This window comes from Lepidochelys kempii, chromosome 22 (genome assembly GCF_965140265.1).
Source record: "Lepidochelys kempii isolate rLepKem1 chromosome 22, rLepKem1.hap2, whole genome shotgun sequence".
Lineage (NCBI taxonomy): Eukaryota > Metazoa > Chordata > Testudines > Cheloniidae > Lepidochelys > Lepidochelys kempii.
Genome location: NC_133277.1, coordinates 13,484,465 through 13,606,360, shown reverse-complemented (window position 1 = coordinate 13,606,360; position 121,896 = coordinate 13,484,465). Strand labels below are relative to the sequence as shown.

Genomic DNA, 121,896 nt, shown 5'->3' with positions numbered 1-121,896 from the left:
GACACGCGGAAAAGAGCTGACATGCTAACACCCTAACCTACCTGGGAGAGAAGACACAGAAACTGGCCCTGACTCACATACAAGGAAAGACACAAAAAAGCGGACACATGCGAATGCCCTGATGTGCACACAGGAGCCAACACAGGCTAACATGCACTAACATGCATACAAGAGAAGATCCTAACACACTTAGTCTTGCATACAAGAGAAAACACGTGACACTCGGTCATGCATTCGTGAGCTGATAACACAGACATGCCCTGGTGAGCATACAGATGAGGCACACAAACGTGCCCTGACGGGCATACAACATGCTAACACGCTTTGATGAATGTCCAAGAACCCAAACATATGATCACGTCCTGACACGCGTTCCGGAGCAGACATGCTAACAAGCTGACGAACAGTTAAGAGCCCATTTATTGAGGGAGGTCATATACACGGTGAGAGCGACGTCTGGGTGGCATGAAAGCAGGGTGGTCCCTGCTCCTAGCACAGATGAGGTTGGGTGACTTAGCTGGCAAACCTGCCGCCTGTCAACCCAGCTCCTGCTCCACGTCCCAGCCGCGGCCCTATGCAGGGTGTGCTTGGAGCAGGTCCAGCGGGTACTGGAGTCAGGCCACATGTGGTGTCTGCTTGTCAAATGGCAGCGCTCAGTGGGAGCAGGGTCCAGTCCATTATAACCGGGTCCACCTGGAGCTCCCACGTTGGCTTCAATGGGGTTTCTCTGTATCCCCATGGGTGTAAGTGGGAAGAAGATCCAGCCAGATCCTCAGCCGGCGTACAGTCTTGAAGCTCCGTAGAGGAGCTGTGTGATTTACAGCAGCTGAGGGTCTGGGTCTGTTCATTGAAAGCCCCTGAAGAGCCCTGTTTTTGCTCAGAGCAGGGAGGGTGCAGCCCCAGCAATGTGCCGGGAGTTCAGTGCCCATGGCCCACCCAGCCCTTGGAATCTCTGCTGAGATGCGGCGAGTGAGCCCCACAGACACTGGGGGGTTTGTGCCGCGGATGCTGCCCAGTCCTGCTGGGATGCAGCGCTCACACCACAGGGAATATGCTTCAATACTAAATGGCTATGGGCAGTGACATACAATAACCATGCCCTTGCGTCTACATTGCACAGACAGCGCGTGCCTCAGGGAGCCAGGAGATGGGCTGGGGTGAGACCTCCCAAACTTCATGCACCAGTGATAATAGGAACACTTAGCTCTTATGCAGTACTAACTAATGAATCCTCACAGCGCCCTCCCCGCCCCCCGGGGTAGGGAAGCATCATTATCCCCACTGTACGCATTAGTGGGAAGCGTTAATGGTGAAGAACCCACCATGCTTAGGCCACTGGACCCTGATGCCTCTTGGGGGTCCCTCCCCAGGGGACGTGATGGGGTTTGGGCTGTGCGCCGCGGGGACGGCACTTCTCAATCGCTCCCCCCGCCCCGGGCAGCTCGGGTCTCAGGCGAAGACAGCTGAGTTCTGCCAGTAGGTGTACACCAGGAAGCCGGTGAAGGTGCTGTCCGTCTTGATGCTGGAGTAGAAGCCGAAGTAGTCACCCACCCCGACCTGAACCCACACCTCGTCCTCCGGCTCCAGGCGCACCAGGGCGCCGCCTGACAGTGACGTGGGCTTGGGCCAGTTGCCGTAGAACTGGAAGAAGGAGGCCACCGAATGGCCGTTCTTCATGATGTCAAACTGCAGGCTGGTGCGGTACACGGTGGCGTGGACAGCGAAGTAGTAGACGCCGGGGATCTCACAGGTGAACTTGCCCGTGTCCGCGTCATAGTGGCCCTGCTCATTGATCAGCACCACGTCGAAGCGGATGGGCTGGTCCGCCAGGGGTGGGCTGCGTGACTCCGAGCGCTTGGCGGTGAAGGCTGAGCGGGGAGCCACCGCGCACTCCCCCTGAGCCCCCTTCTCCCCAGTCAGACCATTCATGCCGGGGCTGCCGCTGTCCCCTCGGGGACCTGGGACTCCTGAGGGCGAGGAGAGAGAACATTACAGGGGGCAGGAGAGAAGCCCAGTGCACTGGAGCCAATAATAACCAGCCAGCCCATCCATCTCTGGATCTAATCCGTGATACACCCATCACCATGGGATCTGTGCCCCTGGTTGCATGTCATGGATACCAAACAGAGCAGACAGGACCTACTCCCCCCTCACATCAACTACATGGCATCTTATTTATTCCCCCTCAAAGGATAAAGACTGAGACCCAGGGACTTTGCACCTGGTGCTTAGCCCCTTTGGATCTATCTGGTTGGCTGGTTAACCCAACTGCTCTAGTGCAGTAGCCATGGGTCTACCACTGGATCCTCCTTCATGGGGAGCAGGGCTCCAGTTCCAGGTGCATTCCCCAGCAGGGAGGTCTCCTTACCGGGTTGCCCGATCTCTCCCTTTTCTCCCTGCGTCCCGGCCACTCCGTCCCGGCCGTCACGTCCATCTCTGCCTGGAAGACCCTGGCTTCCATGGCTGCCGGGCGTGCCTGGGATGCCGGGCTGCCCAGAGCACAGGCTTGGGATCTTGTTGTCCTCAATCTGGATGGAACTGGCGATCAGCCCGAAGAGGAAGAGGAGCTGCTTCATCTCAGCTGCCGTGGAGGGGCTGGGAGCAGAGTGAACCATTATGTCTCTAGCAGGCTGAGAGGTGGAGGCCCTGGCTTGACAGCTCTGATTAGGGTCTGTGGGCTGTAGGTTCCCCTCACTCCACAGCAATGCTCCGACTGAGCTTGGGTACCAGAGACGCTGGACACTGGACTTGATGAACCAGCGATCCGGACCACAAGGGAGGTATGGGATACTGGCCTGGGTAGGCCACGAGCCCAGTCAGTCCAGTCCAATCTGCCCCTCACCAGGGTATCTGGGAACTATGGCATGAGAGGAGGGAGGACAATGGGCTAAATGGGCCAGGTGTGTGTGCTGGGCTGGAAGGGGTATGTGTGTGTGTGTGAGTTGTGTGGATAGTGTTCTATGAGCTATGCAGTGGGTAGGTGCATGGTGGGTTGTGAGCTGGATTGAGCGGTGTGTATGTGGTGAGCTGTGGGCTGGGTGTGTGGTTGTGGGCTGTGTGTCATGGGTTGTGAGCTGTGGGTCGTGTGGGTGGCTGTGGGCTGTGTGTCATGGGTTGTGAACATGGGGCGTGTGGGTAGTTGTGAGATGTGGGTGGCTGTGGGCTGTGTGTGTCATGGGTTGTGAGCGTAGGGTGTGTGGGTGATTGTGAGCTGTGGGGTGTGTGAGTGGTCGTGGGCTGTGGGGTGGATGGGTGCTTGTGGGCTGTATGTGTCATGGGTTGTGAGCTGTGGGGTGTGTGGGTGGTTGTGGGCTGTGTGTGTCACTGGTTGTGAGCTGTGGGGGTTGTGGGCTGTGTGTGTCATGGGTTGTGAGCTGTGGGGTGTGTGAGTGGTTGTGGGCTGTGTCTGTCACTTGTGAGCTGTAGGGCGTGTGGGTGGTTGTGAGCTGTGGCTTACGTGAGTGGTTGTGGGATGTGGGGTGTGTGGGTGGTTGGGGGCTCTGTGTGTCATGGGCTGTGGGGTGTGTGGCTGGTTGTGGGCTGTGTGTCATGGGTTGTGAGTGTGGGGTGTGTGGGTGGTTATGCGCTGTGGGGTGTCTGGGTGGTTGTGGGCTATGTGAGTCATGGGTTGTGGGCTGTGGGGTGTGTGAGTGGTTGTGGGATGTGTGTGTCATGGGTTGTGAATGTGAAGTGTGTGGGTGGTTGTGAGCTGTGGGGTGTGTGGTTGGTAGTGGGCTGTGTGTGTCCTGGGTTGTGAGTGTGGGGTGTGTGGTTGGTAGTGGGCTGTGTGTGTCCTGGGTTGTGAGTGTGGGGTGTGTGGTTGGTAGTGGGCTGTGTGTGTCCTGGGTTGTGAGTGTGGGGTGTGTGGTTGGTAGTGGGCTGTGTGTGTCCTGGGTTGTGAGTGTGGGGTGTGTGGTTGGTAGTGGGCTGTGTGTGTCCTGGGTTGTGAGTGTGGGGTGTGTGGTTGGTAGTGGGCTGTGTGTGTCCTGGGTTGTGAGTGTGGGGTGTGTGGTTGGTAGTGGGCTGTGTGTGTCCTGGGTTGTGAGTGTGGGGTGTGTGGTTGGTAGTGGGCTGTGTGTGTCCTGGGTTGTGAGTGTGGGGTGTGTGGTTGGTAGTGGGCTGTGTGTGTCCTGGGTTGTGAGTGTGGGGTGTGTGGTTGGTAGTGGGCTGTGTGTGTCCTGGGTTGTGAGTGTGGGGTGTGTGGTTGGTAGTGGGCTGTGTGTGTCCTGGGTTGTGAGTGTGGGGTGTGTGGGTGGTAGTGGGCTGTGTGTGTCCTGGGTTGTGAGTGTGGGGTGTGTGGGTGGTTGTGGGCTGTGGTCAAGGATCCTGTCTCTATTTCCTGCCCTCTAGGGCAGGGGTTCTCAACGTTTTCCTTTCTGAGCCCCCTCACCCCCCGTACAACATGCTATACAAACTCCCTGGCCCAGCTGTGCTGACGGTGACTCGCACGCTCCTAACTCTCCCTTCACACGGGGCGTGAGGCCAGGACCCTTCCAGACCCTCGAAAAAAACCAGAAACTGGGCTTGTTTTTGGCTTAATTGGCTTGTGAGTTGCTTGTTGGCTAGTTTTTGGCTTGTAGCTTATTGCTTGTTGTAGCTTGTTGCTTCTTTTTTTTGATAGGCTCCCGGCAAGCAGGGGCAAGGAGGGGAGAGAGCCAGGGGTGCACAGTGGGCCCACCACAGTCCCTGACTCACACCGGGGGGATGGGGGGATCTAGAGTGTTGGGGTTCTTAGGGATTGGCTTGTTTTGGCCTTGTTTTGAAATGGGCTTAGCTTGATTTTTGGCTTATTGTGAAAGTCGGGGTGCTTATTTACAGCATGAAAGTTGGCAACTGTGGTCCCTTCCCGGCTCCACGGTGCATTACCCAGGGGCTTCAGCACCGCACCCAGAAGCAGGGTAGCACCTCTCCCCGCCCCCCAAAGCTGTGGAGTGTGGGGACACCCTCCCAGCTTCTGCAGCATTACCACCCTCCCAGCGGATCCAGAATCCAGCCCTTCCCCCTGCCTGCAAGGCTAGTATTCCCCTCGCTCCCCCAAGCAGGGCTGCTATCCAACTCACTTCAGCATTGGCTTCCCCTGCATTGCCACATACAGGCCTCTCCCCAGCCTGGCTCGGAGCACCCGGGTAAGCAGGGATCCACTGGGGAGCAGGTCTCTCCCCTTCTGGACTCCTACAGGCCACTTTCTCCAAATAAAAGGGAAAGAAGGAAAACAGAGCCTGCCGCTGGAATGTGTCATGACTGGAGTTGGGACCCAGCCGAGCTCCCGGGCCTGGCCGAGTTGCTAAGGGAAATCCCATGGCCCGTCTGGCCGCATAGCTACACCATCAACTTTGTTAGGAGCAGCTGGAGCTGGTTAGCTTTACTTACTGTGTATCCTGGCTCTCTTGCTGCGCCGGCTTTGCGTCCCCTTGTCCTGTGAGCTCTTCCTGACCACTTCAGCTCCGAGGAAAGGCTGTCTCTCTCCCGCACCCCTTCCCCTCCTTGTGTCTCTCCTCCCAAACTCCAAAGGAAATCAGTGACTTTCAGAGCCAAGAGCTACAAGAGGAGGGGAAAAAAATTCCAGTGTCGGAAATGCTGTCACCAGTGGGAGGAGGGCAGGAGAGACAGAACCACAGACCTGACTCGAAAAACCCCTTGACTTAACACATCACCCTGCAGGAGCTGCTGAGGGAAAGAGGCAGAGAAAGAAAAGGAGAGAGGGGAATGGCAGAACAGGGAAAGACAGGAAAAGTGAGAGGAGGGTGAAGGAGGTGGCTCACATCCTCTAGTTCACCCAAGTAGCCATGAATATGTCAGCTCCCCCATTCTGGAAGCATCAGGCCAGTCTTTGTGCTGTGGGGAGTGCTGCCATACCAGAAACCGGCTGGTTCATTTTTGTGGTGCTTTCTCTGGGCGGAGCGGAGCCCAGTGACAGGGCTGGGGAAGGAGGGGGAATGCGAAACAAGCCAAAAACCGGCCTCTTGGAGGGGAGCACTGGGGTGTCTGGGCCAGGCAGGTGTTTTGTGGAAGGTCTTGGAGGAGGAGAGGCTGTGGGTGTGGCAGGTGGGAGCAAAGACCAAAGGGTGTGAGGGCTCCCGCAATTCAGTCCTGCTTAGGGACATCATGAGACACGAACTAAACCACACACCCACGGACGGGACACACTCCACGCACCGATCGTTACTGTACACGTCACACACGCGAGCAGCAAAGACCACATGGCATGCACTACCCACAGACTATCCACAGATGCACCTCTAAAGCCACGGACCACACGCACAGACCCACTAACGCTGAGCCACGCACCCATCAGCACAACACACAAACGTGCATGCGGGGGTCACACCCTCGCTGGCACAACACGCAAACACTCTCCCCTACTAATGTGAAACACCGGCCAAAGCCTTGTGGTTCCAGAGGCCGCGTGAGACCTTTTACTTGGCCTGGGCTCACATTTCTCTCCGTCAGCTCCCCAGGTCGCTGCAGGTTTCTCCTTGGACAGCAGGCGAGCCGGACGGACAGCAGCAACACTGGGAGCCCAGCAAGGTCCCTGATCGCTTCCACAGGCTGGAGTTTTCTGCCGGGAGGCTGGCTATAAAGCCCTCGTGCTCCCCTTCGCCCAGGGCCTGGGGCTCCCAAGCTCCAGGGTATGCTGAGCTCTGGGAGCTGGGGCTGAGCGTCAGCAGGAGTCGGTGCGGCTGATCTGTGAGTGCCCGCAATCCCAGGGAATAGGCCACGGCCAGCTCTGCAGATGGATACAGAGACGCAATGCTGCCAGCAGGCCGGGAACATGGAGGAAACCACCAGGGCAGCCAGTATAGGTGTGAGTGAAGCTCTCTCTCCCCCATCGCTGGAGCACGGGACACAGTGCCTGAGGCAGGCCTTTGAAACGCTTATTTAACTCATTTCAGCTCTGAGCGGAGCCCAAGCGGCTCTCGCCCCAGCTCTGCCTGCCATGGGGTTGGGGGAAGAGGTTCTCCGGCCAAGGAGAATTCCCTGGGGAAGCAGCCAGCCAAAGACCTGTGTGCCCAATGGGTTTGTGTCCCCATCACTGAAAAGCCTGGCTCACCCCTAGCAGAAATTAATGACAGCGAGACTCTGTCCTGGTCTATTGCTTTCAGCCGTACACTGATCCTCACAACCCTACTGGGAGGCAGGTCAGCTTCAGCATCCTCATTTTACAGGTGGGGAAACAGAGGCAGGGGACAGTCACGTGGTTTCTCCAGACAGTCTGCAGCGGAGCTGGGAATAGACCCCTGAAGTCCCAGTCCCGCTCTAACTGCTCGGTCACACTGCCTCCTTTTGGCAATTGTAGCAGAGGCTAAGAATTGAATGGGCCACTCTCAGAGCTAGAGACAGACCCTCCAGATAGAGAAAACACACAACTGGGCATTGGGCTGAAACAGTCCATCTGCCTGATTTCCTAACACCAGTAACAATTCCTCCACTGCCCCCCAGAAGTAGATAGAGTGAAAAATTCTCTCTCCCCCTCCTGTGGACATGTGCAGCAGGTTTTACTCTGGTGGGCTTGTTTTTTTTACAAAAAGTGGCTTAAATATTTTGAGAGTTGCGGATTGCAGGGGTTTGGGGCTTGTTTCCTTTGGAGGGTGCTTACTCGGGCTTTTTTGCAATAGGTGACTTCAACACAAGGCTATAGTTTAAAAGTGGTTGTAGGCATGATGAGCAGTTTCAGGGTGATACAGTTCCTTAGAATTTGAGAATCCTCCTATCCCCGCTCCCGTTCAATGAAGAAAACACACCCAAACACATGAACTTAGTGGCCCGCCCCTTGACACATCCTATGTTTGAATTTTTTGTCCCACACCAGGATATGCTCCAGCGATTCAACACGGGAATGTACCACACTGATGCAACAGAGAGCACGGAGGATGGAAAGAGTGAGAATGACCTTTTTAAATCATGGAAGTGCACACACGTATTATTTTAATATTTTTAATGTGTAACTTAATGTGTGCAACAAAACTAGAACTGCAAAGGATGGAATTTGTAGAAACACCCCCCACGGTCCTCCCTCTGAACCGGGCAGGGCTTCTTTGGAAAGGCTGTGCTGCTTCTTATCTCTCCTGAGACTTGGCAACAAGGCGTTATTGCAATATGCAAAGGCAGAATGAGGTTGTGAGCTGTAATGTAGCACAGGGGGTGCAGTCACGTCTCGGTGCCAGGGGTGCCTGGGAGCTGTGCACCAGTGGGGGGAGGATGCGGTCTCGTCTTGGTGCCAGGAGTTCCTGGGAGCTGTGCACCAGCGGGTGGAGGGCGTGGTCACGTCTCGGTGCCAGGGGTTCCTGGGAGCTGTGCACCAGTGGGGGGAGGGTGTGGTCACGTCATGGTGTCTGGGAGCTGTGCACGAGCGGGGGGAGGGTGTGGTCACATCTTGGTGCCAGGGGTTCCTGGGATCTGTGCACCAGTGGGGGGAGGGCGCAGTCACGTCTCGGTGCCAGGGGTTCCTGGGAGCTGTGCACCAGTGGGGGGAAGGCGCGGTCACGTCTCGGTGCCAGGGGTTCCTGGAAACTGTGCACCAGCAGGGGGAGGGTGTGGTCACGTCTTGGTGCCTGGGAGCTGTGCACAAGCGGGGGGAGGGTGTGGTCACATCTTGGTGCCAGGGGTTCCTGGGAGCTGTGTACAAGCAGGGGGAAAGTTTGGTCACATCTTGGTGCCAGGAGTTCCTGGGAGCTGTGCATGAGTGGGGGGAAGGCGCGGTCACGTCTCGGTGCCAGGGGTGCCTGGGAGCTGTGCACCAGTGGGGGGAGGATGCGGTCTCGTCTTGGTGCCAGGGGTTCCTGGGATCTGTGTACCAGTGGGGGGAGGATACGGTCACGTCTCGGTGCCAGGGGTTCCTGGGAGCTGTGCACCAGCAGGGGGAGGGCGCGGTCACGTCTCGGTGCCAGGGTTTCCTGGGAGCTGTGTACCAGTGGGGGGAGGGTGTGGTCACGTCTCGGTGCCAGGGGTTCCTGGGAGCTGTGCACGAGTGTGGGGAAGGCGCGGTCACGTCTCGGTGCCAGGGGTTCCTGGGAGCTGTGCACGAGTGTGGGGAAGGCGCGGTCACGTCTCGGTGCCAGGGGTTCCTAGGAGCTGTGTACCAGTGGGGGGAGGGTGTGGTCACGTCTTGGTGCCTGGGATCTGTGCACCAGCGGGGGGAGGGTGTGGTCACATCTTGGTGTCAGGGGTTCCTGGGAGCTGTGCACGAGCAGGGGGAAAGTTTGGTCACATCTTGGTGCCAGGAGTTCCTGGGAGCTGTGCACGAGTGGGGGTAAGGCGCGGTCACGTCTCGGTGCCAGGGGTTCCTGGGAGCTGTGCACCAGTGGGGGGAGGGTGTGGTCACATCTTGGTGCCAGGGGTTCCTGGAAACTGTGCACCAGTGGGGGGAGGGTGTGGTCACGTCTCGGTGCCAGGGGTTCCTGGGAGCTGTGCACCAGCGGGGGGAGGGTGTGGTCACGTCTTGGTGCCTGGGAGCTGTGCACCAGTGGGGGGAGGGTGTGGTCACGTCTCGGTGCCAGGGGTTCCTGGGAGCTGTGCACCAGTGGGGGGAGGGCGCGGTCACGTCTGGGTGCCAGGGGTTCCCAGGTGCTGTGCTTTAGCAGAGGGAAGCCCTGCTCTGAGCCTATGGAGAGAGAGCCCCTCTGTGCCCTTCCCAGCGGACATCCCAGGCCTGGTGGGTGGCTCTACCAGCATTTGAGATCACAGGGGTGGTGTTCAGCCAGCTGCACTGGCCTGCGGATCCTCCCAGTGGATGGGAAAACAGGATGTTGTCTTTGGTCAGGAGAAGCTTGTTTGTGGCTTTAAGGCACAGCCAACCTTAGTGGAGTGGTCAGGAGTCAGGCCAGGAGTCCAAACCCAGCTGGCAGCTCCAGCTACGGCCTGCCCCTGCTCCAGAGCAGAATCCACCTTCCCCTTCTTCGGGAGTGGAGCCCCTCCCACCCTCTCCCCAGTTCTTCCCACCCTCTCCAGCGTGGGGAGGGGTTCAGTATTTACAGCTGAGGGAGAATACCCCCACTTTGCTCTGGGTGAGATGGGCCCAGACTGATGCACAGCCAGGAACCCCGTACCCACTCACCCCTGAAATGGGAGGGCTTCGGATAACAAAGGGGCCTAGATCCTATCTCCTTGGCTTTTGGATCTCCCAAACAACACCCCACCCCCCACAGCCCAGCCCAGCCCAGCCCTGTTATGAGCCCGACCAAATTCCCGGCCATGAAAAATGCATCATGGACTGTGATATCTGGTCTTTTATGTGCTTTTACCCTGTACCATACAGATTTCAGGGCGGGAGACCAGCGTTTCTCAAATTGGGGGTCCTGACCCAAAAGGGAGTTGCGGGGTATTGTCACCTTACTTCTGCACTGCCCCCAGCGCTGGCCGGCCGGAGAGCGGCAGCTGTTGGGGGGAGCCCAGCTCTGAAGGCAGCGGCAGCATGTACCAGCCCAGGCCACCCTGACTTCTGCGCTGCTGATGGCAGCGGCTCTGTCTTCAGCGCTGGGCTCTCAGCCACCAGCTGCCCCTCTCCGGCTGCCCAGCGCGAAGGCAGAGCCGCCGCCAGCAGCAGTGCAGAAGTAAGGGTAGCAGTCCTGCAACCCCCCCCCAATAACCTTGTGACACCCCCCCCCTTTTTGGGTCAGAGCCCTACAATTACAACACCGTGACATTTCAGATTTAAATAGCTGAAATCATGAAATTTACGATTTTTAAAATCCTATGACGGTGAAATTGACCAAAATGGACTGTGAATTTGGTGGAGCCCTGGCTATGAGCCCTGTCTGCTTCAGAGAGACAAGGGCTCCTGCTCTCACTCCCCAGCTCCTTGTCCAAGGACCCCTTAGGTCTCGGTTCCCAGTGACCCCTTCCAGTGATTCCGCCCAGCCCAGGCATATTCCAGTGCTTAGAGCAGGGGATTCATACATGGGCTTCCCCTGGGTTCTGCTCCTGGCCTTGCCCCTGACCTGCAGGCAAATAATTTCCCCTCTCGGTGCCTCAGTTTCCCCAGTGCTGACCTGGGGGTAATATTGACCTGCCCCCCCAGGAGAGTGTGAAGCCAAATTATTATTTGAAAGGTTGTAGTTGCAAAATGCTGCAGCTGTTTATTAGACACACAGAGTCGTGCCAAGGGCATTGGAGCCCACGCTGCTGTTCTGGCCAGCGCCCTGGGCACTGCCAGCCAAGTCAAGTGGAATACAGTGCACTGGGCCTTGCCTTAGCCTGCAGGTCTGCGTGGTGAGCTGATTAACTCTTTACCCTGTGTACAAGTGGCATTCGGGTAAGGTGGAAAGACAGCTGTCCGGTGCCAGAACTGGGCCAAGGAACTGAAGTGTGCCAATGGGTGCTATGTCTTAAGCTGCCGTGGCATTGGGGAAGCAGCCCTCCAGCCCCCTGCTGCCCAGATGAGATGTCAAGTTAGAGGCTCGGGCACAGGAAGGTTTGTAAAACGAAGTGTGATGCTGGGGTAGGTGCCATTTCTTAAGGTGTTTTTTGTCATTCGTCTATCTAGGTACTTCTATGGCCCCTGCCATCACAACAGGGCCCCATGTAGCTATGCTTTTATCCTTACAACCCCCTGGTTGTTAGGGAAGTAGCATTGTCTCCATTTTACAGATGGGGAAACTGAGTCAAAAATTTGTTTTTTCTTTTTCCTCGGTCATGCAGGGGGTGTAGGACGGGGTGTATCGGAGGATGTGATGGGTGAGAAGGCACGAGCCGGCGGACCCTTTGACCCCACTGCAGGACTGGGGAGATGGGGCCAGGCGTTGCCGAAGTGCTGTGACTATGCAGTGTGGAGACCCCAGCAGCCATTCACTCGCATTCTGGGCACTTAGGGCCAGCCCTGGTGGCTCCCACAGGGGACTGTTATGGGGGATACCATGGGGAGTTATGAGGGATACCATGGGGAGTTATGGGGCAGCAGGCTCCCAGTCTCAGGGTGGGTGGTTTCTTCTCCAGCACCTTTATTTGGGGGTCCTGGGCCCCACAGGCTCTCCCCATGTCCTCAGGTCCCTGAAGGGAAACGCGTTGGAAGGGGAGGGCATAGCTCAGAGAAGAGTTCGAGTATCCACCCACCCCAAAGCCAGACAGGTCGCGTCTCTGGCCTGGCTGGGGCGGGAAGAGCCACCCCACCCTTCCACTCGCTGGGCCCCACCTTCCCCTCACGGCTTGAAGCACTCCACGGGGTCGTTGGAGTCAGGGAGGACATTGCAGTTGATGGGCCAGAGGATGCTGAGGAGGCTGAGGGCCTGCTGGCAGCGCTGCTCTGCCGTCAGGCACACGGAGCGGCAGGGCTGCAGGACGCCCCCGTCCGGCGTGCACTTGGGCACGAAGAGGCTGCAGATCAGCAGGCGCAGGTGCTGGTAGCAGGAGAGCCCCATCAGGGTCTGCAGGGAGAGAGGGAGGCAGTGAGCACCACAAGGCCTGGGGTACTGGTGGGGGCGGCTTCCCCGTTTATGGGTGCATTACCCCCTGGGCACTCTACACTGCTGGCACCTGATGTCCCCACCTTCCACCCAAAGCAAATTCTCCACCCAGCCTGCTTGCTTCCCACTGGGTTTCCCTTCCCGCCCAGCTGACACCCCCCGGCCGGGCAGCACAGTCTCCCCCATGGCCCCCTGTGCTGGGCTCACCTTGTAGTCTCGGAGCATGGTGGCTGCTTCCTGCTGGTCTGGGATGGTCAGCCAGATGTTGGGGAAGGAGGTGGTGTTGTAGCTGAGACCCAAGCACACCTCCACTTGGATCTGCTGGCAGGAGGACTCTGCAGGGGAGAGGGCAGGTGATACAGGTGGCAGCTCTGAGCTGGGGGGGTGCGCTGGCTAGGACGTGCAAAGAACGTTTGCAGGGCCCATGGGCTCCAAAATCTGGATCCTAGCCCAGCAGGTGCCTCAGAGTTGGTGGTCACATTAGTGTGTAAGGACAGAGGTTCCCTGGGTGCAGAGCTGAGGCCTACCAAACTCATTCCACCTGTGACCTGAACCGGCTGAGGGAAACTGGAGGATAAAGTCCCCCCACCCCATAAGCCAAGTGTTGGTCATTGTAGGAGCTTGGTTGGGCTAGGGGTTGTCACTCACCAAAGGAGGGGGGTGAGACACTAGTGCAGTTGAATTCATCGCTCCCATCCGGGCAGTCATGCCAGCCATCACACACCGACTCCCGCGCCTGGCACTCCCCGTTTCTGCAGGAGAACTCCAAGGGGCTGCATGTTTCTTGGCAGATGAGAGAGAAAGATGTTGGAATGAGCGGGTACTCGTCTGAGTACAGCGATGGGGCCTACATGCTATGGGCTGCAGTGTAACTATAGTCACCATGGTGACCCCGTGCTTGCAGACCCAACCGGACACACACGAGCAGTCAGCAACTGTAATTACAATGGGAAGCGGTGCCCAACTCCAGTGTAACTACAATGTAACCATGGTCACTGGATCACAGACCCAACTGGACAGCGCTATCATACCGTGACTAGAGCGAGTGTCCACGGGCCAGGATAGCTACAGTGGTATCAATTTGCCACTTCCCGTACAGATGGGAACTGAGGCTCGCTGGGCCTCAGTTCCCATCTGCACAACAGCACTGCTTCACTGGGATGTGCACGGACAAATGCACTGAGGGGGAGCAAAGGTCCCCTGGGAAATACCTTGGAAAGAGGAAGTGGGGGAAAGGCAGACCTGGAGGGTGGAGGAGTGGACTCTCCTGACAGTCACTGCTAAGATTTCTGGGCACTGCTGCTTTCTGTTTACCCCAGTGATTCCCAGGGGACAGAGCTAGGGAGGTGATCGCATTGTTCTCCCTTCCTAACAGCAATCAGCTACTTACTGGGCAGCAACAGGGAAATGACAGGGTGTCAGGCTATTCCCTTGATAAACCTCCCAAGGCAGTTCCCCTCCTAGAAAAAAACGACCCTGTGATCAGCCTGGCTGAGGAGGTCTCTGTCCCCTTCTCAGGGAGGTGTGGGGAGATGGGACGATCCCACAGCTAGGGAGGCAGACCAACGGCCGAGACCCATGCTGCTTTCACCACATGTGATGCCCAGCTCCGTGCCAGCGATGAACCCACAGCTGAGCAGCACCCTGGCAGAGAGTGCACCTGGGTCAGCTTGGCACCAGGACATGCCACTCAGAGATGGGCGACCCTGCCACCCAGCTGGAGGAAGACCGAGTAGCAGGGAGGGTGCGTTTCAGACCCAGGGACCTACTTTCCGTGGCGTTCCGGGCACGGTAGGTGGCAAAGAACCCGTCCTCCGCCACGCCCTCATCTGCCATGAACAGGACGGTCATGACGTGTCGTGAGGAGGTCAGGACGGGCGGCAACTGGGAGCCACAGAACCTGCCAGGAGAGGAAATGTGATGGGAACGAGGGGGCTGAGGAGCAGGGGAGAGAGACCAGGAGGGAGAGAGAGATGGAGAAAAAGAGGGGAGTGAGACAGAGAGGGAAAAGAAGAGAGGAGCAGAAATGGGGATGGGAATGGACGGTGTGTGGGAAGTTGTGACCGTGCCAAATGCCTCCAGAGACTTTTGTCCCCTCCCTGTGCAGCCCGTCTTCTTGCTGTGTGCAGAATATTGGCTAGTACCTTGGGAAGGCATTGATGCCTAGTGGATAAAGCACTGGACTGGCACTTGGGAGCCCTGGGTGCCCTTTCCCAGCTGTGCCACCGGCCTGCCTTGGGTAAGTCACTTCCCCGCTGTGCGAAACGGAGAGAGTAAAACCGACTTGCTTCGTACAGCACCTGGAGATGTATGGCTGACAGGCAGCTAAGGCTGGGTCTGGGAGGGGCAGGACCTGGGTCTCTCCAGTGCTGGGGATGGGGGCATTCAGTCGGGTAGGAGAGAGGTTCCTCTTTCTCCCCAGGAGGTGGCTCTGTAAGGCAGCCCTGCTCAGGGAGTTCTGCCCCCCTCCCCTTCCCTCAATCTCCTGCCCCCAGCGGCAGATCGCTGAGCCGCGGGCACCTGTACCTGCCCAGGAGGCTGAGGGCGTCCGTGCCTGCACTGTCGTGCACCTCCACAAAGTCAAAGGTGCAGTCCTCCTGCGACTCCAAGCTGAAGTTGTGGAACTGCAGATCGATCACATGGCCCACGGGCACGGCGATCTGCCAGAGACAGAGCTGGAAGAGACCGATGCCAGTAAGCCTGTGCCAGACATCCCTGCCCGTGTCTGGATGGGGAACTGCCAGCTGGGCACAGACCGGGTGGGATGGCGTGGGAATTATTTCATGATATTTTGTATGAAGCGTGTGTGTGCCTCAGTTTCCCCTATGTGGTGTAGGGTTAAGTAGGTGGTGCGAAAAGCTTGTTTCCTCTTTGTAGAGATCCAGAGATCCGGGTGTGTCTGACGCCTTGCTGCCTGCTGCCCCAGGCCCATGGAGAGTCCCAGAAGACAACAGCCACTCCAACTGGATGGAGATTGGGCACCTAGCAACTAACGACCATGGATGCCAGCAGGGTGTGACGACCAGGGGAACAAGGACAAAGGACCGAGGAGGGGCCGGGTGGGGTTGCTAAATGGGGGCTGCTGGAAATGGGGGAGACGTTCCTGGACTGGGATGAAAGAGGGGTCAGAGGGCTCTGGGCCGGACGCAGATGCTCTACGCTGTAACTTTTCTGTTCCCTGTGCTAACCAAGGGCTGTCTACACTGTGTTCCAGACATGTAATAAACCCTGTTGCTGTTACAGTTCTGGCTGAGTCACTGCAGTTTAAGGAAGTTGGGGGCAGGGGGGTACATGGATCCCTTTGGGTGCACACAGCTCCTGCAGGCGGACTCGCTGCAGGGAGCTCACAGTGGGAAGCAGGGGTGGTGAAGGCTCCGAGGTTCAGTCCCCAGAGGCGGGGAAGGCAAGTGGCTCACCCTCGTGAAAGAGTGTGACCCTAAGGGGGCTGGTACACTGAAGGGCTCCTCCCAGGGACTGTTCCAGAGCCGCATGAGAGCACCGGACCTGATCCTTGACACCGGGCATTAAACCACTGCCCACCTCTGGATGGAGGAGCTGCCAGGGTGGCCCAGACTGGGGCATTTCTGGCTCTTCCTGGTGTTCTGGACACAGTGGGGGACCCTATCCCTCTGTGGCTTGAACAGCACAGGGCCAACCTGACCACTCCACCTCCCCTGCCCTCCATAGCCCTGGTTCTCCTTTCTGATGCCAACAGCTGCATGGCAGAGGTTGGCCCTTGTCCTCTTATGCCAGCTGGGCCACATGACACACCTCCCCGTAGCCTCCACTGCTTAGCACTCTTGCTGCCCCCAGCCCCTGGCTCCCCCCTCACCTGCTGATGCGGGTATGGCTGGGGGTGGCTTGGGGTGGAGAACTGCCCCTCCAAGCTGGTCAGCAACCCACCGCATTCTGGAACAAGACAGACACCATGGGGTCGGATCTCTGCTCTTGCCCAGCTGTGACTGGTGCACGCTGGTTATTCTGCCGCCAGCCCTGTGACCCATGGGCTCTCCCCATCCCACCCCCGGCCCGGCACCCCTGGTGCTGTCTGACTCAGTCCTGGCTTTCCAGGGCTCCCTGCACTCTGCAGCACCCGGGCAAGAATATTTCAGACTGTCCCTGCTGAGGGATTTGCTCTGGCCCTGCGTAGTCTGTTAGAGATCGCCCCACCCCATTCAGCCCACAACACATGGACTTTTCCTCCCATGGCTCTGACCAGGCCCCTCAGTCCTGACGCATGGCATCCCCTGTTTTTCCAGTCCTGGATCCCACCCACTTCTGCCAATGCCCCTCAACCGTTACATGCACCGTCCTCATGCTGTCCCAGGCCTGGGCTCCCACACTTCACCAACGCCCTGCCAGGCTGTCCTGCCTGCCAGCCCTGCAATATCCCTCGGTACGGGCCCCCAACACCCCATTGCAACTCCCGTCCAGGGCCCCACCCAGCACTGCTGCTGCCCCTCATGCTGGCCCAGGCCTGCCCCCCGCCCCGGCCCAGCCCCTGTGTGGCCAAGCCGTGCCGGAGGCCGCCCGGCTGCCCGTGCCTTTGTGTCTCGAGCTGCAGTTGGCTTCGTCGCTCTTGTCCGTGCAGTCGTGGAAGCCGTCACAGACAAGGCCCAGGTGGAGGCAGAGCCCCTGGTCGCAGAAAAACTCGTCCCAGGCACAGCTCTCTAGGACAGACAGACAGATGGACGAGGAAGAGGAGTGGCTGCTGAAAGCAGGAGCCAGTGGCTGGGTGCGGGCCTAGGAACCTGGCAATGCCCCTTGGTCAGCAGCTCCCTGCCCAGGGCCAGTGCCCCATTGCCTGTGGGTTCACAGATCTGAAGGCCAGAAGGGACCACTCTGATCAGCTTTATAACAGAGCCTCCCCCGCCCTTGGAAGCTGCCCACAGGTGCCCAGAGCTCGGGTTGGCCCTGCATCAGAGGGCCCCTGCTGCCCTGGGAGGGTGAAGCCCCAGGGGTTGGGGTGGCTGTGTGTGGGGGGGGCCGCACTCACTGTCCCTGGGCACGATGGCGCGGTAGTGGGCGGTAAACCCCAGGGCACCCACGCTGTTGTCCGAGACGAAGGTGACGCGCAGCCGGTTGGAGTTGGTGTTGATTGTCGGGGGCGCCACGTCCCCACAAAACCTGCAGAGAGCAACAAGTGTGTGCAACCGGTGCCCCCTGCCCCAGAGACCCTGGCAAGTGGGGCAGGCACCTGCCCATTAACCTCTTGAGCCCATATGGCTGGGATGGCCTGGATCCCGTGGTGGGGGGAGGCTGGATCTGCCAGGGTGCCCTTGGAGCAGCAGGGGAGCACAGGACAGCTCCGCTGGGCTCCCTCCACTCCATTCCTGCTGCACTGCTCTGGGGGGAGAGACCCGCAGGCCCAGGGCAGGGGGCATTTTTGGGCTTATGGGCATGTCAGTGCTGGCTGGAGGCAGGAAGGGTGGACAAGCTTCTGTCTCACAGCTCTGCCAGTACCCCTCAATCCTGACCCAGAACCCCCTGCCATGCCAGCCCTGGGATGCCATGTCCTCCCACTCCCCAGCTCTCCCAGTGCCCCTCAAGCCTGACTCACAGCCCCCTGCCATACCACCCATGGGACACCCTGGCCTTCCCAGGCTCCCACCCACCTCTGCCAGTGCCCCTCAGTCCTGATCCACAGCCCCCTGCCATACCAGCCCTGGGACACCCTGTCCTGCCCCCCAGCTCTGCCAGTGCCCCTCAAGCCTGACCCAGAACCCCCTGCCATACATCCCTGGTCCCCCTGTCCCCCCACAGCTCTGCCAGTGCCCCTCAGTCCTGATCCACAGCCTCCTGCGCTGGGCTCCTGTGATGACAGGTACAAAGTCCGCACTGGATAAGAAGGGGTTAAGCTCTGGGCCTAGGTGGAGGCACCTGCAAAGCCTGCCCAGCTGGAGGCAAGGTATAAAAGGGAGGCAGCGGGACTAGGGCAGATTTCTGGGCTGGGGAAATGCTAGCAGTACAGCCCTGACCAAGATTGCGCAGCAGAGACTGGAGAGACCCAGTGAGCAGGTCAGAAGCTTTGTGGTTCTTTAACTTCCTCTGGGGAAAGGGGCTGTTGGTAGGAAGTGACCTGGGGGGTGGCTGCTTAGCACCCTAAGGTGCAGAACCTGGCTGCCCACCATTGGGCCCTGTATGGGAGCCTGGTGGAAAGGGTGGGCCTGGGCTCCTCTATGCACTCCAAAAGATGGGCCACCCAGGGGGCCTTCTCCTTGGGGGAAAATCCAACTGGGGGAGCCCCTGACTAGCCAAGGGCCAAAAGCCTGTGTCCCCCAAGCTATGGGGAAAGCCCTGAAGCCTCTGTGGGTGCTGGAAGACTTCTCTGTGACTGGTGTCTCTTTGGGGACCCCCTGGAAGGGGAAGCCTGGATTGTAACCCAGCAGGGGAGCCACAGAAGAGGGGTTGCCTCCCCCAACCCCAAGACAGAATTGTAACTGACAAAGGGATGTCGGGGAGGGAGACCACTTGCTACAGCCCTGCTTGAGTGCCAGGCAGCCCTGGGGGTGAGTGCCCCTCTCCACCCCACCCCCTGCTTTACCAGCACACCTGCCCTGGACCTTCTGCAGGCCTAGCTAGGCTGGGGCCTGGCCTGAGCAGAGGGTGCTGCTTGCTCTGGCAAGTTGCCCACCCTGGCAGATGGGAATCCAGAGCACTGCCCCTCTGCAACTGAGAAACCCATGGCCCAAAAGCTGAGGATCTTGTGGCTGATGTGAGCCTGGATGGGTGGGGATATTGGGGGGGGGGGGGTCTGTGATTCATCCAGCCTGGCAATGGGGTCCCTACCTGGATGTCCCTCCCCAAGGGGAGCTGCTGGCTGCTCCCAGCTCTTCGTACAGCTCCACCCTGTCGAAGAGGCACCATCTTGTGCCTTCCAGGCTGAGTGACTCGATCTTTAGCTGGATGGCCAGCCCGTCCTCCACCTGGATGCGCCAGACGCACAGGGTGTTGGGTGGGTAGGGGGCAGGGTACCTGGGGGAGCTGAGGGAGCCCTCGGGGCCCTTCAGGGTCCCCCCACAGGCTGCACAGGGACACAAGACACATTGGAGAGGGAAGGTTACAGTGGGTTGAGTTAAGAAGGGGTTCTTCCCCATATCACCCTAGGATGGGGGGTGCTGTGGGGTGGATGGGGCTCACTCTCTGTGCCCCCAGCCCTGGAGGGGGGTGGATGGGGGGGTCCCCTCTGTGTTCCCAGCCTGGGTGGGGAGCTATGGAGTGGGTGGGGCCCCTTTCTGTGCCCCTAGCCCTGGGGCTCAATGCTTACCCTAGTCAGGGATGGGGATCCCCTCTGCTCTTAGCTGCTCTCCCCACTGCTCCCCCTTACTGGGATTAACATGAGGCTAGTCAGGGAGGTGAGGAGGGGGGCTGTGAATGTGGCTCCCTGTGATCTCCCCGGACAATGGGGTCTCGGTTTGGTGTCTGATGCCCTCCTGTGCTCAGTAGGGTTGGGGGTAGATCTCTGGGTCCCCTGGCCTGGGGAGAGGCTCTGCGAGGCCCTGGTACTCACAGGGCTCTGGTGTAGCAGCTGGGGGCGGCTCTCTCTGTGGCTCGGCGGTGCCTGCAGGCGCTGTGGTGGCGTGGTGATGGTGGGCAGATGCAGTCGCAGAGGAGGGTCCGGCTGAGTGTGAGGACTGCAGCTCTGCTTCCACAGGGAGAGCCAAGAGTGGGGGTCAGCCACTGGAACCGGGGTCTCTGGGCAGGCAGCTGAGACTCTCTCCCAGGGATCAGACACTGCTGGTGGGGGAGGCCTGGCCTGCAGCTGTCTCCCCTGCTTGGCACCCCAGATTGGGGCGGGGAGGGAGCAGGGGCTCGGAGCTAGGTGTTTGGGGGCTGGGGAGTCTCTTCCCTCCACCCCGAGCTCAGTGGATTTCAGGCTGTTGGTAATTCCAGCTGGAGGGTGGACCAGGTGGGGCCAGGGTCTTGATGGGGTAGCAGTAGCTAACCCTTACTCCATTCCCGCAGGTGTGCTCCCAGCCCCACTCACTGCCCTGACCCTGGGGGGGGCGGGGGTGTAAGACTGCAGCTGGGTTGTGCTGCTAGCATGCCGGGCCCCCCACACCTGCTGTCCATCCACATGCCCCAGCTGCCCCTGCCCTGGTACTCACGGGAGATGATGATCCCCAGCAGCAAGGCGAGTAGCAGCAAGAGCAATGCACTCATCAGTGCTACGCACAGCCAGGAGAACTTGCAGTCGGGCCCGTGCTTCCTGCCCGCCCTGCCCCAGAGCCGCTGGCCTGCGGGGGGAGCTGTGTGCACAGCGAGGGGTCACTGGTGAGCATGGCTGGGGGGGCCCCTCCTTCCCAGAGCCCTAGGGGAGAGGTCTGTGTGGCACCCAGCCCTGCCAGCGCTAAGGGCAGTGGGACAGGACCCCCAAGGCTGGAAGAACTGGGGAGGGGACCCTGTGGGGATACACCTGGCTCTGGGTACGAGCACAGGACCCCTCAAGCCATTCTTGGGATACCCAATATTCTGGCCGTGGCAGCCAGTGGGCGCTGTGTTGGGTGGGACCTGTGGGTCACTGCTCCCCCTCTGGTGCTTGTGGGTATACAAAGTGCAGCTGGAGGGCACTGGAACAAGCTGCTGTGGGGCACAGGACCAGCTCCTTGGGGTACACCGAGTACAGGGGGCCTGGCTTGAGGGCACTGGTGTGACCATGGTGGCCCCCTGACAGCCAGTACTGTGTGGTGCATGACTCCCTTAGGGAGGACCCTAGGGTCTGCTGGGCCCATCTCCCCCAGGCAGAGGGAGATCCCCTGCCTCTCCTCCCTGTTCCCCTCAGGGGCTGCCCACTCAGAAGGGCCCACTGGTGCTAGGGCCCCCAGGGGGCTGGTACCGAGGCCATCCCAGGGGGATCCAGTGCTGCTCCCGTTCTCCCCCGCCATCTGGTGCGGAGTGGGGGGTGCGCAGCCAGCCCCCTCACTCTCAGGCTCAAAGATGGGATTGCAAAACTCCGTCTGCAAGACACAGAGCAGGTGGTCAAGGGGCTGGTGTGGCTATGGTGGGGGTGGAGCGCCTGGGACACAGTGCAGTGTGAAGCAGCAGGGAGGTGAACAGTGCTTTGTGGGGTGGGGAACATGGGGCATGCTGGGCTGTTCATTAATGGGAGTCAGGGCCTTGCTGGGGGGTGGGTGTGCGCAAGGGGGCCAGCCCTGGGTGCTGGGAACAGGTGCACATGGCAGGGAGGGGTCAGTGCTGGGGAGGAGAAGCAGGAGGTATGGTGGGAGTGGGAAGTGAGGTCCTCCCCACACAAGGCAGAGCAGGTTAAATTAGGTCAATTAACCTCATAGGCTGCCCCAGGAGGAGAACCAGGGCTCAATAAAGCTGAGTGGAAGATGACCTTCAGGTGGGGTGGTCTAAAGGGAAGAAGCTGAGAGCAGAATGGGCTGCTGGGGAAGCAGTTGCTCCCTGGGGGAGGGAGTTTGGGCAGGAATGTGCGGTGCATAGGAAGGAATCCAAGGAGTGCTGGAGCCTGGGAGCAAGCAGACAGTGGCTGCTGGGCAAAGCATTCAGGGCTGGAACCTGGGGTCGTGGGCAGGCCTGGTTCCCTTCCCTGCTGCTGAGAAAGTGGTCCAGGGCCCGGCTGTGGTGCAGAAGGACTGTCTGGAATGGCGGGGAGGACAGTACAGTGACCTGGCCAGGGCGTGGAGCCACAGAGGAAGCCACGCGAGCCCTGGAGAGCGAGGTGGGATGCAGCATGAGCAGCTGTCGGTTATGGGGAGCATCAGACCTGAAAGGAGCAAGACCCCAAACAGATGCCCCAATGGTGAGTGAATCCCCTGATGGGGGTCTGTACCAGGCATCGGGGGAGGGGGACTGCATGGTATTGAGGGTGAGCTGGGGGAAGCACATGGCACTGAGGGGTCAGGGCTTGGGAGGTGACTGCCTGGCCCCAGGGGCAGGAGGTGACACCAGCAGCAGGAGCTCTGGGCCAAGCGGGTTCAGGGCCAAGACCCCACACAGCTCCCTCCCCAGTGGCACCTGCTGCCGCCCATACCTTACTCTGCTCCAGCCTGTCGGGGCACAGCGTGATTTCAGTGAAGTCCTTCATCGCTGGGGGTGATTCCTGGCAGGATCTGGCTAGAATTGCTCCCCTGGTGCATTCCTCGCCCTCTGGGTCTGGTGGGCCCTGGCCCCCTCCCATGGCCCCTCTGCCATCGGCATGGCCGCTCCTGATCACTGCGACAGCACAAAGCGGCTCCTGAGAGGTGCGACTGGGGTTTGATCCTTCCCCCGGGACATCCACGTGGTTATTGCGGAGCACTCAGAGCTCTGGTTGAGCTCAGTCTGCCTGCTGCTGGGAATGTAAATGGCCAGGCTGGCTGCTTTGGCTGGTACCAAAGGTTGGAAGCCAAGGAATGGCTGTACTGGACTCGAGGGGGAGGGGGCTGGGAAAGCCACATGGCAGTGAAAGAATTTTAAAAGCATTAAAAAAAACAGCCCAAGCCCCAACCCCTCCTCCCACCTTAATCCAACTCAGCTGAGGATGCTGAGGTCAAGTCCCCTGGCATGGCAAACAGGAGTCTTAAAGGGACAGCACTGAGCTGGCTTGGTTGGACTGGTGCTCCCCAGGAGCTGAGGACCCTAGTGGCTCAGGCAGCTAGATCTGGGATGCATGGAGGGGTCCCCCATCAAGTTGATGAGATGACCTGCCCTGCTTCCCCTGGGCTATGTGGTGCTGTGGGTAGGTAAGCGGCTGTTGTGCTCCACCCCAGAAGTGGCTACATTGTGGCGTTGGCGGTGGTGGAAAGCACCCCTGTATTCACACCCTACATGCCACTGCACAAAATAGGCCTTGTGAGGGATCATTTGAAAACTAATAACTTGCTGGTTGATAACTTAATGTAAAGTTACGAAATCCCCTGTACAATGGCACATGTTCAAAATGCCTCAGCCCTGCCCAGGCAAAGGTGTTAGACTCGTCTGGTCTGGCCCAAAGAAGGCAATGTGTTTACTTGTGTGCAAATTGAGGGAAGCAGGGTCCTCAAAACTGCAGGGGGAGGAGATAGCGGAACTACAGGTTCTGTTCCCTGCCAACAAGAAGGGAAAGGTGCATGAAGCCTCTTTGCCCACCAGACTCCATGTTGCCTTCCTCACAGCTTGCATAAACTTTGCTTTGAGGGGTAACCTTCAGTAGGACCCACTCCTAAGGTTCCCTGGACTATAAAGGGGTAGAGAACCCCAAGTAATCTCTTTTGCCTAAGACCACCAGGGCCCCTGCACCTTTGGGCCTCTGGGAGAGAGCCTGACCCAGGAAAGGGACAGTCCCCATCTTGTTGGAAGGCTGCGGGTGAGACCATCTCAAACCAAGCTTTGAACCAAAACTTGTTAGATTGTTAGACTTAGATGCATGTTCACTCTTCTTCGCTTGTAGCTAGTTTCACCTCTTCTACTTGAATTCACTTAATCCTACCTTTGTTTTGTTTTTGATACTAATCTAAAACAATCCAGTGCTGTGTGTAAACCAAACTGTTTAACTCAAGTTAAAGCAACAAACTGAATGTTGACTCTTTACAGGGGCAACAAACATGAAGATCTGAACCCTTCAGGAGAAGGCAGGTCAGTGCAGAACGCACATCTTTGGGGAAAGCTGGGACTGGGAGTGTGCTGGGGTCACCCCGAGAGGAGTAACCAAGGCTGCTGAAAGCCAGTCTTGCTGGACTAGGCTGCGGCTCTACATGGACGCTTGTGGTGTGACTAGGGGTCTGGTTGTGAGTGGTGCAGGGTGGGAGTTACAGCAGCAAAGCTGAGAGGCAGCCAGGGTTACAGGGCATGTGATGACCCAGCCCCTCACTGGTCTGGACTGCACCCCAGAGTGGGACGGTAAGGTATGCTGATGTAGTACATTCCTGAGGAGCATCTCCGAGCCCCTGGCTTACATTGCTCTATGAAGCCTTAGCCATCCTTGAGGTGCACAGAGCAGTGTCTATGGAGTTTTCTGTAATTGTATGTGGCCAATGTGTGCCTCAGTTTCCCCTTTATTTTTCATGGTTACTGGAGTTGGGGGGAGACGGTCTCTCAGGGCAGGCTAAGAGACATAAGCATGCATGATGCCTAGCTGTCTGAACCTGAATGGGTCTGTAAAGGACTGGTGGAGGCTGACACCCTATCGATGGAGAATCTGAGAGGACAATGGCAAACCCTGTCACCAGGACATGGACACCTGGCAACCAATGCCCCAGAGGGAGATGGATTTCCCCACCTCTCTGCAGGGAAGCTGGGCAGAATCTCCCAGCTCAAGAACCAAGGATTGGGAAGGTGTAAAGGGGGGGAATAAAAGTTGTCATCTGGAGGGCAGCTAAGTGCTCACCAGGGATCTGAGGAAGGAGATGATGGTGCTTGGAAAGGGGGGTACGCTACAGTTTGGCTGGGCTCTGGGCTAACCTGAAGGACCTTGAAGACTCTGGGCTAACCTAAGGACTTGCTGTGTTCCCGTTGACAAATAAACTTACTGTTTTGACCATGCTACTTGAGTCATTGCAAAGGCTGGGTGAGGTACATTAGAGGGTGAGGGGGGTCTCCAAGTCTCTCCAGGAGCATTTCTCAGTTGGCCTTGCTGAATAGAGTGCCCGCTGTGAAGGAGGAATGCTGGTGCCCCAGAGATTCAGTCAAAGGAGGGGGTGAGGCTGCATAGCCTATTCTCTGCAGGAAAAGTGAGACCCCTTGGGGGTCTGTCCCCCCAAAGGGGTTCCAGCTAGAGACTGTTCCAAAGCTGGGGGCGGAGCACAGATCCTGTGGAGCTATCAGTAGGTCAGTGCTATTATCCCTGCATTGCAGGGGGGAAACTGAGGCATACATAGAAAATATTAGGCCCTGAAAAAACCTACATAGGTTCCCCTCAAGGTGCTGCAGTTAGGCGCTAATGTCCCCTTTTGAAAAGTGCCTTTGGAGCCATTGGCTTTCAAGGAGTGTTCTGCTCCTAAGTCACTTCCATGCTTTTGAAAATGATTCTCCTAGTGGCCATCACTGGGGCATCTGTGCACCTGCTTTGCCCAAGGTAATGCAGCCAGTTGGTGGCCCAGCCAGGAGTAGAACCCAGCAGTCCCACATCCGAGCCCTCTCCTTGGTTGCGCTGGTGTTAGTGGGTGGGAATTCAAGTCCGCCTCTTCTTTTATGCTTGTCTGATGGGTGCTGCCTGGAAGGAAGCTGCAGGGTCAGACATCTTATGAGAGAGTGTGCCTGGGGTAGGGAGATGGAGCTGGGGCCTTCTCCCATGGTCTTGAGTCCCTCCCAAGACATGATCCTGGCCCTCAAGCTGCTTTTGCTCCCCTGGACAGAGGCCGCTTAGGGACTTATGTGTGGAGTATTCATGAGATCTCCAGGGGTGGCCTGGAGGCAGCAGGGCTGTCACTGTCCCAGGGGGTCTCAGGTCCTGCACTTCCAGTGGGCTTGTTAGGGGGTGAATGTGTCTGGGGGGGAGCCTGGTTCTCCACCCCACAGCAGCTCATTCCCTTGCTCCCTCCAGGGCATTACTGATGCCACCAGTGCCCCATGGGCCTGCAGGGAGTGGGGCTGGAGCTGGATGTGGAGTGAGCGAATTCCCCTGGCTGTGTTTACCGTTGGCTGGGCTGGGTGCAGCGTTTCCCTAGTGCCTGGCGCCAGGGCCCAGCCAGTCACATTCCTGCAGCCCCTCAAGGCGAAGCTGTTTCTCTGTTACTAAGCAGTGGAGAAAGGGCTCATTGTGCAGGAGCTTTGGGGAGAGCTGAGCTGCAGGGGGAGAGCCCAGTACTTAGGGCTCCCAAGACTGGGGCATGTTAATGGGTGGTGCAGGGGAGGGTTTACAGCAAAAGGCTTTGCTCTGGGCCTGGATCTCTGCTTCTCTAGCCAGCCCTGGGTCCCTTTTGCAGTGGTGTCGTAGTTCTCATTCTGTTTCATGCTGCACAAGCCAGGCTCCGGGGGGCTGCAGGAGAAACTTGCTGCCTGCCTCAGGCCCAGGTTAAATGGTGGTCCCAGCTTGCTTTAGGCCCTGCTGTCCTGCTCTGGGGGGCAATGGGAATCTCATAAGCCCTCTGGGCAGCCAAGAGCTGTGCCCTGGCACAGAGCACGGCTCTATCTAGCCCACTGCCACCAGTGAGTAGCCAGTGGCAGGATAAACCCCCTAGCTGGCTGGGCTTACCTGGCCTGGGGGCGGGTTTCCACAGCTCATGCCCTTGAGCTGCCGCATTAGGCTGGGAGGAGTGCGGTCTGTCCTGTAGCGTTAGCTTGGGACGCACACAGCAAGGCAAAGCCTGGGGGTGGTGTTCAAGCTAAAATTTATTCCTGTACAAGTCTCCCTTGTACTCTACACTCTTCCGCTCACCTTGCTTACACAGTAAACAAGCAATAACCAAACCAGCAACTCTGCTCTGCTCAGCCTCCCTCCAGCTGCTGTCTGGGCTGCTCCTGTAGCCACTCGTCCCCTGCAGCAGGTGCCCCCAGCCACGTTGAAAGGGGCCCTGGCTAAGCAGTTGGAAAATGTCCCTTTCAATCTAAGTGTCAGTCCTCTTAGACCTGTTCTTGGGGCAGGGCGCAAGGAGCGGTTGAGGGAAGCAGGCAAAGCAGCCAGGATGCCCCAGCCGTGCAGTGCCAAGAACAGGCAAGTGGCACAATTCAACATGGCTGTGGGGGCATCTCTGAGCATGGCAGGGGCTAGCTCAGCTGTAGGGTGTGGTGGGATGCTCTGAATGTGGCTGGGGGGGAAGGGAGGAAGAGAACAAATTAGAGAAAAGACTAAAAAGGCAATTGAGATTCCCTGGCCAATTCAGGGGAAGCCCAATGGGGCTGGCTTCACGCCTCTGTGGGAGGGAGAGGCTGCTGCTCACCATTCCCAACTGCTCAGAGACCCTCCCACGCCCCCTAAAAAAAAAAAAAAAAGCTGGCTCTCAGAAAGCTGCTGGCCCTCATGGCATAGGCTGGGCATGCTCCAGAGGATTGTGGGAACATTACTTCAGCTCACATGCCCCTCCCTGCTCTCAAAACATTTTAAGGCACGGTTGTACAGCAGGCTGGTAAACCCACCCAAAGCGAGTCTCTCCCCCATCCCCGATGCTCCGAGCAAGGAGGCCCCCTAGGAAACCAGTGTGGGCACTGTGGATTGAGAAAAGTCAATTAAAAATGAACTCAAGAGTATCCCCCCAAAGTGCTGAGATGCAGAACAGTCACTCCAGGACCTGTCCTGGGCTCCCTGTGCACCGCTGGGCGTCATCCACACAAATCCGGTCATAGCCTGGCCAGGGAGTTTCAAATCAATAATTCACTGCTACGACTGCTCTATGGGCAGAGCCACCAGCCAAGTTGCCTCGGGCTATTGGAGAAGGGTGGCGGGCTATTAGTCCGGTTTAGAGGAGCAGCCCCTGGCTGCAGCGAGCAGGGTGGGGCCGAGCTGGAGAGCAGGTGCGGTGTTTCCATAGTGCAATTCAAGATGGGGTTCCCAAGCAGCAGGCTCCAAATGGTGTGGTTGCACCAGGATGAGATGGAGGTACTCTTGGGTCCCCAAACCCCACTCATGTCTGCCCCGGGGTGGGAGGGGTTGGTTGCTTGGAGTTAATGGGACAGGCAGGCTTCTGCGCCCCTTGGCATTTATTACACACTAAAGAAAAGAGCAAAATAAGCTAAGAATCCAATCCCCGCCCCTAATAGCAGGAATCGTCCAAACTGTCCAGCCCCCTCTGTGCCGGCATCCTCTCCGCTGTCTGTGCCGCCGGTTGGTCTGGGGCTCCACTTGTCTTCAGCCTCAGCCGCAATGGGCCCCCGGGCAGGAGAAATCTACCCCCCCACCCCCGGCCAGGGTGCTGGCCCCATTTTAGGGGTGGTTTCTCTTGCGTCTTGTGTTGTTTTTTAAAAAACGAACCGATTAATAGAAATCCCCGCCAGAGTCGTGGCCGTCCTGGGTCTTCCCGTCTCGGCGTGGCCATGCCATGCTCCCAAGGGGCCGAGCGGGGGGGCAGGAGCTACATGCGGGAAGACGGGCTAGCCAGCTCGTAGAAGAGCAGGTAGGCGTCGCTGCTGCGCACGTGGCTGGAGGACATCGGGGTGACGCTGTAGGGAGAGAGAGGCGGTCATGGCACAGGAAGGGAAGCTACCCCCATAGCAGCCCCCAGTCACCCCACAGCTACAGAGCTACCCCCACAACACCCAGAGCCTGTGCAGTCCCCAGTCACCCCACATCTACAGATCTCCCCCAACAACACCCAGAGCCCGTGCAGCTCCCAGTCACCCCACATCTACAGAGCTACCTTCACAACCACCCTAGCCTGTGCAGTCCACAGTCACCCCACATCTACCTAGCTACCCCCACACTACCCAGAGCCCATACAGCCCCCAGTCACCCCACATCTACAGATCTCCCCTGACAACTCCCAGAGCCCGTGCAGTCCCCAGTCACCTCACATCTACAGATCTCCCCCAACACCCATTCCCCATGCAGCCCCCAGTTACCCCACTGTGATGTTGCACTCCATAAGATTTTATGAAAATATGCTAATGAGTGTGAATATAATGTAACTGGAATACGCTTCATGCAAAAGGTCTCTTGTAAGGTATCATTACAAAGCTTATAATCTACTGAGTGTGGTCATCCTATTTGTATGACTATATCATACCTGTATCTGAAAGTAGGAATATAAAACATAACTCTGAGGTCCTATTGTAGTTATGCAAAGTGTGGGCCATTAATGGTGGTTTAGAATCTTGATGGGTTCCATCAGCTAGGACAATTGACTGCAGATGGCTCTGTTACTTGCAAGCCTTCCTATGAGTCAGGCTGGGAAGAATGAAGGCTTGGGGTCTCACAGGACATGTGACCATGTCACCTGGTACTGGAACCCATCTTAAACTTGGTGCTTTTCCATTTAGAAGGAGGGGTGGGGACCCAAAGAGACAAAAGATTGCTGCCTTGTGCCAAAGGTATATAAGGGCGTGGAACAGAACAAAGGGGGCTGCAGTCATGAGAAATCCCCTAGTTTTTATCACCTGAGCTGGAACAAGGACTGTACCAGGGAAAGGATTGGGCCCAGACTAGAGAGGAGTCTAGTCTGTGAAAGAAGCTTACTGGAACATCTCTGAGGGTGAGGTTTCATCTGTAATCAGTTTCTTAATGTATTCTTCTTAGACTTGCATGTTTTGCTTTATTTTGCTTGGTGACTTACTTTATTGTCTGTTATTACTTGGAACCACTTAAATCCTACCTGTTATACTTAATAAAATCACTTTTGTTTATTAATTAACCCAGAGTAAGCCATGAATTCCTGGGGGTGCAAACAGCTGTGCATATCTCTCTATCAGTGTTATAGAGGGTGGACAATTTATGAGTTTACCCTGTATAAGCTTTATACAGAGTAAAACAGATTTTCTGGGGTTTGGATCCCACTGGGAACTGGATATCTGGGTGCGAGAGACAGGAGCACTTCTTAAACCGCTTTTAGTTAAGTCTGCAGCTTTTGGGGGACGTGGTTCAGACCTGGGTCTGTGTTTGCAGCAGGCTGGCGTGTCTGGCTCAACAAGACAGGGTACTGAAGTCCCAAGCTGCCAGGGAAAAGGGGCTCTCAGCACATCAGGTGGCAGTCCCAAGGGAGTTTCTCTGACTCAACCTGTCACAGCGGCATAGTCAAGCAGGATCTGTGCACAGCTGATTGCTTTGAAATGCTGGTAATGATTTTAAGTGAGGTTTAAGTGTGTTGGCTGGAGAACAGACAAAGTGATTACCGGTTAGATATTTTCTGTTTGCTTATTTTGGGTAAGGGAAATAGGGACAGAAAAGTAAGCAAAATAAGTAAGAGTGAAGATCAGAGGAAGCTAGAACTGCACAAGTTGCAAATTGCCCAGAAAGGCAGAACGCTGGGTGCTGGGAAAACGGGCTCACAGGTAGTCTCAGCACATCAGGTGGCAGTCCCAAGGGGGTCCCTGTGACCGAACCCATCACACCCACATCTACAGATCTCCCCCCACATCACCCAGAGCCTGTGCAGCTCCCAATCACCCCACATCTACAGATTTCCCCCAACACCCATTGCCTGCGCAGCCCCCAGTTACCCCACATCTACAGAGCTACCCCCACAGCCCCCCTAGCCTGTGCAGCCCCCAGTTACCCTACATCTGCAGATCTCCCCCACAACACTCATTGCCCATGCAGCCCTCAGTCACCTCAATCCACAGAGCTGCTCCCCACATCAGCCCACAATACCCATCCACCTCCCCATATGCCCATACAGACCCCTGGCCACATGGGAAGTGGGACGGGTGCCTGGGATGCCAAGTGCCAGGATTACCGGGAGTCGTTGAAAGTGTGCCACTCGCCGGACACTGGGCTCTTGCAGTAGGCTGTGTAGTGCCCTCCCATGGTGGTCCCGGAGTGATTTGAGATGGCATACAGGTTGTAAATGGCATGATCTGTAGGGGTGGGGCAGAGCAGAGCAAACCCAGCAATTAGCGAGGGTAGGGTCCACCGTGCTCATCCAGACCCCTGCTGCTGGAATCCCCTGCCGGGCTGGTATTGTGCCCTTGGGATTCCACTAGCAAGGCACAAAGAGCAAGACCCCAAGGACTGGGCAGAAGAATGGGGGAGGGGGTGAGCCAGGACTCCTGGGTTCTATTCTCCGCTTGGGGAGGGAGAGTGGTCTTGAGTGAGCAAGTGATTGGGGGAGCCAGGACTCCTCAGTTCTGTTCTTAGCTCTGCCACTGGCTTAGTGCATGGCTTTGTGTGTGTCACGTCCTGTGCCTCAGTTTCCACACCTGAAATACAAGGCTAAAGGCATGTCCCTTGGGGGCTGGGGAATTCGTCCACCACTGTCTCGTTCCCTCGAGGGTGTGGGGTAGAGGGGTGCAGCAAGGCAGAGCGTGCCGTGCAGCCTCTGCTGGGGCAGGACACAGTCCTAGGGAGACAGAACGTACCCACGCCCTGTCTGTGGGATGAGTGCACTGGCAACCAAGGACACGCAGCTAGTGGGGAGAGCTCCCTTGGGGTGGCTCATCAGCCACCAAGCTCCCTGTGCCAGGGCCCGATTCGAGGTGGCTGCAGCACGGGGAAGGTGTGCAGGCTGAAGCCTGTTGGGGATGACTCAGCTTGGGTGGCAATTGCTGGGCTGATGAGGCAATGGGATGGGTAAGTGGAAGGATCTAAGTGGGAGGGAGAGGAAATGGGAGAAGTTCAGAGGGGCAGCCTGGGTGGAGGAGAGGTGGCTGTGGGGAAGTCTGCTTTGCTGGCAGGCTGCAACCCACTCTCTTGACCTTGGTAAGTGAAGAATAAATCCGCACAGGGAGGAAGGGTCACGACTGGGTGTGTGTCTGATCTAGGGCCAGGCCGGGCAGTGTGGCACACTGGTTAGCGACAGGGGTGCTCCGTGACATGCCCCTGATGCCCAGTGGGATGCCGTGAGGGACGCTGCCCCAGCCCTGCCCCATCAGCTACGGGCATGTTGTCTCCCTGTGCCAGCACACCCAGCCCCCGCCTTGCCCCAGGGCACTCACTGCAGCTCTGTGCGGCAAACTCCCGCAGGTCCAGGTCCTTCAGCTGGAAGCTGATGAAGGTGGTGAGCTTGCTGGTTCGTATCCTGGCTTCAGAGAAGCGCTTCAGATCTGGGGGGGCGGAGTCAAGGAAAGGGGGCAGGGCCAGGACAGATGGATGGGAGGGAAGGGTGGGAGGAGATGTGTACAGAGCCCTTTGCCCTCTTGGGTATGGGCCCCGGTCTTCCTCTGGTATGTCCCACTCAGCAGAAGCTGGATCTGCTAATGCCTGGGGGTAGGAGGTGACTCCCACCCATATCCCTTTGCCCCAAGACCCCCCACCCTCCCGCCCCATGGCATATGCTGCCTAGGTGCTGGGATCTCCACTGCAGGGAGCTCCAGGGAGACTGATGGATACGAAGCACCAGGATCTTTGGAAACCTCTGGACGCTGAACTTCTTTGTGCACCTTGTCCTGGTTTTGCAACGACAGCATGTCTGGGGGAGACAAACCAGGATTAGAGGGGGATCCTGATAGCATCATCGGGGGGCTGAACCCAGGAGCCCTGGGCCAGGCCCGAGCGTACTACCCACAGGGGAACTTCAGCAAATAGGCCCACCGTCTAGCGGAAATGGGGCACAGCGGAAGCAAATCCAAGCCTATCCCTGAGCCAAGATGGTGCCCACCTTGAGGGCAGGCGGCCTCATTCCCATGGGGCTGGGATGCGGGACCAACTGCTACAGCAAAACTGTGATGTGGGCAAATGGCGCAGTGCCGAAGGGTGATGATCTCTGTACCGCACCTCCTGATCCCTAAACAGCAGTCTGCCTGTCCATCTGTCCCTGCCCGTCCATCCCTTCCTCCCACCGTTTCCCCACCCATCCCTCCCTCACTGGCTTTTCGTCTCCATCCAGCACATCCTCCTTGGTGAAGAGCCGCAGGCAGTCCAACAGGGTCACCTCGCCATAGCTCTTCTGTGGGGAGCAAAGAGTGAGGGTCAGAGCATGCCCAGGCAGGCAGGATGGGGGGACGCTGAGCAGCAGGTGGGGGTGGGGGCATTACCTTGGCAATGGGCAGGGACAGGTCCCAGAAGGGGTCGAAGGCCGTGGAGCAGTAACCACACTCGCTGCAGGTCAGGGAGCTCTTCAGCTGCCCGACGAAGAGATCTGGGGTGGGGTGGGAACGAGAGGGGGTGAGAGATGCCCAAGGCACTGCATGGCCCAGCCCTCACCCGGCAGGGCTCTGACCATCACAGCAACCGTGTCTTCTACCGATCTATCCATTTGTGTACTGGATGTATGGGGTCTGAGCCGGCTGCCTGCCCTCCCCTCCATAGACACTGCAATTCCCCTGCCCGCCTCCACTTCACTCCCTGGGCCTTGCTATCCTTCCATCCACTCCCTGCCCCCATGTCCTCCCCTCCCCGTACCCAGGCACTCACCTCCGATCCGGCTATCCTCCCTCTCCTGGTACTTCTGCCACATCTGCCTCCCTTTTTCATCGTCACTGCAGGGGACAAAGAAGAGACAGAGTGTGTGAGATGCCTGCCAGGGCCAGCGCCCCACCAAGGCCTGAGCTGCTTTGCAGTCTGCAGGCGGAAGCATGCCAATTAGGAGGGAGCTGCAGGGAGCATGCTCTGCCCCCTTTACGGTCACTGGTCCAGGACTGATGCTGGAAAAGCTTCTCTGGTCCTGAACTCCACTACCGCGCCAGTGGGTCTCAAACCCTTAAAAGCACGGCATGCTGAGGGCCTTCGGGCTTTGCATTTAGTCCACTTGAACTTTAGTCCAGCACCGCTGGAGCACTTGATGGCTCGCGAGTTGAGTGACATAAGAGACCAGAGCCGTACCCCCATACATCAAGCCTGGGGACTCCATATATTTGGGATCTGTGACGTGCTAATTCCAGGGCTAGCAATGCTAAACCCTACAGACATCACGGCAGGCAGGTGTGCAGAATGCCGGGCTGTTACAGGGCTGCCGGCTCCCCCGAGCTTGGAACGCGTGGGAAGAAGGGATCCCCTCACATTAGCAGGGCTTTCTTTCTTTTTTCTTTTCTTTTCTTTTCTTTTCTTTTCTTTTCTTTTCTTTTCTTTTCTGGAGGGGACAGTTACCTGCCCAGTTTGGGATCTGCTGGTGATTTTCCTTCCCTGTGGCTCGTTTATTAGGCCCCAATCTCCCCTCCGCACCTGCAGCCCCCGTCTCCCCCCAGGCCCCATCACAGTTGGGTTCTGGTGTCCTGGGCGTTTGCTGCCAATTTGGTCCAGCCACCACCAATCTGAACTTGCTCAGAATCACCCCAAAGAGAGAGCTGGCCAAGGCAGGCCCCTGGGGTTGGGTTTAGCTGGTGAAAAACACCTCTGGGACCCCTTCTCCAGTTCCAGGCTGGGCGTGAGCCAGCTGGCAGGGAGCGTGGCTCCTTGGCGATGATGGATGTATGCTGCTCTGCAGAGGCAGCGTGCGAGAGGCACCAGTCTGTGCCACGGGCGTGGCTCTCTCCTCGCGCGCGCCGCCTACTTACGGCAGGTGGTCCAGGTTGTTCAGGTTGGATCTGGGCCGCACTAGCACCTGGTTCACCTCGCTGTGGAGCCCATCGAGGAGGAAGCGCAGGAATTCCTGAGCATCCTGCTGGCTGGAGTGGACAAGGGAAGGGTAAGGAACCACTCCCTGGGCTCCACAAGCCCCCTACCCCACCCCCCGTCTAGCCTAGGCTGTGGCAGAGCCTTACTTGTAGCCGACAAAGCGGGGTGCGTATCTCTGGATCTGGGTCTTGAATTCCGAGGGGCTCACCACTTCATTGGGGGACGAGGTCCAGAGCAGCTGGATCAGCTTTGCGAACTCTGCCAAGAGAGAGTGCAAACGAGGGTTACCAGGGCCTGCAGCTTGCTCCAGCCCAATCCCCCAGGTCCCTGGGGGCGTGTTCAGAACCGCAGCCCCATCTACCGGCGGCTCTCCTCTGAGGGGGGACTGTCCAGCTTCTTACTCCGCAGATCTGCTCCCAGTGCATATTCACGGCCAGATCTGCTGAGCAGAGGAGCAGCAGGAAACCTGGTCTGCTCTGCCTGGCCAGGGTCTCACGGAGGAAGCTGAAGCCTACACCTTGGGTATCAGCGGCAGAGCTGGCAAACCTGGAGGAGGAGTCGTCAGCCATTCAGATTTAAAAAGGGGTCTTATGAATGAGTCAGCGAGAAACATTTTGTTGCCACATGTTAGACACACATCTGGTGGTCATCAGCAGGGTGTTTGTAGCTGCTGGGAGTGGTGCAGTTATTCTATATCATGTCATGTTGAAACCTTAACCTGAAAAAATCATAAAATCACCAAAAAGGCCACAACTTGGAGAAACACGGTCTATTTTTTACCAAAAATTGGCAGAAAGCTTCTAAATTCAATTGCCTACGAACTATGTACTCAAAATAATACTGTTGCGGAAAGTTTGGGGAATATTTAGCCCCTGGTGACATATTTTATGCATTTTCCCATACTTGTCTGCCTTTGGTTAAAGCAAAAGTCTGTAGTCACACGACAGTATGAACTTGTTTGTATCATGTAATACATCAAAATATCTGTCATTATTTGTAGGGTGGACTGATTGGAGAAGACTTTCTGTCTGCTATTTTATGACTATTGGCTACCGTGCAATGATTTCTGCATCAGCAACTGATGTAAATACAGAGTACACCAGGATGAAATATTTTCAGGATATGTTCCACTCTCTGGGCCAAGACTGGACTTATGACGTGTATGATGAAGCAATGTATTGCAAAGCACAGTTGATTAAATGGAGGAATCGAACCGAATTTGACAATGACCCCTTTGAGATGGGAGGCGTGCATCGTACAGTGAATTTCCTGGGTGACATAGGCAGTGTGATACAGGAAAGTGGGTTTGAAGACCTCCTTGTGGAAGCAAGCATCGATGGTGCTTCAGTCATCAGCCATGCTGTAGGAGCGAAAGCACAGAACCGTGGTGTTAGAATCCAGAAACCTATGAAGGAAGCAATGAATCATTTGAAATGGGTGGCACTGGGCGATTCCATGAACAATGATGTTCTCCCAGGAGACGAGAAGAGACGCATCTTGGAGAAAGCTTGACCTTGCACGGAAGCATTTGAAGATGTGGACAAGGCACACAGAGAAAAGAGCGTGGAAGCACAGAATGCTCTGGCAGACGTCATGAACAGAACCCAGTCACTCCGCCAGCTCATGGACACTTACGTTACCCAAGGGAAAAACTGCTGAGATACATTTCTGCTCTGGGAAAACTATGTAATGGATAAAGAAAAGGAGGACTTGTGGCACCTTAGAGACTAACCAATTTATTTGAGCATGAGCTTTCGTGAGCTACAGCTCACTTCATCAGATGCAGCTCACGAAAGCTTATGCTCAAATAAATTGGTTAGTCTCTAAGGTGCCACAAGTACTCCTTTTCTTTTTGCAAACACAGACTAACACGGCCGCTACTCTGAAATATGTAATGGATGTTGCCCAACTCCTGAGGGATACACTGCAGCAAAGAGAGGAGATAACAAGTCCTCGTCGCTTGAGACACTGGCAGAGATGATTGCACTTGAATTGCAGTGTGGTCATATGAACTATGCTAGATGGGGTTGTGTAAATGTACCAGAAGCCAGATATATGTCCCATGCCAGCTGACAGTCAGGGTACAGAATACCAGACTGCTCCACGGCCATGTCATGCCATATACCACAGAAGCATGTGGCAATCACTCAGCGAGGACTGTGAGAAGCATCTGCATCTTTGCACAAAAGATAAGGCGCTGACCAAGTATTACCTGACTGTACATTTTACGTTATTCGCAGTGATGTGTTTTCCCCGAGATATCTGAGAGACAAGGCAGGTGAGGTAATATCTTTTACTGGACTATGGTGAAAGAGACAAGCTTTCGAACACCAAGAAAACTCAGTCCAATCAAAGATATTACTTCACCCACCTTGTCTCTGCACATTTTAAGGCAGCTGTAACATCTACACAAGGCAGATGTGTGGAATGCAGCCTTCAGAAGCAGATCTCCACAAAGAAGTGACCACAAAGGGCATTGCTACAGATGAAACTGCTGTCCAAGATATTATAAAACTTGTGACTGAAAGTATGACAAAACCTTTATGCACTGAACCTGGAACAAGCCCAGACCACAGGCAGCCACTTGTGAACACTGCAACATCTACTGTGACCCCACCAGAAACTGAAGAAAGTTTGCTTGATCACAGAGAACGGCACACAAGGAATGAAACAGTTTGTAACCAGGAGGCTGCAAAGGGGTGAGGGAGACGTCTCTGAGCCCATAAAAAGGCACAATCTCAAATCATTTGATAATCACAACAAAACAACTGATCAAAAGAAGAAGCAGAGCTGGGAACAGACATGTGTTGTATGTTGTCAAACATTCATGCTGTCAGTAGAAGTGACTCTACTTCAGCTTTCGGTGGCACAGTAGAAAGAGCTGGCTGACGACAGCCGCTGAGCTGGAGAGAGAAGAGAAACCAAAGAGGTCTTTTCTCCCTTTTAAGGTTCCACAGTAGTTCATCTGCCATTGATGGGCCTTCTCTATTGGGCAGGACAGGACATCACACCTTCTGCACACCAGCATTTCACACGACCTGATGTCTTTCTCCTCATTCGTGATTTACAGTTACCAAGGATTACAATGCAAACACTTAAATATTACCTTATACCATTGGGTACAGATATTATAAGCGAGATTAATGCATGCAGCAATTTACAAACGTTTTATAAAATCTAAACACATTCTTACATTTCTAATGTCTGTTTTAACAATATTAACACACAGGTGAGTCAGATGGGTTCCAGCCAGGTATTTGTCAGTGTTCAGGTGAGACCGAGGGGCCTTGGCATAAGCTGTCACCTGGTCTCTCAGTGTCTATTCTGCATTGCCCACCCAGATCTCAGGGCTTGCAGCATTCACAAAGCACACCCATTCACACCTCTGTTGGACTTAGTGATGTCTATTGTATGAACGCCAGAGCATCCCCACTGACAGCAATCCCTCTTCTCCATTGGTCTCAGGACTACATGCCCCTGGCATGCCTGTTCTCAGCTCCCTTACCTCCCAGTGCTCTTTGCTTGTAATATGGACCAAGTATACTCTGTCTCCGCTCCCCTCTGTCTCAGCATTGTGGACCAGACCCACAAGGGGGTATAGATGTGGCAATCTCACCATTGCCCTGGCTTCCAGATGCCTAGAAAATCATTGGAACAACAATGGGATTCCCAATGCCTGAGTTAGGGGCTTGGACTCTGTCTTGGAGGAAGGGGCAGAGACAGGTACCAAAGAATGGGATACATAAAAACAAGAATGACAGTCACAGAACTGCCGAAGCTAGCCACTGGGACATGCCAAGAAGAGGGGCGGTGCTAAGCCCTGACCCTTTTAGGCAGCTTGGGACCGAGATATATTTGTGATCTGCAGCCAGGAACCCCTCCTGGAGTAAGCTGACTTAGGTGCATGAACCATTTTGTGTCAGATTGATATGTACCTGCCGAAGATCATACAAAACAGATTTGAGCAGAGGGGGAAGGAGGCACAGGCCTTCTGTGTAATTTTAGTGCGATGGTTAGGGTCCTCACAAGGGCTGTGGGGGACCCTGCTGCAAATCGCCCTTGTGCCTGTACTAAGAAGAGATTTGGAGAGGTGGCAAATGCAGCCCTGGTAGGTGTTCCCAGACCTTTGGAGTTCTGTGATTGGGGGTGGGGTGGGGTGGGGTGGGGTGGGGATGCCTCTCTCTTGCCTGTGGAAGCTGTTCCACTTTAATTAAATGGTATTTGGGTCTCAGGCTGACCCAGTTCCCTCTGTAGGCTGATGGCTAGACTGTGCGCCTTGGGTGGGCGAGATGTGAGTTCAAACCTCCCTGGGTAGCGTTGTGGGTGCCTCCTTTCTTGCCTTTCAAAGCTGTTCCACTTGAATTAAATGGTATTTGGGCCTCTCCTTACTGCAACACCCTCTGTAGGCTGATGGTCACATTGGGTGCCTGGGGTGTGTGAGATGTGGGCTTGAATCTCCCCTGGTGCGTGTCCCTGGACCTTTCTCTATTAGCGAGAGGGGTTGCCTGCCTCCTTCTTCTTGCCTGTTGAAGCTGTTCCACTTTAGTTAAATGGGCTCTGGGCCGGCCTCATAGCTACCCTCACTCTCTAGTCCAGTGGTTAGGATACTCGCCTGGGTTGTGGGAGATCCTGGTTCAAATCCCCCAGCTGCCTGTTCAGCAGGGATTTGCACAGGGATTTCCTGCCTCCTAGGCGACCGTCCTTTGGGTGGGCCATCCTTGTCCGAAGCCCCTCTCTTTCTCAAGAGGCCGTTGTCTTCTTGGGCCGGAGAGGGGATTCGGACAGGGATCGCTCGCCAGCGACTCTCCCCAGGAGGTGGCGGCCCCCAGTTCACACCCCTCAAAAGAGCAGGGGAGTGCCCTGGGGTCTGCCACAACCTGGGCGTGTATCCTGATCAGGGTGGACAAGAGTGAGAGGGGGGTTTTACTGTAGCGCAGCATTGCCTCTTTAATTAAAAAAGCAAGAGGCCCTGTGCCGGGCCTCTTGCTCAGCTAGGAGGGGCCTCCTCTCACCCGCCAGAGGCCCTCCTATCCCACCGAGCGGGGATGCGAACCAGGGTCACCTGCAATCCAAGCAAGCGCCCTAACCCCCGTACCATAGAGGGACTTGAAAGCTTAGCTCGCCCCAGTTAATATATAGTTAAAGTGGAAGGCTTGAGCGGTAAGAAATTGAGACTCCCCATGCTGTCTCAAGCGACACCCAGGGGAGTTGAACCAGGGTCACCCGCAATCCAAGCGAGTGCCCTAACCCCCATACCATAGAGGGCTTGGAGACTTTTCTTTGCCCCGGTTAATATATAGTTAAAGTGGAAGGCTGGAGCGGTAAGAAATTGAGCTCCCCATGCCGTCTCAAGCGACACCCAGGGGAGTTGAACCAGGGTCACCCACAATCCAAGCAAGTGCCCTAACCCCCATACCATAGAGGGACTTAAAAGCTTAGCTCGCCCCGGTTAATATATAGTTAAAGTGGAAGGCTGGAGCGGTAAGAAATTGAGGCTCCCATCTCAAGCAACGCCAAGGGGAGTTGAACCGGGAGCACACACACAGCAGGTGAGCACCTTAACCCCTGTACCATAGAGGGCTTGGAGAGCTGCCTTTGCCCCGGTTAATATATAGTGAAAGTGGAACACTGGCGGGGCAAGAGATTAAGCTCCCAAGCCTTGATCTCAACAAACAGAGGGGGGGCTTGAACCAGCGGCTTACTGCTTCCAGGGCACGCAGCACGACCCCAGGACTATTCAGGGAGTCACAGGGAGCTGCTTTCCCAATTCTCATGTAATATGCACTGAAAGCGGCCAACCTGCAACAGAAAAGCCTGAGGGAGAGCCCACATCCCACTACTTCCTAGGCAGACACTTAGGCCATTTGGTTGAGAGGCAAGTGCTCAACTCCCTTCTCTTTAAGAAGAAGAAGAAGAAGCAAAAGGGGGATGGGAACCACCAACCTCCCACATGCAAGTCACAGAGTCCAACCACTGGACCACCCAACTCTGGTGGCTCTGCTTTTGCCCCAGTGAATAATGTAACCGAATGTAGCCCTCCTGCAACAGAAAAGACCGAGAGAGCCCCCACAGGGGAAAACCTCCGAGCCTAGCACTTAGGCGATTCGCCTGAGAGGGAGTTCAGATCCCTTCTCAGCAAGAAGAAAGGGGCTTTGAACCCACAGCCTCCCACTTGCTAGGCACGCACCACACCCATCAGACTACAGTGGGCTGCTAGGTGAGCTGCTGGCCCCATGAATATGTCATGTAAGTGGAACAGCTTCAGCAGGAAAAAAAAGAGATAGGGGCCCAAGCGCCCCAGGAGAATCCCTCTTAGTCCAGAAGCTGGATACTTGCTTGAGAACAGGGAGATGGCTGTTTGTTTAAGTCCTTCCTCAGCAAGCTGGGGGAGGAGTTGAACCAGCATCACCCACACACTGGGTAAGCACCCAAACCACTGGACTACAGAGGGATTCATGTTGCAAGGCTGGCCCGTTACCACTTCATGGAAGTGGCACAGGCCCGACAAGCTACAACGAGGAAGTCTCCTCAGGCGGTTCTTCACTTCAGTATTGGGGCTCACGCTTGAGAGACTGCAGAGCCCTCTTCAACTCCCCGGCGCCCATCAGGCGGGGAGAAGGAAATCGACCCAGCGTCTTCCCCTCCCAGGTACCGCCCTCTGCTTGCCAGCCACGGCCAGGAACCCCTCAGGGGACTTAGCGTGAGCTGGTTAGGGACCATTTAGCGTGAGCTGGTTAGGGACCGGCCGAACGCCCCACAAAACAGCCCAGGAGACAGAGGCGGAGGCCCCCTTGTGTAACTTTTAACCTAGTGGTTTGGGGCCTCGCCTGTGAGGGAGGCTGGTGGGGGGGGGAGCGTGCTTCAGGTTCAGCTGGGAAAAGAGACGGTTAAGGTTGGCTCTGACAGAGGGCTAGCCAGTCATGACTGGGGTGGGGAGCGGGAATCGGGACGTGTTATTTACCCCTTCACGCAACGCAAGAACAGGGGTCACCCGCTGAAATAAGCAGGCAGCAGCTTTAACCCAAACCAAAGGCAGTACTTGGCCCCGCAACGCACGCTCAGCCTGTGGAAGTGGTTGCCGGTGGAGGTGGGGTGGGCCAAAACTGTAAGTGGGTTCGAATAGAAAGACTGAGAAAGTTTGTGGCGAATGGGTCCATCCGTGGCTATTAGCCAAGACGGTCAGGGACGCAGCCCCGTGGTCCGGGCGTCCTTCGCCCGCTGACGGCCAGCTGCTGGGAGGGGGGGGCCCGACGGGACGGATCGCTTGAGAGTTGCCTTCTTCTGTTCACTGCCTTTGATGCAGCCGGCATTGGCCGCTGTTGGAAAGCAGGACAGTGGGCTAGCTGGGCCATGGGTCTGTTGCATTATGGCCATTCACCTTCTTAACTCTCCCCGCTGCCTGACGAGCACAAGGGATTTGCAAAGGGCTCACCTACCACCCGGGTGAGTGCCCTAATCACTGGGTCCTGGGCTACAGCGACGGGAGCACCCTCACTTGAAGCTGTTACACTTTAATTGAAGGGCCCTGAGCCCAGTTAAAGGCTGCGGCTCCCTCTCTGATTCCGTGGTTAGACTTCAGAGAGGGGGTAGGAGGCTGGCTCGTTCAAATCCCCCTTCATCCTGCTGGGAAGGTTGTGGGGAGGTTTGACGAGCGCTGCCCTATGGGCTGTCTGTGTTCTGTGGTTCCGTAAATCTAGTGATGGGGGTCTCGTGATCCCTTCCTCTTTCCCGTGAAACTGTTCAACTTTAATGAAATATTATTTGGGCCAGCCAATTCAGCAGCTTCCTGTGTAGTCCAGGGGTTACGCTACTGGTCTGGCTTGTGGGCACTGTGGGTTCAAATCCTCCCTTTGTCTGTTGTGAAAACTGATGAGATGGTTGGTGGTCCTGGATTGAATCTGCGGCGTCCCTTGCTTTTTGGCCCGAAGAAGGTGTTCCACGTTAATTAACTATTGTTCAGGCAAAGCGCCCGGCACCGCTCCTTCCGTGGTCCAGTGGTTGGGCTCCATGTGGGTGCTGTGGGTTCAATTCCCCAGATCTGCTGATGCTGAAAAGAGCTTGAAATGAGCGTTTAACACAGGCCTGGTTGGTCTTTGGGTACTGCCGGAGGGGGGCTGCTTCTCTCTTGCCTGTGGAAGCTGTTCCACTTTAATTAAATGGTATTTGGGCCGCAGGCTGACCCAGTTCCCTCTGTAGGCTGATGGTTAGACTGTGCGCTTTGGGTGGGGAAGATGTGAGTTCAAATCCCCCTTGGTGTGTGTGTGGGTGGCTGTCTTTCTGGGGGTGCCTCCTTTCTTGCCTTTCAAAGCTGTTCCACTTGAATTAAATGGAATTTGGGCCTCTCTTTACCACAACTCCCTCGGTAGGCTGATGGTCACAGTGTGCGCCTGGGGTGCGTGAGATGTGGGTTCGAATCTCCCCTGGATCTTTCTCTATTAGTGAGGGGGTTGCCCGCCTCCTTCTTGCCTGTTGAAGCTGTTCCACTTTAGTTAAATGGGCTCTGGCCCGGCCTCACGGCTACCCTCACTCTCTAGTCCAGTGGTTAGGATACTTGCCTGGGTTGTGGGAGATCCTGGTTCAAATCCCCCAGCTGCCTGTTCAGCAGGGATTTGCACAGGGATTTCCTGCCTCCTAGGCGACCGTCCTTTGGGTGGGCCATCCTTGTCCGAAGCCCCTCTCTTTCTCAAGAGGCCGTTGTCTTCTTGGGCCGGAGAGGGGATTCGGACAGGGATCGCTCGCCAGCGACTCTCCCCAGGAGGTGGCGGCCCCCAGTTCACACCCCTCAAAAGAGCAGGGGAGTGCCCTGGGGTCTGCCACAACCTGGGCGTGTATCCTGATCAGGGTGGACAAGAGTGAGAGGGGGGTTTTACTGTAGCGCAGCATTGCCTCTTTAATTAAAAAAGCAAGAGGCCCTGTGCCGGGCCTCTTGCTCAGCTAGGAGGGGCCTCCTCTCACCCGCCAGAGGCCCTCCTATCCCACCGAGCGGGGATGCGAACCAGGGTCACCTGCAATCCAAGCAAGCGCCCTAACCCCCGTACCATAGAGGGACTTGAAAGCTTAGCTCGCCCCAGTTAATATATAGTTAAAGTGGAAGGCTGGAGCGGTAAGAAATTGAGGCTCCCCCTGCCGTCTCAATCGACACCCAGGGGAGTTGAACCAGGGTCACCCGCAATCCAAGCAAGCAAGCACCCTAACCCCCATACCATAGAGGGCTTGGAGACTTTTCTTTGCCCCGGTTAATATATAGTTAAAGTGGAAGGCTGGAGCGGTAAGAAATTGAGGCTCTCCATGCCGTCTCAAGCGACACCCAGGGGAGTTGAACCAGGGTCACCCGCAATCCAAGCAAGCAAGCACCCTAACCCCCATACCATAGAGGGCTTGGAGACTTTTCTTTGCCCCGGTTAATATATAGTTAAAGTGGAAGGCTGGAGCGGTAAGAAATTGAGGCTCTCCATGCCGTCTCAAGCGACACCCAGGGGAGTTGAACCAGGGTCACCCGCAATCCAAGCAAGCAAGCACCCTAACCCCCATACCATAGAGGGCTTGGAGACTTTTCTTTGCCCCGGTTAATATATAGTTAAAGTGGAAGGCTGGAGCGGTAAGAAATTGAGGCTCTCCATGCCGTCTCAAGCGACACCCAGGGGAGTTGAACCAGGGTCACCCGCAATCCAAGCGGGTGCCCTAACCCCCATACCATAGAGGGACTGAAAAGCTTAGCTCGCCCTGGTTAATATATAGTTAAAGTGGAAGGCTGGAGCGGTAAGAAATTGAGGCTCCCATCTCAAGCAACGCCAAGGGGAGTTGAACCGGGAGCACACACATGCCAGGTGAACACCTTAACCCCCATACCATGGAGGGCTTGGAGTGCTGCCTTTGCCCCGGTTAATATATAGTGAAAGTGGAACACTCGCGGGGGCAAGAGATTAAGTTCCCAAGACTTGATCTCAACAAACAGAAAGGGGACTTGAACCAGCGGCTCACTGCTTCTGGGGCATGGAGCCCGACCACAGGACTACCCAGGGAGCTGTTTTCCCAATTCTCATGTAATATGTACTGAAAGCGGCCCCCCTGCAACAGGAAAGCCTGAGGGAGCCCCCATTTGCCACTACCTTTTCATCAGGCACTTTGGCCTTTCAACTGAGATTTATGTCATGTAAGGTTTTGCAGCGGAGGCAGCCTGTGTCGCATTGGTATCTTCACTGTAATGTGGTACAAAGAAGGAGCTCTGGAGATCGTGGGCTACGGGTTGCTTGCTAAGAAGAACAAAACAAGTGAGAAACTGCTCCCATCAGTGGCCTCCTTCAGGCAGCACCTGAAAAGTGCAAATTATCAGCTCACATGGAATCATGCAACAAGTTCGGTATCTTCAAGTCCCCCCTGTTACCCTCGGACGGGTGACAGACAGCACGGGTCGTCTCGTCCCTGCCATTGTGGTGCTGCTGCCTGCTCCGGAAGCCGCCCTGCCCTTTGCGCAGCGGGGCGGTGAGAATGCCCGTGCGACGAGGAGATGCGACTGCCGCAGGGAAGATTTGCTGTGCTCCCATGCACGCAGCTGTGACAGGGACGAGTGCAGCAGCACAGTATCGAACTCAGCAGAGACCCTCGGGGCGAGCAGAAATGTTTCAACTGTCTGCATACTACTGAGACTATGTTTGTGAGTAAATATAGCTCGAAGGGGTGCTGCATTCGACCTTCAATAGCCCCTCGTTAGATGTAGAGGTTACACTGAGAGCACATGGCTATACTAACCCTTGCATCCGATGAAGTGAGCTGTAGCTCACGAAAGCTCATGCTCAAATAAATTGGTTAGTCTCTAAGGTGCCACAAGTCCTCCTTTTCTTTTGGCTATACTTTGTTATTCACAGGATATATTCATACAAGACATTCCACAGCCCTTCTGCAAAGTGTCCTTACTGTTTCTAAGGCGTTCACATGGATTGTCATTGTATTCAGTGACAGTAAGAAGATAACAATAGTTGCATCTGTGTGCTTTAGACATATGTCTCCGGTTGAGCAGACAACATCAAAATATATGTTTTATATTTAGGGGGTCGAGGTGTTGTTATCTGTGTAGCTTATAAAAATAGCAGACAGAAAAACGTTTCCCCAATCAGTCCATTCTATAAATAATGACAAATATTTTGATGTATTACACGGTACAAACAAACTCATGCTGTGCTGTGACTACAGACTTTTGCTCTAACCGCAGGCAAACAAGCACAGGGAAATGCATACAATATATCACCTGGGCCTATATATGTCCCAGACTTTCCAAAACAGTGCTATTTTGACCGTATAGAAGTTTTCTGACAATTTTGGGCAAAATTAGACTGTTTCTTCGCGTTATGGCTGTTTTGGTGATTTTTCCGTATTGGATGCCTTGGAACCTTTAAACATCACGTGATACAGAAAAACGACACCACTTCCAGCATCTGCAAGCATCCTGCTGATGACCACCAGCTATGTGACTCACATGTGGTAGGAACAATTTTCTTCTTGTTGATGGGTTTATCCCTTAGTGCCCCAAATGGGTCCGGGCAGGTAGACTAGTGATGGTGTGGCAAAGGGGTCACCGAGGGCAAAGGCTGGCAGGGGATGTGAGAAGAAAAAAGCCAGCATGACTCTCGCATCCGAGGGAGAGTTTTGCAGGAAAATCTTCTTGTGCCCATGTGACACAGAGCCAGAGGACCAAGAGGCCGGGAGCCCCGTTCAGACAGGGTCACTCGCCAGAGGGGAGCAAGCTGTAGGCACCGGCTCAGCCCCCAGTCTGCCAAAGGGACGGGCCAGGTGGAGCACTGGTATCTCCCAGCCCTGGCTGTGGGCAGCTGGCTCCCCTTACCTGCCATCAGCGCGGTGTGCATACGGCTGTTGCTGTTGAGGTCCCGCACGTACTGGTTCTGCAAGCAGTAGTCCCGGAGCTCCTTCGTGTTGCTCAGACACTGCAGGATCGAGTTCATGAAACACTGCAGGGGAGGCAGAAGAGAAACTATGGCAACAGGAGACAGGACAATCCCAGCTGTGGGGGAGATCCCTGGAAAAGGGGCACCAGTACCAGGGGGCTGGGAAAGCCCACCTCAACCTGGTGTTGCAGGCCACATCACTGGAGGGCACTGGAGAGATGGATCATCTCATCTGATCTATGTCTCTAGAGCAGGGGCTTTTAGCCTTCTTCAGATGGGGGAGACTGCTCATTAGAACAGAAATGTCTGGGGATCCCCCCTCTTTGATCTTGTAACTTCGCTGGACCTGTCTGCAGCCCCCAGGCTGAGAACCCAGGCAGTCTGTGCCATGCAAACCGGGGAGATGTGAGGGAGTTTGTTGGAGGGAGAAAGAATAAAATCAGCATGGTCTAGAAAGGCCACGTGGCTAATACCGACACTACTTCTGGCTCCTCCCGCTCACCTGCATCCAGACAAAGAACACAACCAAGGATGCTTCTACTTAGGTCCTGGTGTGGATTTGCAGGGACTGTGGCCTGCATTTCCCAGTCATAGAAAGCCAGGGGGGCGGGGGGGGGGGGGAGACCATCCTGTGTGAGAGGTGTCCCTTGGTAAAATCTCTCAGGAAGCAGGTGGGAGAGCTACTGGAGGAGGTGGCTAGGCTGAGGCCCATCCATGAAACAGGAAGAATTCATTGAAAACATGCACAGGGAGACCCCCAAGGCAGAGGAAGCAATCCAGCTGCAGAGGACTACAATAGTGCCACTGGGGGGGAGGAAATGGCTCTTGAACAGAGTGGGAGGCCGGCTGCTGGCTAGTTCTGGCAGTGCTCCACCCCTGCTCCCAACCCACTGTCCATAGAGAGCAAAAACCAGTATGCTGCCCTGGTAACGAGGGTTGAGGAATCTCCCCCAAAGGTGGAGGAGGAGAAGCCATGACTCTGAGCAGATCGGCAGTGAGCACAGGGGCTCTGGCAGTGAGGGTGAAGGAGTTGGGGGTGCAGGCGGTGTTCTCGTCAATCCTTCCAGTCAAGGGTAGGGGCCCGGGCAGAGACAGGCATGTCCTGGAGGTGAACACACAGCTGCACAGTCATCGTGCTGCCAGGAAGGCTTCCGCTTCCTCAGCAGTGGGATGCTGGTCCTATTGGGAATCCAGGACGTGGGCGGGCAGAGCTCGTCCACTACAAAAGGATCCCCCCACAGCCTAAGGGGGAGATCCACAGGGCCTGGAGAACCAACTAATTACGGGGGACAACTAATGAAAAAAAAACAGGGACGGGAGTGCGGTCAAAGGGTCAAACGAAGGGAACCGGACGGGGACACCGAGCAGAGAACCCCGGACAGCGCCCACCACTCCGCAAAGGCGTCAAGGGAGTCGGTGGACGCCGCCCAGAGGAACTCCGCTCGGAGGCGTGAACGGACAGAGGAGCGGAAATAGGCCCCGCAGTCGCAGGAGACTCCATCGGCAGTGGGATGCTGGTAGCCGGGAAGCCACCCGGCTCCGGTTTAGAAGGGGTTAAAAGCCAGTCCTTAGGGATGGCTGAGACTCAATCAGAAAAGGCTGTGAGGCAGCCAATCAGGGCCAGGCTGGGCCCTATAAAAGAGCTGCAGGGCAAGGGGGCAGTCAGTCTCTCTCTAACTTTAGAGAGAGGTGGACCTGGCTGGAAGAGCAAAGAGTACCTTGGACAGAGCAGTGCTGGGTCGCACAGGCTGTCCTCCCAGGCTAAGGCCGGACAGGAAGGTACTGGGACTGCAGGGAAAGGCAGCAGATCCAACACCCTTGCCAATGATGAGTGGCCATCACAGACTGCACTTTGCCCCTGGTGAGAGGGGGCTAGATGAGGACTGGCAGTGGACACTGAGACAAGGTGGGTATAGGGGATTGGGGTTCCCCTGGGAAGGGAGACCCAGAGAGTGGGGGCACTGCTGTGGGCAGCACCCCAAGGGACAGGGGCTGAAGGCAGGAGGGACACTGGCCAGCAGGAGGTGCTCCAGGGTTGAAAGAGCTAATTCCCAGGGTAACCAGCAGTAGGCACTGTACTGGTGAGTGCTTGACCTGTTACAATGCTGGTCTGAGAGAGACTGCTGAGTAGAGATGGGGCCCAGTATCTTTGGATACAGACTGGCTAACCTAGTGAGGTGGGCTTTAAACTAGGCTTGAGGGGGGGGCAGGAGACAAAAGCCTACAGGCAAGTCCAAAACCTAGAGACCAGGGTGAAGGGTCAGAATTTGGGCAGAACATGGGCAATCACAGCAGGGACAAAGGACAAGAGGGGAAATATAATGAACCTCTTAGCAGTCTCTATGATAAAGAAAGATTTATGGTGATTAAACAGGAAGAACTAGAAATAATGAATTATCACAATTATGACCAAATAGGCATCATGAACTAGGGTGGGAAAATTCATGAGTGGAATATTGGTAGAGAAGGGTACAGCTCCTTAAGGAAGGACGGGCAGGGAAAAAAGGAGGTGGTGTTGCCTTGTATATCAAAGATATCTAGATTTCTGAGGTTGAGATAGAAGTGGGAGGCAGACCTGGGTAAGGACAAAAAGGGTAAAAACCAAGGGTGATGTCATGGCAGGAGTCTATTCTTGACCACCTAACCAGAAAGAATAGGTGCATGAGGCCTTGTTAAAAGAAACTAACAATCATCCAAAGCACAGGAGTTGGTGGTGATGGGGGACTTCAACTACCCAGACGCCTGCTGGGGAAAATGAAACAGCAGGGCACAGATTATGCAACAAGTTCTTGGAATGCATTGGCGTTAATGTTTTATTGCAGAAAGCTGGCTCCTCCCTATTAGACAAAATCAAAAGTGGAAGGCAACTTGGGTGAAAGTGATCATGAAATGATAAGAGTTCATGATTCTAAGGCAGGGGTGGGCAAACTTTTTGGCCCAAGGGCCACATCTGGGTGGGGAAATTGCTTGCAGGGCCATGAATGTAGGGCTGGGGTTGGGGTGTGGGAGGGTGTGCAGGAAGGGGCTCAGGGCAAGCGATTGGGGCAGAGGAGGGGTGCAGGGTGTACAAAGGGACTCAGGGAAGGGGGTGGGGTGCAGGAGGGGGCTCAAGGCAGTGGTGCAGGGAAGGGTGTGGGATGGGGCTCAGGGCAGGGGTGTGCAGGGGCTCAGGGCAGGGGGTAGGGGTGCAGGAGGGCTTCAGGTTCTGGCTCAGCACTGCTTACCTGGAGCAGCTCTGGGAACACAGCAAGGCTAAGGCAGGGTCCCTGCCTGCCCTGGTCCTGACCCCATGCCACTCCGGGAAGCAGCTGGCCCCAGGTCCCTGTGGCCCCTGGGGAAGGGCAGAGGGCTGAGCTCACTGCCCTTGCCTGTGGGTACCTCCCCTGAAGCTCCCATTGGCCGCAGTTTCCCATTCCTGGCCAATGGGAGCTTCCAGGGAGGTACCCACAGGCAAGGGCAGTGCACAGAGCTCTCTTCTCTCTCTCCCCCTGACCCCGGGATGTGGTGCCGACTGCTTCTGGGAGCAGCGCAGGGTCTGCAGTGCCATGGGGTGGCCATCCCATGAGCTGGATCCAAAGCCCTGAGGGGCCGGATCCGATCCACAGGCCATAGTTTGCCTACCCCTGTCTTAAGGAATGGTAGGAGGGAAAAAACAGCAGAATAAAGACAATTGACTTCAAGAAGGTAGACTTTAGCAAACTTGAAGAATTGGTAGGTAAGATCCCATGGGAAGCAAGTCTAAGGGGAGAGTTTAGCAGAGTTGGCAGTTTTTTAAAGACCTATTAACAAAACATTTTACAAATTGATTAAAACAGTAATTTTAGACTGCCTAAGATTTCCAAAGGGGTCTGCACCTCAACTCAAAAATTTTAGGGGTCTGCAATTGAAAAAAGGTTGAAACCTCTTGCTTGTAAAGCAGTGGGAAGAGCAAGGAAAGGGTAGGCCCATTACTCGGTGAGGAGGGAAAAGCAATAACAGTAAACGCAGCAGTGGCTGAAGTGTTAAATGCCCTTTTTGTTTCAGTTTTCATCACAACAGTGAGCAGAGATTGGCCAACTAACATAGTGAACATCAGTGTACATGGAGTAGGCTCTGACCCTAAAATAGGGTAAGACTCTAGTTAGGAATTACTTAAACAAGTTAGACTGGTTTTTTGCAGGTAGGCAGTCCTAATGAAATACATTCTAGAATACTTAAGGAACTGGCTGAAGGGATCTCTGAGCAATTAGCAATTATCTTTGAGATCTCATGGAGGACAGGAGACATGCCAGAAGACTGGAAAAACAAATGTAGTACCTATCTAAAAAATGGGGGGAGGACAACTCAGGGAATTATAGACCACTTGTCTTAAATTTAGTACTTATAAAGATGATGGAGCAAATCAATCAATGTGTACATATCTAGAAAAGGTAATGGCCAACATAGATTTGTCAAGAACAAATGTCAAACCAACTACTATCCTTCTTTGACAGGGTAACAAGCCTTGTGGATGCGGGGAAACAGGAGGTGTGATAAAACTTGACTTCAGTAAGGCTTTCGATACAGTCTCACATGAGCTTCTCCCAAGCAAACTAGGGAAATATAGCTCAGATGAACCTGCTAGAAGGTTGGTGCACAACACATGAGGAGACAAGTTAGCAATGGTTCACAGTCAAGCTAGAAGGGTATACTGAGCAGGGTCCTGCAGGGGATCAGTGCAGGGTCCAGTTCTAATAAAGATCTTCATAAATGATTTGGAAAATGGCATAGAGTACACTTATAAAGTTCCCAGTTGATACCAAGCTCAGAGGAGCTGCAAGCCCTTTGGAGGACAGGATTCAAATTCAAAATGATCTGGAGAAATGGTCTGAAATAGAATGAAATTCAATAAGGACAAATGCAAAATACTCCACTTAGGAAGGAATACTCAATTGCACAAATACAAATGACCTCCTGGGAAGGAGTATTGCAGAAAAGGGATTATTGTGGATCACAAACTAAATATGAGCAAACAGTGTAACACTGTTGCAAAACCAAGCAAACCTCATTCTGGGATGTATTAGTAGGAGAGTTAGAAGCAAGACATGGGGAAATCTTCTGCTCTACTCAGCACTGTTAAGGCCTCAACTGGAGTATTGTGTCCATAGATTCATAGATATTTAGGTCAGAAGGGACCATTATGATCATCTAGTCTGACCTCCTGCACAATCCAGGTCTAGGTACCATATTTCAGGAAAGATGCAGACAAATTGCTCTCCTCTGGACTTCCTCCAACAAAAATGCTTAAATGTCCAGAAAAGTTGACTTAACAGAAAAGATTGGGGGGGGGGGGGGAGGGATTGAGTTCTTCTTAAAGAGAAGACTGAGGGGAGAGAGAAGTATATAAGACTCTTATAAAGAGGAGGGTGACTTCTTGTCCTGTCTTTAGTGGGTACAGAGAAGAAGCAATGGGCTCAAATTGCAGCAAGGGAGATTTAGGTTAGACATTAGGAAAAGCATTCTGACAGGGTAGTTAAGACTGGAACAAATTACCTAGGGAGGTTGTGGAATCTCCATCATTGGAGGCTTTGAAGAGCAGGTTAGACATACACCTGTGAGGGATGATAATACTGAGTCCTGCCTCAGCACAGGGGAATGTGCTGATACCTATCAAGGTCCCTTCCAGTTCTACATGTCTAAGATTTCTATTCTCGTGGCATCTCAGCACCATGCAGCAGCTGGCTCCAAGCCACACTGAGGCAGCAGGGGCAGAAAGCTGCTCCCATCTGATAGTGGCTGGGTGCTCTGGGATTGGTGGGGCAAGTTCCATGTGAATAGGTGTCCACATGCCAACACCTTCCTGCACCTGTGGGCAGCCTCAGCAGAGGGCCCTGCTGCCCTGGTACTGCAGAGCATCAGATGGACAAGTGACAGATACCTGGCCCGACTCCGGAGTGGGATATGGGAAGTGAGGGTACTCCTCTGTACATGGTGAGTGCTGAGCAAGCTCTCTCTGTAAGAAAAATATGACCGAATGCTGGGGATGGGGCAGGGCCCTTTTACCACCTCTAAAGCCAATTAAACAGGGCTGAGAGCCAGGCACACCCAGCACCACAGCTGGGCAATCAGCATGGGGTGGCTTTACTACAGGCCCCAGATCAAATTAATGATGCAGCGCCTAGCACCCGCTGATGAGCCACAGGGGAAGGAAGTTTCCAAACAGGCCCTTTCCCCTGGGGTTAATGCCTCCCCAGCAGTGAGAAGGCAAAGCACTGAAAGCAGGCACGGGGTGCTCAGCCCCTTGGGATGGGTGCAGGGCATCCTGGGGCTGTCAGTCCATTGGGGTGGGTGCTAGGGATCTCTGCCCCTGTGGGCAGGTACTGGGTATTCCCAGACTCTCAGCTCGTGGGTGGGGGACTGTCTGCTGTCACTCTGGGTTCCTCTTTCTGTGGTGTGGAAGTGAGGGGCAGGCTCAGCACTGGGGGATCCGCTCAGTGAGGCCGCTGCCGGAAGTGGTTACAGAAGAGCTGTGTGGTGGGTGGAGCAGGCTGGGGGACCGCTGGCAGAACCAGGAAGGGAGTTCCTAGCATTAGCACAGTCTTTCCTGAGCAGAAACTGAGAAGGCCCTCTGTGGATTGGGTGCATGAGTCCGGGTGGTGGGGTGGGGCTGGGTGCCAGCCCCTTGGGTAATACAGGTCAGGGAAGGGCAGCAGCAGCTTGGCGTGGGTGGGTGATGGTGACTGGGTGCAGGAGCCTGACAAACCAGTCCAGCATTCAGGGCTCCCTAGTGGTGCAGCAGTCACATCAGGGACCATGTCTCCAGGGTGACCCCTGTGAGCATGTGGGGATGGGGCATGGTGCAAGGGGACCACTACCCTGGGGGGGAGCCCAGCAGAGATGCAGGGAAGGGACTCACCGTGTTTCCAAGGTTACGGAGGCCAGTCAGACCCTGCACTGTCTTGGAGATCTGAAAAGAGAGAGCACCAGGGGCAGATCAATGACAGGGCTTGGGCAGCTCTCAGGCAGTCAGTCTAAAACCCCTGGCAGACACAGTGGGGAGCAGTGACCAGACAGCTGGGGGGCCATACCCTCTGTAACCCTTTCTGCCCATCTGAGCATCCATGTGAAGATCTAGGCTAGGAGTAAACCAACAGGAAGCCTTCTCCAGATGCTCAGACTCCTGCATATCCACAGCCTCCCCAGGCACAGGCCAGTGTCACTATGTACATATTACAGATGGGGAAACTGAGGCACCAGGCAGGGTAGACAACTGACGAAGGCCACATGGCCAGGTAGAACTGGGAAGGAAACCAGGAATCCTGACTTCTTGTTCTTTGCTCAGGGTACACCTCCCATTTAAAACAATATAATACTTCAAAGAGCACCTTTTGCTGAGTCTGGGGAGCATCCTTGGCACCCACACTTCCACCCTCGAGGTGGGACTTTAGCCCTTATGACAGCATGACTGTGATGTTGACTTGAACTGGGACCGTATAGAACATTGTTGCAACCAAGGCCCTGTAGTGGCCCCAAATCTTGTATAAAGGGAGTAAAAGGAGGTGTGTAAGACAAGGTTATGGTTTGCTGGTTATGATTATGCTATGTGAGCATGTATCATCTTTTGTATTTAAAGACATAAGTATTGGCTCTATACTGTCTGTATTTCAAACTTATGCTCTGCTTCTGGGTGACACCCCAGACAAGTTGGTGTCAGCTCTGCCTAGCCTGCTTGATGGCCCATCAAGGACCATCAGCTGTACAACTGACCCATTGAGAGGAGGCAGACACGCCTTGCAACTCAGCAAGGTGTGCAGGGACCTGCCTATGGACACAACTCTGAGGTTTTTCCAGGCCATGGGATGGACAGCTTGTCTTTGGGACAAAGACCACATGGCAAGAGACTATAAAAAGCTGCTGCAGCTCCTCCATCTGGTCTTCAATCCAGCTTCCTACCTCTGGAGGGACTTGGCTACAAACAGAACCTCTAAACAAAGGACTGATGACCCATCCCAGCTGTGGATGTTCTCCAGAGCCTTGATTTAAACCTGCAGCTTATTCCATCATTGTTATAAGCCTGAACCAAGAACTTTGCCATGACTGTATGTCATTGATTTCATTTAACCAATTCTAGCTCTTGTCTATAGCTTTTCCCTTCTATGAATAAACCTTTAGATTCTAAAGGATTGGCAACAGCGTGATTTGTGGGTAAGATCTGATTTGTATATTGACCTGGGTCTGGGGCTTGGTCCTTTAGGACCAAGAAGCTTTTTTCTCTTACTGGGTTATTGGTTTTCATAACCATCTGCCCCATAACAAGTGGCACTGGTGGTGATACTGGGAAACTGGAGTGTCTAAGGGAATTGCTTGTGTGACTGGTTTTACCCCACTGGCTAACCACAAGTTCTCACTGTCTAGATGGTTTGGCTTGCCTTACAGGTGGAAAAACCCCAACCTTGGGCTGTAACTGCCCTGCTTTAAGCAATTTGTCCTGAATTGGCACTCAGTTGGGTCCCACCAGAACCAGCATTGTTACAATGACCTGGGCCCTGCCTCCTAGTGGTCATTGGGATCCAAGTGCCAGAACTCCCCAGGGGACCATGTGAGTAGAGGAGCCTGGCTGAGTGAGCAGTGTCTCTATCCTTCTCTTCCCCCTTCTCCCCAATGGCTGGTGAACATACAGGGTAAAAGCCTACTACTGCTACCTCCTAATGGAGTTACTCCAACTCAGAGGCCTGTGCATTTGGACCTACATTCATTCCCAGCTAACAGTATGGGTGAGTGGTTGTTACATAAACACTGAGGATGTTAACTGCCCCAATGGTCCTGCAGAGACCCCCACAGCAGAAACATTCCAGCCTGCGGTGGGATGAAAGGGGTAAGCCATGAAATGTAGAGCATCCGCCCTCCCCTTAAAAGCCCTGCCAGTACCACAATTCACCAGCTGTAGCTGCAGCAGTCTGCATGTGCATGTGCATGGGGGTGGAGAGGGGTCAGAACTGGAAGTGGGGGCTTAGTGGGGCTCAGATTAAATGGGACCTGACTCCTCTGCTCAGAGGAGCATGGCCAAGCTGAGCTCAGCTGCAGCTTCCCCTGAGCACTCAGCCTTCCCCTTTCTCCCCAGCCCTTGGGAACCAGGAGGGGAAGGGGCCTGTGAGAAGAACAGTGCTGCCCAGCAGGGCCCATCTTGCCCTGCCTCCAGCTTAGCACTGCCTGGGTGAGGGGCAGGGAAAGTAAAGTTTCCTCCCTGGAGCTCATTAATTCAGGATTCCTCAGACCCTTGCTGCAAGGGCACAGTCCAGAGATTCCTCCAGGCACAAAGCCAGCCCAGCTGCAGATGGGCCTTGGGCTCAAAGTCCCAGGCAGCCTTTCCTCTGCCATCTCCCACCCCCTTAGCACCAAGAGCTCCTGGGAGCAGAACTCTGTATGGCAGAGGCAAAGGCAATCCCCACACAGCTGATCTCTGGCCCCTGGATTTCCAATTGAGTGGATCCTTGGAGGCCAGGATGGGGGTGGCTGGAACATACTGCTGTCCAAAGAGATCCCCTTTCTAGTGAAGAAGGATGGCCCAGTGGTTAGAGACACAGGTTCCCAGCTCTGCATCAAACTCCTGGTGTGACCTTGAGCAGGTCCCGAGGGGGGCCACACTATAGCAGGGAGTTAGCCCCCCCCACACTATAGCAGGGAGTTAGCCCCCCCCACATTGCAGCAGGGAGCAAGAGTTAAAGTGGGATTCCTTGGTCCTGACCAGGCTGTTGCTGAAGGACCAGTGAGTACAGTGGCACAAAGAAGCCCAAGGGGAGGAACTTAAATAGCAACCAGCCTGTGCCATCACTGCCTTTCTTATTGGTTAACAGCTCTGTCTTCCTATGAGACCCAATAGGAAGTGCTCCTGAAAGTAACAGCAAGGGGGTGGGGGTCCCAGCCTGCTCAGCCCCTGCAGTGTAGCCAGATGAGGGGATGGGAAGCTAGGACTCCTGGGAAACTCTTGCTGCACCCTGCATACTCAAGCTGAGTCATTCCCCCGCCCCCCCCCCCCCCCGGACTGACCCCACACATCATGTAAAAGACAAACCCCTTGTGGCCAAGAAGCAGTGCACCTGGCACTAACAGAGGGCAGCTGTGCCCCGAGAGCCATGGGCGGGATGCCTATTGCCTGTAATGCTGAATTAGAATGTGAAACCAGCTTCCTGTCATTACTTTCACCCACCCACCCAGCCTGAACTGGGTGCCCCGTTCAGGCAGCCGGAAGAGCCCCACTCAGCATGAAACGCTCCAGCTGGGTGAGCGTCAGGCAACCAGACCTTTAGACTATCCGACTAAAGTACACTTGCTGAACTGCAACCCAGCCAACTCTGCCACTCTCCCCGCTGTCCAGAGTGACAGCGCTGTGAGCTTCCTCATGGCAGTGCCCTGACTATCAGCTAGGAAAGGGCCATGTGCGTTTGCTCCAACTGGTAGGCCTCCAGTAGCATGAGCTCCCTTTCAACAATACCCTGTCACCCCCAGTTAGAACAGCCAGAGTAGAAAGGCATCTCTTGCAGAGACAAGTGACAGACTCCAGCAGCTGGACAAGTTCAAAGTGACATGCATCCTGGCCATGTTACCAGAAAGAACAAGAGAGCAGGGGCAGGCAGAGAAACAGGCTGTGCTGGGACCAGGAGCCAAACCCATGGGAGCAGAGAACTATGGGATCAAACAGATGAAACAGACATGGCAGGGAAAGGACTTGGACAAGGCACTAGAGTCAGTTGCAGAACTGGGGATAGAACCCAGGAGTCCTGATCCCCCATACTGCACCGTAAGTGCTAGATACCACTCCTTCCTAGGGCAGAGGCTAGAATCAGGAGCCCGGACTCCCATCCCTGTGCTCTCACTGCTAGCCTGGCCTGCCCCTGCAGGCAGGAGGAGGAGAGCTGGGAGCCCATGGGTGTGAGGTGGCAGAAGGCTGGGCTATGACTCTGTAGCTCTCCAGACACCAGCACCATGAGGTACAGGAAGAGACTCTCACCCCCCACCCCCTGTGAAGCTTAATGTCAGTGACATTACCCCCCCAAGCAGTGAGAGCACTGTGCCAGCAGCTCCAAAATAGCAGTGCCTGGCATGTGTGTGGGAGGCCCCAGCAACAGCCCAAAATAACCCAGCTACAATTACACATGCTGCTTAGTGACAGCACAGGCGTCACAAGCCAAGTCCCCTTGGGGAGCGGGGCCAGGTCACCCTTGCAGGCTGCCCCTATGCAGTCCCTGCCCGCTGCCCTTCAGGCCCTGCCCTGCTCACAACCAGGGCGCCTGGGCAGGTGACGGTGGACCCAAATCTGATCTGAGCACAGCAGGATCCTCCTCAGCACAGAGGCACCTCGCCAGGGCTCTAGCAGTGCCATTGCTGCCAGCTGAGGGCCTCCAGTGATGTGAACTTCCCCACAGCAGTGCCCTGTCACTGCCAGCTAGGGGGCTGCAGTGATGTAATTCTCCCCACAGCTGTACCCTGCCAGTCCCAGACACTCCTCACCCTGGCTCCAACCCTCTTTAGACACGTTAACCATCTCTCTTTCAGGGCAACTCCTGCTCTGGCCCTGAAGCACCCAGCAAAGCCAAGAGCCCCTCGCGATTAGGCCCCAGGGATGCTGGAGAAGCAAGGAATGCCCATGTCTGGGCTCACCCTCCCTTTGTTCCTGGTGGATTGGACTGGCCGGCTGTCCCCTCTCTCCCACTGCTGAGTGTGAACTGAAGTTGGGTCAACACCCGCTAAGTAGCACAATAAATGGGGACAAGCCCCAGGGCAGGATCCACCTGGGATCTTGCCAGAGGCCTGCTGTGCGGCTACCGTGCAGGGAAGCACCAACAGGTGCTTCTTGTTACTTCAGAACTGAATGCTGATAAATTGGTGCAGCCCATCTATCTCGCGCCTGAATCAGCTGCAGGAGACAGGCCACAACATTGCCTGACACCAGTATGCAGCCTCCTGGCTGCTCTCCTCAGGTAGCCTCTGAACCCTGCGAGCTTCCTCTCAGCAGTGCCCTGACTCAGTGGGAGCTGGGCACCTGGTGAAGAACCCAGAAAGCGGTGACTGATCTGGCAGATAGTTATGGAAAAACTGACAAGTGGCCTCCTGGATTATCATACAGGAGAGAGGAGGTGAGGGGAATGAGCGAAGGGAGCGAGGCATGCATGCTGGCTGCCTCAGGTCATTGTAACGCTGCAGGAATTTGGCTGGGTCTGTGCCCTTATCAAAGGGGACTGATGCAAGTGGCAGGGACGGGGCATCTCCCATCCTACAGCCACCAGGGCCATATAATCACCTAGGTGGAATGGCGGGGCCTGGACGTGTGCTCTGGGGAGGAGCTCAGGGGGTGACAGCCCAGGGGGAGCACAGACAGAGCTCATTTAACAGCTAGGGTGTCTACGCTGCTGGAAGGGCCCCATGCCTGGCCGGGCCTCTCCCCACAGTCCGCTGAGGCCCACTTTCCCCCCATCAAGGTGCACTCCCCATAAAGCCCCTCCTGGCTCCAACTACAGACCATCCCTGGTTGCTGCCCAGGAATTTGTCTCCCTGAAATCACGTGGGCTGGCTTTGGCCAGCTGGCTCTGCCCCTCAGCACAGAGGCTGGTGAGGCAGGCCGTGGGTGCAGAGGACGAGGAGGGAATGATCAGCAGAGAAGGCTGGAAGAACAGGGCGAGGGCAGGCTCTGGTTGGGGTTGCATAGGGATGGTTCTCTCCTGCTCTTGAGCTCTCCTTTGGGGCCCTGACATATGACCAGCTTCCCCAGCCGCACGGGCTGAAGCTTGCTCCCCTAGTGCAGACTCAGGAACCAAGAGCGCCCTGGGAGGCGAGCCGAGCCAAGTGCTGCTCCCCGGCCATGGACAGGGAGCTCGCACAAGGCGAGCGGCACTCGCCCTGGCACGGGAGTAGGCAGCAGCCTCTCCCCCCGCTCCCCACAGTGCCTCCTGCTGGGGAAAGGCCAGGACCAGAGTAGCTGGGAGCTCCCCTCCACAGCCCACACTGCTGCCCATTCTGTACTGGGAGACAGACCGCAGATGGAGCTGGAGCAGCTAATGTCCGTGTGCTGTGAGAGGGCAGCTTGCAGGAGATCAGCCGTGCCCCTGGAGTCCTGACCTGTGGCCCCCTTGGGCAGAGGCCTGATACTGCTGGGGAGTGATTGTACAGCATGTGCTCCTCCCCCATGATTCGATGCTGGCTAATCCCCCTCCCCGGCCCTGGCCTTTATTTAGGACGTGGGCACGGCCCGGATGGGTGAAATCGAAGTGAGTGGCACGGACAGCAAAGGCAGAACCCAAGATGCCCCCGTGCAGGGTTCACTGGACTGGAGAGATCAGCCAGGACTGGCTCCCGTCTCTTGGCTGCAGGACACTCCCGCTGCCCCCACCCTGGTCTCTTTAGCCCCTCGGGTTTCCCTGCTGGAGCAGAACAGCGGGCACAGCGATGGAGTCACACCAGGGCAGGCGATTCTTACATAAGTTGCTGCAGCCTCACACCCCCTTTGCTCCCTCCATTCATCCCATCTAACCGAGGAGTGAACCTGCCCGGAGCCTCGGGGGCTACGGGTCCTGGCCGGAGGGGCCCCCGGGGCGCCCAGAGGGACTCCTCACACAACGGGCCAACGTCAGCCCTGGTTACACTTCACATGTATGGCCCAGGATTCTGCTTGTATGAAAGGGGGCACTGAGGCACAGGGAAGGGGAAGAGACTTGGCCAAGGTTACACAGTGAGTCAGAGCTGGGAAAAGAATCTAGGAGTCTGGTCTCCCACTCCCTCCCTGCTCTGGCCACTAGACCCCACTCCCTTCCCAGAGCCAGGGACAGAACCCAGGAGTCCTGACTCCCAGTTCCTCCATGCACCAGCCATGAGACAATACTTCCTCTCCCAACAAAAGCTGGAGAAAACTGTCTGACAAATTCTTTTCTGACAAACTAGCCTGCAGCCGTCACAAAGCCACAGCAGGGCTGATGTCCCAGCACAATAGACCCTCGCCCCCCTGCCAGCACCCTCCCTCCGGGTCAGTCTTCAGCAGGGACAGGTCTGGGGAGGGCAAGGGCAGCTACAGCGCATTAGCATTAGAAGAAGGTCTGGGCCCTTTGGGATCAGCTGCAGGTGCACAGAGGTTCTCCTCCCAGGCTACCTGTTGCTGTCACAGGTAAGGCCCAGAGGGGCAGCCCTGCTCCTTGCCGAGCTAGGCAAGCGAGTATCCCCACCCCGTTATGGGGTAGGGGCAGGCTGGAACACAGAACACAGCGAGTCTGGGGCAGAGCCGGGAAAAGAACCCAGGCGTCCTGGCAGGAGGCTGCTGATCTCACTACTAGTCCACCCTGTCTCTCACCCACACAACAGACCTGGCACGGGCAGCCAACAGAGCCTAGGCTCTGGGTGGCCAACCCAGCATGGCCAGCGCACCACCTGGGGCGCCCTGACCCCGACAGCATTTAACACCATGCCAAGCAGGGGCACTGCCGGCAGCCTCCCCCATCCCCTGCCAAAGCTAAGGTGCAGGGCAGTGCCCGGGGGGGACGCAGGCCACCCCCGAAGACAGGACAACACAGGGCGGGGGGGGGTCTCTCTACCTTGGTCTTGTTGAGAAGGAGCCCCACGAAGGTGGAGACCACCAGGGATCCCGGCACGGAGGTCCTGCTGGGGCGCAGCTCCTTGTGCAAGCCGGGGAAAGCGGGGGGCTCCTCGGGCACGGTGACGGTGTAGGAATTCCGCATGCTGCCCGGCTCCCGGAGTCAGAGCCCGGGCATCGGCACGGGGGGGGGGGGTGGGCAGCTTCGGGGAGATCCCCCGGTGTCCTGGGCGTGGAAAGTTTGTGCTGCAGCCAGGCGCGCTGGCTTGGCCGCGGCTCAGCACGGCCAGGGCCAGGGACCTGCCTGCCCGCCCCCAGCTGGGCGCTCTCCTCCCCGGCTCCCGGCGGCTTGCAAACTCCGCTGGCTCGCCGGCCCCGCCCCGCCCGGCCCGGCCCGGCCCCCGCCGCTCCGTGCAAGCCGAGCTGCTGACGGCACCGGGCGGGCTCTGACATCAAGACGGGGGAGGCGCATCCAGCTGGCTCCGGCGGCCCCCACGGGACGGGAAGGGGTAGCCGAGGGGGGCACGCGTGGGGCGGCTCTGCAGGGCTGCAGCAGCCCTGTCGCGCCGGGGGATTGAGGGTGAAAGGGCTCCAGGCTGCGGAAAGCTCCTCCGGCCGCCCGAAAGCCCTGCCCAGCACGCTGAGCACTATTGGCTCCTTGCCCGTCTGTCTCCAGCGCCTCGCTCCTGTTTTCGCCTTTGATCCGAATTTTTGTTCCGGGTTTGTACAGCCCCGAGCACAAGCTGGGTCACAACTGGAGCGCCTAGGCGCTACCGTCATGGAAAGAGGCACTGAACTGGTTTAAAGCAGGCTTTCAACCTTTCCAGATTACTGGACCCCTTTCAGGAGTCTGATTTGTCTTGTGTAGCCCCAAGCCTCACCTCCCTTAAAAACAGGTTTCAGAGTAACAGCCGTGTTAGTCTGTCTTCGCAAAAAGAAAAGGAGGACTTGTGGCACCTTAGAGGCTAACTAATTTATTTGCATCCCATGAAGTGAGCTGCGAAAGCTCATGCTCAAATAAATTAGTTAGTCGCTAAGCTGCCACAAGTCCTCCTTTTCTCCCTTAAAAACTAATTGCTTACAAAATCAGACCTAACAATACAAGAATGTCACAGCACACTAGTACTGAAAAATGGCTTGCGTTCTCATGTCTACCCAATACTTACAAAACAAATCAACTGGAATATAAATATTGTACTTACATTTCAGTGTACAGTGTATAGAGCAGCGTAAACAAGTCATTGTCTGTAGGCAATTTTAGTTTGTACATTGTCTGTAGGAAATTTTAGTTTCTTGTGGTGCTTTTTATGTAGCTTGTTGTAAAACTAGGGAAATCTCTAGATAAGTTGATGTACCCCCAGAAGAGCTCTGAGAACCTCTACGGGTACATGTACCCCTGGCTGAGAACCACTGGCTTAAACCAGGGCAACTCTGACAATTAAATAGACTAGCATCTGACTTAGAGCAATTTTGCCAGTGTTAGTAAACATAGTTTTCTGACATAGGAAAGTGACCCCAATATAACTTAAAATGCAAGACTTTAAACCATTTCGTTAACCTGGTGCCAAGGGCCATGTAGATCGTATTAGGATTTAAATGAGGCTTAGTGCAGTTTAGCTTATGTCCGTTAGCAATAAAAGAAGCCCCTCTTCTATTGAACACCCAGCTTTCTGCACTAGTTTAATTAGACAGGTTGAAAAGCTGATTCAGGACAGTCTGGTGCAACTTTTCCATGCAGAGGAGTCTTACAAGGAGCAAGTTAAAGTGACAGAATGGATATAAGAGTGGCCACACAGAGGTTTGTATCCATTTTCAAACCAGTTTAAGTGAAACCAGTGCAACTTGTGGATGGAGACAAGCCCACAGGGGGTGTAGTTCTGCTCTTGGGGGACTCCTGTTTTAGGGCTTGGCAACGCTCGGACAGCTAATTGTGCCAACAGAGACTCATTAGATGGAGCTGAACTGCTATTTCTCAGTACATTTTTGGTCTCCACATTTTTTGTAATTATTTTCTAATTTTCTTTCTTTTTTCCGCACTAGTAGGAAACAAACCCCAACCCAAATCCTCATGCTATTTATTCCCTTTTTAACCGTCACTGAACCTGTGATTCAGAAATAAAACTGTAATATTGCCTCCAGTATGTCCATGTACTACTGTCCTCTGCTGAATTAAATCAGAACGGCACAGCTGTGTGCCATAGGCCCTGCTTATAGTGAATGGGGATTCTCCTTCGGCTCAGAAAGATGAGCCTGGGCTAGCGGGAGGAATGGGGTTCCATCTTGACTGCTACTGTGCACTTCCAACTGGCCACAGATTTGCTACATTTAGCACTTGTGCAAAGTAGGGCTCAATCCTGAAGCTGTTACTCAAGCAAAACTGCCCCAGGCCCTAATGGGAGCTCTGGCTAAGCAAAAACAAAAGGTGCAAGCTCTCCTATAATCTGTGTATAAGGAGCCCATCACTGTGGTATCCCACGAGAGCCGACTGTGAGGCAGGTAAATATTATTAGCCCCATTTCCAATCTGGGGAAACTGAGGCACAGGGAGGAGCAGTGACTTGCCTGAGTTTCTGCAGCGAAGGCAGTAGCAGAGCTGGGCAGAGAACCCAGGTGTCCAGACTGCAGGGGCATGTTCAGGAACACAGCTCTCTCAATCACAGTAATACAGTTCTGTGTTAGTCTGTTAACTGACTGACTGCCAGGCGGGTGGGCTGATAGAAAGCACAAGGGGCTGCATTTACATAAGAGCACCATGGATCAGGTGTCTTTACCTTCTGTTCTGGGTAAATTTCCACTATTAGCCTCAGCATGTTTTCCTCCTGGGTATTTGGAAGAACAGATTGACAGTTTCTGCCCAGCACAAACTGGCTTCCAAGCCTCCAGCTGACACTAAGCAGCGCGGCTCACGTGAGCGGCCCAAGTCCAGCACGCGGGCCGGCCTCCTAATAACCACACTGGGTGAAGCACAGAAGCCACCCCCCTCCAGGAGTCAGGGATAGGAGAGGCCCAGGGTGGTTGTTATTTTCATGCTAATTGCTCCAAAACCAAGGTAGCCTCCTCCATCCCCAGATTGAGGCTTCTGCAGAAATGTTCTGGGGGAGCTAACTATAGGTTGGAGGATGAGAGGAGGGCACTATTTCTGGCAGCTTTAAAAATACCTAAGGCAGCGCCTTGCAGTGTTCATCTGCAGGGGACTTAGATTTCCTCATCGAAGCGTGACAGTCATTTAATTGAACACTGTGTGTATATACACACACACAGTATACTGTACACAGACACATACGCAACATGGACACAAATGCCTACCCTTGCTCCCAACTCACAGCCGACAGTGTACACACACACACACTGCATACACAGAGGCCTGCACTCTGCACCCCCTGTACGTAGGCTTGGCAGAATTCAATTCTTTGTACATCATTTCAGTGGTACTGTCAGTTTCTTTATAAACTTCTAACATTTTGTATCTGTTTCAATTGTCAAAGTTGTGGGAAATTATGGGGAGGGGAACAATAAGTATTCTATGACAGTCGACGCTGGGTTTCAGAAAATCTGTCCATTTCAGTGACGATAGATTGAAATGTATTTTCATCAGTTTGTGGGTGTGTGGCAAAATGAATGTTGACCAACAAAAATCGAATCCTTCCAAGCTAAAGTATACTGTCTACACCCCCCCACCACACGTACACATGCACAGTATATAGACACACACTCTGTATACACACAAACCGCCTACACAGGAAGACACACACAAACAAAAGTGTACACTGTATACATACACGCACGCCGTATAAACAGATGCACACCAAATCACCGGGAAGACCAGGTCAAACCCAACCATGCAACGTGAAAGTCAGACTCCGAAGGATTCCTGTGACAGAGGGTCCACCCTAGCAGGACTGTCCGTGCACCGTGATAGCAAAGCTGGAGTGGACCCACGCTAATACAAACTGGCAGATCACGCACTAGACATGGAAAATGGGAGATGGCGCAAAGCCAGAGAAGAGTGACCTGCAACCAACGAGCCGGGGTGAGATCCGAAGAGAGGAGGCAGGGGTGCTACATGGCGGAGCTGCCTGTCACCTGCTCAGGTGAGTGCAGAGCGGGAGACGAACCCCAGACACCCTGAGATGGCTCGTGCAGGGAGAAGAGTCAGTGGAAGCTCCAATCACTCCCACGGCAGCTAGTTCACCCTCAAACTCCCTGGCGACGTCCCCATGAGGGCATCAGGGTGTGTGTGTGGGGGGGAGGGTTGGGGGGGGGGTGGAAAGGGATGGCAGATATTTTCCAAGCAGCCCCAGAAAGCAGGGGGCACATGAGCCCCAGCTTTGCCCTCCAGGCCATGCTCGGAGTGTCAGCCAGTTGGCTCTCAGCCACGCTAGTGTTTTCTCTGCACTCCCAAGGGCAGAGGATTTGCCTGGTAGTGCCAAGCCCTCCCTCCCCCTGGCCAGCTCAGGCCTCCCGCTCTGGATGCTCTTGCCTCTCTTGTGTTATGCAGGCACAGAGAGCACTGACCCCCAAGTTGGGCCGGAGTCACCCACCAGAACTGGGGGGAGCCAGGCAGGGCGCCCCCAATGGAGGTCTGGGAACCATTCTGGGCTGGTGGTGCCCAGGGACCAGGCTGCTCCAGCTCAGCAGGTCCCACAGCATGACGGGGTCATTATGAGATGGAGCGCCTGGGGGTGAATCCTGTACCCTCCTGGCCCCAACTCACACTGTGCAAACTCACACTCCCAGGCAGCTTCCCACTCTGCCAGCAGCTCTGCAATGAGCCATCAGCTGCGGCGACAGCCCAAGGTCAGAACCAAGGGGCGCAACCCACCCCCTTCCCCAGAGCTTGGGGCCGGTTCCCCTCCAGACCTAGGTTCAAATGGACCCATCTCCCATCCCAGCAATGCAAAGAACAAGTCAGTAACGAGACACCACAAACCTGGCTCAGGGGCTGGGGAATAGGACATGTGCCCTTTCCCCTCTAGCGGGCACCAGCTCCAATCTGGTTACAGGTGGAGAGGACTGGTTGGCTTGGGCAAGTGGGGCATGGGATACAGGACCCTTCCCCTCCGGGGCACTGGTGCCAGTCGCAGCTGAAAGTTGTTACTCATTGCAGGGGACAACCTGTGCAGAGCAGAGCGGCCGCTGCATCCCTAGACCCCACAGTTTCATGCTGTCCCATCCCCCCCACCCTCAGGGGGTACATGAGGGTTTGCCATGTCCCTCGCTGCCAGTGGGGTAACAGGAGCCAGGGCCATAAGCACACAGCTGTGGCGGCTGCCGGAATCCAGAGAAAGGCCCCTGCGACTCAGCTGACAACAGGCTTCCCAGAAGCCGGGTTATTGATCGAACGCAGCTGGGCTGTGTGTGATCCCAGAGGGGAGCCGAACCCACAGCCCCAGGAGCTGTCGCAGGGGGCAAGACGGGGCGGGCAACATGCTGACCCCATCGTCCCCACTCTCCCGGGGCCCTGGTGCAGCTCCCAAGCAGTGACCTTCCCAGGAGAGGATGCCAAGAGCCAGCTGGCAGTAAAAGGCCAATGGGTTCAGGCACTGGCCGCAAGCCAGTCCCAGGAGCTGGTTGGGACGGAAGCGTGAGCAGCTGGCGGCAAGTTTATGGGTGGCTGCAGCCACTGGATACTCAGTTCACCTGATGTTCTCGGCAGTTAATGGGGCTGCACAAGTCCGGGAGCTCGACCAGCACAGCTGGGAAGCAAAGGGTGCCCTGCCATCCGGCCCCCTCCGGGGGAGCTGACTGACCGCCTTGCCCTTTCACCCGAGACTCCCAGAGCACTGAAAGGATGTTCGTTCAAGAAGCTTCACAGCTGGGGCCAGGTTGTTGTCCCCAGTGGCAAGGTAAACGGAGGCATGGAGCACTGCAATCACATGGTCAGGGGCAGAGATCAAGACTAGAACTTAGGAGTCCATGCTGCTTTACCACTGGACAACACTCCTTTCCAGAAACAAGAACAGGATCTGGGAGCCCTGACTCCCATGCCTCCTGCTCTAGCCATTAGACCACACTCCCCTTCCATCGCCAGGAACTGAACCCAGGAGTCCTGACTCCCAGATTCTTGCTCTAATAACTCCTGTGATCTTTGCTTTCCACCACCCAACATCCTAAGTAGCCCAGGCTGAGGTTGAGGGGGAAACGGCCCGGGGACCGTGTAGCCAAGGGAGTGCAGCTTCAAAGACGCAACGGCTCCAAAGTGACCGCAAGTAACCAGCGTGACCCACGCCTCCCGGTTAATGGAGCAGAACCGATCGGAAACCTGGGCCGGCAGCCTCTCGTACCCCTCTCCACAAGCCGCTTCCGGCGCTTTGTGTTTGTGGTTTAATTATTATTTATGATTTTGCTTCTTGGCTCGGAAAAAAAAATAAGACCGGAAAACAGCAGAGAACATTAAACTATCAGTGAGCACTATAACCTCCGGCCAGGACAGCTGCCCCCACACTGCACCTCCTGATCACCCCCCGCCCCGACTAGTACCATCTACATGCCATCACGCCTACGCCCCAAAACCTAGAGCAGGGCTACAGCTGGGCACAACTTCCAATGAAAACTTTTTGGGTGAAAAATGCAGATTTGGGTCGACCAAAACACTTCACAACTTTGTGTCGATTTCGGGACGTTGTTGATGGGGGGGGGGAGAGGGGGGAGGGGGGAAGGGAGAAGAAAAAAACAGTGGGGAAAAAAAATTCCCAAAAAACCAAACTGTTTTGACCTTTCAATTCAAAACGACCTTCACTTATATATATCTATATATAGATATAAATAAATAAATAAATAAATAAATAAGTAAAAACGGGGGTGGGGGGGAATAAAGCCCAACATCAACATTTAAAAAAAATTTTGTTTGATTCACGGAAAATGTCATTTTCGATTTAACTTGAAACAATTCCCCCCCGGTTTTTCAGACTTGCCAGCGAACAGAAAAATCCATTGCTCACACAGCTCTAACCAGAAGCTTGCTGCTCTGGAGAGGCTCTGACTCTTCGCAGGAGGTGGGCCAGGGTCCGGGCTAAGGTCACCATTAAGAACGTACTACGTGTTTTGTTCTAACCCAGTAAATACTAAGGCACTGCCTGGGAAAAGCCGATTGGGATCACAGAGTGGGAGAAAAGGGTGCTCAGGACCAGGGTGACAGAGGGGAGGGAGTCCCTGGATCAGGATGGATTGTGACAGGCATCTGGGGCGAGCCCAGGGCACAGGAAGGAGCCTGAAGACAGACTTCTCCTGCCCACCATGCCCATGTACATGAAAAAGCAGACGTAACCCCATTCCAGGCTCCGGGGAGGAGGTGGGAACGGCCTACCTGCAAAGCGCAGCAAATGGGGAATGACACTGCCTGCAGAGGACATCTGATGGGGGGCCTGTGGGGGACCCAGTCAGGCCTCTGAAACCCCCCCACCCCAGTAAATGATCCCCCGCAGGGAGGGGAGAGGCCCCCACAGCTGCCGGATTGTGTCACACACTGCATAGACAGTGGTGGCAGGCGTGAGGCCTAGGGTCCCGAGAGACAGGTCGGTCAGTGCCACATGTAATCCATACCCCATTGCTTGGAGGGGAACCCAGAGCCTGAGTGCAGCCCACTGAGTCAGGAGTTCAAACTTCCCTGACCCTCTGTTCTAGCCATCAGACCGGGTGCTGCAGCCTAGCGGACACCCCAATGCTGCTGTGCGGGAGATGTGTTTGGAATGAGGGGGGGTGGGGGAATGACACCTACTCCTCCCCACACCAGCCATGAATGTAGTGGGAGCTACAGAACTGTCAGGAGAGAGGGAGAGCTGGGTGCGCGCGGTGACAGATCAGACAGACGCTGCTCCTGACTCTCTGCTACCTTGTCTCGTCACTGGCACCTGTGCAGAGCAGGTCCAGAACAAAGCCACCCTGCCTGGGCCTCCACATGCCAGATTCAGCGGTTACATGGAGCCGGTAGACCCAGACCCAAGTGCTCTGCAAAGCATCCAGCCCCAAGAGCAGCCGCGCTCTCCCACCCCCCGGCAGACGGACCGTATGTGGCCAGCCATGTGTTGGAGCCTGCAGGGAGGCGACTAGAGCCTGGCATCAGGATTTGCCTTCCCCGCAACTTGGCCAGTGGCTCCTCCCAGTGCTGGTCGTGCCCGGCTGCACCCCCTCCCATCCTGCCCCACGGCTGGGAGGCCGGAGTTCTGAACTGTTCCCAGCTACACGGCGGTGGGGGAGATGGGACAGAAGAGGATAAATAATCGGCTTTTATGCTCTCAAGGGCCTCACAGGTGATAAACGCAAGGATCCCTCACCTACTGCTGAATGCAGCTGTCTCTGGGTGGACCATGGAAGGAGGGCACGTAGGGATTTTGGCCAAGAAACACAGGGCAAACCTGTGGCTCTCACACAAAGCTGCACCAGGGAGGAGCAGGGCTTTGATGTGCTGGCCCCAGAGTCCTGCGCAGGGAGGGGACTGTGTGTGATTCCCTGGGGAGGAGAAGGGCCAAGCTGGCCCTGCCAGGGTTCGCCGCTGTGGTTCCAGAGATGCTGGGGAAGCCGTCCCCTCTGGGAGAAAGGGCACTAAGAAAGAGGGCAAGAGCTGAAATAAGAGAGAAAGTAATGGTGGGAAAGTCAGACACAGAGACTGGAGGATTAAGGAGGGATTAAGGCTGTTATGTAATGTCCCTGGTGGGGACCTGCCAGCAAGGGCTGGAGAGAACCTGCCCCAACTCCGCTCCCCAAGCCAGGCTCCTGCACATGGCAAGACAGGGTCAGTCTGGGAGGGGAAGGAAAGAGCTGGGGGGGGGGTTCCTCCTATTTCTGTGCATGCCAGGGAACTGCACAGATCAGTGCAGGCACCCCTTGCCCTCGAGCAAGGCTCAGCCTCAGTCCGAGGCAGGGAAAGGGCTGAGCCCAGCTGAGCATGGTGCCAGTGGGCAACACCGCAGGGGAGACTGGCCCTGGCAAGCTGCAGCCCTGCACGCTGGGGTGTGAGCTAGTGTTGGTGTGCGGGGCAGGGCTGTACACGCGGTTGCTTATGCGAATGCCTCAGCCAGTGCCCGCAGTGCAATGCCTGGACAAAAGAAATCAACAGCCTGAAAACCCTCCTCTTGCCACTCAGGGGTAGACCACCAGGCAGGAAAAGGGGAGTCCCCCAGACTCCTGACCGCTCTCGTCCACTTCCAAGCCTCCAGGACTGGGGCAGGACAGCACAGACCTGGGTTTGCATCTGTGCAGGGCAAGAAAACTGCAGCGTCCCCACCTGCCTGACCAGGGATGTATTGGGGGCTGCTGGAGGCCCCCCAGAGGAGACAATTCCTGGATACAGCTGGGCATTTTCAGGCAGCTTCCCCAGTCCTGCCCCCCCAGATCAGCCCTGGAGCCCAGACACTCTCGTACTCAGCCATGACCTGACGCCTACGGCTGCCCCATCCCGTGGTGTAAGACAGCCTTGGGGCGGGGGGATGAGCCGACATCCCAGCAGCAAGAGGGCTCTGAACATCCCAGGCAGGGACTGAGCCACCCGGCTGCAGACTCACTCACCAGGACTCTGAAACCTGACCCCCTTGGCACTGCAGCCCCACGGACCGGCCCTGAGCTTGCCTGACTCTTGCCTTGCCCCGCCGCAGCCAGTTCCTTCCTGGTTGGTTGTATAACCACTGGGTGGAGATCAGGCCCAGAGTCTCCACTGAGCTTCTCCAAGGCCCCAGGGGCATGCACACCAGGGTTAAACACCTCGGAACACTTCTAGTGGACAAATAGCCACTGACATCAGCCAGTGGCCTCTCAGGATGGACTAACCCACAGGGGCATTGGCTAGCAGCCCTCCGGGTAGGTCCCAGTCACATCACAGCCTCAGTACTGTAGGTGCCTCCCCTACGCGGCATAAGCTAAGCACTAAGGCCCAGAAACCAGTGGGATTGGGAGCCTCAATACCTTTGAGGATCTGGGCCCAAGTGCTTAGGGTCAGGGAGCTGGAGCAACGCGGGTCCTCGTCTCTCCCCTGGCCCAGCTGGTGGTGGCCGCTGTCGGAGGCTGATCTCTGTGGAGCCCGGGCAGCTCCTGTCTTCCCACTGGGGCTATTTTTGGTGCCTGTTACCACTGCCAGGGGCCGGGAGCCACACCTGCTATGGCAGGCTTTTGCCTGATATCTGCAGTAAGAGAACAGGAGGGATGTGGTTGATGGGGCCGCCCCAAGCAGCTGGATTTTGTTACTGCTCTACCCAAAGCAATTTCCCCTCAAATACAGATGTGATCCCCGAGTTTAGAGCCCTGGCCCAGCCGCTGGAATTTAGGGCAGGGTGGGGGCCAGGGGTGCACAAGATTCCCCCCTCCCCACACAGCTGATTCTCAGGATCTCTCTCCACTTGTCCAGCTCCTTCTACAGACCCACAGTGAGAAAACAGAGCCCCCCGGGCAAGGGGGGCAGAACTTGTATGAAAGCAAAGCAGCTTGAAGCCAGTCACCATCTCTTAGCCCAATCCCAAGGCCCAACGGCAAGTCCCAGGCCCAGGGCCCTTTACTCAGCCAGTCTCCTTTCCCCTGGGGAGGAAGGGCAGAGAGGGACAGAAAAAGCGACCAAGGGGCTGAGACGAGATCTTGGAATGAAATCCAAGTGGAAAATGACCAGTCTGGTCCCGTGTGCTCACATGATGGGCCGTGGGCGCGGGAGGCTCAGCCCTGGGCTGGGGCTTTGGCGACACGACGTCTCTGATCTGTACCCAGGGTATTAAATGCTCCACTGCCTGTGTCACAGTTCACCAGAAACCAGCAGCCAGGGAAATGCCAGAGAAGGCTGCTGCCCCCTCCCTGGCTAAAAAGTCCCTTGCCTAATGGTGCCACTGAACGGATCCATTGTCCCATACAGCCCAGGGCATGCAGCCGAGGCATCTCAGCAGAGAGGAAAGGGACTGGATGTTCCCAGTGACAGTCACATGAGAACAGGGCCGTGGAGAGAAATTTGGGTCTCTGGTACATCATGTTTGCTTCCTATTTCACTGAATTTACATGCACGTTACAGGTGTTTTGGGGCCCCAGTACAACTGTCCACCTGTTCTCCCTCTCATCAGCTCTGCATGGGAACCCTGTTTTCTGGTCCAGGTGCCCAGCCCCACGGCCTCTGGGATAAGTAGGGCACAGGAAGCTCCAACATGGCACAGCTGGGAGGGGTGCGGTTGGGTTCTGGAAACAGGACCGTGTCCCCAGCTTGCACTGTACAGTAACTGGTACACACCAAACCAGCCGCCCCAGATGGGCGTCTCCAGCTGCAAGCGCTGCCTGGTCCGTGCCAGACAAGCAGGGCTGATTGGGGTGATTCGTGACAGCAAAGAACGGACTGGGCGGGGGCCAGAGGCAGCGGGTGCAGGTGTGGTGCAAATGTCTCACATGCAGTCCTGCCCGGCTGCATCTCCTGCCACTCCAGTCCTTGGCGTCCCACGCACAGCTCTGCCAATGCCCCTCCCTCCTGACCTGCCCTCTCCCCAGCCTGCTGTGACCACAGCTCCAGAGCCAGCGGTTTAGGCTTCCCGAACACCCAGAAACTGGCAGCACAGACCCGCTACCGGTGGGATGATGAAGGGGTTGCTGCAACGGCACAAGGATGCAGCATCAGGGGAGCTGATGCCCCCTCTGGCAGCAGCAGAAGGGGATGAGTTTGACCCCCCAGCTGCCCCAGGGCAGCCACAGTGCGAGGATGTCTGGCTGGACTGGGTCCCTGGAACAGGACTCCCGGAAGAATCTGGCCCTGCACAGCCTAGGCCAGAGGGGGAGGCTTGGAAGCCAAAGGGTGAGTTGGCTACGCGGCTCAGTGCCCCTAATTAGGTCTCTGTGTCCATCTCGCATTCTCTCCCGGACTCCAATCCCCAGAGTTACAGAACAGGTATAATTGTTTAACATCAGCTTTGGCACGCACGCGCACACAAACACACACACGCAGCATGTCAACAGGCAGCCGAGAAGCGCTCAGGGCACGCCTAGAAATCTCTCAGGAGTATGCCACGGCAAGAACCCAGGGCCCCCTCTCTGCCCTGCCTCCTCCCAGGGATCTGTGCACGGGGAGGGTGAGTGAAGCTGGGGCTCAGGGGAGGATCCGCGGGATTCTCTCCATTCCGATAGCAGACCCTAAGGCACCAGGGGCTGCCAGAAACTAGCCACCCCGACCAGGGTCTGGGCCGCGTGTGACGAGCTAACAGGTTTCATGTGTAGCACCTGGCCAGCAAGAAGCAGGTGCCCTATCACAGATCACAGCTGCCCCAAGCACGCTCTGTGCCCTGGGACGGAGCCCACAGACCTCAGGTCCCACCCCCGCAGCCATGGGCTGTCCTTCCCGTGGGTGATGAGAACCAGATCAAAGGATTGAAGGGGGTGGGGGCATTGGCACTTCCCCCACCCCCACTTCCAGCTGTGCCCCCGGGTACAAACCCCTCCTCATTGTGAGTGAGCAAGGGATGCTGTGAGCAGACCCCAGCCCGAAACCTCACTGGGATGAGCCAATCCTGGCCCATTCCCTCTACTATTGGAGGGGAAAAGACACATGAGGGGGCTTGGGTGGTTTAAAGCCCAAAGGCACTGGAAATCCAGCCCACCCCTCTCCCGAGGGAATGTGAATCTGGGAGGTGCAGCTTGGGATCAGGGACTCCCCATCCTCCCCCCCCCCCGCCACCCCATAGACAGGGTAGCTCAGTTTCTATGCACCACCCATTCAGTCCTTAGCCTCACTGCCCAGACTGCCAGTAAGGGGGCCGGGCAGTGTCAGCAGTGAGGTGGTTTCAGTGATGGGAACTCAACCGAGCTGATGACTTCACAGCACACGGGGGTGTTTGTGAGGTATCTTTGCACCATTTGATAATTCCACCTAGCTCTTCTCGAGCACGCTCATCAGCAGCTCTCAACGCACTTTACCACAGGGGTCCGTATCATTCTTCCCAAGGCACGGGGAGGTTAAAGTGACTTGCCCAAGGTCTCCCAGCAGGCCAGCGACAGAGCTGAGAATAGAAGCTGGGTCTCTCCTAAGCCCCAGTGTTCTACCCACTAAGCCACACCACCCATCTGAGCCAGGCCGGCTGGAGACCACAGTTCACAGAGACCCAGGGTGGATCAGCCACGGGCGGCAGGATGTTTTGTTCCAGCCCCATCAGTGAGTCCAGCCGGGCCCACACCCACTCGGCCGCATGCCTGTGGGGCTGCATCACCCCGAGTTGCCCCCACCCAGCTATAGGCTGAGCTATAGCTCAGGGGGGGCATGCACAGCATTTGGCTCCAGGTGTGGCTTCTCCTCAGTGTCTGTGGGGCTCAGGTTTGGGGGTGGGGAACAGCTGCAAAGCTTGGATCAGGAGGTGGATCTGGTTCAGGCTGCTCTATTCTTGGGCCTCCTCCCAACACTTCACCTGCGCCCCATGGGCAGCCTCTCTCCTCCCTGTCCCTGCTCCCCATCAGCAGCCCCGCGAGGTTACTTGCCCCCCCCCCAAACACACGAGATCCCCGCGCCAAGCCGGCAGCACCTACCGAGGGGTCCCTGGCTGGGGAGTCTGTCCGGCTCTCACTCCTCTCCCATGGCTGGCTGGGGCAGCGGCTGTTGGGCCGGAGCATAGGGGTGAGCACTTCTTGGGTGGGACTGCGGGAGCAGCCGGGGGTGCGGCTGTCCTTCCTGCTGCAGGACTCCAGGTACTCCTTGACGTACTCGGAGCGGCTGGCGGCCTGATACAGGCTCTGCAGGGCACAGAGCTCCTGGCGGTTGCGGGCGAGGAGTGGGGTGCGGGTGGGTGAGTCCAGGCGGTAGGGTTCGGAGGTGTGCAGCCCGGCGAACTCCCGCGCCAGGTCCGAGTGGCTGCTGGACTTCTTGCGGCTGAGCGTGGACGGTGTCGCCATGTAGCTGGTGGGGCTGCTGGTGGTGCCGGTGTAGGCATAGCAGGCTCCCCCGCTCAGGCCCCCGCTGCCCAGAGGCCTGGCCAGCATGCGGCCATAGCTCGGGCTCAGCCTGATGCTGGACTCTGGGCACAGCGCCAGACGGCCCGCATCGCAGCTACTGGTCGGGGAGGTCCCCGAGGTCCGCAGCCGGCCGGAGGGCAGATAGCTGCTGGGGGGGCTCGGCTTGAAGCTGATCTTGTCCTTGTCCGGGTAAGAGGCGACAAAGCTGGAGCCATAGGAAGAGTAGGAGCCGTAGCTGGTGGGGGATTTACTGTAGGAGGAGGCGGGGTAGCGGGAGGTGTCTCCATAGCGCTTCAGCGGGGAGGAAAGCTGGGACATCCTGGAGACTGGGGCTCCGGGGGCACCGCTGGTGGCATTGACTGCAAAGCAAGAGCACAGTGGGCACCTTGAGTCCCTGCCCCAGTGGGCACCCGCCCCAACACGCTGCACACACCCTGCCCCAGGCTTGGAAGCTGCCCTGGGGACAGACAGGGGCTAGAGACCTGGAAGCCCCCCTCCCCCACATATTGAGAAAAGGCTGGAGACCCCCTTACGAGCCAGCATTCGGGGCAGGAGACCCCTGCTATGGGAGCATGGAGGTGACTTGGAAAATGTAGCTGTGGGAGACTTAAAATCTCTGGACGGGAGAGACAAACATCCCTCTCCAACTGCCGGGGAGAAAACCCCCTGAGCCGGTCACCGGAGGGGCTGGGATGCACAGGGGCAAGGCCCAGCAGGCCCCACAGCGGGGACGCACCAGCTGGTTGGAGCCCTGTGCTGAATATGGCCAAATCTTATGCACAGCAGAGTGGGCCCACTCCATGGCAGCGGGACCTGGCTGTGTGAAGCCAAGTCCATCAGGCGCCCCGTATCCTGAGGGCTGGCAAGGGTAGGAGCATGGGGTAGGCTCAGGAGTGGCACAGCTAGGTTCTAGAGCGGGTTATGGCGGGTGGGATGGAAAGGGGGATGTACTTGTGTGGGGGCAGACAGCAGAGAGGGGCCAATAGGGGGTTGGGATCCAATCCAAACCAAGCCCCCTTCCTAAGTCCCCAGTGCTGGGGTGGGGCAGGCGCTCAGCACAGAGGGCGAGCGGAGCAGACTGAGCCACGCAGTCCCCACAAACATGAAACCCACTGACCCCACGGCAGGGAAGGAACCACCTTTTTATGGGGCTGCATTTTAGACCCACTTTGCGCTGGGGCCAACGGCGACCCAACGTGCAGGGCAGGGTCACCCACTCAGAGGATGATGAACTAGGTGACGCCATAATGCCCCAGGCCCTTTATGTAACCTGCAGCAGGTCAGGGAGCATGTGTGTGCGTGCACACATCTGTCTGCGTGTCACTGTGTGTGTGGAATTCCTTCCTGACCCCATTTGACAGTCCATTTAAGCCTTGGAGCATGACCGTGGCTGACAGATTTATTGCTTCTCATGTTATCATTAGCCCAGGACAGCCCAGCCTTCCCCGCTCCCCTCTCCAGTACAGCCACAGAACGTGACTCGATATCCTCTGAGGCTTAGAGCTGACACAACCACTCATTACATTCACTGATCCCAACCAGGTTCAAATCCAGCCTGGCAGGGTGGTGACCGAGAGCTGGTCCCGGCTGACAGCCATTCGGTGGCCACATGGGAAATGAGTTTGTCAGGTCTCAGTCCAGCTCCCAGGGGGACATAGCGCACCACCAGAAATGCTGCTAACTGACCCTAGGTGGGCGGACTCAGCAGAGAAACCAAGGACTGAATGGGTCGTGAACCCCCCTCTCATTCCCAACCCATCCCTAGCTTTGAGGTTCCCCCCCAGAATCTGTCACCAAGACCCCTATAGGTCGGGAGAGATGGTGGGGAAATTCCTGGGATGCTTGGCAGCACCCCCACCCCGATCCCGGAGCACTCACTCTGCCCCACCCACACGGGGGAGGAGGGGACAGAGGGCGGGCAAGGATCTCACACATGCTGGGGATGCTCTGTCCTCTCAATTAGACTCAAACCCAGCGATCACTTGCCACAGGGGGTGCTGCAGAGACGCGAGCGAGTGACAGGGACAGATGGCAGCAGAGAGAAGGAGCCTAAACAGAAAGCAAGGGCCCTGGATTCTCTGCGGCTTTGTTTACAGCAGCCAGTGCCCTGCACCGCACAAGGCAGAGGGGCCTGCTTCTGCCCAGGTGAGCAGAGCTCAGGGTAGGAGAGGTCACCCTGTGCTCTTCTCCGTAGAAAGTTTCGGGAGCAGGGAGAGATTTTCCCAGCACATCCTCAGAGCCCCTCAACTCAAAATGTTTTCGGGGTAACAGTAATAACAGTGCCTTGCTTTACCGAGCTGGGATTATTCAGAGATGCTTCTAACTCACAATGCTTGGATCTGAATCTCTCCCAAAGTTGAGGGAGGTTTGGGACGTCAGGCACATCTCTAGTGTTATCACCTTTCCGCAGATGGGGAAACTGAGGCATTCAGAAGGGCAGGGACCCGGTCATCTGATGGGTGGGATGCTGGCCACGACCTCCTCCCGGGGCAAAGGCTCGTATGCCAAGGCACCCGGAGCCCTGAGAAGATGAAAGGGTGTCATACACCCACCAAGAGTCATTACGGCCAGCCTGGCAGAGAGATGAGGGGCAGCCCACAATCCATGCCGCCCGCCCTTCCTCTCCATGGCACTGGTTTCACAGCTGGGGGGTGTGTGTTTGGGGGAAATGTGACTGCAAGGGAGGGTGCGTTCTCCTCCCTGTCCCATGGAGGGGCAGGACAGGTGTGGCTGGGATCTGCGGGAATGGAAAGAGAGAAGGGAGAGAGAGCTGGGGGAGAGAGAAAAGAGCAGGGAGGAAGAAGAAAGTGCAGGAGGTTCAGGGCTGGAGTTGTGAGCCTGTTCCCCAGTGCGAGGACTTGCGGGCTGGAGCTGCTCAGCCCAGGCTCTCTGCTCCGCTGCATCTGACCCCGCTGAGAGCTAGCTGCTCCCATCAATAATTTAGCACCACGCACAAACTGCAGGCTGGAGCCAGCAGCCAGGGCCAGTCCCCCTGCCTCTCCCCACCCGCCTGAGTGGGTTTGCATGGGGGATGATTTCATCAGCTCAGACCATCCTCCCACCCAGGCCTGCCCCGGGGCATTGGTATTCCAGAGACAGAGTCCTGGGGCTATTCAGCAGCTGCCAGCTCCACTCTCCAGCAGCTGTGCCATGCAGCTGAGCTGGCTGGACATGCCATCCCAGCCTGAGTGGCCAGAGGCCTGCAGGAGAGCAGTAGGAAGGGCGTGCTGAGCTGGGGGAAAGGGTGCTACTGGGCTGACCTGGAAGCCAGCCTGGAGAGTGCAGAGCTAGGCAGTGATGGCCAAGCCCCAGCTGCTGCAGCAGCTCCATGGACTAGGCAGCTCTCAGGTGCGGGAAGTTTTTGCCACTGTGGGAGCTAAGGGTCTAGCTAGGACTGTGCATTAGCATCATGGGAAGCTCAGTCTGCAGCCCTCTTGGGGATGGCAGGGGGCTGCACCTCCAGGGGGCACCAAGCACCAGCTGGGGCTGCCCTGTCCCAAGGATCTGGCCAGCTATGCTCATCTCTGGCCTCAGCATCGGGCTCCATCCACAAGCCAGCAGAGAGCAAAGAGGAGCTCGGATCAGTCCTGAGCAGAGTGCCTCCACTGGAGCCAGACAGCGCAGGCTCCCATGGAAGGGCAGGGACTGGGTCCCCCTCCTCCCATGGCTCCCCAAGCACTGCACAGACAGGAGCCCCATTCTACGCATGGCGAAATGCAGGGAAGTGACTTGCCCACGCCCACCCAACGCGTCAGTGGCAGAGCCGGGAATAGAACCCAGGAGTCCTGAGTCCCAGTACCTAAAAGCACACTATACACCGCGGTCAGGTGGGAAGAGGCCGTGTAGGTGTGAATGTCACATGTGCCAGGGGCTCTCTCCCCAGGGCACCCCCCTGGGCCTGCCCACGTTCACCCCATCAGCTGCCCAGAGATATAAACAGATCCAGCAGGTCATGAATGGCCAGTCGTAGAAGCCGAGGAACTTACAACTAGCAGCGAGGAAGGGGCCCCTGGGCCCAGGCTGGAGTATGGCCAGCACAAGACACCCCCTCACAAGCCCACCAGTGGCACTCGGGCCCCTCCAGAGGAGACACCCACGACAAACACCATCCAAGACTTGGGTAAAAGTCCTGCCTAGCTCAGCCAATCAGCTTCACCCCCTAGACAAGCTGGGGCTGCCTCGCAAACAGGCCCTAACCGGGTGGGAACTTTGCTCCTGGAATGGATCCATTGGGTCAGAAAGCGGCTGGCACAGGGCCCGGGGGGACATTACACCAGACGGGGCTCTGGCTGGTCCCCAACCGGCTCCAGGGATTTACGTGGTGGTTGGGAGGCAGAGGGAACTCCCCCGGACGTCTCCTCCAGCCCTGTCACTCCCTCTCTGCTTGTTTTCCTTCCCTTGCAGGACAGCAGCTCACATGGCTCAGAGTCTCTAGTCACCAGGGAAACCGTCCTGGTTCAAAGCCCTTTCAAGGCGAGCTCTCCACGCACCTGGACATGCTCCAACCTGACGTGCTTGCGGCAGGGGACAGGCACAGACATGCTGTCCTCTGCTCGGCCGCGGGACGTGGCCCACACCCCTCATAAGCCCCAAGCTTGTGCAGCACCTCGTCCCGGGGATCTCAAAGCACTTTGCAAAGCCGTTCATTTGGGGTGCTCCCCCATGCCCAGGAAAGGAGCAAGTTGCTCTCACACCCCTTGCACGGGCAGCCAACGAGGCCCAGGAAAGTGAGGTCACCGGGCTGGGGACACCTAGCAAGTCACTGACGAAGCACACGCGAGAGCTTAGGAGACTCTAACCACTAGAGCACACTCCTTCTCGGAGGCAGGGGTAGAATCCACGAGTCCGGACGCCCAACTCTGTGCTCTTACCACTAGACAGCCCTCCCCCACTCAGAGCCAGACACAGAAGTCCCAGCTCTGTGCCCTAACCACCCAAGGCCTCCCACGTACAGCTACATGAAAGACCGCCTTGGCTCTCTAGCCAAACCACTCATGGGGGAGAAACTCACCCAAGCTTTTGCACCGAAACTCCCAACCTTGCCCAGCAGATGCCTCCATCCCTCCCCAGCCTGGTGAGTTGGCGAAGTCATCCCCCAAGCAAGTGCTGTGGAGAGGCCTCGGGAAGCCACGCTCCATTTAAGGCACCCTGCACAAGCTCGGCCCTCAGGACCATGTGTGTGGGTGTGTCCCTACACCCAGCGGCGTAGGGGAGCACCCTCTCGCTCACCTGGCCTGGTCCCAAGGGGCGGGGCCATTCTGTTGGGAATTAGAGAGTCTCAAGCTTCAAAATTCATCTCTAGATTCCGAGCTCCCTCAAATTCTGGGGTGTCTGGATCCACTTGCATTTATGGCTCACCCCTTCTGCAGCATTTGGGTCCCTGCCCAGGAATCAGCACCAGCCGGTCCCTAACCCTGCATCCCAGGCAGTATGAGATTCAGCCCCGGAGGCCACATCTCCAAGTGCACACTCACCCTACCCCGCTGCACCCCCCCAAGGCAGGGGTTCGACCGAACAGAGCTGCACCCTTCAGCCCCACCGCCGCTGAGAATATGCACTCCGGATTTTCCACTGGCAGCCGAGTGAAACTGAGCCGGGGCCGGGTGTGAAACTGGAGTCAGCTGGAGGGAACGTTACAGATCCACAGGGAGATGAGCCATTTCACCTGCTGTGCTAACCTAGTTCACGCGCTCCCTTGGTCTGGGCTCAGCAACGCCACAGGGAGCTGCCAGTCACCAGCGAGATGAGTTTCCCAGCCTCAGCCCAAGCAGCCACGGAACACAGACCCTTACAGACCCAGGAGCACCCCGTAGTCAGCCCTTGCACACAGGCCTGCAGCAGGCCGTTCTGGCACATGGAACCACTCCAGATCCAGTCCAAAACTAGCCCCACTTGTGGAAACACTTCACCTCCGATCCGGGAATTTACCTGAGATCCTCATCCCCATAGTAAATTGTCTGAGGGACCTAGCTGCTCTAACCCAGAACCTTTGGTGAGCCGTGAAGCTCCATCCAGGTGCACTGGCCCCCGGCAAGGTTGCCAGCTCTCTTGACTTCCTGCTCTTTCCACGCAGTAGTCATCCCAGAGTAAGTAGGAAACTATTTATGAGCAAAAGCAAGTCCAAGTACACAAACCTGTTAGGCAAGCAGGCTGCAGGGTGAATAATCCCCCTGCAGGCAAATACTCCAGTGAGACGCCTGGCTCTTCCCTGCCAGAGCTCAGCCCCTTTACCAGGAGCAGCAGGAGACCAGATGGGCTGGGCTTCCCAGCTGAAGCCTTCATCTGCATAGTGGAGATTTTGCTTCGAGGAATGCAGGGATGGCTACAAAGATGCCAGCTGCATCTGACAGAGGGGCACCGGCACAAGGCTCTGGTACCATCTAAATGCCATGAGAACCCCCTGCTCCCTGGCCAGGCCGTGGGAGCCCAGCATAGACCCCCACCTGCTCCCTGGCCAGGCCGAGGGAGCCCAGCATAGACCCCCACCTGCTCCCTGGCCAGGCCGTGGAAGCCCAGCATGGAGCCAGCTCAGATTTTGCAGGGCTGAACCCAGAACAGACTCCTCAGTGCACCACCGGTATAGGCCCTGGCACAGATCCGTGCAAGGCAGGGACTGTCTGGCCGTGGGCTAAGCTTCCAAAGACTGCATCATTCGCTCTTCCCCGCTGCGCCCATATCTCCGACATCCATTTCCGCCTCTAGCCCCTTCCGTTTCGAAAGCCCCTTTCATGCCAGAGACCCTGCCAAACTCTCGCAACTCTGCCAAAGCCCATGGACGTGCATAGGGATAAACGAGGGGTAGGATTTACCCCTTCAGCATGCCAAGGTCACTTCCCTCGCCCTTAAAAAGCAGCCACCTCTGGGGTGGAACAAGCAGCTGATCTACAACAGAGAAACTGCTTTTAGAAAGAACACACTATGCCTTTGAAATGAAAGGGGGTAGGGGGCTGTGAGAGTATGGGGCTGTGTGGAGAGGGATTCAGGGGAGACCAGGATGACCAATGACACAGGCTAACACCTCAAGGCTTGCCAAATATGCCAGGAGATCTTAGCAGATCAGAGGGACCAGCTCCCTAAGGTTACTCGTCACAGGAAAGTTTTCTGTGTGCAGGAAAGAAAGTCCTGGCCCATAGGACCTGTTCTACCCACCCTACCCCAGGAGGGTCCCTGGGCTGCTTACCATCTAGGACTGCCACCTTTACAAGAACTGCCTTCCCTGTGGGATTCACAGGACCACGTCACACCATCCTGGTGCCCAGGGCTGCAAGAGACAAGCCGAGCGCACCATGAGAGCCGAGCCGAGGGGCACGAAGCCGGGTGGCTCTCTCCAGCGGCAGCGCTGCCCTTGCACGTACAGCACCTCTCAGCAGAGCCGGTGACTCAGCCTTCCTCCGCCCCCGTGAGGCAGGGACACCCCGCCACTAGCCCCACTGTGCAGCTGGGGAAGCGGAGGCACAGAAAGATGAAGCATCTGGGCTAAGCTCACAGGGCGAGCCAGTGGCAGGGCTGGGACAAAGAACCCAGGAGTCCTGGCTTCACATCTACCGCTTCCACCACTCTGCTCACTCTCCGGTCTATGTTAAAGCTCTAGGGGAGACTAGAGAGCCAGGGCACAGATCCTGCCTCCTTCCATCGCCCCAGACCACCCCCTTCTCCCCATTACCTTCCATTGTCTCCACATAGGACAAGGATGTGACGAAGTGGGACTGTTCTTAATGGTTCCTCTGAATGGTGTGGGGGTGCCTCAGTTTCCCCTGTGCAGTTCTTAAGTATCTAGGTGGTGGGGTAAGGGTGTGTGATCGTTGCAGAGCCCTAGAGGGCAGGTGTGTGCAGGGGTCTGGACACAGAGAATGGCCGACACCCTGTTTCCTGGCAACTTGTGGCCTGGCCCTTCCCCCCTGCAAGGTGAGAGCTAAAGAGGTTGGAGAACAAAGGAATCAGATGACCTCCTGGCCCGGGAAAGGGACAAAGCCCAGAGGAGGAGGGACTGGAGAGGGTTTCAGTTTGGGGCTGGCTGGGGACATGGAGTGAAGTGCAGATGGGGTTGTCTGGCTCACGGCCCCCAAAACGGACCCAGCTGAGGGGTCTCGTTCTCTGCACCTACAAGCTCTGTTTTAGACCATGTTCCTGTCGTCTAATAAACCTTCTGTTTTACTGACTGCCTGAGAGTCCCGCCTGACTGCGAAGTTGCGGGGCAGGACCCTCTGGCTTCCCCAGGACCCTGCCTGGGCGGACTCGCTGTGGGAAGCGCATGGAGGGGCAGAGGAGGCTGACTGCTCCGAGGTCAGACCCAGGAAGGTGGAAGCCGTGTGAGCTGTGTGTCCTGCAAACAGGCTGCTCACAGAAAGGAGACTGCCCCAGAGTCCTGCCTGGCTTCATGGGGAGCAGTTCCAGAGCATCGCTTGTGGGACGGGGAGGGGAGGCTGTGCAAGTCTCCCCCTGCAGCGGGGGAGACTCTCTAGGTACCATGCACAATGCAGAAGACAGTCCCTTCCATGAGGACTTTGTCCAGGCCAAGGAGACCCCGTCTGGACACCAGCCAGCTGACACTGGGTCAGTCAGACTGGGAGCTAGAGAGAACGGCAGGGTCTGCCTGTGTCCAGCAGCCGAAGCCCCTTTATACTATTGTCATTACACCAGAGCATCCCACAAGGGAGCCTTCCTAAGCCCTGTCCAGGAAAGCTCAGGTCAGCCCCAGCCTGTTCCTCCACCGAGACTGGGGCTTGAGCTCCCCCTGGGAGTCCCATGACCCCAGCCCCTGTCGATGAGGGGCCTACTACTGGAAGACTACTTCCAGGGCAGAGGAATGGGGGAGCCGAACACTAGCCTCTCCTTGGAGCAGAGCTGGCCAGCTGGGCCTGACACAGAGGTGACCCTGCGGTCTTTGCAAACCTGCAGCATTGGAATGCAGCAGCCAGAGGGAAAACAAATACCCACAGCAGCTCATCTCAGAGGAGCTGCAGGGCAGGCCCCCAGAGGGGCAGCGCCTGGGCCAAATGTCTGCACAAGCCCTGGAGACTGCACTCCCCCTTCAGAGGGGCCGCTCCCGGGCAGGCTGAGGAGCATCAGTAGCGCACTGCAGGACAGCTTTCCTTTTGGGATGAGTTGTTTAGTGCCTGGAGGGGGGCGGGAAGGAGCAGGGAGTCCGCCAGACCAAGCCAGGGGTATGTTATGCCAACAATTCCTCCAGCTGGTTTGATTTGTCCACTCTAAGGGTGGCCCCAGAAACCTCCTCCCAAGATCAGAGCGGAACCTAGCCCGGCTGGCGAGAGTTGCCAAAGGGATGCAGTTTGTCAACAGATAAGAGAACACGCTTAAACCCTCCCATGCTCCCTGCCAACAGCCCACGCCCAGCCCTCCGCCTGCAGGGCTCCAGGGGGAACGGCAGTGACGCCAACAGGCTGCAAGTGATTTTGGTAGTGGGGCAAGTGACAGCCTTGGACTCCGGTCAGCCACAGAACAGGGACAAGGTGGGTAGCAACGGGGCAGGCTTCCCACCTATGCCCCTCCGGGCCTGCCCTAGAAATAGGTGCTAGAGCCCAGCTCAATTCCTCTCTCTCTCTGGCCCCCATCACTCACGGCAGCGTCTGAGCACCTCACCATCTGCACTGCATTTAACCTCACCACACCCCTAGTGAGGGTGGGCAAGTGCTGTGATCCCGATTGTACAGATAATAACAATACCCAGCTCTTGTCAGCCGTAGCTCTCCAAGCGCTTTACAAAGGCGGTCGGTATCATTATTCCCATTTAACTGATGGGCAAACTGAGGAACCAGCAGGTGAAGTGGCTTACCCAAGGTCACCCAGCAGGCCAGCAGCAGAGCTGGGATTAGACCCAGGTCTCCCGAGTCCTGGTCCAGTGCCCTACCCATGAGGCAACACTGCTGAGTAAGTGACTTGGCCAGAGTCACCCAGAAAGTCTATGGTGTAGCAGGGAACTGAATCTGGGTCTCCCAAGTGCTAGGCTAGTGCCCTAACCACTGACCACCCTTCCTCTGTTGTAGATGCTAATGAGCATCCATTGCAACCGTGGCTGTCAGCATAGGGACTTGCCCACTGAGAACAAGGCAGAGACCCACCGACTCTCTTCACATGTGTCACCTAACAGCTGGCAGTTGGTGCTAACTCTGGCAACCTGAGCTGGATCTGAGTTGCTGACGACCTGCCTGCCCCCGGCCACATCACCCTAGCACTCAGCAACCCGGTAAAATCCAAGTTATGAAGCCCCCGGCGCGGCCTCGGTTAAAAGTGGCGGAATGATGGAAGAGAAAAAACCTGCTGGTGAAGAGCTCCCTGGACAGCTGATGGGAGCAAACAAGAACATGAGCGGAGTCGATTATTCGCCCACCACGTGCTTCAAGATCTACGGAGGAAGAGCTCGGTATTACCACCACCGGCCGGACGCTTGATTGACTGACAAAGCTCAAGACTTCAGTTGCAGCTAGCGAAGTTAAAGGAAAAGGACCAAATTGGCGATGTGGATAGAACATGGCCAGAAAGGCTGATCCCGGCCCCAGGTCCCCAGATCTTAGCTTCCAGACAACGGAGGCACTTTGCTAAGTCCACCCTGAAGTTTCTCAGCTTGTATTTTACCCTCCCTCCCGGGACCCTCTAACCCCATCCTCGAGTTTCCCAGCAGCTCCATACACACCTGCGTGTGGGGCAGCAAGACTGAAGGGTAGCGGCTTGTCATGGGGTGACGCCCTGGCTGCTCGGATGGGGTCACCTCAGCGTCCGCAAGGCACTTGCCCTACAACAGAAGCAAAGGAGAAAAAAGGGATTGAAAATAAACAGTAGCGACTAACCTGTTAGCAGCCGTCCAGGCTGTCTCAGAGCCAGGCTTCTCCAGCGGGCATGGGGGGGGGGGGTAAAGGGGGGGGATCTGGGTGAAATGGCCAGAGGGGCAGAGCCTAAAGGCTGGGGCTGTGTAATCCACTGCAGAAATTCTCGGCTCAGGTTACCGGCTAGATAAATATAGTGTCTTATCTGACCTCACAGGGAGCTGGAGCCCTCCTCTCACATTCCAGCAGCGGGGAGGCTTAAAGTGGCAGCCGGCAGAGCGCAGCCAGAGGGGTTCTCATGTGTCATGGAGGCAGGGCCAGAAGAGGGGTGCTACAGAGAGGAGAGGGGGGAAAGGGTGGCGTTCTGGGGCAATGGGAGAAGTAGAGGCTTTGAGGGTAGGAAAAATGGAGGTTTGGGAGGCAAAGAGAGATGGTGGTAAGGGGTCAAAAGGGAAAGGGGGTTCTGGAGCAGGGGAAGGGAAGAGGGGATCAGGTGTGAGGGGGAAACTGCAGAAGGGGGTTCTCGGCGAAGGGAAGAGGGGGGCTGGGCTGATACAGGGGGAGGGAGGGGCTGGGGCCAAGGGAGGGGAGATAGGATTCCTGGAGATAAGAGGGAATAGCAGACAACTGCCCATAAGGCTCTGGGGCACCCCAGAGATGCTGCCCCCAGTCCAGCCCCCAACTGGTGGGAGGAAAGCAGCATCCTCCCAAGGGAAGCAGTGGACTTCTCTCCCTGGGGAGTGGAGGAGAGAACACAGGCAGGACAGATCTCAGCCACGGTCCCTATTGCACGCCTGGCAGGCACCCTCATCCCACAGTGCTGAGTGTGGTACAGGAACTGACATAGAACAGATGCCTGGTGGAGACAGTTAGGAGGAGCCCGGACAATGCACAGCCCTATGCTGACTTCAAGGGGCAGGGAGTCTGCATGGCACATATGGGTGCCTCTGGGATCCTCTGACCAGCTATGAGAGTGCCACCCCCTGGCCATTAGTCATGGGAGCTGTCTCGGCCCTGCTCTACCTGGCAGTGGTGGGACAGCCCACTTGGGGGACAGAGATAGGGCCAAGGAAGCCATTCACCCTTCTGCCCCTTGAGGGCTCTTCAGGGTGAGGGATGCACGGGCTCCACGGACACAGAAGAGCTGGGGAGGTGCCTTGCAAGAAGATCCAGGGTTAAATTCACCCTAGCGTAACTCCACCCTAAGTCAGCTCCATGTGTGAATTGGGTCCAGCTGAGTCTACTCCAGAGCATTGGAAGGCAATGACTCAGTCCCCACCTCTTATGAGTAACTAGGCAGGATGCAATTAAGCCACCACTTCCCTCCCTTCCCTGCTCATCTGTATGTCACAGCCCAGGCATGGCTGTGGGAAAACACTTAGGCCAGTTTTATCCCTGGGGTAACCTCAGGGAGGTCAACGGGATGAGGCCAGGGATCTATTTGGTGCTCCAGCCCACCCTCCGCCAGCCACCACCAGAGCCAGATCCTTCACTGCGAAATCCTGAAGCCTGGTGGGTACCTGATGACTGGATCCCCGGACTCACTCCTTGAGATGGACAACCCCCCCCCCCCCAAAATAACCCAAATCTTCGGGTTATTTTTAAAGCAGCTCGACCCTGAGCAGGGAAAATGTATTCCTCCTCCCAGTGTGTTCAGAGAGCCTCCTCTCTCTGGACCCAGCCAGCTTGGCAGTCCTGGGGCCGCTGGCAGGATGGCCCCACTCCCCACAGCCTGGGGTAGGAAGCTGGAGGATCCGGGTCCAGCCCTCCCAGCAACACATCTTCCTGGAGCCACAGGGAGCATTTGCATGGTGCGTACACGCACACACACGGCATGTTGGCATGGTACGAGCGCTCACACGCGGCGAGGCACGAGTGTTCACGCAGGGGGGATGCAGGCCTGGCTCAGGCACACACAGATCACAGGCAGCACTGATCTCGGGTCAGCAGGAATGACGCAGATTGGGTACATGCTCCCACACTTCCCCTGCCCCATAGCCCAGGCAGGCACTGCCTTATTGTGTGTGTTTGGCACCCCCTAAGTCCCCCAGGTGGAGCCAGGCACCCCTAGATCTCCCCAGTCGGGCTGGCACTGGTGGGAGCAGCCCTGGCATGTTCTCCTGACTCCCACCCAAGCCTGTGGGAGAAGGGGCAGGTATGGGACACACCCCTACCACAGAGATGACTCTGGCAGGCACTGCTCAGGGGGGGCAGGCACCCCCTACCACAGAGATGACTCTGGCAGGGGGGAAGTGGGGGAAAAGAGACATTTTCTTAGTTAGGCCCAAGCCCCACACCCTCCACTTATACAGAGCCCAGTCAGGGGCTGGCATGACCCACAAGGTGCTGGGCCTGCTCAGGTGGTTTTCAGGGGATGGGGGGGGGGGGGGTCATTCACACAGCCAGAACATCGGTGGGAAGTAGAGGGCATTGTCCCACTGCCTGGGGGGGCAGAGAACCCTTACAGACACAGAGCCTTATTCTGCTCAGGGGGGCCAGGCACCCCCTCGATCCCCCCCCAGGTGGGGCTGGCACTGCTCAGGGGGGGCAGGCACCCCCTAGATTCCCCCCCCCAGGTGGGGCTGGCACTGCTCGGGGGGGCAGGCACCCCCTAGATCCCCCCCCAGGTGGGGCTGGGCACTGCTCGGGGGGGGCAGGCACCCCCTAGATCCCCCCCCAGGTGGGGCTGGGCACTGCTCGGGGGGGGCAGGCACCCTCTAGATCCCCCCCCAGGTGGGGCTGGCACCGCCCAGGGGGGCCGGGCACCCCCCGCACACACGGAGCCCCGGGGGGCTGGCCGGGCGCGCCTCCCGCACTCACCGGGCTCTCGGGTGGGGATGAGCCGGAGCCGGCCGCTTCCGTGGAGCAGCTGGGGGCCCGACCGAGCCTGATGTCACAATCCGGGCGCAGCTGACGCGGGGCGGGGAGGCTGCAGCTGCCGGGCGGCGTCCCTCGCCCAACTCGCCCCGCACGGCAGCTCGCAGGTGGGGGGCCAAGGCCGGGACCCGCGGGGGGACAGTCAGCCCCTGGTGCTCCGCGTCCCCGGGAGCGGGGTGCGGGGCGCGGTAGATTCCAGACCCTGGACCCCCGGGTTTCCCACCCACCCACGGCTCTGCGGGAGAGGAGTGTGGGGCAAGGTACTGGGGCCCTGGGTGCTGCTCCCTATAGGCTGGGGGGAGATCCCAACTCCTGGAGCTCTGGTCCCCTCAGGGGGCTGCATCCCAGCCCTTGGGCGCTGCCCCTATAGGCTAAGGGAGAAAGGAGAGGAGGTTTCAGAGTAGCAGCCCTGTTAGTCTGTATCCGCAAAAAGAACAGGAGGACTTGTGGCACCTTAGAGATGAACAGATTTATTTGAGCATGAGCTTTCGTGGGCTACAGCCCACTTCATCGGATGCAGAAGAGGAGATCCCCGCTCCTAGGTGCTGCTCTGGGTCCCCCTGTAGGCAGGGGATAGTCCCAGCCCCTGCTGGGGTGTGTGTGGGTCACCCCAGGGGGACCCCCTGTGCCATTCTACGAGCTTGAGCCCTCCGGCTCCAGGGCCCAGGTGGGGCTGGCAGCGGGAGCGCCCAGGGGCCGAGTTCTGGAGCTTCCCAGCCTGAGAAGAAACAGCGCTGGGAGCGAAGCTGTCCCGCACCCCCTCTTCCTCGCTTTCCAGACAGAGCGTGCACCGCTCCCCTTCATCCCCCCTGCTACTCGGACCATGTTGGGCCTGCGGGGCTAGCCCTGGGAGCTGGGCCAGTTCCAGAGCACAAACCCACCCGCCGGTGTGAGAGGCGATTTTCTTGCAGCAGTACAGACACTAGGACACACAGCTAAGCAGTTCAGATTGTCTCCACTAGAGGGCAGCCTGTCCCCAGCCAGCTGTGAGGGCTGGCCCTTAGGAAAGCAAATTCAAAGCCCTTGAAATCAGTGCTGAAATAAAGAGGCAGGCAGCTGTGAATCCAACACAGGACCGAGGGATTTATTGTGCAGACAGAGGCTCTTTTGTTGTTCTTCCCCCTCCCCTTTGAACAGCATTTCTCCTACACCAAACTGTGGAAACACTACAAATGTTCACAAAACAAGACTAGGCCATGCCAGTGTGAGTTGGCTGGGTCTGACACCCCCCCCCCCCCACATTGCATTCCCCGTCAGGTCACGGCTGGCTGGTAGGAGATGTACATGGAGAGATACCTGAGCAGTACATCTGGGCAGGGTAGTGCACCGCACAGTGGAAAAGCAGGGCGCGGGCCGTCTTGGAAGAAAGCAGCTCACCTTAGCCAGCCACCGGGGCTCTTGACACTGCAGCAGCCTCAAGCTCAGCACACACAATTAGAGAGAGGGGCACATTAGGATTATCTGGGGCCTGACCCCATCCCCACCTCCAGTCACCATTAGCCCTTCCAGTTCCACCAGGTGAGCTCCCAGTTCTTGCCCTGGTCAGTTCTGATGCTTATGATCTTGGCTTCCCATTGTCTCACCTGTGTGGCAGAGGGCTGAGGGGGACCTCTGCTCCCCAGTCCCACAGAGGTTGTTTTAGCCCACCCCTGGGTGAGATGCCTTTGGCGCTCCGAGAGAGCTATGTAATACCCTCTGCCATCTAGCCTGCCCCTGCTAGGTAGGTGGGCTCAGGAGAGTTTCTGCCCTGGTAAGTCCTGGGGCATCGATCCCCAGCTTGCTGGAGGGAAGGCCTGGTCCAGACCCTGTCTCAAGCTGGGGATGCTCTCTAAGCTTGGGATCATTTTGTGGTTTGTGGTGCATTAGCTCCCCCTACAGCTAACCACCATCCACAGGAAACACCTGCCTAGGCCCTTTAGGCTCCTAATGAGAGGCAAGGCCATGTTAAGGGACAGGCCTGCACCTTAACCTGCAAGGGAGGAAGGCTGCAGTGGGAGCAGGACTGGGCTGAAGGAGGAAACCATGGTCCAGTCAAGGAGTGGAGCCAGGCACGCTGGTCTTGCTTGTGCCTCGAGTCAAACCCAAACGGTGGCATGCAGGGATGAGAGCCTGTGGCTTGAGGGCAGCCCCAGCTCCTGAAATCTCCCCCTGATCCCCAGTGGGAGACAGCTGTATGTGTTAATGGGGGTATGTGCCAGAGCAAGCTTTGACTGGGGCCAGAGTGGGGAGGTGGCAGCTGCTAGGCCCCCTTCCCTATCGGTATATCTCCTCTCTCCCCAGGATGGTGACTTCTTCTCTGGGAGCGAGCTGTCCTAGTTCTAGATTGGCAGTCAGGAAAAGTCTGGCTCCTTTAAGAGCTAAGGACACTCTCCCAGGGTACAGGATCCCGCCGTGACATGAGTGTCTCTTCACCCTCCCACATACTGGGGAGGAAGGAATATGCAGCTGCTATCTGGGTCTCCGCCCAGGGGACCACAGCCTGGAGATCAGGCCAGCAGTGCAACTGACAGGCACTAACTCAGCAAGGGGTCTCCCTTCACAGCACACAACTGTCTTCACTGAACAGGGTGAGCTAATGCCTAAGGAGCTCTAGGCCTCGGCACACTGATGACTTTAAAGGGCTACTGCCTCAGTTTCTTAGTTCAGGATTAACAAAAAAAACCAAACAAACCCCAAAACAACCAACTCCTATAGTAACTATCATCCCCTGATCTTACGGTGAGGACGTAAGCCCAGCAGAGCGTGGATGTGATGGGCAAATGTTCTTATGCAGGGCTGCAGATGAGCCTCTGTCCTAAAAACCTTCAGCAGCCCTTGCTATTTCAGTGCTGTGCCCCCCCCCCCCAGGTCTCTATCCCTGCACCTCAAATGTGAGACCTTCAGCACCCTTTGCTGTCTCTGTAGTAGGGTGTCCTTGTTGCTCTCAGCCCAAGACTGAGCTGTTTCAATGCTGGCCCTTTCCTATGCAGGTGAACCAGTCATACCAATGATCATGGCTTTGTGCAATACGGAAGTGTTGGCTGCCAAAGAACAGGCTGAGAGCCCACCAAATTCATCTCACCAGGCAGGATTCAAACCCAGCTCCCCAGAGGTGAAAAGCTAGTGCACCGTACTCTATCCCAAAGCTTCCCATTTGCCTGATGTTGCCTAGGTCAGGACAAGTCTTTACACTGGGCAACCCTGCGTTGCTGAGGTGAACGTCTGTTCTCCAGGCTGCGGTCGTGGCCAGGACTCCCCAGTTGGTCCCCTAACTCTTTGACCCTCTCTCTTTTACCAGTCAGGTCTGGGGGCCCTGCTGGCTTTCCCCCTTGAAAGACAAAAAATGGGACAAGAAAAGCTGCTCCCTCGAGGCTACAGATCTCCCTGCCACCGGGGCAAACAAAAACAAAACTTGCTATGGAAGAAGCTGCACCATCTAGCAGAGTGCGAGGGAATGCGCCATGCGTCGGATCCTTTAATACTGCTTAATACCCCCACCCCGGCCCCCAGCGTGTTTCGGACATGTGGTGTGATGGCGAGGCAGCGCGGGCTCGGTAGATATACAGATATAGACAGAGATATACACAGAGAGATTTCCTTGGTTTCAAATCGTTCATCGTCTTCTCTTGCAAAGGGCCACGTTTGGGCGGTGGGGCTCGGCTGGGCGGCTCGGTCGCTCCTTCCTTTCACAGGGACACGAAGTCCACGGCTTGCAGGAGTGGCAGGGGACAGGAGCAGAAGCAGCAGCCACGAGGTGTTCTGAATCAAGAGGCTGACGCCAGCACATTTCTCCAGCTTGTCTGCCAGGGCAGGGGGGAGGGGAAAGAGAGAAGAAGCAAAAATGAGATCCCTGGGGAAAGAGGATGGATGGGGTGCCGGGAGCCGGCACACCTGGGTTCTCTTCCCGGCTCTGCCACGGACCAGGTGGGTGACCTTGGGCAAGTCACTCCCCCTCCATGTGCCTCTATTTCCCCTCCCACTCTGTGTCTTGTCTAGCGAGACTGCAAGTTCTTTGGGGCAAGGAGCACTTCCCACTGTATCTGTCCAGGGCCTGGCACAAGGGGGGATTCTGACCTCGACTGGACCTCTAGGTCCTACTGCAATACAAACGAGAACGATCAAGTCAGTGCTCCATCCACTCCCCTGTCCTCTCTCTGACAATGGCCAGCACTAGTTGCTTCAAAAGCGGGCAGAAGGAACCCCTAGGGGACAACTAGGCAAGATCCTGCCCATAGGGAAGTACCTTCCTGACCCCAGGCCGAGAGAGGTGGGGTGTGAGGTGCTTTGTGGCACTCTGGGATGGGAAGAGTCCTCTCTCCAGCAGAAAGCTGACAGATGCTATGTTCCAGGTGGACAGCCTTGGAGGCTAGAGTCCCCTCCCTACAGAACAGCCACAGGGTGGGCAGAGGTCAGGCTAGTTTCCCTTAATGCTACCCTGCTGATCTGTCCTGGGGGCCAATTAATACCAACTATGATGGGTTCTTTTGGGTGACATTAGCAACTACCCACTGAGACTCACCAAACTCAGCACACGTGTGGGCCACCGAGCAGCCAGCAGACGGAGACAGTTCTACAGATCTGGGCTAGGTTTGAACAGGCAGCCAGAAGGCACAAGGCTCCGATCTGGCCCATTCCCCAGCGCAGGGCTGGCCCTAAGATTTGCAGGGCCCAGTGGGAAACTGGATGGGTGGGTGCCTCTGATAGATATCTGCAAAAGGCACAGGGCACTGGAGGGTGAGAAGGGTTTGGCTCCAGGCAAGGATGTGTGTGTGGGGAGGGGTGACTCCGTTGCTGGCCCTGCCCTGGCTGCAGTTGGTTGGAAAGTACATACAGGCCTTTATCGAACAGGAGCATTGAGCAAAGGGCTCAAATGGTCAGAGGGCATCAGGTGGGCCTGTGAGAATCAGTGCCCCTTGTGTACTGGTGCCTTGGCCCATCAGTAGTAGAGCCGGGAGGACAGACGGTGATGCACCGTGCTAGGTCAGCGAGAAGCCCGGGGTGGTAGGGTCCCCTCCCTTGCCCACCTTTGATGACGGTGATGTTCCTTATCTGGTTGCCGGTGTAGTCACCGGTGATCTTCAGCTCGCAGATGTAGGTGCCCTCGTCTGCGGTGGTGAAGTCGAACAGCTGCAGGCACAACAGGTCCTTTGACAGGGTGACGTTGGATCGTGCCTTGAGGCTGTTCTCGGGGACGTTCAAGGTGGTCTGGATCACACGCTTCCTGTTGTCCTTGAACATGCTGAACTCGTAGGTCAGGGGGTTGGCAGTCTTGTTTTCGTAGCGGCAGTCCACGCGCAGGTTCTGGCCCAGCAAGCAGGCGCTCAGTTCCTTGATCTTCTGGCAATGGGCAGCCTGCAGCACTGGGACAGGCCAACAGGGTCAGGGGAGGTGGAGCGGGGCTGGCGGGGGGGGGAGGGGGGTGAAGGCAGGAGCACCCCTGCAGTTACCCCTTGCTCCAGTGCATGCAGCAGTAAATCCACATGCTATGGAGACACGTCACAGTTTCTGGCTAAATCACACGCACACAGGGCTAGAGAAGCCAAGACTTGCTGCTAGCAAAATGAGGGCTGAGCTACTGGAGACTCTCCGTTCGCCTGCAGCAGTAGTTTGGCTTTTAACCATTTTGGTTGTGCTGCTAGCGAGTGAGCTCTCTCTCCCCACGAAGCCCGTGCATTCCACGGTGGGGTCACTGCAAAGTAGGACAGATCATAACACCCCCCGCCCCCCAGTGTCCCCGGTAGGGGAGGAGGAGGATTCAGCTGGCCTGGCTTTCTCTGGAGTGAAGCATTTATTTAGAAGTTATGTCTGGTCTCTCCAGCTAGCACCACTTATGGCGCATGGCCACTAGATGGCAGCATTATTGCACCCCTGGGCCCCTACCTGTCAGGAGGACAGCGACGCTGATGGTGGGATTCATCTTTCCGCCCGCTGTGCTGGGGCCGTCAGCGGTGGAGAACAGCGAGGGGGGCCTGAGCAGGAGGAGAACATGCTGGTTAGTGACCCGACAGGGATCTGTGCGACCCTACGTGCACACCCACAGACAGGCGCGTGACCACACCCGGGCATGCCCATAAATCCACACGCAGGCTGTTTGCCAAGCAGAAGAGGGCACTGTAGAGTCTGGGGGCAGAGTTAGAGACATTCTGTGCTGACACCAGCAGGAAGGTCACCCAGTCTGGAGAGGTCTAGATCCCAGTCAGCAGGGTACTTTTTTTTGCAAGACCAGCAGCATGCACAAAGGGGGGAGCAAGCAGGGGCACCCCCCCCCCAATAATCATCAGGGGCACAGAATTTCAGCCCCGGGGCCACGGTGGCGGAGAAAGTGAGCTCCTTCCACCCCAGGGCTGCAGGGAGGAAAGCAAGGGCCTGTGGGAGCCGGAGAAGGAAGAGCAAGCTCCTGCTGTGAGGGGTGGGAGCACAGGATGTGTCCCCGCAAAAGGGGTCAAAGTTAAATTTCTGTGTATGCCCCTGAGCAGCAGCAAGGAAATACCAGACTGATTCATTCACCCTGAGTGCTCCGTGGAATTCTTAACTATCTGATTTTCTTCCACCCAGAGAGAACAGCCCCATCTGTGCAGTCTTTGCATAAAAGGGCTTCCTGCAAAGTACAGCTTCCATAGGGCAGGGACTGCTTGAGTCTCATTTAGTCCCCAGGACACTTGTCCTTCTGACGCCTTTGACTTTCTGCGGCCCCTATGCATTCGATCGACTCTGCTTACCTCTGGCAACTCCCAGAGATCTCCTGACTCACCCTAGGCACCAAATCCTACTCCCTCCCAAAGTGCAAATGAATCCCAGGGGTATGTGTGTGGTGGATCGGCGCCTAAACGGGGCCCAGATTGGCCCTGGGTGGCCGCATTTGGGCTCCTTACAGTCCCTGCTCCTCTCTTCGGCTACTGTCTTCAATGCAGCGATATCTCTGCTTAGCCTAGGTCCAGGGAGAGCCACCACTGCGCCGCACACAGCAGCTGTGTGAGCAGCTGATGAGTGGGCCAAACTCTAATTAGAAGCAACGTCTCCTTTGCATGGGGACGGGACTCAAGCTGTGGATAACATTGAAGTCAGTGCTGCAATGAGGACAAGCCCCTAGCCTCACCCATCTTTTCCAGATCCCTCTGCACAGAGGTGGATTAGGGGTTTGTGGGTCCCTGAGCCGAAGCAAGTGGGGGCCCCTCCCCACCCCTTCCACCTGCATTCCCCCCTCCCACCACTCTGGCTGGGGAGCAGGGGCTTGCCCTGCCCGCCGGTCCTGCTGGGGACGGGGGTTGGGGCGCAGCGGCTTGCCCGTCAGGTCCGCCGCTTTCCACCGCAGCACTGTCACAGGAGGAGCTGCTAAGAGATCGAGAGGCTGAGAGGAGGCGGGGGATGCGAAGGGAGCGTGTCTGGGCTGTGCTGGGGGCCGGCAGCCCCAGAAATGTGTGTGTGGCAGAGATGGGGAAAAGGGGGCTGTTTGCCGGTGGGTGAGAGTGTGACAGAAAAGGGATGTGGGTGCAAAGGGTGTGGCTGTGTGTGCTTGCGGGGGGCAGGGCAGGAATGGAGCAGTCCTGACCCAGCTCCCCAGGGCCTGGAGAATGCAGGCAGCTCTTCCCCGTTTCCCATGTTGGTTTGAGTAAGGCCCAAGCTCAAGATACGTGTGTGTGTGTGTGTGGGGGGGGGGGTGTCCATTCACAGACACCCTCCCCCGTTTGCAGCCCCCGATCTGGAAACATGCAATGTTCCTTGATTTAAAAACCAGACAACTCCCCCGACCCCTTCTCATTTAGAAAAGAAAAAAAATTGTTTAATTATAAAAATTCTCCTTATTCCTTCCACCAGCAGCCATATCCTGAGCATGTGCAGCAAGGTCCCTCTGCTTCCCCTCCCCTCCCCACCCCCGGGGGCCTGAAAACATCCCCCCACTCCAATGAACCCAGCCCCAGGGACTCCATAGCGTGGTGACCACAGATGTCTTTGCTCCTACAGCATCTGTCATCAGCAGCTCTCCAGGTGTTCTACTGCGGAGCGCAGGTATCACCTGCCCCGTTACACAGAGAGGGGATGTAACCACCAAGGTTACATGGCCAGTCAGCAGCCAGGCCAGGAAAAGAACCCAGGAGTCCTTGCTCCCAGTGCCCTCCTAATTGCTAGCCATTCCCTGCCAGAGCTGGGAAGAGAACCCAGGAGTTCTAGCCACTAGTGCTCCCGCTCCAACCTCAGCCACCACCCTGATGGGCGTGGTAACAAAAACTGCTGACTCCAGCCCTGCCCACACCCACCTGACACATCCTGAGCCCCCCACGGGGACAGGCTGGGCTGGGTGCTGATGGCCCACGGGCTATAGCAGGGGAGCAGAGCTCAGATCCCAGCAGGTAAATAAACCAATTTCCAATGTCAGTGAACTCTCAACATGAGGACTGGCCTTATTAGGCAACCTCCTGCCCAGCAACTGGCCTCTGCTCGCCAAAATATTGACACACCCCCCCCCCCCATCGCCCATGGGGAGCCTGAACTGAACCCCAACGGCAGAGAGACTGCACACGGGCTGGCCCCCGGAAAATCTGCAATGGGGCGTGTGTAGGGATGGCCACTGGCTTGGCTGAGCGGACGACCCCAGGAACCTTGATGGCCAAGGTGTCTTGCAAGTTGAATGCAATGTGTCCTCTGGCCCCCCCATGGCTGTCCCGCTCCTGGGGGGTTCTAGTGACCCCCAAGTGAGTGTGCTGCTGATTACAGGGCCTGGTTTATTTTTATTTCTGTTCCAGCGTTTTTAGCGCCCCCCAGGCTGTGCTTTCTGGGATCCAGTCTGCTCTTGTCTCATCCGGGTGGGAGCTGGGAGTCGAGCCACCAGAGGGGAGGAGGTGGAGAGGAAAGAAGGGATGGGGGAGGAGGAAGGCAGCAGGGGTGGGCTGAGAGGGGCACGGGGCAGAGAGGCAGGGAAGGGGTTCCCTGTCTCATCCCGAGCCCCTCCCACAATCTGCTCCCAAGCCCTGATCTGCAGCCAGACCATCCACCCTCTCCCGCCCCCCCCCACCCTGCTGGGTCACCCTCTATCTCCCTCATTCTCCTGGCTTCTCCGGCTGCTCCCCCCCCCCATACCAACGCCCCAGTATTTTGCAGTCATGCCCCCTTTCCCCGGCGCGTCGCTGCAGCCTGCCAGAGACACTGCACCATTCTGCGGCGCAGCCTGCGGCGCCGGGACTGCGGAGCGGCCGGGCTTTGCACTGGTGCACGGCCACGGCTCCCCACTGCAGCCCTGAGCGCTCTGGGAGCATCCGCAACACTGCCTGCAGAGCTGGGGGTGGGGCACCAATGCAATTATTCACCCCGCCGGGAGCCTGCCCCGGCTCCACTCTCTCTGCTCCCTGCAGGAGCTGGGGGAAAAGGCAAAGGAACCCGCTGCACTGGGCCAGGAACCCCATCCCCAGCAGGCTGGGGAGAGGGCGGGGCGGGGCAGGCAAAAGCTGGCGAGCAAGACTATCAGACGGACACGGGGCTGCGTCTCTGCGGAGCATCCAGCCCCCGGCCCCAATTCCCCGGCTCTCCATCACCGCCCCCAGCTCCCTGCGCCTCTCAGCTGCGATCCTGCCGAGCGGCTGCTGCACTGTCTCGCCCCCTGCCCGCCGCCTCGTTCCCCCAGCTCAGACCCCAAGCTGCGTCCCCCGCTCCGGGCTGCCCGGGCCAGGGGACCCCAGCGGTCCCGCATCCTCACCTGCCCGGGGGCTGCGCTCAGTGTCCGCCCGCTCCTGCTTCTGCTTCTCCTGCTGCGCCGCTCTGCTCTGGTGCGCGCAGCCCCTGCAGTTTGGGGTAGGGAGGCGCCGGCGTCCCCGCGAATCAGGAGTGGGGCTGCCTGCCCAGCTCCACCCCCTGCAAGCCCCTGCAGTGGGGACGGCCCTGCCCTCTGCAGTCTGGCTGCTTCCCAAGGCCTGTTGTCAGCGCCTGGCAGGCTCACAGCCTGGGCTAGTGGGAGCCAGGCGGGCCTGGCTGGGGGCCAGGTGCAGAGGAAAGAGCCCTTCGAGCCCATCTGCCCCGTAGCCCCGGCACGGCCGAGATGCCAAGAGGGCGTTAATGGCACCCACTGCACCCACGGTGGTGATCGCTGGGTGCCTGGGGCGGTTAGGGACATGGCAGCCCACGTTGCTACCCTCCAGGGGCATCCCGCACATGGGAGGTCCCAGGTGCACCCCCTGACGCTCCCTGCATTCCACCCCCTGTGCAACGAGGGCCCTGCTGCCGGCGTCTCTTTTGTGCAAACAGCCTCCTGCTGGCATCAGGGGGTGGGAGGTGGGGCACTCAGGATCAGGGCCCAAACCCATCCCGGCTGGACGGGCTGAAGACCCTGCGCCCTAGGACTGGAAGCAGATGTGAACACGGCAGGGGAACCGTTGCACAAACCACCGCCTAAGCCGGCCCCGCCCAATGGGACACGACTTAGGGCAGCAACGACTAACCGCGGAGATGAGGTTGACTGGGCTGAGGGCCCCATGCCCTCTGGCCCAGGCACACGCAGACAGATAGGAGGGACTGCTCCGGCCTGGCGCCAGCACCTGGGCCACGGAAACCCCAAGAAAGGGAGCGGGGAAGCGACCCTCCTGGCTGGAGTCCCACTGCCTTGCACCTTGAGTTGTCAGTTTCTGCTGTGCACAGGGAGCCTCAAACCCTCCCCTCACAGCAAGGCCGGGGGAAGGCCGAGCCATGGGCTGGCGTTTGACAGGTGGCAATGGGGGGACAAAGCGTAAGGCAAGGGCCATGCAGCACCTAGCCACGTTCGCTGCAGACCCAGATCGGGCAGGGCAACAGCTAGCACCGACTGAAATTTTGCCACATCCCTCCCTCTACCCCCACCCACAACATTGTGCCACTCCCCCTGCCCCCAGATACACACCCACGGCCATACACAGACTTGGATGAAGCCACAGCCACCTCCCAGTTCAGTTTTGGCCCCATTTTTGCAAATGAGGGGCTCCCTTTGTGGTGCCGTTTCCCTGGTTTCCATGGAAATGTTAATCTTCCCTGGTGCAAAAATGTCAACAGCGTGGGAGTCATCTTACTCCACTCCCACAGGCGGACTGGTCTGATGGGAAAAGAGAGGCCTGTTTTCACTCCCAAACAGGGCCCAGACTCCCTGCTGGGCTGTTTGCACAAGCCAGCCAGTGCAAAAGCACCTGACACCTCCCTCCTGCATCGAGGAGTGCTTAGATGACGCAGGGCTTCTGTAGCACTCGCCAGTAGCGACTGGAAGAAAATAGATAGCCCTGAGACTGCTCTACTTGACAGGGGCCGGGCTGGTGGTTGGATGGCCCCAGCGCCGGGGATGCTAGGAGGACGCCAAGCTGACACAGACTTTGCCTCCGCCATAGCATCAGTCACTCGGACACGGTTCCAGCAGCACCGGCGCACCCCTCGTGTACACAGGCAAGCGGCAGTTTGCACTCATGGAGCACGCTCTAACGCAGGCAAGGTGAGCAACACACCTTTGCACTGCGTACAGCCCAGGCTCAACCCTGGGCCGGGCCCTTGGGCTTGAGCATAAACTGGTGAAATGCCCCAAGTTCTTGGCAAGGCTGAAGCGAAGGCCCAGCAACCTCACAGGCCCAGGAGCTCAGATGCCGCTGGGACTATTGCACCTTGGCCTTGTGCCTATTCTTAGGCAGCGCACACGCCTCCAGATCTGCCCTGCCCTCAAACGGCCCCCTGGACAAGCTGCTGAACAGCTCTGTGCTGTGACGGTTGATACAGAAGTCAGATTCTGCTCTAGCAAAGGCCAGTCCCCCGGCACTGTCCAAGCACTGAGGTTTTGCTAGCTGGCTGGGCAGCAGGATTTTTGCTAGATCTACAGAATCTTATCTACAGCTGCGCTCTCACAGGGCAGCCTGGTTTCCTAGAGGTGGGGTGGGGGCCGTAAAGCTCGCAGGCCAGAGCACAGCTGTGAAACAGGAGAGGGGACATTGAAAGATGTTGGACTCTCTATCCCCTGGAGGGGAGTCTGAAATGCAAACAGAGGAGAGCCAGAGCTCTCCCGGCTGAGCGGAGCGGCTGACCCAAGGCTTTAATGGAGGCCCAGCGCTGTGTGAAAGACGCACACAGAGACACATCAGAACGCAAACACAACGCATACCACACAGAGGCACACTGCTGTATAACACCCGGAGACACTTTTCAGGGTTACCCGAGGGGCCTGGGGTGAATTAGGACCACCTGCTCCCAGGAAGAGGGGCACTGTCTGTGCCCACCAGGGGAAATTACTGGTGCTGTGCTCTGGGCTCCACCAGCCCTACTCTCTCCCAAGCCAAGCGAGCAATTTACACCCCGCTTTGTTACGCTCCAGTGGCCCGGCCCTTGTCTTCTGGACACCCCCAGGGAACAGTGAGCTACTTCCTCCAGGGAAGCAGTGCCCCCCACGTCACTGGTTTCACCGCAGCCCATCGCTCTCTTTAGCACAAGGCACTCAGACATGTCTATGGTAAAACCAAACAAGTCTATTTCAGAGTGTGTCAGAGCTTCAAATACAAGCAAGTGTAAGGGTTTGGAAACACAAGGTTACAGGTAAAAATATACAAAGTGCAATCGATAGCCTGTACTTCTTAGTGAGTTATTTTCCCAGCTAATAAGGTATTTCTCACCCAATGGTCAGTCCTTGCAGTGCTTCCCCAGGGGCAATCCACCTTTCATGAGCCTCTCCTGCTGCCAGCGTCTCCTCCATAATGAGCAACATCCTCTGCCCGGTCTTCTTCCTTTGTACACTTACAGACTACTGTTCCCTAGCCCAGGGGGGCCCCCTATTCTCTTGGGGGTCTTTTTTCCTTGTACAGGCTCAAGCTTGCATCTGGTCCAGCCGCTAAACACAAGATGTGGGCTGGCTCCACAGATGTTGATTGTTTGGAACACAGCTCTGGAATCCTATGAGCATTGTCATGGTCATTGGTTCCTCGCTTTGGGCAGAGACCACACGTGACCCCCATTGGTGAACCACTGAGAAGATGGTTGGACACGGGGAACACACCTGCCTGGGCATGTTTGTGTCACACAAATCCAGAACCGATTTCACACACAGCAACATGCACAGAGAAAGACAACAGACCCACATCAACGTGATGTAAACACACATCAACACAATAGACAAACGCTACATGCTGGACACATTACTGTAAGACACCAACGCAAAAAACCACAATTCCGCACACAAACAGTAGCCTATAACAAACACAAACACACCAAGCAGCACAACACACAGCAACACCAATACACGCATGCGATGAAAAGCGCTTGGTGACTTCTAGCCAGGAGTGAGTGTGCAGTTTCTGGGCAGCGTTATCCGTTTTTAATCAGTGCCTTTCCTTCCTGTGGGTTTTGCAGCCACTTGGACATTAAGCTCTTACAGAAGTTTATAGGCTGGAGTCTTTACTGCAGATCAGAAGCTGGCTCCCTTCCATACATCACAGAGCAGCAGCCACCCCAGCCCTCCTGGACACATTTGATGAAGAGGGTAGGACTGCTTGCTAGAGTGAGCACATACATTGCAATCACTGGCCCCCCAAGCTGCTCTATGGAGGTAGCACATAGAGGGAAGGGAGGAGAGAAGGCAGAAGACGTGCTCAGCAGTTGTCTCTTCTCTCAAGCCAGCAAAGGAATCTCATGATCCAGGCTAGCCCAAGACAGCTGGGCAGACGTGAAGCTGTAGAGGTGAGGATAAAATGGGGGGAGATCAGGTCTCCATGAAGGGGCTGGGGATGGAGGGATATCCCCTAGACACTAGGCAAAGGAGAATGACACGAAGGAAAAGCAGAGAGCTGGCGCAGCCCTCCCCGACCAGAAGTCTGCTGGAGTGATACCTAAGGTGAGAATGCACTCAGAATGTGATAGACCTACAGACAGAGGGGTAGCCAGGGCGGCACAGAAGACCCATAGACAGAGAGGTGGGACAGGGCGGCACGGACAGACCTACAGACAGAGGGGTGGGGCAGGGCGACGCAGACAGACAGACATTCTAGGAGACCAGTTCAGCTCGAACGCCCCAAATCCCTTGCCCTAACAGAGACCCTACCAGACAGATGCCCCCATCACAACACCCCCTCCCATGCCCCCATGCTGGCAGGCTCAGCAGATGCAGGTGAACAAGCAGGCTGTGGAGTCAGACCCCCCCTCTCAGCCCTTCCATGTCTCAGTGGAGGTATGTACGGGGTAGGGCAGAGAGCTCATGCTGCCCACGGGACACCTGCTCTGTGGACAGAAGAATTCCCGTGCCAGGATGCCCTGTTGGGCTCCTTTCCCAGCAGTTGATTCCCTGGAGATAAACTCAAAGCAAGAGCATGAAGTGGCACTGAGCCCCCAGCCCCTGGGGAGCCCCCTGCCCAGCACAGCTGTCGCGGTGGCAAGAACGGTGTGGCTGCATTGCAGTGCTGTGGGAAAGGGAGGGCTCAGGCATTGCCCCGTCAGCTGGGGCTATGGAGCAAGGAGCCAGGCCTGCCCAAGCCACAGCATCCACCTCGGCATCTTACCTAAGCCAGCTGCCCGCTTTGCTCCCCGCACTGCTCCCTCCTCCTGCTGCACCCCGGGCTCGCCCCGAGCTGCTGCACTCAGCCGGCCCACCTATCGGCGCTCTAATGAAGCTAAAGCTAATGGAAACCCTTGGCATCCTCTCCGCTCAGCATGCAGCCATAACCCGCCACAGCCTTCCCGTCACAGGCAGCCAAGTAGTTACCGGACCAAGGTGCTGAGCTCCTCAGGGACTGAGCAAAGAGGCCGGTTCGAATATCAGGTAATGGAGCCAGAGATTGCAGCTCGTACCCATGCCAGTTAAAATCCCCATCCCCCACTCAGCACTGCAGCCTTCTCCACCAGTCCCTGGGCTCTCCGTGGGAGTCTCCCTTGGCCCCCAGAGCAGCGATGGGTGGGGTTCAGATGTGCTTGTGTTTCTGGATTCCGTGTGCGATGCTAGCCTGCATCCAGGAGCCTTCCTGCCCATCGAAAACAAAGCTGCTTAGCTGTGGGGAAGCCATGCCCTCAACTGGGGATATAAAAACCAGCCAGGAGACTGGCTTGGCCCTATAGACACTATACAGACCTCGGCCCACATTCTGCAATGAAATGCAGTCCCTTGGCATTGCAGCACCCCTCCCCCTGGTTCTCACTCCAGTTCTTCCCGATTTTCAGCATGTTTCTTGCTGGACACATCAAATTTAAAACCAGTGAGAGATGCCAGTGCCTGGGGGCCGCACTGTGCATTCCTGGCCCCTGTGGTCGTGCTGGCCTGTAGCCATCTCGCTTCAAAGGGAACAGAGCTGGGAAGTCTGTTGGGTCTCTCACCTCCATAAAGACTATCAGTTCCCATGGGCAACAGGACTCTTTCTTTCTTTGTGCTGTGCTGCCATGTTCCACCCCAGAGCTGGCTGCATCTCAATGCTGGGGAGAGAGCCACAGAAACAAAAGATTATAAACATTTGCTGAGTAACCCTTCCAGCACAAGGGCAGGAGGAGGTAGGCAGGCTGGGGATAACGCAGAAGGAATGGATGAGGGAGAGTAGAGGACGAAGAACGGACAGACAGGAGGAAAGAGAGGAACGGCAGGGGATGAAGAGTCCATGGTGCACTCTCTCTGGAGCGGCACTGGAAGGGCCCCGTGATGAGCTGCAGTCACTGGAGCACACACAGTGGTTCCCTTTAGAAGCCAGACAACTGCTCCTCACACTTAGGTTTGCATCATCACCAGCTCCCGGGTTTGCTCATCTCGACAATTGTGAACAGAGACAAAGGCGGCATTTAACAGGGGAGAGAGATTCCCCCTGTTCCATGCCTTCCACTTGGCCAATCACCCACCCATGCCTTGGCTCAGTCCCCTGACGCCTGCCTCACGAGAGGCAGCCTGGGCCTCCCCTCCCAATCCCCTGCTCTGCCCCACAGATGTCCCCTCCTCCCAAGGGCACATTGGGCTGTTCTGGGAGGGAGAGGGATATTCCTTCCTGCCCTATGCAACAATCCACATGCCCTGAAGCATGAGATCTGATTACCTGGATAGTCTGGAGCACCGCAGAGGTTAGTGAACATAATTACTTGTAGCCTGAACAATTATTACACTTAAAAGATTCTGTATTCAGATGAAACATGCACTTGTCACAGCTAAAAGGTTCTTTTTCTAGGTGGTTACTTCAAGTTAATTGAGAAGATGAAATGGGGTGAAACACACCCAGAAACTGTATTTAATACAGACAACTACAATTGAAATCATAGGCAAGGCTCAATAGCCATGCCAAAGAGAATAGGATAAGTACAGTGTAGCGGTGTCCTGAATTGTTCATACTTACCGTTTTGCACTGTGCATACTTACAACTTATGGAGATGGCTGGTGTCACAGAGTGTGGGGGAGTCCAGGCCCTGCACCCCTCTTCCTGGGATTCACTGAGACTCTCAGCCAGCCAGTAAAATGGAAGGTTTATTGGACAACAGGAACAGTGTCTCAAACAGAGCTTGTGGGTACAACCAGGACCTCTCAGTCAAGTCCTTCTGGGGGAGCAGGGAGCTTAGACCCCAGCCCTGGGGTTCCCTGTGTTCCTCCACCCAGCACCGAACTGAAACTAACCCCCCCACAGCAACTCTCTCCTGCAGCCTCTGTTCACATTCCTGGGCAGAGGTGTTACCTCCCCCTCCCCCTCCTGGCTCAGGTGACAGGCTCTCAGGTCTCCCATCCCCAGGGCATATTCCCAGGTCAACACTCCCGCCTCCCTGCTGCGTCACCTCATCACATCTCTCTCCCCTTCGAGACTGAACTGAGCGGGGTCACTCTGACCAGTGACCTGGGGAAGTTCGGGTCCCCCTCTCCGGGACAGCGCATCTGCTATCAGGTTGGCACTTCCCTTCACGGGGACCGCGTCCATGTCGTAATCCTGCAGGAGCAGGCTCCATCTCAGGAGCTTGGCATTGGCTCCTTTCATCTGGTGCAGCCAGGTCAGGGGAGAGTGGTCGGTGTAGATGGTGAAGTGTCGCCCGAAGAGATAGGGCTCTAGTTTCTTGAGGGCTCACACCATGGTCAGGCACTCCTTCTCGATGGCCACGTAGTGTTGCTCCCGGGATAGCAACTTCTTGCTCAGGTACACGATGGGGTGTCTCTCCCCCTTTTCATCCTCCTGCATTAACCCCACCCCCAGTCCCGTGTCTGAGGTATCAGTGAACACCACAAAGGGCTTGTCAAAGTCTGGGTTTGCCAGAACTGGGCCACTGACCAGAGCCTCCTTCAGCTCCCGGAAAGCCTCCTGGCACTGCTCGGTCCAGACAACCTTGTCTGGCTTCCCCTTCTTGCATAGCTCAGTGATGGGGGTGGCCATGGTGCTAAAGTGGGGCACAAATCTTCGGTAGTATCCTGTCATCCCAATAAAGGCTTGGACCTGCTTTTTGGTGTGGGGAGCGGGCCAGTCTCTGATCACCTCCACCTTGGCTGGTTCCGGCTTTAGGCGGCCGCTCCCCACCCAATGGCCCAGGTAAGATACTTCAGCCATCCCCACCTTGCACTTCTCCGCTTTTACAGTCAGCCCAGCCCCCTGGAGTCGGTCCAGCACTTGTCTAACCTGGGACACGTGGTCCTCCCAGGTCTGGCTAAAGACACAGATGGCATCAATATACGCCACGGCAAAACTCTCCATCCCCCTCAGTAGCTGGTCCACTAGGCGCTGGAAGGTGGCCGGCGCTCCCCTGAGGCCGAAAGGCAGGGTCAGGAACTCATAGAGCCCCAGAGGGGTGATAAAGGCCGATTTCAGCCGGGCATCTGCATCCAGCGGTACTTGCCAGTAGCCCTTTGTAAGGTCCATGGTGGTAAGGTACCGAGCTCCTCCCAGCTTGTCTAGGAGCTCGTCAGGCCTGGGCATGGGGTAGGCATCAGATACAGTGATGGCATTAAGCTTCCGATAGTCCACACAGAACCGGACCGACCCGTCCTTTTTGGGGACCAGCACCACCGGCGAGGCCCAAGAGCTGGCAGATGGCTGGATCACCCCCAAAGCCAGCATGTCCCGGACCTCTCTTTCCAGGTCCTGAGCAGTTTTCCCTGTGACTCAGAAAGGGGAGCATCTTATCGGCGGGTGCGACCCTGTCTGCACCCGGTGGACAGTCAGATTAATGCGTCCAGGCTGGTTGGAAAACAGCTGTCGGTACGGATGCAGCACCCCCCTGATCTCAGCTTGCTGGGCAGGGGTTAGCTGATCCGAGAGGGGAATTGTTTCCAGGGGGGAGCCAGCTCTGGTCCCAGGGAATAGATCTACTAAAGGGTCATCTCCCTGCTCCTCCCAATGTCCACACACGGCCAACACCACATTCCCCCTGGCATAATATGGCTTCATCATATTCACATGGTACACCCGGCGGTGGTGCGCCCGGTTCGACAGCTCCACCACATAGTTTACCTCAGCTTGACAACCTTGGAAGGGTCCTCCCAGGTGGCCTGTAGTTTGTTCTTTCTCACGAGGATGAGAACCATCACCTGATCCCCGGTGGCGTAGGCACGGGCCTGTGCCGTGCGGTCATACCAGACCTTCTGCTTCCTCTGGGCTCTGGTCAGATTCTCCCTGGCCAGGCCCATGAGTTCAGCCAGTCTCTCTCGGAAGATCAGGACATACTCCACCACTGACTCTCCATCGGGAGTGGCCTTCCCCTCCCACTCGTCTCTCATCAGGTCCAGGGGGCCCCTCACCCTCCTTCCATATAGCAGTTCAAAAGGCAAAAATCCGGTAGACTCCTGGGGCACCTCCCTGTACGCGAACAGCAGGTGAGGTAAGTACTTGTCCCAATCCTGTGGGTGCTGGTTCATAAAGGTTTTCAGCATCATCTTTAGTGTCCCATTGAACCTCTTCACCAGCCCATTGGACTGGGGGTGGTAAGCTGAGGCCCAGTCGTGCCGGACCCCACATTTCTCCCACAAGCACCGGAGCAGGGCCGACATGAAGTTGGAGCCTTGGTCTGTCAAGACTTCCTTGGGGAACCCCACTCGGCTGAAAATGGTCAGGAGCGCATCGGCCACGGTGTCTGCTTCAATGGAAGCTAAGGGCACTGCCTCGGGGTAGCGGGTGGCAAAATCTACCACCCCAGGATGTATTTCTTCCCCGACCGGGTCGTCTTGCTGAGAGGCCCCACGATGTCCATGGCCACCTTCTGGAAAGGCTCCTCTATGATGGGCAAAGGTCTCAAAGGCGCTTTCCCCTTGTCCCGGGCCTTCCCCACCCTCTGACAGGGGTCACAGGATCGGCAATACTGCCGGACCGTGGTAAAGACCCCGGGCCAGTAAAAGTTCTGTAACAACCTCTGCCGGGTGCGTCGGATTCCCTGGTGCCCTGCGAGGGGGATGTCATGGGCCAGGAACAGTAGCTTGCGGCGATACTTCTGGGGGACCACCAGCTGCCTCCTGATCCCACAGGACTCTACTTCCCTTGTGGGAGCCCATTCTCGGTACAGGAACCCCTTCTCCCACAGGAACCTCTCCTGGCAGCCTCTCCTCATGGTCCGTCCCACACTGAGGTCGGCCAGGTCCCTGAGCTTCCGCAAGGAGGGATCTTCCCTCAACTCGGCCTGGAACTCAGCGGCTGGGGAAGGGTTGGGGACCGGTTCCCTCTCATTGACCGGGTCTGAGGCCACAGCCTCTCTGAGCCGTGCCCCTCGGCGCTCCCTCCCCACCAGGGTAGGGTCCTGCGCCTCCGGTGTGGTACCCTCCCCAAGGTCAGGGCGCAGTGCCCCTCTCCGGCTCTGGCTACGGGTCACAACCAGGGCGGTCTGGGGCTTGCTTGGCCAGTCCTCTAGGTCTCCCCCCATCAAAACCTCAGTGGGCAAATGGTGATGTACCCCCACATCCTTGGGGCCCTCCTTGGCCCCCCATTTCATGTACGTGGCCCTTTGCCATGGGCACCTTAAATGGGGTCCCGCCCACCCCTGTCAGGGTCAGGTAGGTGTTGGGCACCACCTGATCTAGGGCCACCACCTCGGGCCGGGCCAGCGTCACCTCTGTGCCCGTATCCCAGTATCCATTGATCTTCCTCCCATCCACCTCCAGGGGAACAAGGCACTCTCTCCGGAGGGACAGCCCCGCGCCCACCCTGTAAACCGAGCACCCTGAGTCCAGAGCATCCAGCCTTCTGGCGGAGCTGGCCTGGGGTACTCTTCCCTCCTGAGCAGGTGGTAAACTGGCAGCCCCCCTTGCCTGGATCGTCTGCCCCTCGTCCAGCTGGGTCCCTACCCAGTTAACCCTGGGTAGGTTGGGTCTGCTCAGTCTGTCCCTGGGCCTGGGGCACTGGGTCCGTACGTGGCCTCTCTGGCCACAGTGATAGCAGCTCAGGTCACGTTGGTCCCCTCGAGCGGGTCAGAGGGGCCCAATGCCAGGCGTTCCCCTTTGGAGGGGGTTCTCCCTATTTCCCTGCTGGGAGGTCCCATGGTGACTCTCTCTCTGCATCGGGGGGGCCCTGTTCTTTTGGGACTCCTCCTGGCTACCCCATGACCGACTGTTCACAAACTCATCGGCCAGCTGCCGTGCGTGCTGGGGGTTCTCTAGTTTTTTGTCCACCAGCTGGCTGTCCACCAGCCTCAGGTCGGATGGGCACTGTTCATACAGTTGCTCCAGTACGATTAGGTCAAGCAGGTCCTCTTTAGCTTGGGCCCCAGCTGTCCACTTGCGGGCATATCCCTGCATTCGGTTGACCAGTTGTAGGTAGGTGACCTCAGGCGTTTTACGCTGACTCCGGAACCTTCTCCGGTACATCTCGGGGGTCAGCCCAAACTCACGGAGCAGGGCCTGTTTGAACAGTTCATAGTCCCCTGCCTCCGCCCCTGTCATTCGGCTGTACACCTCCATGGCTTTGGGGTCCAGTAAGGGGGTGAGAAACTGGAGCCTGTCTGCAGGGTCAACCCTGTGCATCTCGCAGGCAGTCTCAAAGGCCGTCAGGAAGCTATCTATGTCCTCCCCCTCCTTACGCTGGGCCAGGAAGCACTTATCAAAGCTTCTTGCAGTCTTGGGTCCCCCCGCACTGACCGCAGCCGGGGCCCCACTGCTCCTCAGCCTGGCCAGCTCCAGTTCATGCTGTCTTTGTTTCTCCTTCTCCTGACATTCCCTCTCCTTCTCCTCCTGCTCATGTTGACGTTGTTTCTCCTCATGTTGACGTTGTTTTTCATGGTCCTCCAGCTCCCTCATTTTCATCTCCCGCTCCCATTCCAGCCGCCTCCGCTCCAGGGATGGGGAGCTCTGCCGGGAGGATCCCCTGCTGGCTGCTGGGGTCAGGGTGCCCTCAGTATTCGCTGGGCTTCCCCCAACCCCTCCCCCAGGCCTAGGTCGGAAGCAGTCTGACCCCTCCCAGCCCGGTCAGGCCCCAGGGCCCACGCTGCGTCCGCCGGGCGGCTTCCCTCAGGGACAGGGATCGGGTCATCCAAGCGATCCCTCTCCTCCAACTGGGCAATCAGCTGTTCCTTGATGGACCTCCCGATGCACAGCCCCCTCTGCCTGCACAGCTCCACCAGGTCGCTCTTCAGACGTTTAGCGTACATCTCCCTGCTGGCCACTCTCAGGCCGGGCAGCTTTCCACGGTTTCCAGGAAAAACCCCTCGTGTGCCAGTCCTTCTTGAGGTCATCACCTCTTTGCCAGGGTCGAGCTGCAGACTCCTCCGCCCCTGGGACCGCTCGCTGCAATCCCCTGGGGGACCCTGTTACTGCAAAAGTCCTTCTCTGGTCACACACTCCCAGGGGTTAACCGCCCCCTGAAACTGTCTCTCGCTGAATCTTCAGCATGCCTGGTCCCCGTCAATCCCCCTTCGTTTTACTGTTCCCCAGTCACTTACTGCAGGAAGCGCCGTTCACGGGGTGCAGTACATCCCACCTCTGCCACCAGTTGTCACAGAGTGTGGGGGAGTCCGAGGCCTGTACCCCTCTTCCTGGGATTCACTGAGACTCTCAGCCAGCCAGTAAAACGGAAGGTTTATTGGACAACAGGAACACAGTCTCAAACAGAGCTTGTGGGTACAACCAGGACCCCTCAGTCAAGTCCTTCTGGGGGAGCAGGGAGCTTAGACCCCAGCCCTGGGGTTCCCTGCATCCTCCACCCAGCACCGAACTGAAACTAACCCCCCCCCAGCAACTCTCTCCTGCAGCCTCTGTTCACATTCCCGGGCAGAGGTGTTACCTCCCCCTCCCCCTCCTGGCTCAGGTGACAGGCTCTCAGGTCTCCCATCCCCAGGGCACATTCCCAGGTCAACACTCCCCCCTCCCTGCTGCCTCACATCGTCACAGCTGGAAACAGAGATGGAAGGGAAAGTAAGTGGAGCCCATCAGAAAGGAGGTCCTGATTCGGTTTAAACCATCTGGGAAACCAGACGAATCCAAAGAAATGGGAACCATATTTAATTCTTTACCGTGATTACAGTTGTTGGGATTTCCCCCCACCTCTTTCCACTCCACTTCCCAAGAACTCAGCTTGACTCCAGACTGTCACTCAGGGTATCTTTTTCTGACATACAGCAACACTGCGCTGAACTGATCAGACTGAAACGCAGGGGGATGGATGCAAGGTACATCACAGCTCCAAGGAAACCCAGATACCCTCTTCCTTTATGTACATTTACACACCTCATTGCATTTACTAGCCATCGCATCAACCCTTTTAGGATTGGCTTGGGTACGTAGCAGGGACCAAGGCCTGTATTGCTAGCTCTGTCCATGGACTGTCTGTGATGGTCTCCCTTGTTATCTAGTTCCTAGTCAACCATTCCCTGGGTGGTTTCCTTCTTACACCTGCCTCAGACGTTGTCTTTCAAGCCTACTGACCTATTTACATAATTTGTTTAGCACAAAAGTCCAGTTTCCAATCTGCTGATTCACTGACCTCCCTAATCCTATCGTCCAAAGGATGAGGCTTCCACCCCCACGTGTTAATGACTCCCGTCAGGCCAGGCCTCAGCTACAAAAAGGCCATTAGTTGCCCTGATCCATATATGGCCTTTCGGGTTTCCATGACTAAGCATCAAGCGTTGATATTCATCATTTACATCACTTCTTTCTTAACCATCCCTTCACGTAAGCACAGCCTAACTGCACAGAGACGGCATAGCAACCTCGTTACAAAAGCCCCCCCTTTCTAGCCCCCACTTTGCAGAATCCTGCGGTGTACTATTCCCGTTTGTCTCTCAAATGAAAATGCAAAATAGCTGATCTGTGGTTATCGCCTTAGACCAACGGTGCTCAGCTAAATCCCAGCCTTTAGCCTAACTACGCCCATAAAGCCTTCACCGAATAGAACAGGCCCTTAACCACAGCAAGCTGAATAATCCTTTGATATGTGTTCGCCTGCTTGCCCCCCATGCATGTGCCAAGCTCATTAGCAACATGCCCTTCAGTCTTATGCTCTGATAACGGCATCTGACCTCTAGCAAGCATACAATTACCCAGAAGACAGGGTCATAAAATCAGGTGGGGAACGGCGGTGGGGGGGGGGGGGGTCAACATACTTGCCTAGCTGCCCCTGCTGTGCGGTTCTGAATCCCACCAGCCAGCCACGCACGCCATCACCTCCCTCACCACTTTGCCGGACACCCCCTTTGCTGCAGTGGGACGTAGAAGCTACTTATTCCCTTGGTGATTCCTCCTGCTAAATAACCACCGGTGTCTAGGCCCTAAGGGAGTCTTTCAAAGTGATTGCCGGTCAGGTTTCCCCACCCACTGTGGTTTGCTCCTATAGGAGGAAGCTCTACTTGTTAGACAGGACAGCTGGCCTTGTGGCTAATTACTAGGACTCCGGAAACCTGGCTTCAATCCCCAGCTCTGCCACAGATCCCCTCTGTGACTTTGTCAAGTCACATAATCCATCTGGGCATCAGTTTTCCCATCTGTAAAATGGAGAGAATCCTTCACTACCTGCACCTCTTCTTGTCTATTTGGACTTTTTGCTCCCCAGGGCAGGGACTGTCTTTTATCATATATTTGTACAGCACCTGGTGCAGTTAGGCCCTGATCGTGGGTTGGTATTTCTAAATGACACCATAATATAGAAAATCAATCAAAGTTTCTTCATCGACACTTTGTCCAATCCGCTCTTGCCGTGCGCTGCCAGACTGCCATAGGTTTAACAAATAAACACAGGATTTTAACTGTTAGATGTTATTGCGTGGGCCCATTTTCTGCCTTTATGTCCGCACAAATCTGGAGTAACTGCAGGTGCTGGGCCAGAGTCCTCAGCCAGTGGTGCTATGCTGATGTGCAGCCGATGAGGATCTAGCCCAGGGGAGTAACTGCATTTACACTGGGTAATGGAGAGCAGACTCTGGCGCCTGACTCCTGTCTCTTGCTAAGAAGCCCATTCCCCGTGGTCACTAGCCTCTCCTTAAAATCCTTCTAAGGCAGCTTCTCTTTGCATTTTAAACCTATTCCCCCTAGTTCTGCCCACGGCAATAAACCCGACCAGTGGAGAGCTGGGAGTACAACCCTGGTCTCCTGACTCCCCCCCAGTGCCTATCCAATAGGCCACACTGCCTCTCTGCAAACAGCTCAGCATGTGCATTTGCTAGTACACCTACTTCAAACAGGCTGCTGTTGGGGAACGTTAAGAGCCATCACAGCACAGAACCAGCCCCTGGCATCAGACCACATCCTGCGCTGGTGTAAATGACATCAGTGGGGGTCACACCAATTTACACCAGCTGAAGATTTGACCCCACATGCGGCTCCTGATTCTGCTCATGTCAGCCTTACCCGGGGGTAACTCCAGGAGGCTGAACAGCTACTCCTGATTTATATCAGTACAGCCGAGGGTGTGTCTACATTGGCTGGGGGTGTCATTTCCAGCTAAAGGAGATGTACCTGCACCGCACTAGCTCTGGTTGAACTAGTGCATTAAAAATAGAAGGGTAGCCACAGCGGCACGAGCGGTGGGACGGGTTGGCCACCTCGAATGGGGGCCTAGAGTCTTGGCCGGGTCTGTGATCAGGATGGCTAGTCCCTTAGCAACTGGGGCTACACTTCTATTTTTAGCCTGCTAGCTTGATCACTGCTAGCCTAGGTATGTCTCCTCCAGCTGGAATGGCACCCCCAGCCGCAGGGTAGAGCCTTCGATCAGGACCTGGATCTCTGTGCGGGAAGACCCTGATGCCCCGAGTCCTTGCCTGACACTGCAGTCCTTCTGCAGCCCATGAATGTGGCTGTTCTGCAGAGTGCTCTAATGAACGAGCCCGCTCGGCCCATGTCTCATTAACAGGCAGCTAATAAAATTTTCTGCGTGGCACCACAATGAAAGCTAAGTGCCAGGCAGATTCTGCTCAGGCAGGCAGTAACCACAGATTCATTATTTCAATGTATTCACTTGCAGCACTAGGACAGATAAATACCTGGCTAGGGCTTGCAGGGAGCAGAGGAAACACTCCCTCAAAGGCCCAATCCTTCTCCGTCTGGCATTGGTGAGGCCCGATTGCCCAATGCCTCACACCTTGGGGAGTTCACCCCACCAGTTCTGGGGCTCGCTGAGGGAATCACTGGGTGAAGTCCTCCAGCCTGTGTTATGCAGGCCAGACTAGCTGACCCGGGTGGTCCCTTCTGGCCTTAAAAATCTATGAAGCCTTTCCATCTCTGCAAAGTGAGTAGAGACCAAGACCAGGTGGTATTCACCCAAGAGTTCTGAAGGAACTCAAACATGCAATTGCAGAATTATTGACTGCTGTATGTAACCTATTGCTTAATCAGCTTCTGTACCAGATGACTGGAGGATAGCTAACGTGATGCCAATTTTTGAAAAAGGTTCCAGAGGTTATCCTGGCAATTACAGGCCAATAAGCCTAACTTCAGTACCAGGCAAACAATTTGAAACTACAGTAAAGAACAGAATTACCTGACACATAGATGAACACAATTTGTTGGGGAAGAGTCAACAGGCCTTTTGTAAATGGAAATCATGCTTCACCAATCTATTAGAATTCTTTGAGGGGGTCAACAAACATGTGGACAAGGGAGGTCCAGTGGACATAGTGTACTTGGACTTTCAGAAAGCCCTTGACAAGGTTACACATTCAAGGCTCTTAACAAAATAAGCAGTCATGGATAAGAGGGAAGGTTCTTTCATGGGTTCTGGTCTCCCATGTTTAAGAAGGATGAATTCAAACTGGAACGGGTATGGAGAAGGGCTACTAGGATGACCTGAGGCATGGAAAACCTGTCTTATGAAAGGAGACTCAAAGAGCTTGGCTTATTTAGCCTAACCAAAAGAAGACTGAGGGGAGATATGATTGCTCTCTATAAGTAATCAGAGGGATAAATACCAGGGAGGGAGAGGAATTATTTAAGCTCACTACCAATATGGACACAAGTACAAATGAATATAAACTGGCCATCAGGAAGTTTAGACTTGAAATTAGACAAAGGTTTCTAACCATCAGAGAAGTGAAGTTCTGGAACAGCCTTCCAAGGGGAGCAGTGGGGGCAAAAGACATATCTGGCTTCAAGATTAAGCTTGATAAGTTTATGGAGGGGATGGTATGATGCGATAGCCAAATTTTGGCAATTAATTGATGTTTGACTGTTAGCGGTAAATATGCTCAATGGCCTGTGATGGGATGTTAGATGGGGTGGGATCTGAGTTACTGCAGAGAATTCTTTCCGGAGTGTCTGGATGGTGAGTCTTGTCCACATGCTCAGGGTCTAGCTGATTGCCATATTTGGGGTCGGGAAGGAATTTTCCTCCAGGGCAGATTGGCAGAGGCCCTGGGGGTTCTTCATCTTTCTCTGCAGCGTGGGGCACGGGTCACTTGCTGGAGGATTCTCTGCACCTTGAAGTCTTTAAACTACAATTTGAGGACTTCAGTAGCTCAGACAGAGGTTAGGGGTTTGTTACAGGAGTGGGTGGGTGAGATTCTGTGGCCTGTGTCGTGCAGGAGGTCAGACTAGACGACCATAGTGGTCCCTTCTGACCTTAAAGTCTATGATTCTATGGGTCAGTAACTGGTTAAAAGATAGGTTTCAGAGTAACAGCCGTGTTAGTCTGTATTCGCAAAAAGAAAAGGAGTACTTGTGGCACCTTAGAGACTAACCAATTTATTTGAGCATGAGCTTTCGTGTAGCTCACGAAAGCTCATGCTCAAATAAATTGGCTAGTCTCTAAGGTGCCACAAGTACTCCTTTTCTATTTGGTTAAAAGATAGGAAACAAAGGGTAGGAATAAATTGTCAGTTTTCACAGTGGAAAGAGGTAAATAGCAGGGTCCTCCAAGGATCTGCACTGGGACCTGTGCTATTCAACATATTCATGAATGATCTGGGAAAAGGGGTAAACAGTGAGGTGGCAAAGTTTGCAGATTATATAAAATTACTCAAGATAATTAAGTCCAAAGCAGACTGCAAAGAGTTACAAAGGGAGCTCACAAAACTGGATGACTGGGCAAAAAAATGGCAGCTGAAATTCAATGCTGAATTGTAAATGCAGAGTCATGCACATTGGAAAACACAATCCCAACCATGCATACAAAATGATGGGGTTTAAATTAGCTGTTACCATTCAAGAAAAATCTTGGAGTCCTTGTGGAGAGTTCTCTGAAAACAGCTGCTCAATGTGCAGCAGCAGGGAAAAAAAGCGAACAGAATGTTAGGAACCATTTTGAAAGGGATAGACAATAAAACAGAAAATATCGTAATACCACTATATAAATCCTTGGTACGCCTACTCCTCGAATACTGTGTGAATTCTGGTCACTCTACCTCAAAAAAGATATTTGAGAATTGGAGAAAATGCAGAGAAGGGCAACAAAAATGATTAAGGATTCGGAACAGCTTCATCTGAGGAGAGATTAAAAAGAGTGGGACTGGTCAGCTTGGAAGAGACAGGACTGGGGGCGGGGCATATGACAGAGATCTGTGAAATCGTGACGGGTGTGGAGCAAGTGAATAGGGAAGGGTTATTTACTCCTTCACATAACACACAAACCAGGGGTCACTCCATGAAATTAATAGGCACCAGGTTTAAAACAAACCGAAGGAAGTATTTTGTCACACAGCGCACAGTCAACCTGTGGAACTCATTGCCAAGGGATGTTGTGAATGGCAGAAGTATACCTGGGCTCAAAAAGGAATTAGATAAGTTAATGACGGATAGGTCCATCAATGGCTATTAGCCAAGACAGTCAGGGAAGCAACCCTATGCTCTGGGTGTCCCTAAACCTCTGACTAACAGAAGCTGGGACTGGATGACTCAATAATTGTTGTGTTCTGTTCCCTCCCCCTGAAGCATCTGGCATCGGCAACTGTTGGAAGACAGGATACTGGACAAGGGGGACCACTAGTCGGACTCACCGTGGCCATTCGTATGTTCTTATGTTAATACTCAAAGAATCCCACTCATTAATATAATCATACATCATAAAAGCTACCCACAAAATAATTGCTCTTACACTAAAAGGTAACATAATTAAGGCTGTGAGTTTGTTACGGAGGTCACAGATTCCATGACTTTCCGTGACGTCTGTGACTTCTACAGTGGCTGGTGCGGCTGGCCCGGGGGCAGCTCAAGCAGCCCCTGGGCCAGCTGCACTGGCCACTGCTGGGGAAGTCCCTTGGCCACCGTGCTCCCCTCCCACAGCAGCAACAGGAGTTTAGGTGTGGGAGGGGGCTCAGGGCTGGGGGTTGGGGCACGGGAGTGGGTGAGAGTTGGTTCTGGGCAGCGCTTACTGGTGACACATCCCTCCCTTGGCTCCTAGGTGGAGGCATGGCCAGGCAGCACTGCACGCTGCCTTTGCTCACAGGCGCTCCCCCCACAGCTCCCACTGGCTGCGATTCCCGGCCAATGGGAGCTTCGGAGTCAGCCCTTGGGGCAGAGGCAGTGTGCGGAGCCGTGTCTGGCCGTGCCTCCTCCTAGGAGCTGAGGGAGGGAGGGACATATCGCTGCTTCCGGGAGCTGCGCGGAGCCAGGTAGGGAGCCTGTCAGCCCCGCCAACCCCCCCCAACCCCAAGCACCCTCAGTGCCACCCTCCAAGATTTAGTCAGGGGTATATAGTACAAGTCAGGAAAGGGCACAGGCCATGAATTTTTGTTTACTGCCCGTGATCTGTCCATTACTTTTACTAAAAATACCCATGACTAAAATGTAGCCTTAATCATAGAATCATAGAATATCAGGGTTGGAAGGGACCTCAGGAGGTCATCTATTCCAACCACTTGCTCAAAGCAGGACCAACCGCAACTAAATCATCCCAGCCAGGGCTTTGTCAAGCCTGACCTTAAAAACTTTTAAGGAAGGGGATTTCACCACCTCCCTAGGTAACGCATTCTAGTGTTTCACCACCCTCCTAGTGAAAAAGTTTTTCCTAATATCCAACCTAAACCTCCCCCACTGCAACTTGAGACCATTACTCCTTGTTCTGTCATCAGCTACCACTGAGAACAGTCTAGATCCATCCTCTTTGGAACCCCCTTTCAGGTAGTTAAGAGCAGCTATCAAATCCCCCCTCATTCTTCTCTTCCACAGACTAAACAATCCCAGTTCCCTCACCCTCTCCCCATAAGTCATGTGTTCCAGACCCCTAATCATTTTTGTTGCCCTCCGCTGGACGTTTTCCAATTTTTCCACATCCTTCTTGTAGTGTGGGGCCCAAAACTGGACACAGTACTCCAGATAAGGCCTCACCAATGTCCAATAGAGGGGAACGATCACATCCCTCGATCTGCTGGCAATGCCCCTACTTATACATCCCAAAATGCTATTGGCCTTCTTGGCAACAAGGGCACACTGTTGACTCATATCCAGCTTCTCGTCCACTGTCACCCGTGGGTCCTTTTCTGCAGAACTGCTGCTGAGCCATTCGGTCCCTAGTGTGTAGCGTTGCATGGGGTTCTTCCATCCTAAGTGCATCATAATAACTTACAGCCTCAATTAAGCCATGGAAAACAAAACCAGAAGAAAACAGTGTGATGAAGTGGGACTGTTCTTAATGGTTCCTCTGAATAGTGTGAGTGTGCCTCAGTTTCCCCTATGCAGTTCTTAAGTATCTAGGTGGTGGGGTAAGGGTGTGTGATCATTGCAGAGCCCTAGAGGGCAGGTGTGTGCAGGGGTCTGGACACAGAGAATGGCCAACACCCTGTTTCCTGGCAACTGTTTGCTGGAGCCCTAGGAACTTGGAAAGGGTAGGGGTACCTAAATTAACCAGGTTAAGCCTTGAGCCCATGGAAGGGTAAAGGTGTCGTGCCTTGGCATGTGTGGGTAACAGACCAACTTCTCTTGGTGAGAGAGAAAGCTTCCAAGCTTACACGGAGCTCTTCTTCAGGTCTGATCAGCCAACCAACACACAAACAAAAAGTGGAACCAACTCCAACTACGCCACAACCCACAGAACACCACGCCCGGAAGAACCCATGGCACCATTGCCTACCACATGGACACTGCATGACACCTGGACACCAGCAACCAGACCTGAAGCTGAGTTCTGCGTACCTCAAAAGCGTGTCTCTCTCACCAGCAGAAGTTGATCCAATAAAAGAGATTACCTCCCTCACCTTGTCTAAGTAATTTGTGTCAACCCATTGTTTTTATAATTTTAAATTAATGCTTTCAAATACAGCAACGATCCCAGATCCCTCACAATTTCGTAGTTAATCATATGTGTCCATGGGGTCTAACTGTCTAGTAACAAGACTGCAAAAAGGCGCCAGCTCCTTGCATCAAAACAAATGTTAAAAGCCCGTGGTGTCCCTGTTAACAGCACAAATAACTGTACAAATAAACAGTACAAGCTAACACGGGAAGGCAAAAAAAAAAAAAAAAGTGACCCAGAAGCACACCTACTTTTCATCAGATATGCTAAGCACAAACAACTGTCTGTTAGGATAATATGAAGTTCGCTGAGAGAGAGAGAGAGAGAGAGAGAGAGAGAGAGAGAGAGAGAGAATGTGTGTGTGTGTGTTTTCCTTACTTGCTCCGTGCATGTTCCGAAGCTATAATACCTTCTAGAAGTATTACCCTTGGCAGTGTTATTACCCACCAAAGGGGGCCTAGCTATGCTGGCGGTTTAGGAAAGGGTCAGCAAGGTGTAAGATACAGCAGTCAAGCACCATTCGGGCCCAGTGTGACCGTGGAACGGGGTCATGGGATTCCTAGAGCACCTATCCCATAGCCCTCAACTCTGGTGCGGGGAGCACTGACTTGGGAACCTGGATCCACAAGGCACGGGGGGCAGCAGAATAGCCCTGGGGGGGACTCTAGTAACTGCAGTGGGGCGAGGCTGATTTACACCAGCTGCTGGCGGGAAGGATCTGTGGGGTGGAGATGACCTGCTATTGCTCAGGGCTGCGGGGCCAGGGAGGATGTGCTGTGTCAGGGCTGGCAAAGCTGCAGGCTGCCTCGCTCAGCTGTTATTTTTCTAGGCTCTGGCTGGCATCTGGTGGCGACCAAGGAGCCCGCAGCACTGCATCTCAGGCAGCCAAAGGACTCCCTGGTTTCCTGCAGTGTGCCCTGGAAAGGTCCCAGCCACGCTCGGGAGGGAACGGGTCCAGAGACCACAGCCTATGCTGGAGCTTTGGGACGTGGCTCTGAATTGAAAAGCTTCTCACCCTCCATGTAGGGGCTGGAGGGTTTAGCTCACCCTGGCCTGGGCATGAGGCAGTGGCTGGCAGGGCCTGGGAAGGAGAGAACTGCTGCCAGCAGGAAGGGGCTCCTCAGCGAGGCCAGGCTGACACCCAGTGCTCAGCTCTTGGAAGAGCAGGACAGCTCTGCTGACGGGGGCTATGATCAACCATGCAACAGCACTGAGGCCAGCATGCCCCCATGGCCTACCCAGAGTCACCTTGGTTTAACGAAGGGAGCTATTATAAACCAGCCAGGCTAAAACAGAGCAAAAGGCCATGTGGACACTCCAATTTCAGTTTAAACCAGGCTTATTTCAATGCAGCCTAAATTAATTAGAAATCACTAGCCCGACTCTCCAAACCTCCACGTGGGTTTAAAAACAAAGTCAAACATTTGATTTAAAAACAAACAGAAGTCACAACCAGTGCGACTCCCTCTGTAGGCAGGGGCACAGAGAGAGTCCAGCAAGGGAGTGGAGGGCGGGGAATCCGTCTGCCCCAGACACAGGCAGATGGCTCCCTCCTTATCCCACGCACCCCCTAAATGAATTGGAGGAGGGCATTTCACTCATGCTTTCACTGCCACCCCAGAGCCACTCCTGCCTGCACAGGATCAATTTTCCCAACCTGAGGCCACTATTAGTCATAGTATTACTGTAGGAGCCCCAGTCACGGACCAGAGCCCCACGGTGCTAGGTGCTGTACAAACAAACAGAACAAAATACAGTCCCTGCCCCAAGGAGCTTAGAAGCTAAAGGAATATCCATACTGGAGCCAGGAGGGGCAATTGCAACTCAACAAGACATACCCATGCCAACTTGAGCTCAACTCCCTCCAAATCATGACAGTGGCCTAAACACCATGAGATTATTATTATTTTTATTTATTGTTATTTTTTTTCTTTTCTTCGCTTCTGGCTTTGGAGCCTTTAAGTGGGTGGGGATGTCACATTTTTCAGCTTTTCTCTGCAACCCCAAGGGCAAGATCTATCTATTTGAAATGAAAGCTGAAACTCACAGTCCCCTGACTCCTGGAGCTGGAAGAAAAAAATACCCACAAATATCATCAGACTCATGCTAAGAAGTTAACCACACTTCATCTGCCAGTGACAAACACCCTCCAAATTTCTAAAACATCTCCCACCTCATGCTTTAGAATTATGTCTTCTCCTCCAACTCCATCATAAATCCTCTGCCCTGACAGGGCGACCCCTCCCCCCAAATGAACACACCCCAACATATCTCTTGCAGATTCTCCAAGTGTGCAGCCACTTGGCTTTGAACATGACAGACACATCCAGATGTTCAGCCTTCTTTTGCCGCCATCCGGGCTGAGGTCTATCGCTTGGGTCCAGGTGAAGAGAAGCCATCTACAGCCGAGAAGCTTTGTAGCTGCCCCACCTCAGGAAGCCCTGTGAGCTCCATCCCATAATGCAGCACCCAAATGGTTCTGCCAGGAACACAGCCCCTGTCATGGCTTCCTGCAGCTGCCTCCCCAGCTGGGACCCACACAGAACCTCCCCATGCCCAGAGACCATAGAGTGCCAAGGGGGGCAACTCATGGGGGCTGTGGGCAGGCATGAAAGAGCAGGAGGTGGCAGGACTCCTCACAGTCTTTCTCCCCATCTGTGCAGTCACACATAGACTCATAGGACTGGAAGGGACCTCGAGAGGTTGTCTAGTCCAGTCCCTTGCACTCATGGCAGGACCAAGTCTTATCTAGACCATCCCTGACAGGTGTTTGTTCAATCTGCTCTTAAAAATCTCAAATGGTAGAGATTCCACAACCTCCCTGGGCGATTTATTCCAGTGCTTAACCACCCTGACAGTTAGGAAGTTTTTCCTAATGTCCAACCTAAACCTCCTTTCCTGCAATTTAAGCTCATTGCTTCTTGTTCTAACATCAGAGGTTAAAAAGAACAAATTTTCTCCCTTCTCCTTGTAACAACCTTTTATGTACTTGAAAACTGTTATGTCCCCTCTCAAGTGTTCTCTTCTCCAGACTAAACACACCCCTTTTTTTCT

The 121,896-nt window shown here is 56.1% G+C and overlaps 4 protein-coding genes and 1 long non-coding RNA gene across 15 annotated transcripts; 1 reads left to right on the top strand and 4 right to left on the bottom strand.

Annotated features, from left to right (window-relative positions):
- Positions 1–418: 418 nt before the first annotated feature.
- On the bottom strand, positions 419–5,498 carry C1QTNF5 (C1q and TNF related 5). Its single transcript, XM_073320828.1, has 3 exons — positions 5,371–5,498; positions 2,369–2,595; positions 419–1,967 (listed from the first exon to the last, which is right to left on the bottom strand). The coding sequence occupies exons 2-3, from the start codon at positions 2,574–2,576 to the stop codon at positions 1,450–1,452; spliced, it is 726 nt and encodes a 241-aa protein (XP_073176929.1). The 5' UTR covers positions 2,577–2,595; positions 5,371–5,498; the 3' UTR covers positions 419–1,449.
- A 3,087-nt stretch (positions 5,499–8,585) lies between these two features.
- Positions 8,586–22,726, bottom strand: MFRP (membrane frizzled-related protein). 6 transcript variants are annotated; one of them, XR_012155954.1, is made up of 14 exons: positions 22,396–22,725; positions 21,235–21,355; positions 20,507–20,647; positions 19,909–20,040; positions 19,188–19,422; positions 17,395–17,525; positions 16,943–17,068; positions 16,231–16,307; positions 14,925–15,073; positions 14,168–14,298; positions 13,047–13,181; positions 12,606–12,733; positions 12,049–12,359; positions 8,586–8,616 (listed from the first exon to the last, which is right to left on the bottom strand). XR_012155954.1 is itself a non-coding variant. In XM_073321196.1 (14 exons), exons 1-13 carry the CDS (start codon positions 22,540–22,542, stop codon positions 12,135–12,137), a joined length of 1,878 nt encoding a protein of 625 aa, XP_073177297.1. In that variant the 5' UTR covers positions 22,543–22,726; the 3' UTR covers positions 8,586–8,616; positions 12,128–12,134. The 6 variants fall into 6 exon arrangements, 5 of the variants coding, with proteins under 5 accessions (XP_073177297.1, XP_073177296.1, XP_073177298.1 ...); XM_073321196.1 differs by having other exon boundaries at positions 12,128–12,359; positions 22,396–22,726; XM_073321195.1 differs by lacking the exon at positions 8,586–8,616 and adding an exon at positions 9,126–9,177 and having other exon boundaries at positions 12,128–12,359; positions 22,396–22,726.
- LOC140901762 (uncharacterized) lies at positions 21,590–36,091 on the top strand. The gene is made up of 3 exons (XR_012155955.1): positions 21,590–22,164; positions 23,916–23,957; positions 35,399–36,091. It is a non-coding gene; the product is annotated as an uncharacterized lncRNA (long non-coding RNA).
- Positions 27,939–85,591, bottom strand: USP2 (ubiquitin specific peptidase 2). 6 transcript variants are annotated; one of them, XM_073321190.1, is made up of 14 exons: positions 85,369–85,582; positions 81,898–81,978; positions 74,295–75,076; positions 53,173–53,223; positions 46,238–46,361; positions 34,545–34,656; positions 34,338–34,448; positions 33,259–33,323; positions 32,880–32,983; positions 32,711–32,791; positions 32,236–32,314; positions 31,842–31,949; positions 30,644–30,764; positions 27,939–28,415 (listed from the first exon to the last, which is right to left on the bottom strand). In XM_073321190.1, exons 3-14 carry the CDS (start codon positions 75,033–75,035, stop codon positions 28,328–28,330), a joined length of 1,785 nt encoding a protein of 594 aa, XP_073177291.1. In that variant the 5' UTR covers positions 75,036–75,076; positions 81,898–81,978; positions 85,369–85,582; the 3' UTR covers positions 27,939–28,327. The 6 variants fall into 6 exon arrangements, with proteins under 6 accessions (XP_073177291.1, XP_073177294.1, XP_073177293.1 ...); XM_073321193.1 differs by lacking the exon at positions 81,898–81,978 and having other exon boundaries at positions 85,523–85,591; XM_073321192.1 differs by lacking the exon at positions 81,898–81,978.
- Positions 85,592–91,946: 6,355 nt separating this feature from the next.
- On the bottom strand, positions 91,947–98,187 carry THY1 (Thy-1 cell surface antigen). The gene is given in 5 exon segments (XM_073320873.1): positions 91,947–92,079; positions 92,081–92,154; positions 93,379–93,714; positions 94,235–94,323; positions 98,043–98,187. Coding segments are annotated over 4 exon segments (486 nt in total). The 5' UTR covers positions 94,272–94,323; positions 98,043–98,187; the 3' UTR covers positions 91,947–92,040.
- Between the last annotated feature and the right edge of the window lie 23,709 nt (positions 98,188–121,896).

Coding starts and splice junctions, on each gene's coding strand:
- C1QTNF5 (XM_073320828.1), bottom strand. CDS start 2,576: ATGAAGCAGCTCCTCTTCCTCTTCGGGCTGATCGCCAGTTCCATCCAG. Junction 1,968..2,368: donor GGGAGAGATCGGGCAACCCG/GTAAGGAGACCT, acceptor CCTCGCCCTCAG/GAGTCCCAGGTCCCCGAGGG.
- MFRP (XM_073321196.1), bottom strand. CDS start 22,542: ATGGGAGGGGGCCAGGGCCCACCAGACCCAGAGGGCGAGGAATGCACC. Junction 17,069..17,394: donor CGCCATCGTGCCCAGGGACA/GTGAGTGCGGCC, acceptor TGTCTGTCCTAG/AGAGCTGTGCCTGGGACGAG. Junction 13,182..14,167: donor TGCCCGGAACGCCACGGAAA/GTAGGTCCCTGG, acceptor TCATCTGCCAAG/AAACATGCAGCCCCTTGGAG.
- USP2 (XM_073321189.1), bottom strand. CDS start 79,777: ATGGAGGCATCTGCTGGGCAAGGTTGGGAGTTTCGGTGCAAAAGCTTG. Junction 53,224..74,294: donor CCCCAGCCAGGGACCCCTCG/GTAGGTGCTGCC, acceptor CTCTCTTTTCAG/ATCTCCAAGACAGTGCAGGG. Junction 33,324..34,337: donor AACAACCTGGACCACCTGCC/GTAAGTAGGCGG, acceptor TGTCCCCTGCAG/TGACGATGAAAAAGGGAGGC.